The 114,596-nt window shown below is 46.7% G+C and overlaps 2 protein-coding genes across 7 annotated transcripts; both read left to right on the top strand.

Moving 5' to 3' along the window:
- The first annotated feature begins 3,395 nt into the window (after positions 1 to 3,395).
- Prxl2a (peroxiredoxin like 2A) lies at positions 3,396 to 23,569 on the top strand. 6 transcript variants are annotated; one of them, XM_059274165.1, is made up of 6 exons: positions 3,396 to 3,522; positions 13,710 to 13,889; positions 15,565 to 15,656; positions 18,848 to 18,988; positions 19,953 to 20,117; positions 22,750 to 23,569. In XM_059274165.1, the coding sequence occupies exons 2-6, from the start codon at positions 13,712 to 13,714 to the stop codon at positions 22,861 to 22,863; spliced, it is 690 nt and encodes a 229-aa protein (XP_059130148.1). In that variant the 5' UTR covers positions 3,396 to 3,522; positions 13,710 to 13,711; the 3' UTR covers positions 22,864 to 23,569. The 6 variants fall into 6 exon arrangements, with proteins under 6 accessions (XP_059130148.1, XP_059130151.1, XP_059130149.1 ...); XM_059274168.1 differs by having other exon boundaries at positions 3,397 to 3,522; positions 13,727 to 13,889; XM_059274166.1 differs by lacking the exon at positions 3,396 to 3,522 and adding an exon at positions 8,802 to 8,928.
- A 32,747-nt stretch (positions 23,570 to 56,316) lies between these two features.
- Tspan14 (tetraspanin 14) lies at positions 56,317 to 112,931 on the top strand. Its single transcript, XM_059274161.1, has 9 exons — positions 56,317 to 56,353; positions 83,915 to 84,012; positions 100,665 to 100,715; positions 102,489 to 102,635; positions 103,972 to 104,142; positions 105,931 to 106,056; positions 107,597 to 107,641; positions 109,798 to 109,917; positions 111,348 to 112,931. Exons 2-9 carry the CDS (start codon positions 83,932 to 83,934, stop codon positions 111,417 to 111,419), a joined length of 813 nt encoding a protein of 270 aa, XP_059130144.1. The 5' UTR covers positions 56,317 to 56,353; positions 83,915 to 83,931; the 3' UTR covers positions 111,420 to 112,931.
- The last annotated feature ends 1,665 nt before the right edge of the window (positions 112,932 to 114,596 follow it).

Raw genomic sequence — 114,596 nt, 5'->3', positions numbered from 1 at the left:
ATGTTCATATCAGCGTTGTTTGTAATAGCCAGAACATGGAAACAACCTAGATGCCCTTCAACTGAAGAATGGATAAACAAAATGTGGTACATATACACAATGGAATACTACTCAGCAGAGAAAAACAATGACATCATGAGGTTTGCAGACAAATGGATGGATCTAGAAAAAATCATCCTGAGGGAGGTATCCCAGACTCAGAAAGACAAACATGGTATGTACTCACTCATAACAGGATACTAGATGTGGAACAAGGATGACTGGACTGCTACTCACATCACCAGGCAGGCTACCTGGAAAACAGGACCCCAAGAAAGACACAGGGATCGCCCAACGACAGAGAAATGGAATGAGATCTACATGAACAGCCTGGACAGGAGTGGGGGTAGTGAAGGGCGAGGGTCGAGTGAAAGAGAGCTTGGGTGAGTGGGAGATCCCAGCTGGATCAAAAACAGAGAGGGAGAACAAGGAATAGGAGACCATGGTAAATGAAGACCACATGAGAATAGGAAGAAACAAAGTGCTAGAGAGGCCCACAGAAATCCACAAAGATACCCCCACAACAGACTGCTGGCAATGGTCGAGCGACAATCCGAACTGACCTACTCTGGTGATGGGATGGCCAAACACCCTAATTGTCGTGCTAGAAACCTCATCCAACTACTGATGGACCTGGAGGCAGAGATCCTGCCTTTTTGAGTTCTTGGCCTGACTTCCTCTACTTGTGGACTACAATGTGGAAGTGTAAGACAAATAAACCCTTTCTCCAAACTTGCTTGGCTCATGGTATTTAATCATAGCAATAGTAATCCTAACTAGGACAAAAATTGGTATCAGGATAGTGGATTATTGCTGTGGCAGACTTTACCATGTTTTTGGGAGGATTATGGAAGGACTTTGGAACTGTGGGCTCGAAAAGCCATTGAGTGTTCAAAGACTGGTGAGCTGTTCCATGGGGGTTTGGAAGATGAGAATGTTGAGAGAAATACAGAGGATGGAGGCCTGTCTTGTGAAGTGCCAGAGGGAAGTTTGAGTCACTTAAGGAGTCTATTGGGGATGTTGCATATTTTGTATTAAGAATCTGTGGTCCTGGTCAGTGGGGACTGAAGAATCAGCTGTGATTAATGAGAGACCAGCATCAATGAAGGAAAAATGGGACAACTGATGCTGGTTACCTGCAGCTGAGGAATTAGCAGGATGAGAAGAAGAGAGTAGCATCATTGAGGTGGATCAGCACACAGAAGCTATGTTCCAGATACAGCCAAGGTTGTACCTCACACAGGCAGCTGAACTTGTCACCCAGATGGTACCAGTTTTCAAGTTATGAAGGGGTCGTGGAGAGCAGCTGAGGCTTGGCACTGTGAGAGGACAGGAGAGGCCATTGATGAAGGTGCAGCCTCAGTAGCAGTGGAAGCACCAGGACTAAAGGCATCATGCAAAGAAGTTGAGGCTTGGCATAATGAAGAAAGCCCAGAAGAGGCTATTGATGAAAGTGCAGCCCAGGTGCAGCAGGCATTTTGAAGATGCCAGTACCATAGGGCAATTGCCAACAATAGCAGCAGGTGTGGACTGGAGCTGGCCTAAGCTTAGGAGAGAATCTGTGTGGGCTGTAGAGGGTGGAGCCTTAGAAATTACCTGAGGCTTTTGGAGGAGCCCAGAAGATCATGAGTAAACCTGAAACCTTGGACACTGAGTTATTTACACAGAGTTTGGTTTTGCTTCGTTGTTTTGTTCAAATTTTGACTGAGATCTAGTTCTTCCCTCTTGAAGTAAGTAGGTAAGCATTTAACTTGTTTTATAGAGCCCATAGTTGAGAGACTTTGGATTTTTTTTAAGACACTGATCTTTTAAAACATTTGAATTTGTAAGATTGTGGCAATTTTTAAGTTTGTAAAATATCTTATGTAATGTATGATTTTGGGGAGGAACAAGAAAGAAAAGGTTGTGACTTAATATTGATGTGTTTGTCAAGTTGACAAGGGGTCAGTTGTGCTGACTGGTTTTTATTCAATTTGGTGCAAGCTAGAGTCGCTGAGGGGTGGGGAGCCTCAATTGACAAAATGCCTCCATCAGATCAGGCTGTACACAAGCCACAAAACAGCACCCCTCCTTGGTCTCTGCATCAGCTCCTTCCTCCAGGTTCCTGCCCTGACTTCCTTCAGTGATGGACTATGATGTGGAATGGTTAATCAAATAAACCCTTTCCTTCCCAACTTGCTTTTGGTCATGGTGTTTCATCATAGCAACAGTAATCCTAACTTGGATGGGCACTGACTGAGCTACATGACATGAAAGCAGGGCAGGGTCTCCAGCTCTAGGGGGATAGGGCGTTTGGGGTGGGGGATATGCTGGATAAGTGGGAAAGATTGCAACTCTCCAAAGTACCTAGCTCACGGGGAAGACAGGGCAAGAATATTCACCATCAGGACAGTAAAAACCACTGCTTGACACCAAATTGGCAGGCAAGCCATTTTTGCCTTTTGTCTAGGGTAACACCCAATTTTACAAGATAAAATAAAAACTGCCTTACTTTCCCTAGTCTCTTGAATTTGTTATTACATAGCAAGGGTCTTGTTTCTCACAGTGAGAAACATGAGAATAAGGTAAAGAGTGATAGACCAGGACAGCCTAGTCTTCTGGCCAGATGCCCAGAGCTGCACACACACGTGGAAACACGCCAACACACACGGAACAAGTGACCATTGCTGACCATTGTGCTTGTCCAGCTGCTTCAACACTTCTTTGAAAACTGCTGTGACATCTCTCTGCCTCTGTCTCCCCCACCCCTGTATTTACCTCTTCTGTGTGAGTCAGTTAATCCTCTCTCTGAAACTGTATGAACACTTGCTACAGGAGTGAGAAAAATGGATGATAAAGTCGGGCATGGCAGTGCACGACTGTGATCCCAGCACCTGGAAGACTATGGCAGGAGGATGAACAATTCTCGACCAGTCTGAGCCACATTCAATAAACACGAATAAGTGAAAGACAAGCCTGCCCTAGGGTTGCTCAGAAGCTGAGAGGAGCTGGCGTTATCCTTAGAGCCAGTTCTCAGCTGCTTTTCTTCACTCTAATAACCAGCATTTGGGAGTGAAGAGGAATATGGGGTGAGGATGCACGCTGGTAATTCTAAGCTTTTTTTTTGGGGGGGGGGGGTACTACACACACACAACACACACAACACACACACAGGTGCTTCTGGATACGACAGCGCAGCGCCTCCACAGAGCACATCCGAAGTCTCTTTTGACGACTGGGCAGGAGCAAACCAAACTAGCGCCATGGGACCGCCCTGATGCGACCCCAGTTCTACTGAATCCCCTGGTCCCGAGAGGCGGGGCAGGGGCGTGGCTGTCACGTGGAAGTGGCGCGGTGGCGTAGGCGCTGAGCTGCGCAGGCGCGCCGGGTCCCAGGGCCCTCCACTGAGCTCCCACGGAGAACCCTGGCAGGAGGCACCTGCGTCCGCTGGAGCCGCTCAGCGAGGCCCGTGACGTCCACGGAGGCGGGGTCCTCGGGGCTCAGGTGAGGATCCAGGCAGGCCTGGAGCCACGGAGAGTGGATGCCGGATGGAGGATGCGGCTCCAACCTCCCCTGGGACCGCTCTCCGGTGTGCCCTCCGCTCACCCCAGCGATCTAGACAAAAACTCCACGCTTGGGGTCCAGAGACCCTGTCCGGGACCGGCGTAGTGTCACCTAGCTGTCTGAATTGTTGGGATAGAGGACTGAGAAAACCCTTGTCCAATCTCGTGGGGAAGAGGGGTCTCCTCCACGTGGGTTGGAGGCTGCCCGGGGGTGGCAGTAGCTGTGTGTCTCTGTGCTTGAGTGTCCTGTAAGGAAGTCTCAGAGGCACCTGTACCCCATCTCTTCCAAAGGTTTCAGACCTCTGACTTAGAAAGCCCAGTTGTAAAATTTCAAAGCACTGCTGAGGTGTGGTAAAGATGAGCAAAGCACCATGGCAGCCCATCCTCCGGGTTGTTAGGCGCTGAAGAAGTTGGTGGAAATGGTCGAAAGGAGAGCAAAGAAAGTTAGGGTGCACCCTGGCAGGTATGTGTGGAAGGGAACCTACCCAGAGTCCAGCTGACACCACTGTGCCTCCTGTTTTCACAGCCCTGTTACCTGGAAATCAGCTTAATTTGGGCGTTTATTTTTATTTCAACTTTTTTGGGAGCCTAGTTAATGATTTATTTGAAAAGCAAACAATCACTTAGGTTGTTTTATTTTGAAAAGCATTGTCATGGAGCCTGCTTATAGAGTCTTATATGATCCTGCTTTGGCCCAGCCCTGGAGACAAAACTGAGGTTCACACTGCACACTCTGATTTCTCAGAAGATACTCATCAGAAAATACTCTGTTTCATATATTTGGGATAATCATTGACTAATCCAAAAATGAGTAAGAATTAAATATCTTCGGGCAGTCTTTGTAAAGAGCTTATAGCATCTTCCATGTCTTTAATCCTGACTCATCCCTGTAGAAGGTGATTCAAGAATTGTTCCCATTTTAATGATGCAAAACAGTGCCTGGTGCAGGTTCTTACAGCTTGTAGGAATTGGACCTAGGTGTCCGTTCTTCCCTCTCTTCCCTTTTCTTCCTTTTCTTCTTCCAGGCAGGGTCTTGTTATGTAGTTCAGGGTGGCTTTGGATTTTCCCAAAGCCTTTTTGAATTTGTAGTCCTCCTCTCTCAGCCTCTTGAGTGCTGGAATTGAAGCCTTGGTTTCCAATAATCATCTCAAACTTGTGTAGCACCAGAAGGCTTGGTTAGGTCTGGAATTCTAAGGCTCATGCCCAGGCTTTGTTAGTATCTGGGGTTAAAGGCAACTCTCTTGCTAGTTGGCTGTCTGCCTCTGTGAAATGGTAAGCCCCGAGTCTATTTGGACGGAGGCTTGTGTGGCAAGAACTGTACAGAGGTGCTGTAGAAGGAGCCGTCCTCACCTTTGAGCTCAGTGCCCTCTGCCAAGGGAGATTGCAGCTGAGCATTGCCCTTTGCCTTTGGCACGGCTAGTGCAAAAGACAGTGTTGGGGAGCCAGAGTTAACTCAAACATGTGCTGTGGAGAATGTAGACGCAAGGCAGGACTCCTCCAGACCTAGAACGTCCACCTAGGAAGCAGACTTGCAGGGACAGAGCTGGGGAAGTTGTTCCGTGTTTGGTATCTGTGTTGCCCTCCTAGGAACAGTGAGTGCATCCGAGCCCTGCAAAAGATGACAATAAGACAATGCTAAACCCAGTGGGGTGGTGCATACCTAAAATCCCAGCACTGAGGATGCTGAGGTAGGGGAATGGCAAGTTCTAGGCCATCCTGGGCTACATATCATGACCTTGTTTTTTAAAAAATGAAAAAAAAAAAAAAACTAGCAAAGCCTTTTCAGTTTTCTAGAGTGTGCTGGGTTTCATGTTGTTCTTCCTGAACGTTCCTTATGAAGGACCTCCCTCACCTTTTCTGAACTCAATAGTCATCGTCCTGCCTCAGCCTCCTCAGTGCTGGGATTACAGATGTGTGCCGATATTGCACCCGGTTTGTTTCCCAGAAGACCCTAAGGTGATGAGGGATAACATGGCCTCTTGGGACAAAATGAGAGTTAGGATTTGTTTGCTGGAACCCAATGTATTTTGGTGGTTTGTCTTCCTCTTCCTGTCCACATTCATGCAACTTGAGAGAGCGGGTCTTCTAGGCCTTGGCAGGAAACTGAAAAGTCGGCTGAATGGCCAGACCTTTGGGGGGAATCACTTCTCAGAGGAAAGGACCTTCCCAGTCAGCTATATCCCTTACTTTGTTGTGCCTCAGTTGCTGATTGCGTTATCTTGCTCTCCTAGCACCTGTTCAAAATTCTGACTCTAGTGTCTCAGTGAAGGGCTGGGATAGAGCCAGGCATTCTCCCCCCCCCCCCCCCCCGTCCCCTTCATTCCTTCCCCCTCCCTTTTACCCCTCCCCCATGAACAGAGCAGAAAGTTGAAGATTTTGGCAAATGAGTGACAGCTCACTGCAGGTGGCCAGTTCCACAGGTGGTCTGAGGGCTCTTCTGTTGCTCACTGTGCTTTTAAGCAAGTATTTACCACTGCTAAGCTGGTATTTATGATAGCATCTAGAAATAGCATGGCCTTGTTACTGTGTATAGGAAAAAATGCAGACCAGCTTCTCAGTAGAGAATGGGCAGTGTGAGCCTTAAGAAAACATTTGGCATTGGTTTGTAAGCTTCTTGCCAAGGATTGGGCTTGGGAGAGACTGGGGTTCTCTCCAGATGCCAGACTCCATCCAGGAGGAGTCTTCCTCTCAGCTTGCTTAAGGCCAATGATCCAGTTTCAGCACTGGCTGCACTTGACTCCAATGTATGTGCATGCTGTTCTAGCTTTAGGGGCCTGGTTCATGGCTGGCTGTGTGGAACCTTGGGAATCCAAAGCAGGGTAAGCTGGCACGGATTGGGAGTTGATTGACCCAGACCTGAGTCCCAACATTGGCACTGATGCTCTTCTTACCCATGTGACTTTGTGTTAGCCAGCTCCTCATTTACTCAATAAAGGAATTGCTGTAGTAGAGCCTGAAGAGCAGAGGACAGTGGAGGAGAGGAGAGCTGGGAAACATCTTTCCAGTCTGTTCACTGAAGGCCCGAGGCAGGGAAGCCACAAGCCTCTTCCTTCCCCTTGTTTTCTCTCACTTTCCTTTCTTCCTTCCCCTGGGGCTGCCCCAGGCCAGCTTTTTCTGAGGTGGGAAGAGTCCCTGGGTGAGGCTGGGCAGGGCAGGTGTTCTCTTGATGTTTAGAATTTCTTGCTGTCCCTACATGTTTGAGACATGAGTTAACCCACCCCGTGCTGATGCTCTGTATTTGTTAAGACTTTATCGGTTCCTGCCCAGAGGCAGCGCTTTGAACAGGCAGGAGAAAGTGAGAATGTGCTCACACAGCCGGCGCTCAGTAGTGCTGGGTGCCCTCAAGGCTCTCCCTGTAGAAGTAGTCCTTGGGTGCTGCAGAGTCTGGATGTGAGAGTGGAAAGAGAGGATTCCCAGTTCCTTCTGTCTATTTAGTGACTACACTCCGGACTCAGCTGTGTCAGCTCCCCTTGCCAGTGAGCAGCAGAGCTGGGACTCGATGCAAGGTCACTTAAGTCCCAAGCTTGAGTGTTTTCTCTAGTGCCAGGCTAGCCATGTCCAGAATTACCTTCCACACAGAGGTGAAATTGGGCAGCAACAGGATAGTCCCAACTTTGCTTTACTGTGAAACTTCAAGGGTAAAATTTAAATCCCTTTAGGGGTTTGATACATTACATGTACATTATAGTACCTATATTATAGGTAGCAGATCCTTGGTAAGTGCTGTTGATAAAGTAGTGAATTTCCCTTGTTGTCTGTATAACTGTGAAGTCAGACAGATAACCAAAACACAACACATGAAGCCCGTTTTTCACAGTGTGAAGAGGTGTGCCTATGTTAACACATGTGTGGGCCCTGTAATCAGATAAAGCATTCATTTGGCAATGCTTTCAGGAAAGGGTTTTAGCTAAGTATTATTTATGCTGGGTTCTCCTAACAGGTAGGCATTCATCTTGTTGGTCTGCAGGGTGAGGGAATTCTCAGTAAAGGAACAGCATGAGTAGTAAATAGTATGATCTTGCAACGAGAGTAGTCTGGTGAGGGTGCTGTAGTGGCCAGGAGTGAGACCAGAATGGTGAACTGAAGTTAGTCAGCACTGGTGAGAAGAGTTCATTGTAAGAGAAGGTGAAGTGGAAGATAAGGAGTGATCAGATCACTCTGGCTTGGGACACTTCCGCTTTCCTTTTTTCTTTCTCTCTTTCCCTCTCTTTTTCTCTACCTCCCTCTTTCTCTTTCCTCTTCCCTCCCCTTTTAATAAAACTTTCCACATGGATGCCGTGTCTGCATGTGGTGAGCAACTTTCCACCACACCATGCCGCCGCCACCTGCCACATCTGCATGGCACCTTGGCTCAAACCCGCCAAGGCTTCCTGCGCGCTGTTTTACAACAACTCTGGCTACAGCATGGAGAGTGAAGTATAAAGAACCAAAGTAGAGCCAAGTTCATTCGGTTCTGGGAAGTTCAGAATAGTGGGGGTTTGAACGTAGACTCAAGCAGTGAGCTGAGAAGAGGCTAACGGACACATATGAGATGAACAGAACTCTGACTGATAAAATGTAGGCAGTGAGAGCCAGAGAAAGGAAAACTGACTCTAGGTTTCTGGCTTAAACAGCTGGCTGGATACTTGTATCATTCACTGAGTAGGGATGGAGGTCAGTTTGGGATCTACCGCAACAGATCCGTATAAAACCCCTGACCTGGAAACTTTGAGTCAGCAACAGGAATTGGGAGTTGGAGGCATTGCCGAGCTAGTGGGTGAGATGCTGGACTTAGGTGAGGTCACCCAGGAATTGTGTAGGGGTTCAGAGAAGCCACTTAAATGGCAGAGAAAGAGGGAAAAAGAGAGGTGATAAACAGATACCAAGTAAGGATCCTTAGTCCAGTTGACTTCCTGGATGTAGACTAAGAAGTGGGTACAGATAAAGGCTGCACAAAGAGCCATAGACAAAAGGTCCTGTCCCTTTGATGCTGTGAGTGTGACATGTGGACTGTGTTAAGAGCCTGGCTTAGTGTGCACCCATAGCAGAGGGGTGTCTGCTGACACTTAAGAAATGTTACAGTCTGCATGACTGCAAATGACTCAAGTCTTTGCTAAATTGTCTGAAGGGCTAGGGGGCCTTGGCAGCTGGCCACTTCGATGTTTTCTGGAGATTAACCATTGGCAGCTGAAGGAGCCCCAGGGTTTCTGTGAGGCCCAATCCTGCCTGTGGAGTAGCTAAGCTTAGGGGCTTAGGCAAGACTCCAAAGCCCCACCTCCAGCCCTCCCTGTGCCTGTACACCCTGCCTGCACACCCTGTGAGCCAGAATCTCTTGTCAGCAGAAGCAGAGGTGTGGACGCGGCAGATGGTAAGTGCAGTTCTCAGGTTTTGGCCTATTGAGCGATGGATCTAGGGGAGGGGGCACCAAGCTGGATGAAGAATGAATGAGCAGGGGAGCCATGGTGGGGTTAATGAAGAACAAGAATGTTGGGGCTCCAAAGTGCACTGTTTGTGTTGATATCAGAGGATGTCCCTGTGGTCTAAGGAGCGGTGGCACTCCTTCATTTTGGCGTTGAGAAGCTGGGCCTGGGGTAGGTGGCAACAGTTTGGCTTAGGGGATCCAGCTGGGTTTCCTTTACCTACCTTCAAGTCTCCAGAGACCCAGGCTGCCACTCTGAGCTCTTACAGCTGCTGTTTATTTGCAGTCTTATCCAGCTTCACCTTCTGGAGACAAGGGGATCAGATAACCCCCTACCTCCCCTCCCTGGGGGAGATGAGTAGTATAGCTGTCGGGTGGGGCTGCCTCTTCTGTAAACAACCTTGCAGTTCTCATTTAGAGAGACTGGCCCTTTCCTTAAGGAAGGGGACAGAGGGGAAAAAAGAGAAGGGACAGCTGGTGTATGGTAAATTTCCTTTAGACCAGACATAGCGGGACTGTGTTTGATGGCTGAAAACAATAAACTGCCTGTTTGAAATTTTCCTGAAGATGGAGGTTCATGTCCTTGACTCCCACAGACCTACTTCTGAATGTGTGGAGAGTCCAGGTGTGACAGCAGGAAGACTATAAGCTTTGGAGTGCTGTTCCTGTTTACTACAGATGGCAGTATTGCTACCTGCTGGCCCTGTGGCTGTAGGGGAATTACTGAACTCAGAACCTTAGTGTTGCCCCCTGCAAAGAGGCTTCACAAGACAGAAAATCCAAGGTTACTGGCCTCCCTGCTTCTCTGCTGAGTGGTCTTGGAGGCACATGTGGAAAAGCACTGACCGTTCCATCCAGATATTAAAACCTCTCTCCTCGTCCTCCCTGTGGGAGTAACCGATTCAAGGTCTCCTAAGTCTGTGCAGCAAGTTGTCATGGTATCTGTTCCAAGACTTGCCAGGAGAGAGGTTGCTTTGAGCTCTGGAAGCTAGATACTTCTGGGGATCAGAGTTTCCACTGCTTATCACTAGCAGAAGAGCCACCTGCTAGGGTGGGAGCAGCTTGAGCCTGTTCACAGAGAAGTCTGCCTCCCATGGGTACTGCTGATAAAGCCTGTGATACAGAGCCTGGATGGGCTGCTCTCCCCCAGAGGAATAAGTCACAGTAGGGGTGGGGCTAAGGGTAGAAAACATCTTGAATCCAAGTTAAGGTAGGGAGGGAGTGGAGCCATGGTAGGGTAGGGTAGTCTCTGGGACATGTGAGTTTGAGTCCTTAGGGTACCTTCAGCACACAGTCAAATCCTGCAGAGGAGAGTTGAGTCTGTTGGGTGGTTCATTCCTACCGTAGACCAATCCCTAGTAACCTAAGCACACAGAACGAAGTGGGGTCTTAGGGAGGCCTGAGAATAAATGAGATCCTAGGATGCCATGAGAGCCACATGGAAACACGGGTGCAGTCAGATGACTTTCAGAAGGTGGGCTGGATAGAGCCCCTATTGCCCTTATAGGGGTGGGCCACTTCTGGATTTCCTCTCCCAGAGGCTCCCAGTCAGTCTTCCATGCTAGGCTCAATCATTCCTTGCACAATCCAAGCTTTCACTTTGTGAACTGTGTTCCACACCAATTCCAAAGCCACTACCTCTATTTCTGTAGCTGCCCAGACTGACTCTCTTCCTCGTGGCACCACAACTCAAGTGTTCTTACTCTGCCAAGCTGCCTAACCTTCCTACTGATTTTTTTCCGTTACTCTGTGAACTGAGCCTATGTCTCCTTAAGGATCGTGGGTCATCCTAAGTTCTCCCAAATTGCCATTTAGTTAACAGGTCGATACTAAATAAATTATGAAAATAAATGTTCAGTCTAGTTGAGTTGAATTCCCTTGATGTGATCACTGAGAAAACAAGCCAAATGCTTGTCATTGGGTGATGGGGAAGTGGAGCCTAGTGGCCTCTAAGAGTTCAGTAGGGTTGTGTTGGTAGGATAGGAGGTCCTTGGACTCCCTGAATGTACTGCTGTGTTCTAGGAGTCCATTTGTAGGATGTAAGCTGGCCTGTGCCTCCTCTTACAGAGATGCTTACACATCTATGACCAGATGACAGCACTCATATGCTCCTGAATTATGTACACCTGCTTGCAATCCAAAACTGTTGTAAAAGGCACAAAGGTCCTAACATTTTTTCCAGGCTGTGTGGACTCTCCTGTTTACAGCAGGTGTCTGGGAGCAGCGATTTCCCTCCTAATTGTTCTGTGAACTATAATCCAGTAATGTGTAACTTTGCCAAAGAAAAATTGGAAGCAGGCTTGTGGAACATTCTTTCCTGCTTCGCCCAAGAACTTGATTGTATGTAAGTCATGTTCATCACTCAACTGTATTGAATCCACTTCAGGACTTGTTTGTGGTGAGCCACTGACCATAGACCACACGTTGTGTGGTTCTAAGGAAGCCTTCCCTCCCAGCTGAAATCCTTTACATCAGCGATACAGTGGCAGCCACCACTCCTTCAAACACCCACACTGCCGCCGCCTCTTCTTTTCCTTTTTTCAAGTGTATCAGTACCAGATTCCTCTTCTTTTTTTTAATGTCATATTTATTTGGCCATCCCTTGCCTGGAGTTCTCTTTTAACTAATTAACTGATTAATTTAATTTTAATGATACTGAGGATTAAATCTAAGACCTTGTTCATGCTAGGTAAGTTTTCTACCAAGAGCTAGTCCCATCCTCTTTTTGCTTTGAGACAATGACTCAATAATTATTTCCCAGAATGGCCTTGACCTTGGTAGGATCCTCCCGTCTCATCCTGCTGAGTAGCTGAGATGCAGGCCTGTGCCACTAGACCTGGCCTCTCTTTTATTTCATAACTCAAACTTGAACTTCTGAGGCTGGCTTCAATACTGGTCTGGTCTACCCTTTCCTTCCCAAAGTCATCACCATGGCTCACTTCCTCCCCCCTTAAAGCCCCCTCGCATTGCAGAGATGTACATTTCCCAACCTTCACTTGGTCTTGGGAGAAATTTCCAGGTCAAATCCTGCAGGGTAGAATTAAGTGTGCTGGGTGATTTACTACTGTCCCTGTCTTGTCCCCAGTCATCCAAGCACACAGAGTCAAGCTGGGAGAAGTACTTGGGGAAGTACCGGGATGAGTAAGATCTTAGGGTGTTGTGAGAGCCGGCAGGAGCACTGGGGTTTGGGGTAGTTGTCAGGAGAAGGCGGGCTGGATGGAGTACTGCTGTTTTGGGGTGGGATGTGTAGTCGGGTTTTTCTTTGGGCTGCCAGCTCACAAATAACAACATGGAGACTTACTAATTATAAAATCTTAGCCTTAGCTTATGTTTGTCCCACTAGCTCTCCTAACTTAAATTAACCTGCTTTTATTCATCTGCATTTTACCATATGGCGTTTTACCTTCTTTCATTCTGTATGTCCAGCTCCCTCAATGTCTCGTTGGCATCTCCTCTGCGCTTTTACCTTTTTTCCATTCTGTATATCTAACTGCCTCCATGTCTCGTTGGCATCTCCTCTGTGCTTTTACCTTTTTTCCATTCTGTATATCTAACTGCCTCCATGTCTCGTTGGCATCTCCTCTGTGCCTTGATTATCTCCTGCTTCCTCTCTCTCTGCCCAGAAGTCTCTCCAATACCTCCTGCCCAACTATTGACCATTCAGCTCTTTATTAAACCAACATATCTTTACACAGTGTACAAATATCCCACAACAGAGATGAGTCTGGATTTGCCACCCAGAGACACAAGGATACCCAGTTGCAGGGAGCCTTCCTAGTGAGGCAACCAGGCCCCAGCTGGGAACAAGACTAGATTCTTAAGACTAGATTCCATAGGGTCCCCTTCTCTATGCAGACAGCTTCGGCTCAGCCCCCTCTAAAGAATTTTGGTCCTTCTGACATGACACAGACCCTACTCCCTGCCCTCCCATTCATTTAGCAAATATCAGTGCATTTATGTTCTCAGGTGGGGGCGGGGCTGTGGGAAGGATGTCCTCTTAAATATCGGGGGTTTTTAACAGTGGCCATCTCTAGGTGGTAGGCTTCGGAGAATATCAGCTTTCTTGTCAGCTGTGGTTTTATGCATTGGCACAGTTGAAACTGTTTTTTGTTTTGTTTGTAATGGAAGCCTATTTCAATTCTATAATGAGTAAGAAAGCTGTTCTCAGTTGGGAGAAATTGACTGAGATTATCTGTCCACCCTGAGTGAGGCCCTGCTGGGCAGTATCTGGGGCTTTGATGAATAGAATTCCACCCTTGTTTCTGAGAAATTCTTAAACTCAAGAGGAAGACAGGGTAACAAAACCAGTATCCTCTGATGGCAGATGAGAAAGCTGTCCCTACCCAGGGAGGTGATAGCTGAGCCACTTGCCACCCGTGCTGTGAAAGAGAATGAGGCTTGGTGAGGAGAGGGATGTGGGACAGGCTCAGCAGCAAGTCACAGTGAGGCAGAGGTACAATAGAAGCCCCTGGAAGGCTGTCATTTGTCTAATTACTCCTGATGCCCTAGCGAGCTTCTTGGGACACAAACCTGCATGTGTCTGTGCTTTTCCCACGCTCTAACAATGGAGCTCAGACAAGCAGCTGAGCAGTTGTGACCAGTCCTGTCTCTCTGCTTCAGGCCCTCCTCCTCTGGCCTGCTGGCCGGTTGCCCACTGGAGCCTTGGGCAGGAGGTCAGATTGCAGCTGTCCTGTGGGAACAGTAACATCTTCCTTCTTCTCAATCTCCAGACATGTCTTTCCTCCAGGACCCAAGTTTCTTCACCATGGGTATGTGGTCCATCGGTGCAGGGGCCCTGGGGGCCGCTGCCCTGTCACTTCTCCTGGCCAACACGGATGTATTCCTGTCCAAGCCCCGGAAAGCAGAGCTGGAATATTTGGAAGACATAGACCTGAAAACACTGGAGAAAGGTAAGGAGTGACTGCCAGCCTCAGTATTTTTCCAGGCTGTTAGGATGAATGTTTAACTTCTTTAGTTTTCTTCCTAAAATTGTTCCTTTTTCTTGAAGCAATATTAGGGGGAAATCTAATAACAGTTTTTAAATTACCAGTAGTTGTACCTCCCTAACACAATCACTTTTACTTTGCTGTATTCCTTTCCATGCTTACATATAGTCACATAAATGTAATCTTGGTATTATTGTCTAATTTATCTTTTTCTTATCAAAGTCATTTTTCACTCTCTATTACTGTTGCCTTAACTGCAATGATAAATTGCTCCATAATATTTAGTAATATTTTACCATCACTTAATAAGCCAGCTATTCCAGAGAGTGTGCTGAAGAATTCCAAGTCTTTTGATAATGTCATAAAGAATAAAATAGAATAAATAGAATTGTCTCAGTTGAATAAGCTCAAGGAACACTACTTATCCAATTCTGTGATCCTGATGCTTGGTATGGGGGCCTGGTGCACAGGAAAGATTTGCACATTGTAAATGGGAGATCTGAGGAGCTGCTGATACTTCATGCTTATCCTGCCTGTGATAAAGCTGCAGGCAGGAGCCTATGTACCTGTCTTCAGGAGCCCACCTGGAATCCATGGCAAGAGCTGTGAGCCTCACTCAGTCACGCTGGCTCTACCCCTGCCAGGTGCATTCCACACAGAGCTGAGGCTCAGTAGGGTTCAGTCATGTTTAGTTGTGGCAGGATTGTCTTGGTAAACATTAGGGCTCACAGATTGGGTGGTCCTCTGGCTAGTACCCTCGGAGAGAAGCCATCACTATATTTCAGTAGGTGAGGGAGTGCAGTGGCTCTGACTCATGGCAGGTAACCTTAGGAAAGTGCAGAGAGAGACCTGCCAGTCTTCATTCAGCTTTGTTCAGCCTTAAAAACCTCATGTGACTACAGCCTCCCTTCTCCCCTGTTTCTGTTCACACTGCATCCCACAGGTACTTGGATAGCTCTGGAGAATACTAAAATGATTAAGGTTCATCCATAATCAGTCCTCACTAACTCTTCCAAGCATTCCAGTTAACATGTTTAGGCTAATTAAAAAAAAAAATTGTCGGTTTCACTGGGTGGTCATGGCTCACACTTTTAATCCCAGCACTCAGGAGGCAGAGGCAGGCTGATCTCTAAGTTTGAGGCCAGCCTGATCTACAGAGTGAGTTCCAGGACAGCTGGGTCGATGCAGAGAAATCCTGTCTTGAAAAAAAAATTTTTTTAGTTGTTCATTTCTTTGAATACGCTTTTAAGGGTACCTTTGGGAGGGGCAGCAAAATATAAAACTTAGTTTGGGTTCCAAATTATTATTACAGTGTCCATTGCTGCTAGCTTAAGTGGAATTGCCATTTTGCTAGAAATTATTGCAATTTGGATGTTCTAGCTGAAAGTCGATTTTTGTGGGAGAGGGACCTTTGGAGTGTGCAGTGTGATCCTTAAGCCTTAGTAGTGTTCCTGGGGAAGATGAGTCTTCCCGGCTGAGCTTGCCTCCTTCTCCCAGGTGTGGAGTACTCAGCTGGTCCCCTCCTATGCTGGGTTCCGGCCCGAGCTTGGCTCAGTGTAGTTCAGGAGCATCCCAGTGATTGGTGAAGGATTGGGCAGGCCTACAAGGAGACAGGGACTCTCTATTTCTTCTCTTTCAGAACCAAGGACATTCAAAGCAAAGGAGCTGTGGGAGAGGAATGGGGCTGTGATTATGGCTGTGCGAAGGCCAGGCTGTTTCCTCTGTCGAGCGGTGAGTGCCTTTGAGGATCTGTTGGAAGGAAAGCATTCTGACAGTGGGGTCTGGAGTCTGCAGCCAGGACCAAGGGCTTATGTGTGCTCTTGAGGCTTCTGTCGGCTCTGGGCACTTCTGTTATTTGCTCTGTGCATTTGTTTTGACATCGGCTCTAATCCTGGTTTTAACAACTCTGTATATCCTGGTAGGGTTAGTAACAAATCTACTTTCTCTGTCCTTCACACCTTTTGCCCAGTATGGTAGCAGCCATGTCCTGTACTGTCTTTTCATTTAATCCAGGACAGCAACAGGAGCAAATTCTGAGTTCCTGTTGGTCATCGTAGATGCACACTTGTTGAAATAATGATCTGGAGAGCTGAGGAAACCTCGCTGTCAGCCATCAGCTGCTATGTGATGAAGCTGCAGCATGCAGAGACCTCCTCAAGGAGGCACTTTAGAGCATTCCTGTGTGTGTGCCTCTCCTCGGGACCCACTGGAGTCCATTTCCACAGAGTGAGGAGCTGAGCAGGGTTCGAGTCATACCGCTAATGTGGATGCCCTTGGCCTGTGCCCTTGAGTGAAGCTGAGGCTCACTTACAGGGTGGTTCCAGGTTGACCACTCAAATGGAAGCCATCCCAGTAATGGAGAACGCCTATCAGGACAGGAGCTGTGATAATGGAGACACAAAATGCTAGTGCGACAAGGAATTTTGCAGTGGTCTGAGCCTGGCCTTGTCACGCTATAAATAAGTAAAAAGAGGGCCAGGGTAGTTTGGGTGGCCTGCCCAGGTAGTATCACACGCCCCAAGTTCTGAGATAACTGCTTTGACTAGGAGAAAATGGACTAGGGTTCTCCTGCCCTCGAAACCGCTTGGCTCCTCAGGTAGTCCCCTTGGCCCTGTCAGGATCATCTCTCTCTTTTCTGGAAGCCTGGCCCAATACTAAGAGGTTTTTTCCTGCTTATATATATGATGAAGAATCCACTGATATTGCTGAGTACATACACTTTGCAACACCTTACCTATAAGGCACTTCTTTTTTCCAACTTTCTCATGTAGCCCTTGAATTTCTGGTCTTCCCATCTCTACCTCCTGAGTGCTGGATTGCAGACATGCAGCACCACGTCCAGTTTTCTGTGATGTTGGGGATTGAACCCAGGGCTTTGTGTGTGTTAGACAAGCACTCTACCAACTGAGCCACATCCCCGGCCTATGCAGGGCTTCTCGAGGTTACCTTAGAAACACAACCTATTGTCACCATTCTCATTTCACAGAGGAGACAGTGGTGCTGAGGTTGCCACAAAGCCAAGCTACCTGCTTATTATGCGTTCACCTATTGCTGCTGTAGCAAAATGCCACACATTTGGTAGCCTCAACAGCAGTTATCTTACAGGCTGGAGGTCAGAATTCCCAAATGGAGTCTAGTTGCATTCCCCTGGAAGCTGTAGTAGGAAGCCCATTTCTTTGCCTTTTCTACCCTTCTAGAGCTCACCGATTTTCTTTGCATATGATTTCTCCCTCTGTTTCTAAAGTCAGCAATAGCTGTTCAAGTCATTGTCACCTCACATCCCTACAACACTGACTTTCTTCCTCTCCTGCATTTAAGACTCCAGTGATGACCTTGGACCCATCCAGTTAACATAGGACCTTCCTACTTTAAGCTCAGATGATTGGCAAGCTAAGTTTCTTGTCAGTCTCGGTCCCCCCCTCACCCACCCCCACCCCCTAGTCATGTAACAGGTCACAGGCATTCTGAGTTGGTCATCTTTAGGGGGTTGTTATTTTCTTTCATCTTAGAGGTGGAGTGTAAGCTCAGGGCTTTTCACTCCAAGATGCCCCCAGATATAAGCAGAGAAGCTGTTCTGACATGATCTGTTGAGTAACACAGAGTGGGTTCCAGGAGCAGCAGCTCTTGGTAATTACAGCCTTTTTTCCAGGGTTCTGTTCTGTGCCCTGGAACAACATTTTGTGGAAACTTACAGTGTCCAGAAAGGTGGGGGGATAGAACTGAGTGACTCAACAGATGCATGGGCAGGAGTTATATGACTCTGTTTCCTCTTGATGGCTTTATATGGCGACATTCCTAGAGGAAAGAGCCCAAGAAAGCAGTGAACCGTGTTTCCAACAGACATGATAGCCCCTTCCTTCCCCTCTAGTCAAAATGTGCTACTCAGTAGAGTTCTTGATAAATATGTTGTAATCAATCCTGTTTTGCCTAGTTGTACTTTTCTTTCTTTCTTTTTTGTTGTTATAGAAAATAAAGTTGTTATCATATATCACACTGTATTTGTATCAGAAGTGGGCAGGCTACGTTTAAAAGAACTTCCTGATGATTTTTTAATTCCAGCATCTAATGTGAAAAAGGAAGTGGTTCTTTAGGTTGAAGCTTTTCCATGATTTATGCAGTATTGTTTATTCTTCCAGCACATGGTTCACAAGGGTCAAAGTTGTCTGTACCAACTCAGCTCTGCCACATCCTCCCCTTGTCCATCTTCAGCTCTTTCTGCCAAGTATTCAGTACCTTCACACCTCCAGCCGTGGTCTAGACACTGAGGTGTCTATGAAGCAAAAGACAGAATGTCTAACAGTGAGACACACTTAGGAATCTAAGTGACAGTGCTCCATGATGACTCGAAGGCTTCGCACAAAAAAGCCACAAGCAGAAGACTGAGGACATGCTTGAGAAGTAGGACGACAGGTCCAGGAGCTCTTTCTAGAACAAGGATACCTTTCCAGTATGTTAGATTAGAGCTGGAAAGAGAAGGGGGTTTCTAGCAGGGATGGGGGTGGGGCTTGCACGGAAGCCTGGAGGCCATAGTCACATGGCCTACATGCATGTGTCTGATGGACCCTGGGGCTGGTATGGTCTAGTGCAGGAACAGGCTGGAAGACAAGGTAGGAAAACCTGTCCTGGCTGAGCATGTCTGGGAGCAGCCACTGTTATAGAGGCTCCCTGGGCGTATTTCTCTTTCCCTCTTTGAGAAGATGAGAAGCCTGGGCTGGGAATCCACCTGAAACCCTGTCCTGAGGTCTAGTGTCTAACTAGGACAGACACACGGCTGGGCTACAAGGCCCGACTTGTCTCTGGGATTTTGTCACCTTTATTCCTCTGCTCAGTGTCACCATGCCCTGGGCCATGGTTTGTTTTGTTTTGTTTTTAACAGCACAGCTTCAAGTGCTCATGTGCCTGAACCTTCCTGTCTTCTACAGGAAGCAGCAGACTTGTCCTCCCTGAAGCCCAAGTTGGATGAACTGGGTGTCCCTCTCTATGCTGTGGTGAAGGAGCAGGTTGGGTCAGAAGTGAAGGACTTCCAGCCTTACTTCAAAGGGGAAATCTTCCTGGATGAAAAGGTGAGTGTGTTGTGGCTGGAGAGATGCCCCAGTGCTTAAGAGTCCTTCCTATTCTTCCCGAGGCCCCTCATTTAGTTTCCAGCAGCCATGTTGAGTGGCTGACCACAGCCTGCAGCACCAGCTCCAAGGGATCCAGTGCCCTCTTCTGGCCTCTGTGAACACTTCTCTCACATGCACAGACTCACACACAAATGCACATATACATATTATTAAAAATAAAATACAGAAGGAAAGAGTGTATTGTGGACTTGTGGGCCCTAGGCCTGTAGGTATGGTACTTAGCTGGGAGAGGTCACTGACCGAGGCTCCAGCACAGCACAGGCAGACTCTGGAAAGTTGTTTGCCATTATTACTAAAGCCTTTCTCGTTGATTGGCCCAGGAGGGTAGGAAGTAGCAGAAAACCCCTGCTCCTTTGCACAAATCTCTGCCCCTTAATTTATGCAGCTGTGTCTCCCTTCTCTTCCCCTGCCCAATGTTGTAAGTGGAGGCAGAATGGAACCACCTTCAGACCTGAAGTTGATCTCAGTGGTAGACTGCTTGCCTATCATGTGAAAGGCCCTGGGTTCAATCCCTGCATCACAAAAATAACATAAAATAATACAGTAAAATAAAAAGGCTTTTTCTTTCTTCTTTCTTTCTCTCTTTCTTCCTTTCTTCCTTCCTTCCTTCCTTCCTTCCTTCCTTCCTTCCTTCCTTCCTTCCTCTCTCTCTCTCTCTCTCTCTCTCTCTCTCTCTCTCTCTCTCTCTCTTTCTCTCTCTCTCTTTCCTCCTTTCTTTCTTTTAGATGTCAAAGCTGGCAGGTTTTTATTTCCCTAGGCATTTGAGTGTGACCCTGAGTGGAGTGATGTGTTAGGCTGGAAAAAGAACATGAGGTAGCAGGCTCTGGGGCTTTTGGCACTTGGCATCCTTCCTGGGGATGAAAGACATGAAGACTACTCACACAAGATCTTCCTTGCTCCATAGAAAAAATTCTATGGTCCTGAGAGGAGGAAGATGATGTTCATGGGCCTCATCCGTTTGGGTGTGTGGTACAACTCCTTCCGGGCCTGGAATGGTGGCTTCTCTGGAAACCTAGAAGGTGAAGGCTTCATCCTCGGAGGAGTTTTTGTGATGGGACCTGGAAAACAGGTAAGATCTGTGTTTACTACAGATCTGTGGGTTTCTGGAATTGGGGCCTCAGACAGGGGCTGACACTGGGGGCAGGGATCTCCATGTTTAGAGTGGCCCATCCTTCCTCCCAGCAGTTGTCACTGTATGTTTGCATCTTACACACACACTTTAGAGTCATACCAGATGATGAACTTGAGACTGAGAGGAGGTAAGCAGCTATACCAACGAGCTTGGTCCAGGATGTCACTGCAGGGACCTGAGCCCAGGTGTTCTCATTTCAAGTTGTTTCTGTATTCAACCAAATATCTCACTTTCATTCTATTTGTGAATATACTCAATTGGCATGTTCTCAAACCACCAAGGATGGATACAGAGAAAAACAGCCTGATGAGGGAGGGTGGCAAGGAAGTATGAGAAAGACTGTGCTTTTCCTATGGAGATCTTGGTGTCAGGGCTGTTCCTGGAGAAAGAACCTATTCCTCTGTGGACAGGGAGTTAGGAATCCTGGTAGTGAGGACCCAGAATCAATGTAGAGACCGTGAGGAAGAGTATGGAAAAGAGAGTTGAGGTCCCTGTAGGCCTGGGAAGCAGGTGGACACTCCACATTAGGCCTTGGGTCTTCCAGTGGACATGGAGCAGGCATGGCTCACAGAAGAAGGACCTAGAGACAAGCCTAACTGGAAACCTTGGTATGCCATGCATATATGTAGGGAGTGGTTGGATTTTTGTTGTTTTGTTTTATTTTTATAGGAAAGTGGCCTAAGCCTGCATTGTTGGACCTCACAACATAAGAGAAATAAGAATAAGAATAGAAATCTTTGAGTGTTAATCTTTGCTTCTAATCTTTTAAAAATACCATTGGTAATTGTTCTTACTTATTTGTATTAAAATTTAGCAATACATGGTGTCTAATTTGACATAGTTCTATTTGTTAATTTCTAGTAAATATATCAAAATGTCTTAATGGTAATGGCTGCTAAGCACCTGCCTTGTTGTCTCAGGTGCCCATATATATGGTTTCATGTCTTCCATATGAGCAGTCTGGGATGGTAGATTTTCTCATCCCCATCTCCATGTAAGGAAGTGGGCCTAGAGACAGGAAGCCAGTCAGCCAGACACACGGCTGGTAAGCAGCACAGGAAAAATTAAACTCAGGAACTCAGAAGGATTCCGCCTCACTGCATCTACAGATTGTCCTCAGAAGTGGTTCTAAGTGACCTGGTCCAGATGACCTGCAAGGTGGCCCTTTCCCTCCCACTCTGGCCCTGTGGGGTGTCATTGTCCTACTTCTGCCCCCTGTGGGGTCCTGTCGGGCAGGATTTGGCACACTGCTAGCCTTTTCTTGCCTGGTGATGACTCACTTGGTACGCATAGCTGGGCTAGCACATTCCAGGTGTTGTTAGGTGTGGTGCTTGTTGGTTCTTCGTGGAGTTTCTGGAAAGGTGGAGAGTGAACTGGGATGACTAGGCATCAGGACTCACCTGAGTTCCTCCTGGAGGTAGTTCCTCCGGCCCTGTTATGTCAAGTGCCTCTACATATGGATTTTTTTTAAATAATGATTTGTGAAGCCTAGTTACTTTAAAGAAATGCATATGCCACATAGAGATTCTAAAACGAGCAAAATAGTGGAAGGTGGGTGGAGCCTTCCTGTCAAGTTACTGAAGACAACCCACTGGGACAGAACTGAGGGCAGCTGGCTTGCTTTCTCTCTCAGCAGTGATGGGGACCATTTCCCATGCCATTATCCATTCCTCCCCGAATTTTCACGGCCTGCATTTGGCTTATTGAGCAACTCATTGCAGTTTCCTCGTTCACTTCCCAATAGTCAGCACAGCATGGTGGGCTTTTAATTATTTATTATTTATTTGTGTGTGTGCGCGCAGGAGTGTACATACACAATGTGTGTGGAGGTCAAAGGACAACTCCCAGGAGTTAGTTCTCACCTTCCTATGCAAGATCCAGGGCTTGAACTCAGGTCGTTATCCCTGTGTGTTGCAAGTACACCTACTGTACAAGCCATCTTGCCGACCTGACTGTTCTTTTCCTTTTTTTCTTTTTTCTTTCCTTTTCTTTCTTTTTTTTTTTTTTTGTCTTTATAATGATAGAACAAATTACAGATCATTTAAAACTTAAGGCTAGTGTCCAGATACAGTGAGTTAAAGAAATTTGATGATTCCTGATGATATCATTTCACTACTTCAGAGTAACTGGGATGTCCTATGTCTTAGTGCATTTTCTTCACAGCATTGGAAGTGTGACCCCAGTTTCTTAAGAAGACTAAAGGAAAGAGTGGGTCTGCCTTCTCAGGTGGTCATTTAGCACCCATCAGAGTGGCCTCTGAGCTCCACTTCATAGGTTTTTTCTGTTTTTATTCTCTTCTCTCCAGATGGAATCTACTTTTATCTGCCTGTCATCCAGAAACACTTCCACCCACCCTGTTGTAGTTAACCATGCCTGGCTTTATGTGTCCCCAGTACTGGGACATGGCTTCCTCAGTCCCCTTCCTCAGAAGACTGGATTCCTCAAGGGCAGGTGCTGGGTTTGATTCAGATCTGGGTTCCTGGCTGCCCAAGCACAGAGCTTGATGGACAGCTGGTGCTCAGAGTCTTTCACGAGTGAAAACTGACATCCCTTCCCGTTTCTACTTTAGGGCATTCTTCTTGAGCACCGAGAAAAAGAATTTGGAGACAAAGTGAACCCACTCTCTGTTCTGGAAGCTGTAAAGAAGATCAAGCCACAGACTCCAGCCTCAGGGAAAAGCTGATCATGTACAGCAGCTGGCTGGGGGGAGAACGGGGCCTGCACGTGTGTTCACTGGATGAATGAGGCTTCCACCATGGCCCCAAGAGCTAGGAGCCGTTGGACCATAGTCACTAGGGATTGATGATATATTAATATTGTCTTCTGTGTAGGCCCAGTAGGGCAAATAGGTCCCAGACAAAACTGATTAAAGTCTAGCAAATCAGTGAGAATTATTTGAAGAGAGATCTAGAAAATCCAAGGCTTAAAGTTGACTGCTACACCTCCTTTCAAATGTATATAGCCTGATTGCTGGTATTTGAAGTGAATCTTTAAATCCAAAAATCTAAGAAAAATGGGGCTAAGAAACAGCTCAGTGGTAGAACATTTACCTCACATGCACAAGGCCCTGGGTTGGATCCACAGACACACAGACACACACACACACACACACACACACACACACACACACACACACACACGTGCTTCTAAGAAAAGTTGATGATTGACTTGACCATTAGAGAAAATAAGGCTTGTGTTTGGTGTGTTTTCTGTTAACAACTTGTTATGTAATGTCAAAGGACCACATACAGCACTTGCTGTGTTCCGGGATAGTTTGATAAAGGTAAATTACAACGTGAAGTTTCTTGTGGTCTTCCATTCTGAACTCAGAGATTTGTTTCACTGGGAAAACTTTCACTTCTGGCTCTAATAAAGTATGCATCTGAAATTACCTCTGTACACAAGTTTTTCTTCTCCTTGGTCCTCTTACTTCAGCTTCCTAAGTTCAGGTCTAATAGGCATGAGCCACCACACCTAGCGAGACACAAGGTTTTCTGTTGATGAGTAACAAAAAAAGAGTTGCCATATTGTTGGCTAAAAGTGAAAACTGTATATTCTCCTGGGAGGAAGTAAGGAGGGGCAGCTCTAGTGACTGTGATCTAAGGGGGGTGAAAATTACCAGAAAGATGCATTCTGTCATGCTTGTTAGTAGTTTTACTGTCTTCTCTGGAGGAATGATCTCGGCATTTAAATTTGGCAACTGCTTTCCTGTTGGTCTTATGGCCTAATCTAGTAAGTCAGAAAAAGAAGGACACATTGAAGATGAAGTACGACTCCATCATTTTGTTGTGTTTGAATTTTGTCTTAGAAGTATAAGTTCAGAGCCCGGCAGTGGTGGCACATACCTTTAATCTCAGCACTCAGAGGCAGTGACAGGTAGATCTCTGATTTCAAACCTAGTCTATAGAGTGAGTTCCAGGACAACCAGGGCTGCATAGAAAAACCCTGTCTTAAAAAAAGAAGGAAGAGGAGGAGGAGCCCCAGGGAGAGCCTTCCTACCTTCCTCCATTAAGACACCAAATGGTTCAGTGGTAGAGAGGTGGGTGTGGGAATTAGAAGAGAACCAGGCTAGAATCTGCCCTCTAGGAAAATAGGGAAATGGACAGGCTGGCTGGCAGTCAAGCCAGGAAAGGAGGCAAGCTAGGGACTGAGTATGCAGAGTGAACAGAAGAGGGTAGCTTAGGCCCAAGATCAAACATGGGTCTGACTCTGGATGGGGCTGGTTATGTGGACTATGTACAGCCCCTGCTGTTCAGGATTCTGTTGTCTTTGAGGCAACATTCTTCCGGTAATTGCATGGGGTTGATATGAGTTCTTTCCCAGAAAGAAAGCTGTACTCCCTGGGCCTCTAGTTGTTGATAAGATAAGTAACTAAGTTCTTTGGCGCCCCCAAAGACACAGGAGGGCTCTGCAACAACTCTCTCTTGCACCAAAAAGCAAAAGGGACATGGCTCATGGGCAAAATGCTTGCTATGCTTGCCTAAGGATCTGGATTCCCAGCACTCAGTAAAACACAGGGTGTGGCGGGGAGTGTCTATAAACCAGTGAAAGGTGGAACCTGGAGGTCTGGGGCAGGGTAGGCACAGGGAGGATGAGGCTGTTTGCCAGCCAGTCTAGCCAAGAGGTGAGCTCTGCGTTCAGTGAGCGACCTATTTGAAAAGTAAGGTGGAGAGTGGTAGAGGAAGACACCCAACTTCAACCTTTAGCCTTTACACCTCTACACGCACACACATAAGTACATGTACGTGCTCACACATTTAGAAAAGCACACTTGATGGATGAATGCACACATCTTACAGGGATCTCATTTACCAGCTGGTTGCTCTTGGAGTCTTCAAATTCCACACAATCCTCTCTCCAGTTAGTGTGGCCCTGTGGAAACAGCACTATGATGGGTGAGGGAGCACTAGAATGAGGGGAGGGAGCACTATGATGGGTGGAGGGAGCATTGGGACAGGTGGAGGGAGCAGGAGTCCTTGTCTGTGACTTTAAGCAACGCTCCAATCCTCCACACTGCTAAAGAGGGTGTGAAAATTGCACTTGCCATTCAGAACTATTTATGAAGAATCCCCGAGGGATTGGCAAGTAGGATACCAGCCCTTTAACTGGAACATCTCATTAAGGAGAGACTCAGTACAGGTAGACTTCCTTCTCCTTTCAGACAATGAACATAATCATTAGTACAGACCTAAGGTCAACACTGATCTTTGTAGACGTGACTGGCAATTTATTTATTTGTTTTAAAGATTTACTTTATGTATATATGTGAGTGCCTGCATGTATGGTGATGTGGTGTCTGATGCATAAAGAGGCCAGAAGAAAGTGTTGAATCCCTTGGAACTGGAGTTACAGGTGGTTATGAGCTGCCATGTGGGTGCTGGGAACCAAATTTGAGTCCTCTGGAAGAACAGCAAGTGCTCTTAACCAACCAGCCATCTTTCTAGCCCCTTGTTTTATTTTTTTTAATTATTATTTTACGTGTATGAATGCTTTCCCTTCATGTATGTCTGTGCACCATGTGTGTACAGTGCCTGAGGAGGCCAGGAGATAGCATCAGATCCCCTGCGACTGGAGTTACAGACAGTTGTCAGCTGCTGTGTGAGTGCTGGAAATGGAACCCTGGTCCTTTAGAAGATCAGCCTGTGCCCTTAACCACTCCAGCCCTGTGACTCTTTAAAGGACATATAAGGGCTGGGCGGTGGTGGCGCATGCCTTTAATCCCAGCACTCTGGAGGCAGAGGCAGGCAGATCTCTGTGAGTTCGAGACCAGCCTGGTTTACAAAGCAAGTTTCAGGACAGCCAGAGCTGTTACACAAAGAAACCCTATCTTGAAAAACCAAAGGAAGGAAGGAAGGAAGGAAGGAAGAAAGGAAAGAAGGAAGGAAGGAAAGAGATAAAGAATGAATGAATGAATGAATGAATGAATGAATGAATGAATGAATAAGGGAGTAAGGAGAGGAGTGGTGGGCTGAAGTGGGGTCAGAGAAATGAAAAATTACAAAAACTAGTCTAGGTTAATGTGATCATCTGTCTCTGGTGACTTGCAAGTGTTTAAAGTTAGACTTCTAGCCTCTCATGGGTCTACGAATTAGCATACCTTTCTTGATAACTGTATTTTGATTGTGTGGCTCTCAGGTCCTTACAGCCACCCTGTCTTGTAAGAAATACATATATATCTCAAGGGGCAGAGAAAGGACTGACAGCTGTAGACTTTAAGTGATTTTTGTTTTTGAGACAGGGTCTCATGTATCCTAGGCTAACCTCAAACTCACTGTGGAATGATGAGTGAGGAAATGACCGCTTCCAGGTATGATGGAGGAGAGGGTTTATTGTGATGTGAGGGAGAGCACAGCCAGGCATCTGGAAGGGTCCAGAATGAACATGACTGGCAGACTGAACCAGGCTATGAGAGGAGAGAGTGGTGGGGGAGAGCATGAGAGGAAAACAGGAAAGAGTGGGGAAGAGAGGGCAAAAGAGGAACGGCGGGCCAAGAAGCCAAGAGTGAGGCAGGGGACCAAGACACCCTGTGCCCAATGTGGCTGGGTTATCTGGAGATCAGACTAGGGGAAGGGAAGTGAAGTCCAGCCCCTGGGAGGGAGAGGTTTAGGGAGGGGGGGAGGGGAGAGAAGTGCTGTGAGGAGCCACAGATACTGAATGAGATTTGTCCCAGGATTCTTTGAGACCTAAAAGCTACGTAGCTGAAGATGGCCTTAAACTCCTGCTAACCTCCTGCCTCCACATACCTGGTTTATGTGGTACTGGGGATGGAACCCAGTGTTTCATGTATGCTAAGCAAGCATGTCATCCGCTGAGTTCTATCATTCTGCCCTGACAATTGTAAACCTTATTTTTAAAAAAGTGTTCTAGCTGGGGATATAGTCAGTACTAAAGTCCTTGCCTAAAATAAATGTCCTCCTAAAGAAAGGGAGGTTAGCTGCCTATAGTCAATGTGTTGGCTGGGACAAATGCTAAATTCTCTTGGCAGACTTGATCTCTCCCAGGTACAGGGGAGATCCAGCCTTGAGCTGCAGGGGACTGTGTAGTGTTTGTTTAATTCTCTCTCTCTCTCTCTCTCTCTCTCTCTCTCTCTCTCTCTCTCTCTCTCTCTCATTTCAAGACAAGGTTTCTCTGTGTTGTTTTGATACCTGTCCTGGATCTCCCTCTGTAGACCAGGCTGGCCTCAAACTCACAGAGATCCGCCTGGTTCTGCCTCCCGAGTGCTGGAATTAATGGTTTGTACCACCACGGCCCAGATCTGTTTAATTCTCTTGTTGGGCAGAAGGTGGCATAACCATTTGGGCTGCTAAGGTTTGACACTGTTAAGATTTCTGTATAGCAAGGTAGGGCAGGCAGTTTTGAATGTTTAAAGAGATCAATAATACAAGTGACAAGTCATGCTGATGAGGATGTGGCACAAGGGGAACACTCCTCCATTGCTGGTGGGAGTGCAAGCTAGTATAGGAAATCAATATGGCAGCTCCTCGGAAAATAGGGAATTGATCTTTCTCTCAAGACTCAGCTGTACTACTCTTGGGCATATATCCAAAAGATGCTCCATCCTACAACAAGGACACTTGCTCAACCATATTCATTGAATCTCTATTCATAACAGTAAAAAATTGGAAACAGCCTAGACGGCCCTCAACTGAAGAAGGGATAAAGAAAATGTGGTACATTAACTCAATGGAGTATTATTCAGCTGTTTAAAACAATGACATCACAAAATTTGCAGGCAAATGGATGGAATTGGAAAAGATCATCCTGAGTGAGGTAATCCAGATCCAGAAAGACAAACAAGGTACGTACTCACTTAAAGGTGGATATTAGCTGTTAAGTAAAGGATAATCATGCTGCAATCCACAGACCCAGAGAGGCTAAGTAACAAGAGGGGTCCAAGGGATGATGTGTGGATCTCCCTGGGAAGGGGAAATAGAATAGATTTTTTGAGTAAACTGGTAGTGGGTGGGGATGGAAACAGGAGGGATCAGGCAGAGGCGGGAGGGGCAGAAGGGAAGAGTACTGGGAGAGAAGACTGAAATTAGAGGGGCATTTGGAGAGCAATGTAGAAATCTAGGGCAGTGGAAACTCCCTGGAATCTATGACAGTTACCCTAGTGAAGTCTCCTAGTAATGGGGGATACAGAGCCCAAACTGGACATCTTCTATAACCAGGCAAGTCTACTAGCAGTGGGACTGGGATATCAACCCAATCACAAACCTTCAACCTACAATCCGTCCTGGGCAACGGTGGCACAGAACTTGTGGGAGTGGCCAACCCATGACTGGTACAATATATATATTTTTTTAATGACACAGGATCTTTTTATTTAGACCTAGCTGACCTGGTAACAGAATTTAGGTTTTGGCTGATACCAATATACAGCAAGGTTGAGGATGACCGCTCTAAAAACAAAGTGTCAAGGTAGAAGAGCAACTGTCATATTTTAAAGACCTTTCTAAAGCCAGGCTTCCCCCAATCCTATTTGGTGACTGTGGAGAAGTCTAGGTGGCAGAAATGATATGGACATGACTGTGGATGCTGGGACCTCATCTGTCCCCAAAGCTTCACAGTGGGAAGAGTAGGATAGCAAACAGTGGATAATGGAAGGTGGGAAGGACCCTCATCAGGGTTTTACCTAATCCTGTATCCTTTTCCCAATGTCCTGATGTCTCAAAAGCATGCCTGGTCTTCACCCTCTCTCTCTTCCCAAAGAAGACTATGGGGCCTGTGGAAGTAGGAAAGATGAGCAGTCGGGGAGGAAGTTCCAGGAGTTTGGAGTACAGATTGTGGATGAAATAAGAGAGCCCAGACTGAATGCCTCCCTAACTGCATCCCCTCTATAGTATACTTTTATTGCTAATGTTCCATGAGGCAAGCATGCAGGTGAGCATCTGTGAATATATTTGAGAGGGAAGTGAAAGGAAAAGCTGACTTTTTTTTTTTTTTTTTTTTTGGTTTAACCCCTCAAATCCCTCACAGGTGTAAAGGATAGGGGTTGTTTTTAAAAGTATTTCCATAGAGGAAATGGCAGGGTCAAAATTCTTTGGGGAACTTCTTCTTGCCCAGGCATAGTTGGTTCCCTTCTGTGACATATAGTAGGGCTCATGAACAACTCCACACACCAGTTAGGAGTAAGAATTGGTTCCTTCCCTAGGTAAGTAAGCACACGGAGGGGTGGAGGGGGCTTGAGAGAAGTTGGGCAGAGCTGGTGGTGTCTCTCACAAGATGACATATCTCAGATACCTGAAGGAAGCAGGTCTAACTGATGATATTGGAATCAGGAACATTCTAGGCAGAGGACAGGGGAAGTGAGAAGGCCAAGAGGTAGATGGGATTCTATGCTCAAGGAACAACTAAGAAAGCAAGAAAAATGGAAAAAAAATCAACATGGGGACAGCTGGCAGCATGTGAGACTACAGGCAGAATTCCAGTCATCTGGCCCTGCCAGGCTATTGTAAAAAAAACCTTTTGGATCTATTTGTGTGTGTGTGTGTGTGTGTGTGTGTGTGTGTGTGTGTGTGTGTAAGGACAGACACAGACATGCCATGGCAAGCATGTGGAAGTTATGGAAGTGAGAAGACAAGCTTTGGGAGTGGGTTTTCTCCTTCCACCATGGACTCTGGGGATCATACCAAAATTTAGGTCGTCATGCTTGGGTGAGAAGTACTTTTTTCCTTTGAACCATCTTGTTGGCTTCCAACTTCTGAGTTTTTGTGACCAAGATGGCAGTCCATGGGAGGGTTCTAAGAAGAGGAGAGACAGGATCCAGTGTCCAGTATTCTGGCTGCTTGGAGAGAACAGGCCATAGAAGCTGGAAAGCAGAGAGATCAGCGGCAAATGGGGGTTGAGATCCAGGAGACAGATAATGGTGGCAGGAATAACACACAGACAGGTTGGCACTGAGAACTGTCAGAAGCTGAGTGGATTGACAGTGCAGCCAAGAGGATCCTAGATGCAGGATGTGAGATCGAGGAATCAAGGATGACCCCACAGTTTTTCCTCAACAGCTACTTGTATGATTTGAAATAAGGAAGAGCAGAAGATGATAGGGCAGTGGAAATTTTTGATTTGCTGCCACAGTGACAAGAAATGAGTTAGAGGAGTAGGTATCAACTTGTTCACATTGTAACAATGCTAGTGATGCTTAGAAGAATCATAGCTAATAGGATTTCACTCACACACATACTTAAGACATGCCAACAGTATGTTTCAGCGATCCATGCAAACATGGTAAAGTGCCAAGACAAGCATAGAATGACAACCACTGTATTCAAGGTTGAGTCCCATCCAGGAGCTCAGTACTTTAAAATCCCATTTCTGGGGGCTGGAGGGATGGCTCATGGGTAAGGATGCTTGCTGTGCAAAAACAAGGACTTCATTTCAGATCTCTAGTCCCACATAAAAGCCAGGCATAGTTGTGTACACTTATAAACTTAGCACTTAGCACTAGAAGGTGAGGATGAGGGAGACGGGATCATTGGGGTTTCCTGGCCAGCCGGCCAGCCTAGTCAAAGAAATGGCAAATGCTAAGTTCACCGAGAGATCATTGCAAGCAGATAAGACAGAGATTGGTAGAGCAGGAAATCCTAATGTCCTGCTCTAGCTTCTGAATATGCATACAACACACACACACACACACACACACACACACACACACACGCACGCACGCACGCATGCACACACACACGCACACGTACACGCACACAAACACACACCCTGTTGCTCAGGCAAGACCCCAGTCCAGTTAAATAAATTAGTTGGAATAGATCTGGGCATTTGTATTTATAAAATCTCCTCTAGGGGATTCTAGAATGTAGGCAAGGTGGAAAACCACTGCTCTAAATTGAGAAACAATTGTGAAATCTTTGACAAGCAAAGGAATTTTCCCCTTTGTAGCAAAGCCTTTGTCAGTGTCTGTTTTGGATTTAGGCAATAGATGCCCATGTCCTAAATTCCATGATGTTCATCCAGGAAATCTGGGTAAATTTTGCTGGCGGCAGCTGAGCCAAGACTGTGGCTTTGGAATATCAGTTTCCACAAAAAAGGAACTCCTTGAGGAGGTGGCTGATGGCTGATGACCAGAGAAGCTTGTCTTATCAGATGTCAAACAGGCTCTCAAAGACCCTGAGGGCTGTGGAAGAGATAGATTCCAGAGGCTCTCATGTGTCCAAGACTGGATCATTTGAGCATCAGTAAGAATACCTGTGACTTGGATGGTGCTTAACGCAGAAGCTCATGACTTGCTGGGAGCCATGTGACTTCTTTGGGGAACCAGGCCTGAGAATAGCACCAACAGGTTCTCCTGGAGGCAAGGCCCAGGAGAATTTAACCCATTTTTGGCAAGACTGATGGATAGTTCTGGTCATGACTCCAGGAGCATATATGCTACCTGCTCTCCTTGCTTTCCTTATACAAATCATATTTTTGGCTACCTCTAGTTTCACTTTCTTAGAACTATAGATGGAATGGCTATTGCATTAGGAAAATTTCCCCCTGATGACCCTCCTCTGGGTGAGCCAGAGGAGATGTTGTTAAAAATATACAGTGGATCTGATTCAGCTTCTAAAGCTTTTGAAGTTTCAAGTGTGACCACGATTTCAGGACTCTTAAGAACAATGTTGCCTTTCCAACGCACCTTGTGACTAGTCTGAAAGAGTCACAGTAGTTCATGACATTACAAATTTACATAACTGTTCTGGAGAGAATGATTCTAACCACAAGAGTCTAGGAGAAATACAAATAAATAGATGATATCAAGAGTTAATGGGAACAATATAGGAACAGGGAATGAAACAGAATTCTAGAAATCCACAGTGACCTCCTTTCTAATAGCTGTGCCAATACCGTAGGAAGTTGAGAGGAAAGAGACGTGAGAACAAGAAACAAACAGTGCCAGCTGCTATTAAGAGTAAGCTTTTAAGTTATATAGTTTACAGGATGATAGGAGAAAACATGGTTTATCCCCTATAGGAGATAGAATAGTACAGAATGAAGAATGAATTGATTCAGCCTTGACTGATGAGTTAATTGTGAGAACTTAGATTTGACTAGAGACAAACATCAACTACTAGAAGCAAAACTCTCTTTCACTTTGCACGATGCTGTAACTGCAAATGCTACCAAGTGAGCACACTGTTCTACCTGTAGGTGTGCCTAGTTAGAAAAACTTCCTTTGTTGCTTGAACACTGCATATGCTCCTGACATTAAAGCTATAAATCAAGTAGGTAATGATTACAGGTGGGAAAGGTGGGGGATGGAAGGGGGATGAGGTAAAGGAACAAACTGGCAGTTACTGTAACCATCATTAGAAACTTAAGGAAACAAATCTGATTGTAAAACTGTTCATGCAAACTCCTGGAACTGTATGAATAAAAACTGCTCAGTCTATCTGGGGCCGCTTGTTTGAAACAAATGGTCATAGTCTCTTCATTATGCTGACTTCATATATCCATTCCAGGTCATCGGACTCATTTGGAGCAAGGCTCTTAGCAATGATTAGTCAACCAGTGTTAGTGAATTTCATCCGTATCACACACATTACCCTTCCCCTCAAGGTTCAGGGACCATCATGGAAGAGGGGGTTAAAAAGATTGCAAGAGCCAGAGGCTGGGGAGGACCAAAGCAAAACGGGCTGCAGGACAAGCCAGAACTGCTGCACTCATGAACTCCCAGAAGCTGTGGTTACCCATATAAGATCAAGCCGGTTAACAGTCTAGCATGGAGGCTCCATCCCTAACCAAACTGCCATAAACAGTTGATGGCTTCTGGGGGCCACCCATTTTATTTAGGGGTGTGTCTCCTGGTAGATCTACCATGCTCCAGTTGGTGTCCCACACCCAGGAGTATGAGGAGAACAAATGCAACTGAGTGAGGACTAATGGGCCACAGATCAAACACATCTGCTAGGCTTTGCCTTAGAGCAGGTGGGAGGCATGTGTGATGTCGCTAACCTCTGTATAGCAACCGCATAAACACCCTAGGTACAACAGAGGTAGAAATGGAGGAGACACAGAGGCAGGTCTACCACAGTGGAAACCCCTGCAGCATTCTTTGCTTTCTTGGGCAGTGAGGTTTCTGAATTACTGAGTCTAGGGAGCTGAAACAGGGCCATGTGAACAGGACATTCTACGATTGTGATCTTCCTGGCTTAGTGAGATGGATTCTAGTTATGCTTTCCTGTCTTCTGTTGAGATCATATCAAGATGCGAGTGACACAAATTTCTGCCTCCACATCCTGAGAGGGTGGTGTGCATATGAAACAGGCTAGTAGGCTAGGGAGATGGCTCGGTGGGAAACAACCTGCTGCACAAGCGTGAGGATGTGAGTTTGACTCACCAGAACCCATCTAACACTGAGAGTGGCAGCACACGCCTGCAATTCCAGTTCTCCCGTAGCAAAACAGGAGGCAGAAATATAACTCTTGGGAGCACATGGGCCAGCTAGCCTGGCTTACGTGCAGCAGCCAACAACAAAAAACAACAGGGAGGGCGAGGCTGACAGTGGAGATGGTGCTCTGACCTCCACACACCGTGGCTGCACTTACGCAGCACATGCCTGCATGTGTATGCACACACGTGATTTCGAAAGATGTTGAAAAGGCTAGCTTTTCTAAGGGGAGTTACTCAGGTCAAGGAAAGATGCTACAGGACAGTTCTCCATGTGACTTTGAACACTCAGCTAGCTCTCTACTCCTCGTTTATTTGGACCTGTTGAGCATCTTGAGATCTCAAAATAAGGAGGAACTGGGGAGAACAGATGGGGGTTCTTTTTCTACCACACCTACAAAAAGGGATATTAATGCTTCATCCCAATTAGTCAGCAATCTTGCTTCGAGGCATAACACCCAGGGTTGACTAATTTCTGGGGTCTGTTGGCTGCAATGTAGGTGGGGTATAAAGAGACAAAACACTCCCCGGCTTTAGCCTTGCCAAGCCTTGTGGGACCTGCTCATAATGAATCTAGGCTTCTATTGTTTCTTGCTACTTATCTGTAAATAATGAACCTGATTCATGCACTTTGTTTTGTGTATTTTGTGTCCGGCAAGTTAGTGAGCAGGTCACAATGATCCTGCTTTCCACAGAAGGAAGAAAGCATTTAAACTACCCGACAAAGTGGGGAGTGAAATGCCCATAGCCATCCCATTTTAACAATCTTGTTCCACCAAAGGAGGAGGGGAAAGGAAACAGAAAAACTCTTGTGAAGGTCACATTCCAGAAGTACAAGCTTCCTGAAATATTAAGGATTAGTCATAGGATTAAGAATGCCTTCTCTTCCTCCTATTACTAAATTTTATCACAATATCACAAAAGAGCGATTTATAGTAGCCCTTTTTATCTGGTTCATTATGCCCAACTATCAAGAAAGAAAAATACAAGGCCTAGAAAAGGTCCAAAAGTACAGCTGGAGCACACAGAGCAAGATCACCACCAGATTCAGACATGGAGGGGTGCTAACATGGTCAGACTGATACACTGGACACCCCTGGGCTGAGGATGTGACTCACTTGATAGAGCACTTGACTATCATGCATGAAGCCCTGGGTTTGATCCCCAGCAAACCAGATATGTCTGAAATCCCAGAACTCAGGAGGTAGAGGCAGGAGGATCAAATGTGCAAAATCATCCTTGAACAGGCAAGGTTTAAGGTCAGCTGAGAGTGCATGATAGATACACACAGGCCTAGACAGACAGGCAGATATAGGTAGGTAGGAGGTAGGTGTGTAGATAGGTAGATACTTAGATAGGAAGACAGACAGACAGACAGATAGATAGATAGGTAGGTAGATAGGTAGATAGGTAGGTAGATATAGATAGGTAGATAGATTATAATCGACAGATAATACAGTAAATAAAATAAAAAGAAAATCATTAATATGCTAAAGTTCAATGACTAAAGTAGACAGCTTATGAGAATATGTGGAAAAGGTAAACAGATGGAAATTCTAAGAGAGAAGGAAAGACATGCTAATGATGGAAAACTTTAGAAAAGTGAAGAAACTGAGAGGAAGGAGTGCTAAAAGACCAGAGTTATAAAAACTGTGAGACGACTACCAAGGATAACAAACACGAAATGAGAAGAATGGATAGCAACAGAAGAAATACTCGAAGCCACAACAAGTGGGAATTTAACTTGATTAATAAAGATGATAAACTGTAGATCTGAGCTCAGAGAATGCCAAACAGGACAGATGTTCACACGCGCGCGCGCACACACACACACACACACACACACACACACACACACACACACACAACAATAATAAAATACTAAATACAATTTTTTAACTTATAGTTTCTGAGACTCTAAGGAAACTCTAGTAGATACTTCAGAACCAGGCAGTTTTCGTTGAACTGTTGGTATTAACTTCTTCACAACTGTTAGCAACTAATTACACAAAATCTATGATCTTTTTAGATCATTAGAGATTGAGTAAATACATCATTTAGCTTGCTTTTCTCACGAAAAGCCCTAACTTTTCAGATAGGATAATATTTGAAATTTCAGAAGTCATCTCTGAAAGGAACTCTTTCTAGCATCCCTTTTTGCAATATGCTCATGGCTACAAACTGTAGCATTTGGGACTTCCTAATACTCCATTCACCTTGTTTTTCAACTTCCAAATTGAGGTTATAAAAAAACTAATGATTTGTGTAATTTAATATTTACAAAGTTGTGTCTAACATTAATGGGAATATATATGGCATATATGTATTTAAGTATATATTGACATGAGACTGTACAGTTTAAAAATGTGTTCATTTTGGACTGTATAGTCCAAAAATGTGTCTTTTATAGTTACACTAGTTCCTACTAGTAAGTGAATATTTATTGCACTGTACTTTTACTGTACGTTAAAAATGCAGCTAATTTGGTAATAGTTGGTGTGTGAAATATGTGTTATAGGCTGCCTTGTCTTTCACTTCTTTAGTAACAGTTTTAAAGGTCAAGACAGTAGAAGTTGTTTGTGAAGTTGATTTTTATCAAAATAAAATTGTACTTTAAAAACCATGGCTTCTGTTGGATATGGTACATACCTGTAATCCCAGTAATTAGGCAGCAAAGGCAGGAATATGGCCCCAATTTAGAGGCAAGGCTGGTTTGTACAGGAAGTTCCAGGCCAGCAAGGGCTTCATAGATATGCTTCAAAATAGCAACAGCACAGCAAAGCAAAATTCTAGCTTCCTATAGTGTGACAGATAAGTTAATTAGATTGATGATTTTTACAAGCGGTAAAAAAGCTCAAACGTTACATACATCCTGTTAATATACATGGTTATCAATTTAAAATATTTTAAAAAGAATTTCTGTCTGGAATACACAAATAGTTCATGTATTTATATATGCATGTATTTTGAAATATTTTGGGTGGGTATGTGCATGCAGGTGTGTGTGTGTGTGTGTGTGTGTGGTCGCCAAAGGACAACTGAGGGCATCATCCTCAGGAACACCATTTACTTCCTTTGAGGCCGGGTCTCTTATTGGCTTGGGGCTCACTATATTGGTGGTTTTTATCTGTCATTAGAGGGCCATCAGTTGTAACAAACCTAGGCACAAGATATCAGTAACGGGGAAGTTGTGTAGGTATGAGGTTGGGGATACATAGAGAAGTCTGTTCCTTCCACTCAGTTTTATTGTGAACCTAAAACTGCTTTAAAACACAAAAGTTTGGGGTTTTGTTTTGTTGTTGTTTTGTTTTGTTTTTGGCTAGCAACTGAAATCAACTGAGCAGAGACATGAACAGAACTTAAGAGATCGGGAAATAAAATTGGATCTTAAGTATATAAAACTACCTAATTTTATTCATAATTATTACATGATAATAAATTAGTCATTATATATGTGTGTGTGTGTGTGTGTGTGTGTGTATTAGCACACATATCCACTGATGCCAAATAACATATAGTAATCATTAAAAGTGAAGGTTTTTGTTTGTTTTGTTTTGGGAGAGGGTCTCTCCACATAACTCTGGGTGTCCTGGAACTCACTATGTAAACTAGGCTTTTCTCAAACTCACAGAGATCTGCCTACCTTTGCTTTCCAAGTACTGAGGTTAAAAGCACACACCAGCATGCTTGGTAAAAAGCAAAGAAAGAATGTTTAGTGTGTTTGGTAAGTATATCATATATTATATATCAATATATTTGGGGTATGTTTTTGAGACAGGATCTTACTAAGTTGCTCACGTTGGCCATGAATTCTTGGGCACAGATAATCTTCCTGCATCAGTTTCCTAAACAGCTAGGACTATAGGCATATACCACCATATCTGGCCTATAAGGTATTTGCAATACTAACTATGTTGTCAAGTCAAATTGGTATATTAAAAACTGAAGTGTACAGAATTCCATGTAAATTGTCAACATCTACCTGTATATTGTTAGCTAAGGTTAAACAAGGTGGGTATTTATTTCTCTTGTATGTAATAATCTGTATGTAAGCAACCCAGGATGAGAAGGTCAGGGGCCAGTATTTTTCTGTAGTGTTAGTACAGCATCCTAAGTTTATGACTTTGGTCTGAAAGATCCCCATAGTTCACCAGAGCTGGTATAGAGGTGGTATCTTTCCCCCTTAAGGTCCAACTTAGAAATTGCTCATCTCACTTTTGCTCACAGGCTACTGGCCAAGACTCAGGGATGTAGTGAACTGCAAGAATAGCAAGAAAATCCGCCGGGCAGTGGTGGCGCACGCCATTAATCCCAGCACTCGGGAAGCAGAGCCAGGTGGATCTTTGTGAGTTTGAGGCCAGCCTGGTCTACAGAGTGAGATCCAGAAAAGCTACACAGAGAAACCCTGTCTCGAAAAACCAAAATAGTAATAATAATAATAAATAAAAATAAAAAAATAAGAAAATCCATTTTTCCTTCTTCCCTCCCTTCCTCCCTCCTTCCCTCTTTCCTTCCTTTGCCCTACCCCTGTAAATCTCTTGGGAGCCAGGGTCTCTAAGCTTCACCCCAACCCCAGAAATGTATTTCTCATAATTGGCTTTGGCCTTGTGAACTTCAGTGGTTATAGCTTATCCCTTCTCTCCCCTCCTTCCTCCCGGAAAGAATGAATTTCAAGTGAAACCAACTGTGTATGCCCTGATATATGCACAGACAAACCTGGTAATAGCATTTGTCTCTAGGACAAGGTGCTAGTAGTTGGGGACATGGGTGGGAGGAGAATGTTCCATTTAATATTCTTTTGTACGTTTATAACTTGTTCCATATGCATGTATTAACTAGGCACACATTTTGAACAAAACTAGAGCAAATGCTAGCAAATTATGTGCTCAGTAAACCTTCTGCCTGGGTCACTGACAAGGAGTTTGCTTGTTTTCCTTCAGTCCCCTCAGAGAGGGCTATAGATAGATGTGGTGTGAAACACAGGCCACATGGACTGCAGAAAATCCATATGGTTTGAGGAGCCTGAAAAACCCTGTGGGCAGCGTGAGCAGGGACCTGGAAAAAACGCAAATCCAGATAAGGGACTGGGAGAGCCAGGCTTCCTGAGCCAGCAGACCCAGGTGGCCCTGACCATTCTTCCAGACCACGCTTAGCTTTAGCTTGTTAGAGAGCCAGGAGGCTCTTCTGCAGCCAGGAGCCTGCCTCCAGTGCAGCTCAAACAGAACAGAGGTGGGGGGCACTGGAGAGCTTCAGGCACAGTAGCGGGCACTGAAAGAGGGACCGGGAAACCAAGGCATACCTAGAAGGAGGGGTCTGGAAACTGAGGCACGGCCAGCTCCTAAGGCAGAGGGTGCCACTTGACCTTTGAGCTGAGAGCCTTTGAAGTCTCTGCCAGGCAGAGGCCAGACTCCCCTAATCTGACTCTTGCTTCCTTTCCAGCTTTTGTGGCTCATGAGAACCTTGAGGCAAACTAAGACGCCGCATGGGGTGGGGCCCAAGAGGCCTAGTGCAAGAGGACATTCCTTCCCTTGTCCCACTGGGCTGTGGAGAGATCACAGGACCAGCTCCCCTCTCCCCAGACAGAATGCTCAGGCCTGCTTGCTGGCCTGGTCCCTATCACCCTCTGAGGGTGCCTGTGGGGGTTCTGTGCACATTGTGTGACATAGCTACCTCCACATTTTGCCTGACCTCCAATGAAAGAAATCAGAAACAGTTCAGAGCCCTCCAATATCCACAGACTACTTCTACAGCCAATAATTCAGGGTTTTATAATTTTAACTCAATACATTTCCCCAAACACTTAAACATTAAATGTGATCGTCTTCCAGATTCGAACAACTTAAGAGTCTCATAAATGTTCTAAGCACCTTTAAATATTGAAAATAACAGCATAATCATTGCAAGACTGCATCAGTGCACACACTAAATATGCTTACAAGTGCTAGTATGCACATATACGCTGGCTTTGTTACGTTTTCTCATTAGCAGTCTTGGGAGCAGGAGGGACAGACTATATGCTCACATGTTGCTAATCACTGCCCTCTCCTGGGAACACAGCTATGCCACACCCATATAGACCATCCATGTTCTTCTATGTCAGGGCTTCATCTTTATACTTGCAGTCTCTTTTACCTGAAAGTGTTTTATAAGACCCCAGGTAAAATGTTACATAAAAAATCAAATTGGCAGCTGACTAGATGGTTTAACAAGTAAATGTGTTTTCCATATGTCTTAGGGTTTCTATTGCTGTGAAGAGACACCATGACCATGACAACTCTTACAAAGGAAAACACATAACCCAGAACCCACATAAAAGTCAGATACAATAATACACATTTTAACCCAGCACTCCTATAGGAAGATGGGAGATGGAGTCAGGAGAACCTCCCAGAGCTCATGGGTCAGCTAGCCTGGAGTATGCAGCATGGTAAAAACAAGAAAGACCCTGCCCCAACAGGGTGGAAGTTAAAAATAGACTCCTGAAAGTTGTCCTCTAACCACCACACACGCATCCAAGTGTGCATGTACACAGTAATACTACATTTTAAAAAGCAAGTTGATACTGATAAGATGGTGTGCTTGTTTGTTTTTATGTAAAGAACTAAATCTTGGCTGCAGGATATAGAGCATCATTGATGCTTTTCAAAGCTGACCCATGTTGTGGTTTAATAGTCATCAATGCTGAGGACAATTCAACACAGTTAAGGGCATTTCAGAGGTTGTTGGAAATTCTGTCCTAATCACAAGGCAAAATTCATCTAATTACTTCTTTTATGAAATTCAAGTCACTAAACTCAAGCAACAACTCTTAAAATCAAACACTGAATGTCCCCCAGTCACAGGGTAACTCTAAACTCTTTTTATTTATGTACAAGTTTATATTTTAGGATGCTTCTCCAGTGGTAGCTTGTGGACAGAAGTTTCTCAGTCCCACTTGGCCCCAAGGTCTGGATGAATCTTTCCCTCCTGTAGTCATACAGCCGCTTATAAAATAATTACTCAGAGGCTAATATAAGTGTTTGGTCTATGGTTCAGGCTTCTTGCTAGCTAGTTCTTTCATCTAAAATTAACTCACTTCTACTAATCTATGTTTTGTCATGTGGCTTTGTGGCATTACCTGTGTTCCATTACATCTTGCTCCCCCAGCAGCACTCAGTGTCTCCTCTGACTCTACCTTCTTCTCCTTGTCTCTCTGCTTGGATTCCCAGCCTGGCTCTATTCTACCTTGCCATAGGCTATAGCAGCTTCTTTATTAACCAATGGTAGCTACACATATTCACAGTGTACAGAAAGACCATCTCACAGCACTTCCCCTTTTCTGTCTAGTCAAAAAAGAAGGTTTTAATTTGAATATAGTAAAATTGCACATAACAAAACAGTTATCAAGCAAGAATTACAGTTTTAATATCTAGTCTATTTGGATTTGGCAAAATTAAAGAAAATATTATATCATCTATTCTATATTTGTAAGTCTAAAGTTTAATATCTAATTTATTTTTATCATAATTAAGGAAAACTATAATTATAATTATCTAATCTTCAGCTCCATTAAAGACCTCAGAAGGGTATAATATTACCTGCACAAATAGGAAGTGCATTGTAAGCAACTTCCAAAATTCTAGAAATGACAGGGACATCTGCCTGCCTAGACAGTCACCCAAAGATCTTCTGTAACATTGGGGCATTTATCTCCAGCCTACAGGCCTAGAGTCTCTGGCATACTTTTCAGTGAAGCAGGAAATTTGTAATACTGTTCTGCCTAATGGCAAAATTTATCAGTCACTTTTCTCTCTGTCCTGCAGAATGTCTGGCAGTTTCTTCTATAAAGCAGGAACCTGAAGGATCATCTCACCTTGATTTGGCAAAGTTCAGTGGTCACTTTCCTATGGGTCCTGCATGTCCAGTTTATACAATATACTAGCAAGCAGTCCAGCCAAGAGTAGTTTCTTGCCCAAATGGCCAGTTTTGCCAAGAAGAAGATAAACTCCTGTTTATGGAGTATCTTTGATGCCCATCTTCCTTTTTTTAAGTAAATTGATGCTGCCAGGAACAGACATGTGTCACTGTCCAGAAAAGTCTAAGTTTTTAAAACATTTTAAATGCTATATTCTGTAGGTCTTTGAAGTGTTTGAAGATTACCTATCTATCTGAAATATATCTCTGCATATCTATAAAACCTAATTAACATGACTGTAAGTTTGACTATTATAGATGACTATTAATTTGTATTTCTTAATTATACACTACAATTTTAAATGAGTTGCATAAACATAATACCTTAAACAAGAATAGAAATATATACATTATAACAAAACTGACTTTAACTTTGTATCAATAAACCAAAATCCATACTAATGTAAAATAGGTAAGACAAAATTTGTCTTGGATTAAAGTAGATTCAATAATCTACACTTTTATCCTATTATTTCTTTTTGTTTGTTTGTTTGTTTGTTTTTGAGACAGGGTTTCTTTGTGTAGTTTTGGTGCCTGTCCTGGATCTCCCTCTGTAGACCAGGCTGGCCTGGCTCTGCCTCCTGAGTGCTTGGATTAAAGGTGTGAACTACTGCTGCCCAGCTTATCCTATCATTTCTATATTTCCTTTTCTTTTTAGAATGAGATCCCCTGAATCTAATCTTCTTGTTCAGCCTCTTTTTTCTGACCATTATCCATAACAACTTGTAACCAACCCCCATAAACAAAGACAAACATTCATAGCCCATTTTTTTTGGAATGTGGGCACAGTTTTCTAGGCTATTTTCTGCTGTTTGGTAATGTTGGTAATCTTTGGGGGACTCTGAGAAAATGTAGGATTATGGTCAAGTCCTGACTGAAGTAGTCTGTGAAGCTGGATCATCTCAGCCAGTAGCCTTGAAGCCTTTCTGGATGCAGAACTCAGAGGAGACTGCAGCAGAGGTGCTCTGAAACATTGGATCATCTGGGCCATCTGTTCCCATTGGAGATTTTTCTGGGGGTCTTGCTTAATAAAACCATATTAACCTGGAAGCAATCCTCAGGTTCTCATCTTCTGTGAAAATAAAAGCAGAACCTCTTTTCCAAAGCAATATACATATCCTTAGACCCAAGTTATGAAGTCAAAATACCTTTAAAATATGTGTTGCTGGCCGCGTGGTAGTGGCTCACACCTTTAATCCCAGTACTCGGGAGGCAGAGCCAGGAGGATCTCTGTGAGTTTGAGGCCAGCCTGGTCTACAGAGTGAGTTCCAGGACAGGCACCAAAACTACACAGAGAAACCCTGTCTCGAAAAACAAAAAAAAAAAAAAAAAGTGTTGGTTTAACTTATCGGCCTTTACAATCAAATGTCTTTCTGCAGTTAGCTCATTAACAGTCAAAAATTCAAAGAACACACAATAATATACACAGTCCAGACTCTGTGTATTTTCCATCTTTACGTGACTTACTTTTATACTACTTTTACTGTCTCTTTAAAGACTTTATCTTTTAAAATTATTCTTTTTTTAATATAACTGTCTATACTCCCTTTCCTCTCTCTTCCAAGCCTAGTTACATTTTTATACACACTGTAAACTACTTAGAGGTTTTTCTATCTGAATCTGTCCTATTGTGTATCTATAATCCTTTTCTGACCAGGAGAGTTTTAAAATTGTTAAGCTGCATGGCTAGGACCAAAGATTTGCCTTTGGCTAATGGTGCCTCCTCACTTGGTTTTTCATCGTGGCAGATGAACATTCACCACCAGTTCTGGGAGCTATGCTCACCACCAATTCTGGGAAGCAATGGGTCTATGCCTCCACCAAGCAGCATGCAGCCCAGAAACCTTATAGCAAAAGCTAAATCTCCCATGCAGCACATGCACAGCTTGGAGAGCCTCTGTGTACAATGGTGGGAATCTGCCAGGCTGTGCTCAAGCTCTAATGCTGCAATATTTCTGACCCATGGCATCCCTGTACTGTGGCCCGCATGAGAGACATGAAATAGGAAGCTGCTCTTAGCTCCATTTTAGAATCTTTTTTAAATCTCTTTTAGGTTTTAGGTAGAAATTCTTGCCACCACATTTGGGCACCAGTTATAGATGGAAGTTTCTGTACCACCTGGTCCCACAGCCGTTCAGTCCCAAATATACACACAAAGGCTTTTATTAATTACAAATTGGTATAAAATGCTGTGGGGTGTCTTTCTGTATGCTGTGAACATGTGTTTCTCTCATTGGTTGATAAATAAAGCTGCTTTGACTTACGGCAAGACAGAATAGAGCCAGGCAGAAAATCCAAGCACAGATACAGGAGAAGAAAGGCAAGAGTCTGAGAGACGCCATCCAGCCACCGGAGGTGCAAGATGTAATGGAACACAGGTAATGCCACAAAGCCACATGGCAGAACATAGATTAATAGAAATGGTTTGATTTAAGTTGTAAGAGCTAGTTAATAATAAGCCTAAGTAATAGGCCAAACAGTTTGCAATTAATATTAAGATTCTTCATGTTTATTTGGAACTGAGCAGCTGTGGAACCATGCGGGACAGAAAAGCCTCCAGCTGCAGTAGGCTTCCATATTGAAATGTCTTTACCGTTAATTAGCCTTCTCTGTGTACCCTCCTCTACTCTGCCCTTCTACACTGACTCCATTTAACCCTTCCTATTCCATTGTTCTTTTTTTGCTCATTATATCACTGCATGTTGTCTCATGTCCCCTAAAAGATATCCTCATGGCCCCTTACTAGCTTCCTGATCTCTATGTATTCCAAATGAAACATGCATATCTAAAAATTCAAATCAGCATTCACATATGATAAAAAAAAAACATGCAATATTTGTCTTTCTGTGTCTGACTTACCTCACTCAGGATGATTCTTTCTAGTTCTATCCATTTAGCTGCAAACTTCATAATTTAATTTTCCTTGTTTCTTTTTATAACTTTTTAATTATTTGAGAATTTCATACAATGTATTTTGATCATATTCATTCCCAACTTCTCCCATTAATTCCACCGAGTTTCCCTATTCCCTCAGTTTTGTACCCTCTTTTTATAAAGTTAATAAACTATTCCTCTACTATATACTATAGGCTAGCAAATAAAAAGTCCAGTGCCATGAATGGGTTACTTCCTTTGAAGTCATTCGGCAGTGGGGACCCAAAGGCACCCCCCTAGACATTATAGACTATTACCATTGTTCTTGGTTACTCTCCAGAACTTGACAATAAGACCCCATTGCTGAAGACCACACATACTTGAGTCATAGAACATAGAGAAATCAAGCTGGTATGACTTGATCGCTTCATCCCTACTGCTTAGCTTTATAGTGCTAGAAGGTACAATGCACATTACCAGAGGAGGAAAGTAATCATCAGTCTTACCTAGCAGTGGATCCTGTGAGCCATGGTGATAATGCCGGATAATGCCCACTGGTGCAATAGTAGCACAGGTATTTGGGGAGAAATCAAATACTTTCTGATTGGCTTTAAGGCCCAATCTACAATATAGAATCCTGCATTTGACACTGGTATCAGGGCCAAGAGCCTGTGGCTAGGTAGGTTATAGGCCCTAGGGGATAATCTACTATGACATACTTCCTCCAGCAAGGCTGCACCTCTTACACCTACCTAAACAGCAGGACCAACTGAGGAATAAGGGTTCAAACACTGGAGACTATAGGGTGCATCTCATTTAAACCACCAGAGACCTTGCCCCCTCCCCCCGAAAAAAAGCTGACAGCAATTGAAGAAGACACTGAACATTAACCTCTAGCCTACACACACACACACACACACACACACACACACACACACACACACACACACCACATGTCCTAAGTTACATGTTCTCCACTCAGGTTACATAGACTGGCATTGTGGTGAACCTTGGACCTCATATCAGGTGCTCACAGGGTAGCCAGTGGCCTTCAAGACCCACACAAAAGGCCCACCCAATAATGGGAGCAGTGCCTCCTGCCTGTAATCTAACCATAGCACTTGGGTCTCTGAGGCAATAGATTGCTGCAAGTTTGAGGATAGCCTGGGCTATAATTTGGTCCTCACCCCCAACAAAGAACAGTTTGTCTAAGAAAGAACACAAGTGCTCTGGCCGACCAAAGAAACCAGCTCTTGTTTTAAGATGCCCAAGAGCAGAGAGCCAAGAGCAAAGACCTGCTGTGGAAGTGGGTGGCCAAGTCTGGCGTGATCTCAAGGGAGAATGTGGCCAGAAGCTGCTGGAGTAGTGAAAACAGAGACTAACAATGTCAGAGCAGTAGTGGGGAGTGGGTGACATGGGGCAGCATTAGACCTGACCCTTCCAAGCTTTCTCATCAAGGGCCTTGCTGTGGGGTTGTTCCGGAAGGCTTCCTGCCCCCTCAGCATCCAGGCAGAGGGAAGTGGGAAAGATTACAGCAGGTGCAAAGGCCAAACATACAGGAAACAGGTTGCTTCAGAGGTGTGTGTGTGTGTGTGTGTGTGTGTGTGTGTGTGTGTGTGCGCGCGCGCGCAGGAAGGAAGAGAAGTGGGACCAGGTAGAGAAAGGATGGAACCATGAGGCCTCACTGACCCCATTAGCTGCTGGGAAATGTGCCGACGAGGCTTTGTAATGTCATCCCAGCAGCCAGTGAGTGGATGTAGCTGGGTGGCAGTGGTGACTGGAGCAGAGCCTTGAGTGGAGTGCCTCCTTCTCCCACCACAATTCCAAGTGAGTGATCAAATTCAAACGTTAGGTCTTCTCTATGCAGCCACTATCTGGGAGGTGCTGGCCCGGGGTCGTGGAATGGGAGCGAGACTTGCGGTTAGAATGTGGTTGCTGCAAGCCATTCTGAGGCCAGGCCTGGTCAGCCTTTGTACAACACAGGAAGATGTTTGTATTCAGTAAGAGAGAGAGAGACTGATGATTAGGTTTCGTTCTAAAGACGGAGGAGGGGGATAATAGATGGTGGGAAAGAGATCAAGTCTTCCAATAAAAGACACGGCCTGGTCAGGCTCATAGAAGTTATCTAGAGATACATGAACCTGAGAGCACAGATAGCTGGTGAAGATGGGGTGTGGAGCTTGGCGCTGCATCTGAGAAGACCAGCATGTCCTGGGAGGGGGGAGTCCTGAGTGGATAAGCAGAACAGAAAGCCAGGAAATGAGTGCTCTTGGGAGAAGAAGACTCAGTAGTGTCAGAAAGAAAAAAACCCACTGTGAAGACCTTTCTCCCCTTTGAAAGTACACACACACACACACACACACACACACACACACACACACACACACACACAGAGATAAATTCAGAGATTCGGAGAATGGCCCCTAGGTGGCAGTGTGCACACAAGAAATCTGCTACTACCATACACTACTCCCTAAGGGATTGTCCCAAGAGACCAGCTATGCCTCACCCCCTATCTGTGAGAGGGTCAGAGAAGGACACCTGTAATGCTTGGAACATCCGTCTGTCTGTCTGTGTCCTTCTTTGCTTTGAGTGATTCAGGGTGAGCCTCCTCTGCCTCTAGGGTGGGAGCAGGGGTGCTTCCTGGTCCTCTTCTTCTGGCTGGGTTTGAACATGGAGATCTTCAAATTCCTGAGTATGAGATTGAGGGAACTCCATTCCAGACATAAAGTTGGTTCTACCACTTGTGGACTGGGTGACTCCTCAGAGTCTCCTTTCCACTTTCAGCCTACTGATGCAGAGCTTTGGAAAGTCATAACACATGAGACTATTCTAAATGTAACATGCTTTACACTGTCCAGGGGCTTTCACATCTGAGCATATCCCATAGTTCCGTGAGTGGACACAAATGACTCAGCCTTGAATGAGTACAGCCTTTTAGGATTACAGCTGGGACTTAGCCAGGAAGTCTGACTCCTGGGCCCTTCCTTTGAACTTTTATGACCTATCTCCCTATGGTGTTTTTTGTTTTTGTTTTTGTTTTTGTTTTTTTTTTTTTTTGAGACAGGGTTTTTCTGTGTAGCTTTGCGCCTCTCCTGGAACTCACTTGGTAGCCCAGGCTGGCCTCGAACTCACAGAGATCCGCCTGGCTCTGCCTCCCAAGTGCTGGGATTAAAGGTGTGCACCACCACCGCCCGGCCCTATGGTGTTTTATATGATCTCATCTGTCATTTTTGTTTGTTTGTTTGTTTGTTTAAACCATATTCTCCCATTTGGAGTAAACTATGGTTGAGCCAAAGATCGGGCTGGAAGTATACTGAGAGACCACCTAATAAGTAAGCTTCTTCTTTCCCTTGGCCATAGTTTGTAGATGGGATGAGAGGTGATGGGACTACTTGTCACCACCACCTGCTAGCTCCCTTCCCGCCTCTACCGTTACAGCATGTTCCTCTGCGATCTATGCTCACACATGGTCTCCTATCACAAACACCATTTCTGTCTTGTAGGGAGTACCATTAGAGGGCAGAAGTCCCATGACTAAGGCTGAAGTTATCACTCAGAGTAAGAAGTGCTTGGATTAGCTGGGTGGTGGCGCATACCTTTAATTCCAGCACTCAGGAGGCAGAGGCAGGTGGAGTTCAAGACCAACCTGATTTACAAAGCAAGTTCCAGGACAGCCAGGCTGTTACACAGAAACCCTGTCTCCAAAAACCGAAAAAAAACAAACAAACAAAAGTTCTTAGATGTTTGGAGGTTTTTTGTTTTGTTTTAGATCATTTTGGAATAAATATGGTAGGCACTGTATGACAGGATGACAGGTTAAGAAATAAATTTCTCTTTTGTTATCATTTTCTTCAGGGACTCTTATTTTAAGAAAGGCAACACCAATTCAACACTGATCTTGGAGTGAAAGGTCTGTCAAAACTGCTGAGCCTTGGCAACTGTTGTTGGCATACATTGGTGAGGTAACTCTCACTCATCCTCAAACTAGACTCTTGGTCTTAATCTCCTCGCCCTAGGACCAGCGTCCTCCTCTTTTCGCTCTTCTTGGTCATCCACTCCCATGGATACAAACCTCTGCCTGACCACGGCCTCATGCCACCATACCTGAGTATCCTCCAGCCCCACCCCACTTCCGTTCTCCCAATCTACCAGCCCCTGCTGCTAATCCTTCTTCCCACTAGTCAATACCCGTGATGTGGGCTGGGTAGTCTGAGGTGAGCCAAGTTGGTAAAGTGCTTGCCATGTAAGCAGGAGGACCCGAGTTTAATCCCAAGAACCAGCCCTGTGCTTTTGTTTTTCTATCATGCCCTTTTGGCCAGACCCAAACCTTGGTTAGTCCCTACTGCCCATGCTCTCTGCAGTTGTGCTGACACCAGTTGCTGAGGACTGGTGGAGCAGGCCACATGTTCTGGGACGGATGCCACTCTGGGTTCAATTGTCAAGCTCACAGTCCTTCCCTACACCTTCTTGCCTGCCTTTTCTCACATGTATCTCTCTCTTGCCTCAGTTTCTCTGATATGCCTTCCAGTAACCTGACCACTGACATCGACATCCTCACCCCTGTCCCTTCTTCCAGGCTTCATGAAAACCCAGCTGTCTTCCTCTTATTCAAAAACCTACCCCCTTCCCACCTTTCCCAAGCACCAGGTACCCGAGGTGATACGGTGGGAGGGAGGTGGTGGAAGGCTGGTACTGGAATCGAGCAGGGCATCCCATCCCCACTCCCAGAGCCCTGGCAGAGTGGCTGGAACAGTGAGCCCTGTCCTGGTACCTTGCGTCCAGCAGCAGAAGATGGTGTCCAACAGTGTGGGGCTGCTCTTGGTGCTCCACACTATTTCCAGCAGCTCTTTGGTCACTTTGGACATGATGGGACTGGGCAAGAGGGTCTTTGCTTTCCGGCTCAGGCCCCAGAACGTAGGGAACGAGGTGAGGACAGCACACCACCGGCCGGCTCAAGACCTTGGTGGCTAGCGTTAGGAATGTAATCTAATGGTTTTTAGTGAGGCACAGGGAAAGGAGAGAAGGGCAAGGCCTACCAGAGACACATGTTCAAGTGGGCTAGTGTCCCTTCATATTTTCCCTTCATCATTTCCCAGCTAATGTCTCTTGTATTGTCCACTGTAAACTGGCTTCGGGTCACCTACTCCACTGAAATAGCTCTCTCACCCATCCCAGCCACCGTGCCCTTTTCAGCCTGTCTCACTGGCTTTTCTAGAGTCAATCTCACTCTCACCTTCCCCAAAACCTCATTTCCTCTTGCCTTTCATACAGATCGTCTTCCTGGCCCCCTTCCTACCTTAATAGCCACTTTTCCTTTATCTTTGGGCCTCTCTTATTTCTCTGTGTAGTCTAGATTTTGTCGTTGATCTTCCTTCCTTTTTCGTGATCATCTATTATGTTTTGAGACAGGGTCTTGCCACCTAACCAGTCTTGGTCAATGACACACAAGTGACAGTCTGTGGGGCTTTCTGTGGGAAGTACTGCTTTCCTGAGATGGACAGGAGCAGCCCTGTCTTTTCTCTTTCTCCTTTTAGTTGAGAAACTGGAGCTGGAGTAGCCAGTTTATGGCCGCAAGCTGATTCCAGGGATTAAGTCTGCCTACTGTCCAGGGCCAGAACAAACCAGCCCAGCTGATCCGTAACCAGAGTGACATTACAGAGACATCAAGGAGGTCGGTTCCATTTACCTTTAGATGGCTCACTGAGTCATGAAAGAGTTGTTTTTAACAACTGCAGTGACCACCAGCAACAAAAACAATTCAGTTAGTTGCTGAGTCACTGTTACAAGAAGGAAGCACAATTCTGGGGCTGGGGAGATGGTTCAGTCTGTAAGTCTGAGTTTTATCCCCCAGAATGCATGATTAGGAAAAAAAAAAAAAAACTAGACATGGTGGCATGGGCTTATAATCCCAGTGCTAGGGAGGCAGAGACAAGTTAATATATGGGGCTTGCCTAATCAGAGAGCCAAAAGTCAATGAAAAACCCCATATCAGAAACAAGGTGGATGGCATCTGAATAAAAACAATACACAGGGTTGTCCTCTGGCATCAACATAACACATGTACATACATGCATGTACCTGAACATTTTATATATATATATGTTGTGGTGATTTGAAAGAAAATGGCCCCCAACGGGAGCAGCACTATTAGGAGGTACGGCCTTGTTGGAGGATGTGAGTCACTGTAGGGGCAGGCTTTGAGGTCTCTTTTGCTCAAGCTTCCCTCAGTGTGATGGTCAGTCGACTTCCTGTTGCCTCTGAGTCAAGATGTAAGGACTGTCACCTCTAGTATCACATCTACCTGCAGGCTACCATGCTCCCTGCCATGATGATAATAGACTGAACCTCTGAAACTATAAGCGAGCTATGCAATTAAATGTTTTCTTTATAAGACTTGCTGTGGTCATGATGTCTCTTCACAGCAATGAAAATCTTAATACACATGTACATGGAAAGAAGTTAGCTAATTCCCCAATGGATGCAAAACTCCCAAATCTATAGGTTCTCCTGAGGTATCTCTTCTAAACTCTATAGAGCAATGGACTACTCTCCTCTGTTCCAGGAGCACTTCAAATGGAGGATGTCTAAGCCACCACTTCTTACCACAAACACACACACACACACACACACACACACACACACACACACATACACACACACACAGAGAGAGAGAGAGAGAGAGAGAGAGAGAGAGAGAGAGATCAGACATAAATAGTCACCTAGTAACTAATGCCACTGTCCATGAGTAGAATATGACATCTTATTTCCCACTTTCCTATCCAAATGGTCTCTATCAGTTCTGTCCCCTAAATGTATTCTGAATCTGCCCACTTCTTTCTATTTCCTCTTCATATTCCTCCTAAACCACTGCAGTAGTTTCCTTCAGAACCATCTGTATGTAGTTTTGCTTCTTCGTGAGACAATCTTCCTTCGTCAGCCGTAGAGAGCTTCTGAAAGCACAAATGTGATAATGTCACTGTACTGTCCAAAACTTTTCAGCCAGTGCCCAGGACCGCAGGAAATCTAGTAGACAAGACTCTACCAGGATTTATGGTATGAGTTCTGTATATACTTCTCCTTTTCATGGCATTGCCCTTCTGCCAAGGACTATTGGCTTGGGCATAGGACAAGGCCTTGTTCAAATATGATATCCTATCTCCTTCACAGTGATTGGTTCAAGAATGGGCATGTGACTAGAGCTATAATCCTCTCTTGAATTTACTCATACCAGCTCCCCCAGATCATTCGCCTTGAATTTCCAAAGTAATTTTGGTTTCAAGCTCTTTCAATGCTGTCAGTAATCTGAATGTAACATCTTCCATCTGTATTTGTCTAACGTAGTTTAAGTGGGGTCCCCGTGTTTGCCACCATTGTAAGGAGAGCTGGGAGTTTGGTCTTAACAAGACATCATTTATAGGCAAAGGATTTCTTTATAGCATTCCCAACGTTTTTCAAAGCCTTAACTGTGTGGTCACGCTTGGGATTGAACTCAGGCTTTCATGTATGGTAGGCAAGTATTCTACCATTGAATCATATCTTCAGCCCTGCTCACTTTGTATTATGAGATGATAAGGTAGACATTTCTATGGTCTTGACTTTGTGGGGAAGAACACTGGCTCAGAGATTTGACACAGTTTGTTTAAGGTGAAGAAGTTATGAATTAGGAGAGCTGGTCACCAAATGCCTCTTCGATCCGAGGCACCACCAAGCCCATCCCTGTTATGCACACACAGGTTCCATAAAGTAAGGATAGCCACAGCAGCCTCAGGACAGGGAAAGACGGAAGACAGAGGAAAACAAAGGGCAAGTTCTACCCAAAGTTTTATTTATAGAAAGAACAAGAGGAGAAAACTCACAGTTTCTTTGCTTTCTTCTTTCCAATCCTGTTTCTTGTTCCTGTAATCCATGTCAAGCTTGTAGTCTACACTATAATTCAGCCATATTCTAGGCAATTATAGATTGAAGGGCTAGCTTGCAAAGTAAATTACTATATAACTCTTTTACCAGATGCAAAGTCAATCACTGATTACTATACAACCCTGTTATCACACAGGGCTGCCTTCATTTCATTCTAATTCCTTTTATTTTTTAATAAGTGAAAAATAAAATAGATAAATACTCCAGTGTTCTGAGAAAGCTACACCATCTTGCTGTAAGAATCTCATAAGGTACCTGAGGTTAGCAGGTAATTGTTACATCTAGCTGTCCATTGAGGCCTACTGAGGGTGGGGTGTGTCATGCTGACTTTGTGGACATCCCACCCTCTTTTACATCTTGCAGCACTGTGGCCAGCTGGCCCAGAGAGAGATTTCCCTAGAGGCTGCTCAGTCTGCAGGACCTAACATTACCCAGTCTATGGTTCACAGTGTTGGTTTTACTTTCTTCTTATCTTGTCTTACATTCACAACCTTCTTCCCAACCAGGAAATCATCGGGTGTGAAAAAGCATCTCCCCTCGCTGGAAATATCTTCGTTGCTTCCACCCTCCTTCACAGTGGTGGAGATAACCTCATACTTATAACAGAGGTGCCTATATCCCACCTCTGTTCATCTGCTAGTCAGGACCATCACTCCTCTCTCCTCCAGATCATTCTCATGACTGTACAAACCTGTAGTTTTCCCCATAGTCTAAATCCACCACCCCAATAGTCTAACACAAATTAAAGTTAGAAATAGTAGGCTGCATGTATCTTTAACCCTAGCACTAGGAGGGCAGAGACAGGAAGATCTCTGTTGAGTGTGAGGCCTGCTGATCTACATATCAAGTTTGAGGCCAGCCTGGGCTACAGAGACCTTTTCTCAAAACAGATAAATAAATAAATATAAATGGATATAGTTACAAGCAGTAGAAAGTAGTAAGTAAATGTGAACAATATAATTTTCTTCCTTTCATCTACATAGTAAATGGGTAGATAGTTCAGAATAGGTGACTCCATAGACCTTGGGGATCCATTTATTCTAATTTGTTTCATTAACATTCTCAATACATGACTTCCACCACAGACACACATGGCTACTGGAGCCATGGATTTCATCAGCACATTCCTGGAAAGAGTGCTGGCCGTGGAAAGCACATCGCTTCCCTTTAAAGCCGTTAGAATTTGCGCAAGAATCCTTTCACTTCTTATTGGCTGGAACTGAGTCACATGATCATATATAGTAGAAACATTTGCTTTTATTCTGAGAAGCCACGTCGATGGCCAGATAGAATCAGAAATTATGCAATGCAAGGCAAAGGGAGAGATGCCTAGCCATCTCCACCAAAGTCTCCGGTGTGTCACATCCTGAGTTAGATCACTCATGGTTCTCTGTTCCCTACTGGGTTATTTTTGTGCAATAGGTCTATGACCATCTGGTTGCCATCCCACTATACCAGGAACATCACCCTTAGCATGTTTATCAATGGCGTCATGCTGCTAAACGCAATGGACACTTCTCTGACCTTATCTTGCCTGAGCCTGAAGCAGCATCTAACACAGCTAACTCCTTTCTGGAAACAGGTTTCTCAGTCTTGGGCATAGGCCTATAGCCCATTGGTTCTCCCCTGGCCTCCCAGTCTGTCTTTAGTGTTCTTTTGGTCTTGTACCCCCTCTCACTCTCTGGGTTCCCATTATCTTCTGTGTCCACCTTCCCTCCCTTTAGAGGCTCTCCTCAGCTCCTATGGTTTTTACCACCTGATGATTCATTCCCCCAAATGCATCTTCACCACAGACCCTTCTGTGCTCTTAGTGACCAGACAGCGACCCTGAGTCTAACAGGCATCTTCAAGTCAGAATGGCTAAAACAAGATTGTTGATGGTCTTCCTGAGAGTGGACGCTTTCCTCCAGGCCACCCCACCCAATACATGAGGCACTGTTTCTCACTCACTGGGAGAAACTTGAAAACTACCCCTTTCGTTTCTTCATGTCTTCCTGCATCCATCGTATTGGTCTTAAATCCCAAACAGTAAATCTCTCAACTATTCATCCTAACACATCCACCACTTTAGTTCAAACTGTCCTCACACTTGGCTCAGATTGGAACAAAAGTTTATTTGGGTCCCTCTTTTAATTTTTGCCTGGCAACTACTACATTTACTCTTCGCAAAGCAGCAAACCAGAATGTCAGTCTCTTCCATAAACCCTTCAATGGGCTTCTCAAAAAGGCTCCATCCTTTGACACAGTCCATAGGCCCTTTTCGTCCTGGTCTCCATTTCATCCTCAGACTTTATACCCAGGCTTCAAATGATAGCTATCCAATTTTCTTTCAGCTCCTTGACACCTCCAGAGTGTGCCCTTTTCAAGGCCTCGGCACCCACTGCTCTCAACTTGTACTTTCTGGGCTACCTGCCACTTTCCCCAAGGCTAACTTCACTCTTTTGCTTTCAATTTCAATATCACCTTCTTACTTTTCCCTGTCTATTCCCTCATTCTCTATCCCAGGCCCTTGTCTTTGTCTCAGCATTGATTTCAACTTCAAAAGACTCGTCTTATCTAAAAGTAACTGTATGGAGGGAGTGGTTTCAGCTGCAGCACCCCAGCCTAAACACAAGGCCTGGTGCTCACACATCAGACACCTCAATCACACATTTTGGTCAGCTAGAGTTGACAGTGTGGACAAGTTTCCTTGCCAGGGAGGTCCTTGAGCTGTCTAGGGTATTTTAGAGACAGGCTAAATCCACCTTGCTAATAACCACAACAAGCAGTGGGAAGGAACACTCTCCGTTTCTAGAGTTTTCTCTTTATAATGAACTTAACCTGTTGGCTGCATGTGTAAAAACATGGTTCCAGTCTCATGCCACTTTTGTGTTGCCCAGGAGGAGCAGACGTGTCCCAAACCCACTTGAGTTTACTAAGAAGGAACAAGGCTGTGCTTTGCTCTATAGACAAGCAGGCAGTGGCTGGGACGAGGTCGCCCTTTTCATCTCAGCGGTGTGGATACCATTATACATCTACCTGCCTGTTCTTTTGTGGCCTTCCACTTCCAAGAATTAGCCCAGTCATCTCCTCAGCATAAAGGAGATGAACAAATCACAGCAGGCTATCCAAAAGAAGCTTGGTATTTTTAGCACCGAGACTGGAAGGGGAGAGTGTTTAGGGATCGGCTGTAAAGAAATCTCTTCCACCTCTTTCCAGAGGACTACCCCACCAAGGCTGGGTAGGAGCGCCTTCCATCTTAAAACCAGCCATTTTCCCAATCTTCTTCTACCTCCCAGTCACCCCGGGCATTCCTTAAGACAAGGCATCTTGCAACTCGCATTTCTCCCCGGCTCAGCTCCCGCCCGGTCAGATGCTAAGGCCGGAGGGGCATTTGCACAGCGTAACTCAGCCAAGATCTCAACTGGCCGCCACAAGTGACTGGCCAAAGTCCAGGCTCCGCCAGCATCGCGGAGCCACAGAGAAGGCGGAACCCGGTAAATCCCGCTTGGGGCACCGCCCAGAGCCGGACAAAGGGGCGGGCCAGCGAGCCGCTTCACCACCCAAGGCAGGCAGCTTTCAGGGCGAGGTGAGCCGTGGGGGCGGGGTGAGCCGTGGGGGCGGGGCGAGCCGTGGGGGCGGGGCTCGACGACCCGCGGGGCGGGGCACAGGCGGGGCGTAGAGGGGGCGAGGAGACCAATGTGGGAGGGGTAGCGGGCGGTGGGGTGTGGATTGATGGCAGAGGGGGCGGGGCGAGCGGCGGGAGCCCGACCTGGGCGGGGGGAGGAGCGAGTGATGGGGCGGTGCCTGCGTGGGGGAGGAGCCAGCGCCGGGGGCGGGGCCTGGGTGGGCCCGACGCGCGGGGCGGCCGAGCGGCGCGGGGAAGCTGCGCCTCTTTCTCCGCCGCGGCCCCGCCCCTCCGCGCCCCGCCCCCGCCGCTCGGACGGCCCGAGTCGCGCCCTCCCGCTCTGCGCTGCCGAACTTGGTCTAACTTCCTCGGCCGACCGACCGGGCCGTGCCGCCGCCGCCGCCGCCGCCGCCGCCGCTGCTGCCGCGCCCGGGTAAGTAGAACGCGCGGCCCCGCTGCAGCGTCGGGCCTGTCCTCATTGTCTCGGGCCGGCCCTCGTGAGCGTCCTCTCGGGACGGCGGCTGCTCCCCGCGTTCCCGCTCGGCCCCGGGACTCCCTTGCCCGGCGGGGGGCGGCCCTGCGGGCGGCGCGGGCTTTGTCTTGCTGAGACCGCCCGCGAGCTCTGGAGGCCGCGGGCCGGGACCCCGCTGAGCCGAACTCGGGCGCTGCGTGGAGTGGGAGGCACGGGCGGGCGCCCCGGAAGGTGTGGCTGCACCCTGCTGCCGCCTGGGCTCTGCCGGTCCTCACCTGTGAGCCCAGTGGAGGGCGCCTTCTTCAGCTCCGGTCCCCGGCGAGGGGACGGTCGCCCAGCCCCCACCCACCCTGAGTGTGCTCCCAGTCGCCGGGTCCCGTGCTGTCCTGCCGGAGTTTGAGGAGGTGGCCACCCCGGCGTCTCGGTGCTGGTCGCTAGGGGCTGTGTTTGGAAGCAGAGCCCGACCCCTGACCTAGCCCGAGCTTTGGCCGAGTTTTGGTTCTGGCTGTACCTTGGCTCGGCCCAGGTTGCAGCCCCCATTCCCTTCCCTGTTAGGCGTCAGTGCAGAGGGTGGGGAGAGTGTGCGAATGGGGACTCCGGCCCCTGAACCACAGAAACTGCTGTCTGGAGGACCGAAACTCGTTCTCCGGTGAGAGGCGGTCAGTAGTCTCAAAACTCAGTGTCTTCAACCAGTGCTTGCCTGGAGCTGGTTGCAGAGCCATGGTGAACACTTAATGGCTGTATCAGGACGCTGGTGTTTGGGGACATGGAGATGTGTTGGGCAGCGTGTACAGGACGCTGGCTTGGGGCCTGTAGCAGGTGTGTTCCCAGCTCGCTAGGAGGTTACCCGCAGGACTGGTGGTTGTGGGTCAGTTTTCTGCCAAATACTGGGCAGTTTCCCCACACACAGCCCCTTGACTTCTGAGTAGAAGTTGGTTGGTGCCTGCTGAGTGCTTCCTTATTTATGAAAGGAAATCTGGGGCCCCACATTCTAACAGCTCAGTGGTTGCCGGAGACACCCTTCCTTTCAAAACTCTTGGGCCCTGGAACCCTTAGGAAGAAGCCCAGACTACTGCTCTCCGGCCCCTCCCGCAGCTGTCCCCAAGCCTTGTGACCTATTTTGAGATTTTTTTTTTCTTTTTGGGGTAAGGGTTTTGTGTAACCCAGGGTTGCCTTGAATTCATGATCCTTCCGACCCGTTTTCTACCTTTCTATATTCTGCCTCCTTTCTACATTTTTGGACTCTCTCTGGTCCACCTAATGTGTTTAAGTGCTCTGTGCTATAGCGGACACTCTGGGCTCACACCTCCTGACCAGCTGTAAGCCTTTAGTGGTGGGCCTGCAGTAGGTGCTCAATGGTGTTGATTGGCGTGAGCTTGATCTAGGCTTAGTTGCTCTTTCAAACAGTCTGAGCCACTGATCCTCCAAAGGTTTGTGGCTGTTTCCAAGAAGAAATGGCATGGAGGGGAAGGGTTGGCTGCCCTGGGAAGACCCTCCCCCTCACCCCTCTTCTTATTAGGGCAGCTGTGCTCGCTGGTCTCTGAGGATAGGTGAGGGCTTCTCCCTTGCCATGTTTGTGATGGAGGATGAGACTCATGCTTTGTGTGGGTGGGGAGGAGCCTGCCCTGCAGGTTACAGAAATGAGGCGAAATTACAAAGAGGCCAGGGTACAGGGAAGCCCTGGGTTCTTTTACCACTTCCGGGACCTTACCCTGGGCCACCATGTGCCTAGGGATTTGACCCTGTTTAACTTTATCAGAGAAGTTAAACAGAAATAATTTTTAACAACACCTAAAAATGCCAGTATGCCAGTCCTGAGAGCCCCTTGCTTGTTTAAAACCTAGTGAACTTATGATCAAGCAAGCATACAGCTATTACATGGCATAGTGGAGAGTTTGTTAAGGTTTAGTATTTATGGAGACTTCTATCAGGCCATGATCCCAGCTTTACTTTAATTGTTTAATCCCTGAAACAACCCAGTGTGGTAGACATTAACTACCCGATTTTACAAATGAGAAAACTATGGCCCAGAAAGGTCGGAGTGATTTCCTTGAGGTCTCTCTCTGTCTGAGAGTTGGAGCCTCTCATTTAGGTGATGTGTTCCTCCTGGAGGTGCTTAAACATAGTGAGAAAGCCTGGCCCAAGGCAGAACTGCTGAGTCCTGCAGTACAGGCTCCCTCCAGGCCCAGCTTCCAAGTAGCTCACCTATCTACCATGACCTCAGCACATGCCACCCCTGAATCCCTGCCGGCTTGACTGCAGTCTCCGCCCTATGAGGCCGGAGGATTGCAAGCATGGCTGGAGAGTCAGTGCCTTCTGTAGAGATCAGGGTTTGATGTGGTTAATGCCAAACTTCAAACTTCAGTGGCTTAAAGCAACAGGCCTTTTTTTTTTTTTTTTTTTTGGTAACTCCACATTTATATCACATATCTGCTTTACGTTGCCGTTATTATAGACCAATTCATGTCCCTAGCCACTTAGACATAGCCTGATGAGTCTTGGCTCTTATAGCTTTTGCCCATGTCTGGCAGATGTGGCATAATGAAGTGGCGTTTCATTGGCTGCACCAAGTAACATGACCAGAGTCACCCTCAGGGTGAGGGTGGGGTGGGAATCAAAAACATTTAATGAATAGCATGAAGCCTATCACTTGCCTGTCACTTGTTTCTTCTCTAGCTCTGGGTCCTGGTTTCATTCTTTGTCTCTGTGCCACCAAGAACACTGTTGTGAATTAGTCAAAGAAGTGCTTTTTAAAGATGGAGTTGCCCCAAGTGAAAGGTAGAAGCTTGATAAACAAGAATGACCCTTAGGGATGGAGGGGTGGTCTTTAATGACAGAGCACTCCTGTCATTAACTTGGGCAAGTTACTTGAACTCCTCCTGAGTCCTTTTGCTCATTGGCTAATTCATTTATTCAAAAGCAGGAAGTCCCAGCCTGGAGACTGAATGGAGGTGACAATCCCTGTTTCCTGCTGCTGGGTGTTAGTGCCTTTAGAGAGAGAACCCTGCCTGTGGGCAGGGAAGCGGGCCTGGCCGCCCTTCTCATGCAGCCAGTGGGCAGCTGGTCGTGCTGTACTCCCCATCCTTGCCCGGATGGGAAGTAACTTTTCCTAGAAGCAGAGCAGGCAGAGGTGCCCTTAGTTGCTGTGTGTGACTGAGGCCAGGCTTTCAGGACAGCGAGTGTGGAACAGACTGGCAGTTTGGTGGAGTGACTGGGGGGAAGCGTCAACAGAAGAACAGGGTAGAAACCCGTTAGATGCACTTCTCCAGCCACACTGAGTTTTCCCTTTGTGTTCTGCCACCTGTCTGCACATCCTGCCAGTGGACATGAGGAGACCTTAGGTATTCTTTGTGGAGGTTAGTTCACGGTTCATTCTTAGGCACCGGTACTGCTTTTTCAGGGCCTCTGTTTTCCCACCTGTGGAGTGGCAGGAGGCCTAAAGGCCTGTGGCAGCTCTTCTTCTTGGCTGGTCACCAGTACCCAGGATCGGCCGTGCGTGGTTGTTTTCAGTCTTCGGCCCGGTGAGTGGGCAGCACTCTGATGTGCCTTCTCCTACAGTGTAGCAGGGCTGCCTCCGACTGTGAGCCACCTTGGTTTCATGGTCTCCTGGCCCCTTTCTTCCATCCCTGTGTGTTTTGATTCACACAGAGCAAGTACTTGCATTGGGTTCAGAACCTGACCTGGCCTGTGGGCAACCGTTGATGCATCTGCCCACTCAGCATGAAGATGCCTAGCATAGTCCAGCTTGCAGATGAGCAGTAAGGAGGCCAGCTTTTGACTGATGTCTAATTGCTAGCTGTGGAACCTAGACTGAAGTTGGGTATCTTCTCATCCGTGAAGGGAGCAGAATCAGGTCTGCCCTGTCTGTCTTGGTTGCTGAGAATCCAGTACACACCTCAGGTTTGAGGAACATGGTCTCAAGCTCCTGGGTTGGGCCTGACACTGTTTAGGGACAGCTACTATCTTTCTGGCAGTTCCCAGCAAGTGCTTACCAACAGCTGATTCTGGGAACTCTGCTTCCTCCACCCTTGGGGGTTGGGCGGGGCTGGGCATGGCTGTGGGTTTTGTCTTTGGAAGTAGTAGGCCTGGTAATCGCAGTGTAAGTGGGCTTGGACAGGCTGGAGTTGGCATCCCCACCTCTTAGGATCTATTCTGCCTTTATAAGCAGCCAGAGCCCACATCTATCAGGTAGATAGCTGCCCCTCCTTAGGCTCTCTGGTCTGTATACTATGTGGCTAAGCACCAGAACAGATGTCTGAAGTGGCTGCTGGCATCCTGGTAGGAGGTAAACTCATGGTGTCCTCAACACTCTTGAGTCCTCAGTCATCTTGCGGAGCTGAAGTGGTGGGGAAGATTTGGGGCAGAGTCTGGTCACAGGCTGGTAAACCTTCTCTCGGTTTTCTCTGACTGTGTGCCCCTGTTATTGGGTCTGTGATCTTGTATGCTACAGAGCCCAAAAAGCATTCAGAAACAGGGTCTTTGAGGATGTCATAGCTTTGACATCCAAGACAGGGTCCTCATAGCACCTGGAAGGGAATGAGTGTCCCTTGAAATAAACCTCTTTTGTTTGTTTCTGAGGTTGGTGTGGGAGGGGTCCCCAGCAGGGTCTCTTTTAAAATATCAGAGGATAAGGAAAACAGCTCCCTCAGCTTTCACACCCCAAACCTGCTGTACTGTTCAGGCTGTGGTGGGACTCTCAGCATCAGAACCATACAGTCCCGATATTGGGATGTCCAGCTGTGCTCCAGGCTGCTTCTTTGCTTCCCAGACTGGCGGTAAATGCCCCTGCCCCTCTCCCTGGCTTCTCTGTTTCTGGACCAGCCTGTACTCCTGGGCCACGTGGACCCAGTCTTCTGAGGCTTGTAGGAGGTGACAACTCTAGACCAAAGTGTGGGTGATACTCTGGGTGAGGGTAAGGAGCCATGAGTCTTGGAAGAATGGGGAATTCTGTGCTTAAAGAAGAAAATTATTCTGGCACCTGTTGAAGTGTTAAGGTGAACTATTCAAGACTGCTGCAGCAGGGGTTTTAAGTAGGGGAGAGAGACTGGGCTCAATTCCAAAACCCTAGGAAAGGGGGAACTTAACAGCCAGGGAGCACTATGCCAGGATCCTAGAGAATTTTTGAGGCTAGGAGACATTTTTAGCTGAATGGACCTGACAGGATTCTTTCTGAAGGCAAGCCAAGTGGCCAGATACTATGTGAGGGATAAAGAAGGGTGAGGAATTTGATAATAAATTGGAGGTAAATTGACTTAGCAGGATTCTTAGCAGATTCTTGAATGGGCCTCTCCAAATCCAAGATCGGAGAGAGCTAGTTGAACAGAAAGAAGGCTCGGATGACTTGGCTAACGTTTGGTGAAGGACTGAATCCTTTCAGTACCCTGTGTTCAGTTTTTGTGAGCTTTTCACCTGACCCAGGCTCATGGCCACCCACATGTGTTTCTCAGGAGGGGCGTTTTCTCCTGTGGGTGTTCCTCCTGACCAGTGCCTTTCTCTTTGACAGTGTCAGCAAGGCTTCAGGACTAAAGGTGGCTACTATTTCAAGAAACCTTGGTCTTTTTGTTTCAGAGTGGACTGATGGTTCCTGGTGTCTTAATCTCCTTGCCCTTTTGAGGCAGGGGGAAGGGCTTGGACTTGCCTCTACTGGATGTGCCTCCCCATGGGAGGCCTTGCCTTCTTGTGGGTGGGAGTTGGAGGTGGGTAGAGGGGAGGCTGGGGGAGGCAGGAGGAGGGAAGAGGGGGATCTTTGATTGGTGTGTAAAATGAATGAAAAAAAAATTCTTAATAAAAAAAGAAAGAAAAAAAATCTACTTGCCCATAGATAAGGACATAGGACCTGTGTCTTGCAGCCCCCATCTCCAAACTTTGGGCTACTGGGTCTATTGGCTCTCAGACCACAACCATTCTCTTTTCTGAAATCCTCTAAAGCTGCAGCGGACCTCCTGTCTTGTGCTTTCCCAGTCCTAGACAAACCAGTGTGACAACTCTGCAGCCCCCTACCAGCCTAGGACTTCCTTCTTTCCTCTACTCTGGGTCCCTGGGAAGGGCCACAGGTGGTCCCTTCTGTTCCCTCGGTCTGAACAGTTTTTTTCCTGATCTGCATGTTCTTTCCTTCTCCAAGAGAGAGGCTTCTCTGGTTTTCTGTCTGTCTCCTCTTATTTCAATTGGTCATCCCCCTGTCCCCGGCGCAGTTGACCTACTGGCCTGTCTCTGCCTGCAGCTGTCTCAGCTTTATAGGAGCAAGGCTCCCTTCTGCTGTAAGGAAAACCTGTTGGCTGCAGGTAGGGGCTTACTCACTTCCGCAAAGGGAAGGCCTGGTAGCCCGTAGCTGTCCTTGCAGAGGAAGAGTAGAGATCATGTCTGTTCTTTGCAGCCATCCTGCCTTCCCACAGTCATTGTCTCTTGCTGTCCTAGTTGTTTCCTGTGAAATACAAACAATGGTGTAAACAGGATAAGTTGGGGCGGGGAGAGGGGGTTGTTGCCAAGAAAAGAGTCTGTGGTAGTGGAGGGTGTTCATGCCCCAGGGCTCTGGATGGACACAGAATAGGAAAGGAATGGGCTTATGTACTGTGGTGATGGCAGGTTCTACACAGAGGGATCTGGGTTCTCAAGTTTTCCCCTGAGAAGACCAGTATGGTGAAACTGGATATGCCCTAGAGACTTAGAGCCTCCCTGGGGTGGAGGACCTTGGAGAAGTGCTGGTCTACATGTAATAAAGGTTGTGGGCTTCCTGGTAGGACCTACCTTAACCTTACCTGGGCCCTGTCAAGGGAGCAGGGGCTGTTTGTAGTTCTTCGGTATGTTGCTAGTGTGGTCCTAGTAGCTTTGAGATACCATTTGTGCTTGTTTTCTTGGGAGTCATTTGTTGAACACTTCACAGTCAGGAGAGTATCTTAGAGAAAGGGGAACCAAGCGTACTCGACCCTCCCTGGCCTCCGTTCTCAGAGCCCTGGGCAGTTGTGAGCTTGCCGCCATTACGAAACTGCTAGCTGTATTGTCCCTGGGGTTGAAGTTGTCTGCAGGAAGGGTTGTGCTCGTGGACCACTCCCTGTTGTTCAGATCTCTCTCCCCTATACCTTGGCCCCCACTTGCCCTAATGGCCATTGTGTCATCCCTTCGACAGCAAGAGAAACTGGGATGGTTTTTGTATTATTCCTTGGGGGCAAAATCACGTGAAGGAAATACATCAGTGCTTTTGAGTGCAGAGTATTTATTGACACACCCATTAAAGGGGGGCTTTTAGACAATATATGTAACCCGTTAGTAAGAATAGACAGAGGAATGCATCTCTCAGCCCTATGCTACAGCTTCCGTTTCTTGAAAGGTACATGCAGTTTAGTGGCTAAGGGGTTGGGGTTTTAAGCTGAGATTTTGGAGAAACTGTTTTTAGCTTGTCCTTGGAGTGGGGCCAGGCCTAGAAATCTGTTGAAATAGCTTTCTTTAGCTGCTAAAATGGGGGTGGGCTCATAACGCTAAGACTTGGAGCCTTGCTGGCGGCTGGGGAGGCCTCGGGAGAAGTGTCTGCTGGATTCCTGGTTTTCAGCCTCCCTGGGACAGACAGACAAACACTTGCACAGCAGACCTTGGACCTTGGAGTCCTACAGGTGGCCCTTGGTATGGAATAGCTTTGTTTCCTTTCTGTCACTGTCAAAATCTGTTTGCTTTTCTTTGATAGGAAAACTTTGTATTTGGGGGCTTAGGGTGAAGTAAACAGGGAATGGATTGGGCTCAGAGGCTGTACTCCCTTCCCTTGATCGCCTCGGTGTCTTCCTCCTCCCCTCCCCCACAGCATCTTGTCCTAGGGAGATGCCAGATGCTGCCTAGAGAGAGCTATTCATGAAATATTTTCCCCTCCCTCGCTCCCCTCTTTCTTTGTTTCTTAGACAAGATCTTCCTGCTTAGCCTGGGCTGACTCTGAATTTGTTTTCCTGCCTTAGTCTTCTGAGTATTGGGATTATAGGTATATGTAACTACACCTGGCTATGGTAACATATTTTTGGTACCTCTAGCCACAAACCTTAGGCAAATATATTGAATTAAGTTTAACTTTTTTATCATAAAAAACACACACACAGAATAAAAGAAATTCATACTTCTGATTTCCTCAGCTGAACTCCTCCAAAGCCCAGAGCCTATACCAATTAAATATTTAGAGCCTAGTCAAGTGTGGCAGAACCCCCATGCACACCTCTTCCTTTCTCTCTTGCTTATTCCCACAGTTGCATGCAATTTCCATTGCTCTGTACTTACTGACGCTCGCTAAGATTTATCCTGGGATCGTTTGATTTTAGCACACATACTTTGGTCCATTCTCTTTAACAACAGCAGGTCATCTTGCTGCGGAGTGAACCTTGACTCACTCTTGCAGCCCCCTCTTGATGGACATTGAGGTTGTTTTCAGTGTGTACTTTCACAAGCCCGGTTGCCTGGTGCCTTGAACACACCGGTGGGCCTGAGGTGCCTGGTGTGGAGTTGAAGCATTGAGGGGATCATCAGGAAAGAAACATGTGCTTTGATTCCAAGAGGAAGAGAAGTTTCTGAGGCTTGATGCCGGGGGGAGTCTTGTATTTTTGCAGCCGGGGGCTGAGTTGGCAGGAGGCTGCGTGCTGCTTCCCTTCCTTCTGTGGCTCAGCTCAGACCGTGCTCTTCCCATGAGTACGTTTAGAGCTCTTGCCTGTGTTGTGACCACGAGGCCTGTGCACCCACCCACAAGTGTGCCTTGGAGTCTGAGGAGGAGGCTGGGTGAGGTGAGGTGTGCAGAGAGGTCGCTTCTCACAGTGTGGGTTTGGTTTGAGCTGGAGGTTCTGGGTAGTGTGAAAACAAGCTGGAACTGGTCTGTCTTAGACAAGGTCCAGGGGCTGATACAAGGATCAGGCCTCCCTCTGCTGCTGTAGGAGCCCTGGTATCCTGCCTGGCAAGCTGTGATTGTTGTAAACGTCTGTATAAAAGACCCCCAGGGAAGTGGGAGATGGTTTTTCTGTTTTGATCAGGTCCTTCCTGAGTAGACAGGAGGGGCTGGGGGAGAGGGCACATGCTGTCTAGAGTTTTCTGACAATTTCCTTGTCACTGTAGTGACTGTGTCCCTCTGAAATAGCCAACCATAGCCGTCCCCTGTGTGGCTGTAGCAGCCCCATACAAGGTCAGTACAAGACAAGAAGCAGGGAGATTTTAGGGGGACTCGTTTCTATGCCCCGGCCTGGTGGTTTTGTGGCCTGTGCCCCTGCCTTGGCCCTACCAACCTCCCATACAGAGGACTCCTAACCACTATAGTCACATGCAGTCCCCATGAGTAGCCCAGAGCTATCAGTGCTGGAGGCTCTGTTGTTGGGAGCCTTGGCCCTCTGTAGCACAGAGGTTTCTATTGTGGCCTGGTGACAGCTAGGCCTGACCTGTGAGGCTGAGGAGGCGGGGCCTAGGGACGACAGTGGCCCTATTCATGGTCTCTGCCCTGGTTTCCTGATGCCTCTCCTCATAGATTTGGGGGGGAGGCCGAGATGGGAGGCGGTGGAGAGGGAGGGCCAGGGTTATTGTTAATGGCTGCTGGAGCCCATTGTGCTTAGTGGAGGTCTTTTGCTGTCAGCCCTGAGTCACTGGGCCTACAGTTCTCAGATTCCAGCCCTGCCTTCTTTCTCCCTGTGCCTTTTGTGGGCACCTGGGTTAAGATCCCTTTCTGCTTTCATGTCATGTGATCTGCTTGGAGCTCCTTGGTTGTCATCAAAACAGCTGGGAAGGAGCAGGATGCCCAGGCTGGCTTGTCAGCTGCCTGCCCACCACCTTGGGAAACATGTCCACAGAGCTCTCGATGCCCAGCTGCACCCTTGGGTGGGGGCCAGGCACGTGCCTCAGCTGCTGTCAGTCTTGTAGGCACCCCGTCTTCCTTTGTGCTCACCCTGTTTCATGTCCCTCATCCCTCCTTGAGCTCTCAGCTGCAGAAAAGCCTGCTTTCCGGCAGCCCAGCCAGCAGCCACCCCGCTGCTAAGCCACAGTTTTTTCCTTTGTTTAGCCATCTCTGAGCTCTTGAAGGCCGCACAGAACCAGCAGAAGCCTTCATGGTGCAAGTCCACCTACTGGGCCAAAGGCTTGGCAGCCCTCTAGATGTACCTCCATCTCTCAGCGAAGCCAAACACTCCCTTTGTTCTGTCGTCCCTCCTACCAGATCATATAGTGATTCTTGAGTGAAGACAAGAGTGCTCATTAGGTTTCAGCCATTGCTCGTGTGTGTGTGTGTGTGTGTGTGTGTGTGTGTGTGTGTGTGTGCGCGCGCGCGCGCACGAGAGAGGGTGGGAACTGGTCACCTGGTCCTAAGAAAAAGCACCTCCTGACAGTATAGTAAGATTTCTTTTGAAGTCCTGTCAGAACAGCTCTTAGCCATCAGTGACTGGGTGCTGGAGAAATGGAGGAATAGTTTATTTTGATTTTATTGTTGTGATGATTTTTCTCCAACTGAGGGGAAGCAGTCCCTGCCCCGCACCTCTCAATGTCTCTCTTTTAACCCCTTCCCAGTTTTGGTGGTCAAAAAGAACATTCTTTTTGGAGGACCGTTCTCACTGCAGGGTCAGGCATTTCTCCCTGGGGGTGTATCTGCACCAGCCATTTCTGTCTCCTGTCTAAACCACACCAGGCTCTGTCAGAGCCATTACCTTTTGAAATAGTTGTTTTTTGTCCAGAACATTTTCTTTGACTCTTTTAGAAGTCACTATCTTCAGATATAGCCTGATTGGCTGTCTGACTTGACTATTGTCAGCTGTCATTCAAATTAGGGGGCCAGTCTCTCCCACAGAAGCTTGCATGTTAGACTGTCTTCATGTCAGCAAATGTAGCATCCATGATACTCAGATCAGAAAGAGCTGGAGTTCATTGTTACACATGTGAAATATGAATCCCATTTTGGGGGTAGACGCATCCAAATGAATTCCGGAAGGAAGGGTCGCAGGCTGCTCGGTTGTGCTGGCTAGGTTTTTGTCGACTTAACACAAGTCAAGGACATCTGGGAAGAGGGAACCATGGTTGAGAAAAATGCCTCCATCAAGTTGGACTGCAGGCAAGTCTGTGGGGCATTTTATTGACTAGTGATTGACATGGAAGGGCCCAGCCCCCTGTGGGTGGTACTGTCCCTGGACTAGTGGGCCTAGGTTGTATAAGAAAGCAACCTAAGCAAACCATGAAGGTATGCCTATAAGAAAGTGTAAGCCTCTGCTTCAGTTCCCACCCCAACTTCTCTCTATGGTGGACAATGTCATGGAAGTGTAAGACGAAATAAACCCTTTCTCCCCAAGTTGCTTTTGTCATGATGTTTTATCACAACAGTAAAAACCAAACTATGATGCTGGTGCCTAGGACAAGCACACAGGGATTAGAGGCTGGGGCTTGAGTCCTGGAGGTGCAGTTGCTGGCCACTTTCACTTCCCTGGATGTAGGCCTTTGACTGGATAATGGGGGCGGGGGTGGGGAGTGGGGGGAGGCAGTTGCTCAGACAAACCTGGGTAAGGTTCTAGCTGTGATCTTTTTAGTTTTGTGAGTCTTAACTTCCAAAGGATGGGTCACTGTCTTGAATGTCCTATTAGGATCTTGTAGAAGAAAATACCTTCAGATAGGTTAAGTCGAACAAAGGGTTCTCCTCTCCCAGGCATTCCTTCCCTACTGTTCTAGGCTGGTGGCCCTGATGAGTGTCTGTGGCTCCCAGTTGGAGCTGCACTGCCCTGAGTGAGCCCCAGTGCACACTGCCACTCTGCCTGGTCATAGGTGTTCTTCAGAGCACAGGGCCAGTGGCTCCCTAGTGAAGTCTTGGGTGGACATCCTTACGATTTTTCTTGGTCATGCCACATTACTCCTCTTTACTGGTGTAGTCCTTCTCTTATGAAGTTGGATCCAGGGAGAAGAAAATAAAGCTTTTTTTGTTTTACTTCTCCCCAAAGTGAGGTCATACCAGTAAAGTTAAATACGAAAGTGTAGAGATATACCTAATATTATCATCCCCTACACTTCTTAGTTTCTTACTCTGTGTGTGTGTGTGTTTAAATTTTGTGTATTTTATTAAGAGGCAAAATATTCTTTCCTTGGCATCTTTTCAGGATGGGATTCAGGCCCTTTATCTGCTTTTGACCACCCAGCCTCACCCCTTGGTCCTAATCAGCCCCGCCTGCTCCCTGTCCTGTCTGCTGTCCTTCTGTCTCCTTCCTTGAGGGCAGGACAGGTATAGACTTTGTCACCACACCTTGTTGTGTATCTGCCCCAAGTAACGGCTCGTCCACCCTGGAAGAAGTCCAGAGGCCTCAGAGGAGGCAGGCTTCCCTCATTTGCTTAGAGTAGCTTTCACAGCTGTGAAATGGGAATAAAATTAACCCAAGAGGGCTGGGGGTGTGGTTCAGTGGAATAGGGCTCACCCACTGTTCAGGAGTCCCTCTAGCTTCTCTAACTCCACAAAAATAAAGAAAAATCCCACGAGTTAGTGGGCTACACTAAAATTCCAATTAATTCCACAAGGAAGCATTCCTCCAGGAAAGCAGATCGGATCCTAGCAAGTTCATATAGTGAGGACATGTGACCCCTAATGGTGGGTTGCCCTCCAAGCACCTGTGTTTGGCCTGCCAGCTCAGGCTGCTCAGATTCACTCTTAGCAGCATCAGCATCACCTGGGAGCCTTGGCACTGCAGAACCTTGTGGGAGAAGGTTAACCTCGGATCAGCTAATCAGAGCCTGTCTTTACAGAGATTCCCAGGCACTTATGTGCACTTTCAAGTCTGAGAGGCACTGACCCTGAGGCCTGCCCTGTTATTTTCACACCTTGCCAGTGTTTTGTGGTTTTGCTGTCTACCCTTTAGCCTTCTGTGAAGTCGTGTACTTTTAGTAGACCTGCTTTGTGTTCCCTCTCCTCAGGTGTGCAGTGTGTCTCAGGTGTCCTGGGTGTCTGGGGGTGGAGCTGAGACCCACTGAGCCCCCTTAACGTCTGCTGGTGAGGTCATCTTTGGGGCAGGGAGCTGAGTGGGTAATTGGAGCCTCCCTGGGCCATCTGGTACCACTTACCCCACCCCATCTGTCTTCTTCAGTTTTTACCAGCTGGAGGACAGAGTCAGAATCAGGCTGTAGGTGTGTGCATTTTGGAGGAAACTCAAAACATTCTAAACAAAGATGCTTTGGTATATATTGGTGTTCAAATAAATAGCTCAGGAGAGAGACTACAAATTGTTATTTTCTGTTTATTTTTAAAAAGATAGTAATAAAATATAATAAAACAAAAACTAACACATCAGAATTGGACAAAACAAACAGAAAAGAGTTCAAGAGAAGACACACGAAACAGCAACCCGTTCACTTGCACACTCAGGAATCCCATAGAAACACTAAACTGGAAGCCATAAAGTATATACAAAGGACCTGTAGGGTAAAAAGACAAAAGGATAATTTAAAAAAGTAAATTAAAAAAAAAAAAAAGCCCTGACATGACATTGTGAGACAAGGAACCTCCAGAGATGCCATTGAGTTTGTTTTCTGTTGGCCATCTGGCCATGCAGCCTACCTTAAGAGTAGTTTGTTTCCCCAGTGAGACTCCCTTGAAAGAAATACATTTTCATTTGCAAGTGGTTAGACATTGGGCATAGCTTCTGGGTTAGGGATGGAGGCACATGTCCACTTCTTTCCGCTCTAGGACCCCATTGGTGCAAACCTGTGCAGGCTCTGTGCATACTGCCTCAGTCTCTGTGAGTTCACCTGTGGGCCAGTCATGTGATTTAGAAGGTGTTCTTCCCTTGATGTCCTCCATCTCCTCTAGCTCTAACACTCTGTCTTCTCTTTGCGCTTTCCTGAGCCCTGAGGGGAGGGATTTGATGGAGACATCCTGTTTAGGGCTGAGTGTTCAAGGTCCCTTTACTCTCTGCATAAATGTGTCCTGTGGTCTCTCTTTGTTCCCATGTGCTACAGGATGGCTGAGCAAGGCACTGGTCTTCTTCCCTGGCTGGAGTCTCTGTGTTTTGAAGAAAATGTTTGAGATGGCTCTGTACCACTTCCCAGCCTCTGCATTCTGGTCTTGAGCTATGGGGGAAGACTTCATACCTGTCCCACCTGCCCCACACCTGCCACCTCCCACCACTTCTGGGCTGGGTTTTAGGAGCTGATCTGCTGAGCCCGTCCTCAGTTTCCCACCGATTCCCAGTTTTTTTAAGGAGCTCCTCTTTGTCCTTTTCTCATTTGATAGTCTTGAGTACTTGTCTTTATTTGGTTTTCCCCAGTACGCTCCACTTTTCATAGCTTCTTCTGGGAGGCTTTTGTTATTTGTTTTGTCCTTAAGTTTTAGTACTTGCTTCCCTAAGTATCTTTGTTTTGCTTGAGGAAGGCCCAGGCCCAGGCTCAGGCTCTTCTCTGGGCTGGAAAGTGACTCACTCAAAAGGCAGGGAAGGTTGGAGGAGGTCTCTTGAATACCATCTTGGAGAGGGAATAGTGGGTTATGTCTCAACATAGTATACTGTAGCATACGATGCAATTTAGGATGCACCAAGTCTAAAACATTTTCGAACTGTAATCATTTTCCTTTGAGGCAGGAAGAAAATGGAGACCAGGAGTAAATATGTATGATTCAAAATTCTCTCATGTAGTTTCATTGTGTTAGAGAAGCCGAGTGGGAGTGCGGGGTGGGAGCAGTCCACACAAAAGAGAACACTTCCTATCCCCATTAGGCATGCAGGTCCAGTTCTTGCAGCTCTACAGAGCTCCGTTACTGGCCAGCAGAGAACTCGTTATTGGAGCAAAGTTTTCTTTTCCAGAGTTGGCTCTTTCTTCATTGGGAGTCACTGTAGAGTTCAAGAGTGGCTCTCACCCTAATGTTGGTCTTTCAAAGGTGACCGTATGGCTTTGTCTTGGTACTGCTTACAATACCTGGGGTACACAGGGGTCTCTGCTGATAAAATTCGTTGGAGGGTGAGTCTGGTTTGATGATAGTTGTCTGCTACTAGCTTGGTTGCTGCATGTGCCCATGTCTGTATGAGGAGGCAGTACTGTTGCTCTCAGACCTGTGTGCCTGTAGGACTGGTGCCCTCACCTGCCCGACACCAGAGCATCTTCTGGTCTGCTTTCTGCCTCCCAGTGCTTACCTGCTGTATTTAGGAGCTGGAATTCTGGCTGAGTCCCCAAGTCAGGCTCAGCTGTGCGTTGGAGTTACTTGCACTGTGCCCTGATGAGGCAGAAATAAGTCATGAAGTGTCCTCTCCCATAACAAAGGAGGCACTTGCTGAGCTAGCCTGTGCAGTGAGGGGATGCAAAGCAGGCCGTCCTCAGCCCTGCTGGTCAGAGAACCTTTGGTTGTATGGCTCCCACTGGAGAATTTATGAATTGGCACAGGGCCTGGTCTGTGTCTCCTAGTTCTGGGGGTACAACATATTAGCCTTCTGAGTTCTTACCCCCCCCCCCCCCCCCCCCCCCCCCCCCCCCCCCCCCCCCCCGCCAAGTGCTGTGAGCTGGCCCAGATTCTCTACATTGTGTGCAACTGACCGAGATTCTCCAGTGCTCTTGCCAGAGGATGGTGTAGACATTTTGCCAGGACTTAACATTTTCAGAAGATTATCAGGTATACAGTGTCAGCCCTGCATCCTGTGTGTGGGTGGCTTTGCCTTTGATGGCAGAGGGAAAGTGGTGTAGGAAATGAACTTGTAACCCTGGGAGGTTCGTGATGGCAGTTGTGGGTACCTGGGCCTTGCCTCACCGGGGCCTGCAGATGCTGCTTGAAGCTTTGCGCACAGTTGTACATGCTGTGGGGTGATTCATTCTGAAAACCTCTGCTTGGCCTGCAGTCTTGTTGCCTTAATGCTCTGTCTGCTGCTGCTGATCTTCCCCTCCCCCTCCCTGCCTCCCTCTTCCTCCTTTTTTCAGAGAACAAGACTACAGCCTGTTTTGACTTGAAGCCCCTTATTTTCTGGAACCCCTTGTAGTTTGTGTTTGGTTGATGCTCTGGACAATTAGAGTCAGGCCATGCACTTTCCTCAGGAAGACTTCTACAGAAGCAGTGTGGCCCAGGTGCCTCTGCTGGGAACCACAGGTGGTGTGAGGTGCTTTTGACTCAGTTTGACTCATGGCTGGTGATGTGAGCAGCAGTATGCTGTCACCTGGTTTCTCCACAGCTAAGTTACTGGGCTGCCCCATGTAATTAGTCAGTGCCCATGGGGAGGTGCTTGGAGAGAGACCTACATTTGAAAATGTAGGAATCTTGACAGAATGGGTTATTCCAGTCACAGTTACTGAATGGTGATAATCTAATTTCACAGTTCCCTCCAGTTTTCCTTTGGCATTTTCTTGTAAGGAGCGTTTTTTCCCCCTCTAACCTTTGCTTATCCTTTTTTTTTTTTTTTCCTTTTTTTTCTTTTTTAAGTAAGTGCCTTTCTAGGTCTATCCTAGTCCTTATTGAAGAGATCTTCTGGAAACATCTGGACTAAACTGCACGTCTGTGTTTGGGTTCAGCTGCACCAAGCTCATTTCCAGTGGGCACCCCAGGGAGCCAGCTAACTACAGAGAAAAGTGACCCGTTCTGCTTGCCACCATGCTGGGTTTCTGGGTCAGAGCTTTTTTGAACAAAAGCTTCTGTAGCTTAAAAAAAAAAAAATCATAAAAAGAGTAAATCTGAAAATCACTCAATTAGGTGACCTCCATTTTATGCCCAGTGGTGCCCCTCCCCTGACCCATGTCCATCCTCGCTTAGCACCTCTTCTTATGCGGCAGCAGCCAGCACCAAAGCAGACAAAAGCTGACTCTCTCTAAATTGGCCAGGAGGCCAGTTGATGTTCCTGACACTCAACGGGTTTGGGGTTGTGGGTTGTTGTTGGTAGAAACTCGGTATTTAATTTAGTATGTTCAGTGCTCTAGCAGGAAGCTAGCCACATAGAACACCAGGCCCATTGGAAAGCCCGGAGGGGTTCAGAGCTGGCTGGCTAGAGTCCCAGGCTATGGTTTCTGAGGGCCCGACAGACTTGGGACCTTCCTGTCCTCCTGCCACAGCTGTCCTTTAGGGTAGTACTTGTAATACAGGAAAAGGCTTCCCTATAGCCTTACGGTGTCTTCCCAGGATAGAGTCCCACTTTTTAATCCTACTAAGTGTCTGGTAGGCCTTGGGCTTGGGGTGTTAGGTAGCTAGGGACTGGGTCAGCAGAGGCCATAGACAAGTCTGACTGAGCGTGAGTCAGAGCCAAGCCCCTTCTTTGGGTGGCAGTGCCTTGGGCTAAGGCATAAAATGGTTGCTTTGTGAGATTCCTGCGGGTAGTGAGGCAGCTGTTTTGGCGTGCTGTTACACGCTTCTCTTCTACTAGAGCTCTTGCTCTTTCTGTACCCACTTGCATTTACCTTTTCCAAGCCTGATCTCCTGGGCTTACCTGTTCCTCAGCTTGTAAATGAATGTTCCTACTACGCTGTACGCACAAAAGCCTTCTCAGTGGGAGCATTCAGGGCCCAAGAGTGCTGCTACTTGGAGGCTCAGAGGGGTCCTAGCATTATAACATAGGTCTGCCTTTATTTGGGAAGGGTCTGGTATCAGTGCTAGGAGCCTTGGGAAAAGGTAGATTCTTGGTTAATGGCCTGCTCTGGAGAATGAGAAGGAGGAGGGATGTCAAGGATCATTAACTGTGTGTGAAGGGGGTGGGCACTTAAAGCTTGGGAGTGGTAGTGAAGTGACTGAGGTCAGTTGGGTGTTCAGAAAAAACAGAGGGGTAAATGGGAGAGGGAAGGTAGATGGAGATAGCTGTAAGAGACCTTCAGTACTTAAGTGGGAGGGGTGAAGATCTGAGCTGCAGTCCCCTGGAGGAAGGGAGAGGAGTCAAGAGCAGCTCATGAACAGATGTCTCAGAGCCTGGGTGTGTACTGACTCAGATACCTTAGGGACTAGGTAAGGTGGATCATGGCCTACTTTTTTGCCTGGGGCTTAGGGATCAGACTTGAATGGCAGGATAGGAGTAGAGAGAGGCTCTGAGATTTGGAACTACCTACAGGAGGGTGGTAAACACACAGAGCACAGCCTGCCCTAAGCTGACAAGGCAGCTGGTGCTGTATGGTTAGTCAGGTTCTGCGAGGTAGGCCAAGAACACTTGTAGCCACACCTTCCCAACACTGGTTTCCCTTTGTTTACTGTCCTCTGGCTTCCTTTCCTCTTGGCCACAGTCTTCCTGCCAGTCTGTCTCTTCCTCTCTTCTCCTTTGATTTGTAATCTGTATCAGAAAGAGCTGGTTCTATCGGCCTCTCATCATTAAGTTTACTAAAATACTGAATGAGATTGAGGTGGACTGAGATCTGCATTTCTAGCAGGCTCCCTTCCTGATGCTGTTGTCGGATCTATGGTGTCAGTGCTTGGTGTTAAACCACACATTGTCCGAAGATGGCAAGTAAGAATGAGGAGATACTTGACAGCTGCTGGGAATGGAGGCCCTAGGAATGCATAAAGGAGGCTGGCCTCCTTGCTGGGTGAGCTAGGACTTGACTCCTTTGGGTGTGGCACAGTCAAATACCAAACCACAGGCTCTAGATGGCTAGATCTGAGTCCCAGAGGCTGAGAACAGACAGCAGATCTGGAAGTGAGTGGAGGAGACTGAACTTTTCTCTACCCCAAGTTTTGCTTTAAAGATCTGTAGCAGAATCCTCTTGGTGCGTTGGGACAGAGCTAGCTCCCTGTCTCGTGGTTGACTGACAGCTAGGGTTGTGCACATGCGAAACTCCCATGGTCTCTGGTCACAGGTGTCTCCCTCATCTCAAACCAGCAAGAGTAAAACAGCTGCTTTTGCTTGGTGCCTCTGCATTCTGCTTTTGCCTTCAGCTGGCAAAGAGCTTTCCTTTCAAGGGCTTATGTAATTACAGGCAGCCCTGAATACCCACAGGTTCTGAATCTATGGATTCAAACAACTGCAGATTGAAAATACTCAAGGAAAAAAGGTGTGTCTGTCTGCACACATATTTTTCCTTGACATCATTCCTTAAACAATACAGCAAGCAACAATTTACAGAGTATTTATAGTACATAAGAGATTGTAAGCAATCTGGAGATGATTTAAAATTTTGAGATGTGCATAAGCTTACATGGTAAAGAATACCTCTTTAAAACCACATTTTATTTATTGTGTACGTTTGTACGTGTATATGTATGTATATCTATTTATATCTGTCTGTCTGTGTGGGTGATTGAGTCAATTCTCTCCTTCCACTATGGTGATTCCAGAGATCGAACTCTGTCATCAGGCTAGGTGGCAGGTGCCTTTACCTACTGAGCCATCTGGCTGGCTCTACACTCCTTTGAAGGGACCTGCCTAGGTTTTGGCTTCCTTGCCATCCCTACAGATGTCCAGAGACAACTGTGTGTTGTACCCACTCAGTCTTCCCATTTTAAGACCCGTTGATTAGTAGCCTTAGTTACAAAGTTTCTTTTGATGTTCATGTAGTAATAGATTATGATTCCTGATGCTTTTACCTCACTAAATAAAAGATAGCAACTAAAACTACTTCCTCCAGTGTAATGGGTGAACATGTGAATTGAGCAGACTAACTTTACTTTCTCTTAAAATACCTTGTAAGTTAAGGGGGATTTAAAAAGGAATCGGTGCACTAGCTTGGGCACCAATGGGTGGATAATCGGAGGAAAAAATGTAAATTATGAAAAAGTAGATGAGTAATCCATTTGTAAGAATTGATGGCACTGGGTTATTCTGGGGAGGAAGAAGAGGAGAAGGGCCCTTCTATCGACTCCTCAGTCAATACTTTTAAGAGGGAAGAGGAGGGTGGGATGAGGTTGGTAAACATGAGCACAGTTGATGTTTTTTCGTAGACTCCTTCCCTTCCTCCGTGGACTGCTCGGCTTCCTCTCCCATGTTAGTAGAACACTGGAAATTATTATACAGTAGGAAGACCCAAGCCTAAAAGACTGAGGTATTCTTGGGAGTTAATGTTGAGACCACCACACTGTTCAATTTTCCAGCCCAGTTTTTTTTTTTTTTTTTTTTTTTTTTTGAACACTGGTAGCTTGGTTGGGGAAACCTAACTAACTAACTAAAAACAAAATGCAAACAGACCAACATTTAGAAACCCAGTAATACTGGCAACATGGATTTAGCAAATGGCTCAGCCAGATCATCCTGGACAGAAATCTTCTTGCTCAAGGACACATTTTATTTGTTCTTAATTAAATATTACTGGACATATGGAAAGTACCTACCATGAGTGACAGCAAAACCAATAAAAAAAACTCTTGAAAGAAACAGCTTATTTAGATAAGACTATTTTGAGAAAAACTGTTTAGACATTTCGTTTAGATTAAGAGAAATGTAGTAGTGTGAGATAAGAACAAGATCATATTTTTAAACGCACATTTAGAATGCAAAAAGTAATTAAAAAACAAGAGCTGAGCAAAAATATCATAGAATTATTGAGAACTAGTAGGAGATAAAGTTAAAATGGTCTTCTGGGAGATAGAGCTCAGAGGTAGGTGGTGGGCAATAGGGCAGAAACGGTAAGGTGACTGAAGTTTTCCCCAGGTTCCCACATCCGTTAAGAGGAGCTGCAGAGGGTGGCAGCATCATGGAGGGAAACACTTCGTAGAAAAGGAAGTCTTCATGTTGGGAGCTCCTCTGCCTGTGGACCGAGCTGGATGAAGGTAGACCAGTGTCAAAGTCTCAGTATATGTGTAGATGACCCCATAAGTTTACAGAGAGAAATGGTTGAAATAAGAAGATTTGGAATCAAATAGATTTAGGCTTCTCCAGAATATAGAAGATGGAGAAGGGGTGACTTCACCTTCTATATGAAATTAACTCCCAGCCTAGACTTCTAAGTCTAAGTATAGGTAATTCTGTACCCTATCTAAAACCTCAGGATTTCTCACAACACTAAGCATAGGCAAGACTTTCTGTGGGCAATACCCAAAGAGAACTGTGTCTCTGTCTAGTACATTGGAAAACTCTGCTCTGAGGCTAGGAATAGAACATCTGATGCTTAAGAACTTAGAGCAAATTTTGACAGCACTCATTTGAATTTGAGGTTGTTGATCAATTCATAAGATGCTAAATCAACAAAAATAATTATTCTAGAGGGGAAAAAAATTACCAGAATAGAAAAGCAGTCACGGTTTGTGTGGCTCATTCTGCTAGCTCACGTGGTCATCATAATGTCAACTCTGAAAATGACCACAGCCAGTGCTACAGTTTCACTATAATTAGAATGGAGAGATGGACTAGGACAAGCATGAGGGAGTGGCTTAGGAAAAGATGGGGTTGGTAGGGAATAGAGTTAAATCATCATCTCCCAGAGTGGGGACTGACAGGTAATGTTCTAAAATGAAAACCAGGTAATAGTAATGTAAACATACAGAGTTATTCCAAGAGGTACTCAGATGTCAGAGTCAGTGTGTATTGCTGTGACAAAACGCTGTGATCAAAAAGCACGTTGGGGAGGAAAGGGTATATTTGGCTTACACTTCAATGGCACTGTTCATCAGTGAAGGAAACCAGGACACAAACCTAGAGGCAGGAGCTGATTTAGAGGCCATGAAGGGGTGCTACTTACTGGCTTGCTCCTCCATGGCTTGCTCAGCCTGCTTTCTCATAGAACCCAGGACCACCAGCAGAGGGATGAAACCATTCACAATGGGCTAGGCCCTCCCCCATTAATAACTAATTAGGAAAATGCCTTACAGCCGGGTCTTATTGAGGCATTTTCTCAATTAAGGTTTTCTCCTTTCAGATAACTCTAGTTAATGTGTCAAGCTGACATGAGACTAGCCAGCATAGTCAGCTAGAAGTTAATGCACCCTAAAGTGAAAAGACCTGGACCCAGGGGTAAGGCTAGAGTCTGCCATTTTTTTTTCAACATTATTGTTGATTTTTGTGTTTTGTGACAGTTGATTCTTGCATTGTATGTAGGTAAAATTAAACATTCCAAATGGTAGGGAATAAGGAATGCATAGCATGTGATAAGGAGCAGCATTTCAAGAAAGTGTTCATGCAAGTGTGCACACTGCATCCCTTCCTCCCTCCCTCTTTTCCTCCCTTTAATCATTCATCATAGCAGTACTGGAGATTGAGCCTAGGGCTTCATGTCTGCTAGGCAAGTGCTGCCACTATGTCTCTAGTCCTTGAAATGTCATCACAGTGGGCCATAGTCAAATAATTGGTGTATTTGTTCTCTTATCTGTGTCCAAAATACCTGAGAGAAGCAACTTAATTAACCTTCTGGGCTTATTTTGGCTCATAGTTTGGAGAGGCCCAGTTCATCACAGCAAGGAAGGCAGGATGGAACTTTTTGGCAGTAGGAGCATGTGCAGACCAGGAAGCTAAGTGGGACTGAAACCCTCAAACAACAATCCGTAACAACCTACTCTCACCAGCCAGGCTCACCTCCTAAAGACCCCACAGCCTTTCCAGGGAACAGGTATTTAAAACAAGCCTGGCTGGGTGGCAGTGGCGTGGCCTTTAATCCCTGCACTTGGGAAGCAGAGCTAGGTGGATCTCTGTGAGTTTGAGGCCAGCCTGGTCTACAGAGCGAGATCCAGGACAGGTACCAAAACCACACAGAGAAACCCTGCCTTAAAAAACCCCAAACAAACAAACAAACAAACAAATACAAACCATAAGCCTGTAGGAGACAGTCTGGGCTCGAGTATACCAGTTGAAAAGCCATGGTCTACTGGTCTTGCTGTCAGTTCACTTTCATTCTTCAGAATTGGAAATATTTTATAGTTGAGCAGGTGCTAATTTTTTTAATTAAGGAAAGTCAGTGGGGAAGATTGCTGCAGCTTTACTATGACAGTCAGATCGGGGGCCCTGTTGATGTCTGTGGCTCACCACTCCACTCCCCCACAGTGGCCTCCATCAGTGTTTATAATGCCAAGATGGTAACGGCAAGTGTGATGGTGGAAACCTTTTTGGAAAATCACTTACAGGACCATGCCATGCAACCCCTTTCTTGCTCTAGTTTTCCATTTGGCCTTTACTAACATGCCTACAAATTGTTCCGTAATAGCAAACCATGATGTTCACGTTTCATACTTAATGCATATTGGTTTTCTTCTGCTGACTTATTTTCATGAGGCAATTCTTAGCCCTGAGTTTATTGGATTAAGGATGTGACCAGATTTAATTTCTGTAACTGTTTGTTGGCTTTCCAGAGGGTAGTAACATCCATCTGCTGCCTGCAATGTGCAGATATGCTTGCACTAGTAGTGGTGACATTCTCTTAAATTTGAAAGTATGAACTAGTGCCCCTGAATAGTCTGTAGATTTTATTTTCAGTGATAGAGAATGTTTTGCATCTGTAAGTTAGGCTGCCCTTCCGTTTCTATATACTGTCCATAGTCATTGTTTACTGTAGCTTTAGTCTTTTGTTTTGTTGGGTATGAGTCATTGTTACAAACATTTACCTTCTGAAAGCTTTCATAATTTATATTTCTTTTATTGTTTTAATGTAACTTAATCTTGTGGAAATTTGGCCATAATCTTATACTTTCTTACACCCCACCTCCTATTGCCTCAAAAGAGAAGATGGTTAAGGGGGAGAAGGATATAAATACCCCGTTCTCCAAAATGTGTGTGCACTTGCATGTGTAGTGTGCCCTTTAAATATTTAGATTGATTTTTGCCTATTTAATCCCCCTCAGACTGTTAATCAGCTTGCTCAACACTTTAAAGTAAGTCTACCTTTCCTGTTTACCATGTAAATGCTTTATTTTATATCTGTAAGTTCTGGGAGTTCAGAGTTGAGGTCTTGATCATTGTTTTTGATGCATGTAAAGTAGTTTTAGATTCTTCTCTGCTAAGTCTGTTGGTATCTGAATAGTTTATTGACTTTTAGGAAGCCAAGATTGGTCAGTCTCTGTCTCTGTCTCTGTCTCTGTCTTTCTCTCTCTCTCTCTCTCTCTCTCTCTCTCTCTCTCTCTCTCTCTCTCTCTCTCTCTCTCTCTCTCTGTGTGTGTGTGTGTGTGTGTATGTGTGTGTGTGTGTGCTAAGGTAAAGAGTACTGGTGTCATCTGAACAGGGTTGTTACTTGGTTAAGGTCTGCCTTCACTCTTGTGTTTTGCTCATGAGGTGAGATGGCAGGGACCCTGGACACTTTGGAGTCATTTGGGGTCAGCTCTAGTTTCTAGTGTCCTCACAGCTGGGAATGTGGGGAGAGCCTGGGCAGCTGGCTTATGAGTGCTCAGTCCTTTTTCTGCCCCTGAAGTTTTGAGGAGCTGGGAGCCTAGCTTTGCTAAAGACCATCGTGCCCTGTTGCAGAGGACAGGTTTAGGCTGGGCTGAAAAAAAAGTATTCCTATTGTTCTGCAGTGTAAGCTGTAAAATGTGTCTTTAGGCTTCTGGCCAGCAGCAGAGAAAAGGCCCCTAAAGGAGATCCCAAGGCCACCACCATTTTCCCCTTCCTGAGACTCATGGCAGAGGGCTGGGAAGTAGGGTGGAGAAAGGCCAAATTTTTATTTCCCATGAAGCAGTTTCCCTTCCTGGGAGTTGGGGATGCGGAAATAAATACCATCAGGAGGACACTCCTACCCCAGGGCCTGAGTTGTCATTTCCTTCGAAATGACATGATGCTCATGCATGTTCTTGGTTTGTAAGTGGCAGGTGGGACATGCTGTATGAGTGTGATACCTTGTGCCCTGGACAGTTAGGGAGTGTGTGGCCACTGCTGGGTGGACCTGATGCTAGTGAGGTGCCAAGTGTTGGGAAGTCACTACACGTGTGTGTGTGGGGGGGAGGGTTTAATTAGGTCTTGGCTGTTGCCGTTCTTTGATGAGGGCTTGGACCGCAGTGTCTGGTTTGTGCAGACAGAGATGCTTCCTGTTCGGTTGTGGGGCTTGTGGAGTGGAGGGGGTGAACCAGATGGGGAGAGAAGACAGCACCCTGAATAGGGAGAATCTACAACACTCCGGAGTGCTATTTTTCCTGTGGGGTGGTCTCCTGTGTTGTGTGTCTGTGTTCTCCATATTGAACTGGCTAGAACTGAAGGAGACCGGGATTTGTAATGTGATGGTCTTTGGTCACCACAGGATATTCATGAGGGCCTGGAGGTGGAGCATGGGCTGTGAATCAACATCACCAGGCAAAGCAGACAGTGTTTGCTGGTGAGAAGAAAGAGGAGGCTTAGAGTTCTTATCCTTGCTGGGCTAAATGGTGGTCATGGAGTACTGTGTCTGTATAGGAATTGTGAACATCTGGGTGCTTGTGTGACCTGTTTCCCCTGGCTTCTCCATGAACCCTGGAAGAAGGGGTATATTTGGTGCTCTGAGGACAGGATGGTCTTGTCTCTAAGAGGGACAGAGTTCCTAGCACTTGGGACATTTTGCTAGCACATTTCAGTAGCTAAGTGGATTGGTTTTAATGGGTTCTAGGTTTATTTTTTTTTTCCTACAGAGGACAGTCCAGTTCTTTCTAATTATCGTTCCCTCCCCACAAATATCCTCAAATGAAACAGACAACCCTTGTGCTCTGGGAAATATCCTCTCTGGTTAGGTGTCTGCATGGTCCATTATAGCCTGCCAAGGTGCTACACCCAGACAGCAGGGCTTTTCTGTCTTCCCAGGGTCCCCACAGAGACAACAGTCCTCTGGTGTATAATAGCTGCTCCACCAGGCATGCATCTGGCCTTGTGGGCTAGTCACCCAAGAACTTGTTGACACATATTCAAAGCCCAACCAAATCTACACAGAATGGTAGGGAGGCTGGGCTCTGTAGAATGTGAAGCAGACTGATGATGTTAGATGAGGCCCTCATGGTGGCACCAGGGACTAGTCATACATTGCCTGTTTCAGCTGAGGACCCTGAGGACTCAGTGGGGCGGGAACTTGATTGGGTGGGGGGCCATTCTGTGAAGAATGGTGCCTGTGCCTTTCCTGAGAGAGTTCGAATTTCTCCCTGTTGTTGCTGATGTGGTTCTGTGGTGCTCATGCTTGTAGCTGTGTGCCTGATGTCCAGAGCCCTTGAATCACCCTTGATCACTTGTTCCCTCTCATTCCTAGAGGGCAGTGTCATGGAAGTGTTTTGGTAGTGGGGTGATGAGGGGACAAATGTCAGGCTACTGGGTGGCTGAGGGACCACTCCTGCTGTCTTGCACATCTCTCCTGGGAGCTGGAGCAGGTAGGATGAGTCAGTGAGTGGTGAGGTCTAGACAGCACACATGGAGTGCATACTTTAGAGTGTGACGGAGTAGGTACAGGGCCCATTTCTAGAGGAATGTGGATTCAGCTCCTTTCTTTGTGCAATTCTTTCAAAATTGCTAGCCAGCAGCTGCGCTCTGATGGTTACCTCTTTAGAACTGATTTTGCAAATAACCTTTTCTCAGGAAGGCTGTGAAGTTGGGTTTTCAGGTGTCTGGGTACAGGGGTTGTCTCCTCACTGCCTGGGTGGCCTTATTTGTTCTTGTCCTGGGTCCTGGTCCTAAATCTGGTGCCTTCTACCCATGAAAGTGTGCTTGTCTGCATGTACATGTGGGGTGGTGGTTTTAGGGGGTGGTAGTACCCCCTTACTGCCTGGAGCCTCAGATCCTGCCCCCTTCTTTCAGCTTGAGGACCCCACCCTGTCTCACGACCCATCCGTGCTCTATTCCTGAGGGTGATGGATAAATGAAAGTAACCCTGGTGGCCTGGCTCTGAATATTTTGAACAGACAGATAAGAAACAACTTAGACTGTTCACAGCTCCGGGAGTGTTCCCACAGGGACAGTATAGTCCAGATTTATTGTATTTGGCCAAGAGGCCAAAGCCGTGGGCATGGTGGATAGGGGTAGCAGGTAGAAAGCAGGATGGAGTGAGGGTGAATACTGGTTGCTGCTGTGGGCCTCAGGGGCCTACTCTCTTCTCTACACGCTGAGTCTGGGAGCTTGTCTCAAAAAACAGGCAAATGAACATGGAGCCTTAATCGTCTTTCTGTGTTGACCCCATGTGTGGATCCTGCACAAGCCTGCCCATCTTTCAGTTTTCTTCCCACTGGGGCTTCCTGTAATCAAGTCTTCATTTCCTCATTGGCTATGGTGGATAAAAGAATATGGACAGTGGAATCTGCTCTCTGTGGTTCAGATTCTGGGCTCTGTCCTTACCCTCTTATTTATAGATTTGTTTTTGGAGGTAAGGTTTCACTGTGTAGCCTAAGTTGGCCTGGAAGTCACAGCAGTCCTCCTACCTCAGTCTCCCAAAAGCTGGGGTTACAGGTGTAAACCGCTGTCTATCCTCCTTGTTTTGGGAAAGTCACATGACCTTTCTGAACTCCAGTGTCCTTGGCCTGGGGTGGAATAATCAATACACAGCTGAGAAGAAGTTGAGATAAATGCTTCTTCTAAACAGTTTCTGGTACTCTGAAGACACTTAAACATTGCCCTCCCTTTTTTCAAATTTCTCTCTCTTGTGGAAGCTGACTTCAGCCGATTGTAGTCTAGTCTCTAGTTGGCACTGCTAGTACATTTGTGTTTGGATGAACAAATGGACATGAGGGGACAGTAGAGATTTCTGGAAGGTGAATGGGGCCCTTGGCCTGTCTGTACTTGGGGAGCAGGTTTGAAGCTGACTGTGCCTCATCAGTCACTGTCCCTGCAGGTCCTGCTTCTCAGAAGATGCACTATTATAGATATTCGAACGCCGAGGTCAGCTGCTGGTACAAGTACCTGCTCTTCAGCTACAACATCGTCTTTTGGGTAAGTCCAGGGGCGTGGTCATGGTCCCTTGTGTGATTGGAACCTTCATCACCAAGTCATGATTCTCTGTTTATTCCTGATGACCAGAGGCCTTGGGAAGAGGTGGTGGGCAGGTTCCATGGTCCCTGTCCTTATAGAACTAGGCAGGAGTATTGTCATGAGTGGACCAAGGTGACTGAAAGCCAGACCAAGGGCCCCAACCCAGTCTGGAGGATTCAGGGAGCCTTTGGAAACAGTCCTGGAGTGACAGTGCTGTCCTCCCATCCCAGCGATGCCTTGGCAAGACACGGGGACTTTGTGGGCCAGGCTCTCTACTATGTCCTGGGAGGGGATAGTTGATGAGGGTCATAAAGTGGTTTACTAAAAATGGTATGAACTTGCTGAGCTCTGGAGGGTAGTCAGGGTAGCTCTGGAGGGTAGTCAGGGTAGCTCTGGAGGGTAGGCAGGGTAGCTCTGGAGGGTAGGCAGGGTAGCTCTGGAGGGTAGGCAGGGTAGCTCTGGAGGGTAGGCAGGGTAGGTCCTTGCTGTTGTGTGTTTGGCAGAGTGTACTGAACCGAGGGTGCAGAAAGTGAGCTAGAGGGCTGAGACCCGAGTATTAATGAGGAAGCAGCCCAGTGGGGTTTGAAGAGGAAAGATCCAGTCAGAATGGTAGTTGCAAAGGCTGTCTGGCTGCCTGTCCTGAGGCAGAAGTGAGCTCAGCCTGTGCAGAGGACAACTGGTAACCGTGAGACTGGAGCTGAGTGACTGGTGACACAGGCGAGGACAGGTGTTCAGAAGCCCAGGTCGTACAGGTCTCAACCGGTATTGCATTATTATTTACCTCTTTTCTTCTTTTGCAGTGCTAGGATTTGAGCCCAGAGTCTTGTGCATGTTAGGGAAGTACTCTATCACTTAAGCTACATCCCCAGCTCCCTCTAATTTTTATTTTCAGATCATTTTAATTGCTATCCTGGCTAGTTTAATATTTGACACAAGCTAGAATCATTTGAGAAGAGCAACTCTCAATTGAGAAAAATGACTCCATAAGATTTGCCTATAGGCAGCCAATCTATAGTGATTTGGTGTGGGAAGGCCCAGCCCTTTATGGATGGTTCCACCCTTTGCTGGTAGTCCTGGGTGCTGTAAGAAAGCAGGCTGGGCAAGCCATGAGAAGTAAGCCAGTAAGCAGCACTCCTCTATGGCTCCTACTATGCTTAAGTTTCTGCCCTGACTTCCCTCGGTGATGGACTGTAATCTTCAAGGTAAAATAAATCTTTCCTTCCCCAAGTTACTTTTGGTCATGGTGTTTTATCACAGCAATAGAAACCCTGATTAAGACAGTTGCCAAGGATGGCTTGGAACTTCTGATCGCCTTCTGATTAGCTAGGATTATGATCGTAGGCTACCATACCTGGCTTTCTATTTCTGTAACTCTCGGGAGGGTTTATGTATGTATTGGGTGGTGTGATCGGACTGCAGAGCGGCTGCAGAGTGAAGGAGAAGGCCGGTTGAGCCATGTTCTGAGATGGAGTTTTGGTGGCTGTGCATGGAAAGCTTGAGGTTTTCCTTGCCTGGCCTCATGAAAGTGCCAGTGACATCCTGGAGATGCATCTCAGGAAGATGTGGGTGGGGAGAGAGCACCAAAATGAGTGTGCATACTGGTTGAGGAGAGTTTTGAGTATTTCCTGAGATGCTGAGGCTAGGTGAAGGACGAGCCTGAGGTAAAAAGGAGGATTTTGTGTTGTAGGCTTCTCTGGTAGGAAAGAGCAGTCAGCTGAATTGCAGCAGGACAGCCCGAGTTACCATGGCTGGTTGGAGATGGAGGGGATGGGCCTGGCCAATGAACCAATGGCCAGTGAAGGAGCGAAATGATGACTGACAGTTCTTTCAAGGACAGTTGCTGGAGCAGGGATCTGGGGAGTTACATCATGCGTGTTTTGCCGTCAGGACTGGGCTAGCAGACCCTGGCTCTGTGTGGGAAGTTGAGGGACATGCTCATGTGTAGAAGCTTCATATCAGCAAGCACACTGGTCACTGTGGTCAAGGGGAGAAGGGGGACAGGGCAGGTGGTAATTTCTTTTGCTTCTGTTGTGGATTTGGTGTTTATCAGTGAGCTGGAGAAGTGGGCAGGTTTATTAAGACTCTACCCCTCCCCTCTCACTCCTCTCCTCTCTCCTTTCTGCTCCTTCTGCTCCCCTTTTTTTGCCTTAGTACTGGGGATAGAAACTTGGGGCCCATGCATACTCTACTACTGAACCCTCCAGTTCCTATTTTTTCAACTTCAGCTTTATGGCGTCATGCCCTGGCGATTTATCTCTGTGTACTTAGAGTTTGCTGTCCTAGAGAAATAGGGTGGAATGCCTGATCTTCTACCTCCGACTTTCCTGTGCTCAGATGGTCTTTCACCAACATCCTCATCTTAGTTCCTGACATAGGGCATTGCTGGACATCAGTGTGTGTGTTTGCTTTCCACCACCATGACAAAATACTAGAGATGGTTAACTTATAAAGAGAGAGGTTTATTTTTGGCACACATTTTAAGAGGGTCCATGATCGCATGGACTGTTGATTTTAGTCTCTGATGGGGGTGTCAGATGGCACTGGTGTAGAGTATGTGGCATCAAATTGCTCTCCTTGTGGCCAGGGAGCAAAAAAGGTGAGGAGTGGACTAGACCCTCACAGTCCCCTTCATAAGCGTGCAGTCAGTGTTCTGTAAACTATAGTTCTTAGTCAGAGACCTGTACACCATTCTTGCCATATATTTCAGGGCTTCTCAGACCTGCATTTTACTCTCTATGTGGAGAGCCTGTGCTCCGGATTTTCCCAAGCAAGGGTCCTGACCTTGCCTGCTTGGCTTTTGACTTGACCTTTGACTCATCCTAATTGCTGCAGGTGACACTATACCCTCCTTGTGTCATGGCCAAGTCCCTGGTCTCCTCTGTCCTTCAGAGGCTCTTTATATCAGATTCAAGGAACACTACTCACTTGCTTACACACTGGCAGCACCAAATTCAAACAGAATCCAGAATTGTGGCGACCCTGCTGGATTGAAGTATGTAGTAGTACTTTAAGGATTTTTGCAGACTTGGCAGTTAGTGTATGTGGTTGAGAGTTAATCATTTTTGTTAGTGAGCACTGGGGCAGAACAGGAGGGAACAAACAGGAACAGTTAGAAAATGCCCTCCCAGGTGGGAGTGGACCTGCGAAGCTCACAGTTCAGTGAGGAGAGTAAGCCAGCCTCTGCTGGGCACCTGGACACAGCCTGGCCTCCTGACCTAGTGACCTTGAAAAGCCTGGTGTTATCCTTGAGAAACATTGATCTCAGCTGCCTGTTTTCTCCCTTACAAAGTTTCAGAAAAAGTAGGAAATGGCGTGCTAAGTCCATATGGTTTCTGAGTTTTCTTTTTTCAGATGGGGAAAATAGAAAAATGTAACAAGCCTCATGTTTCCATCATCTGGCTTCAGAAATGAACTGCTCACAGCTGGTTTTATTTCATTTTCATCCCCACCCTCTCTTGGATTACTTTGAATCAAAGTCTGGATCTTTGTGTTTGTATTTTGGTGGGGAAGGACAGCTCGGTAGGCCAGCCTGAGTGTGCGACGGCCGCCTGGTGTTTCTGTGACCAGGTTGAGGTGTGGGGATAGACTAGTTGTAACTGAGCCTCCTGCCCCGTTTAGCATTGTTTCCACAGTCATTTTTTTATTTTAACCTGGATAGATCCATGTAGCACTCCAACAGTTTTTGTCAGTTTTTTTCTGACTTTGAGGCTGGGATTCCCAGAGACCATCATCTACTTGGTAAGATGTGGATGCTGCTGTCTGGAGGCAGGGGAGGATTGGGCTTCATGAGGTTCTTTACACTGGGATGATGCAGAAACAGCTTCTAGCCAGCCTACCACTTTGAGAACACTAGCACTTTTTTACCTTCCCCCTCACTCCCAATCATTTTTTGGTTGTGCTAGTACTGTTTCTAGTTCAGAGTCTCAGTTCAGCTCAAGGAAATGCGAATCAAAACCACAATATGATACTGCCTCACACCCACTAATGTGTGATTTTTTTTTTTTAAGCAGTAAATAAATGTTTATGTGGATGTGAAGGAATCTGTGACCTTGTACATTGTTGTCATGGAAACAAGTGATGATCCATGATGGCAAACTGATGTTACTTCAGGTTAACAATGAAATTACCATGTTCTCCAGCAACCCCACTTTTGGATATATACTCAGGAGAATTGAAAGCAGACTGTCAGATGTTTGTACTCCAATATGCATAACCTTATTCACTATAGCCAAAAGGTAGAAACAACCTGTGGCCATTGATGATCAGTAGATAAGGAAGTGTAGCATATGCATGTCAAGAGAGCCTTAATCACTCCAGGACACATGCTACAGTATGGATGAACCTTTAGGACATTGTATTAAGTAAAGTAAGCCAGATACAAAATAACAATTTGATTCCGTTTATAGGATAGATACTGTGTGGCTCCATTCAGAGTAGTCAACAAGCAGACCTGGAAAGTGGAGCTTGGTTGCCAAGTGATGAGCAGGTGACAATGGGAGGGTCATAGTCCGTTTGTGCTGCTTTTACTGATTACCTCAAGGTGGGTCATTTGTGACCAATAGACGTTTATTTGGTGCATGGTTCTAGAGCAGCAGTTCTCATCCTGTAGGTTATGACCCCTTTGGGGGCCAAACAACCCTTTTACAGGGTTTGCCTAAGACCATTGGAAAATGGAAGTGTTTACGTTATGATTCATAACAGTAGCAAAATTTCAGTTATCAAATAACGACAAAAATAATTTTATGGTTGGAGATTACCACAACATGAGGAATTATACTAAAGGGTCATAGCATTAAGAGGATTGAGAACCCCTGTTCTCGAGGCTGAGAAGTTCAATATTGGGGAAGTCATAACATGGTGGAAGTGCCACATAGATGAAAGAGTGCAAAGGGAGGCCAAATTCTGTCTCTCTCTCTCTCTCCTCTCTGTCTGTCTGTCTGTTTCTGTGTGCAGTGCTGGGGATGACCATGGGGCCATGTGTATGCTGGGTAAGCACTTTGCTACTGTGCTTTGTCTGCATCCTTCAAACTCCATTTTTATACCAAGCCCACTCCAGCAGAAATGAATTAATTAATCCATTCATCCTCACGACCTACTGTCCTCTGAACGGCCCCACTTCTTAACACTGCTGCAGTGGGGACAAAGTCTCGAGAACATGGATCTTGGGGGACACAATCAAACCATAGCAGGGAATTGTTTAAAGTGCCCAGTTTCCGTTTTGTAATATAAAAGGAGTTCTCTGGATGGATGGTGGTAATGGCTGACCCTATTGTGATGTACTTAATGTCACTGAGCTATACACTCGAACATTAGTTAAATTTTATGTCCTGTATGTTTCATAACAATTAAAACCATTTTAGCAGGCAGAAGAAGAAAGGCTGGGAGAAGCAGGACTGGAGGAGCTGTGGCTGCCCTGTTTTGTTCTGTAAAGAATGTGCCCTGTCCTGGATTTGCTTCCTGAATGCTCTCGAGGGGTATTATCTGCATGTCAGGATTGCTTCCCCCCGTAAGATTGACTGTAATCTCCACAAGTTCAGATAAACCCTTGTCTGGATCTGTTTCAGAGATAGATTAAAAATGAAGACTCCATTCCTTCTAAATGCAGACATCAGGCCTGTGCTACATCACAAGGAGAACCTTCTGCTGTCTTTAGTTTCAAAAAAAGCGTGAAAAAAAATAACACCCTGCCATTGACAACCCTAGTGACTTTAAGTTTGAGCCATAGCTTTCTGGCTTGTCAATTTTGTGAGTTGGTATCTGGTCATAGATGGGCAGCCTTGCTTCTGAGTGCAGCAGTGGGGCAGGAGCCGTGAGCATCTAAGCCCTCTCCTTCCAAGTAACGGATGCCTCCCGTGTGTAGGGTGAGCATGACGTATAATCTGAGTCAGGATTCTCAACAAGGGGGAGGGAGTTACTGATAGTTTTACTGATAGTTTAAAGGAGCCCCAGTCCACTGTGGCACACCAGGACTGGTGGCTGCCCTACTCCAGAGACACAGCAGGAAGCCTGGCAGAGCAGCCCCAACCCATCCCCCAATTCATGGAGAATTGGCCTTTTCCCAGTGCGCTCTGGCCATGTTGTATGAGACCCCGGCCCGATTGCAACTTGTTTCTCAGCTTCCGTTATGTGTGTTATCTCTTTCTGCCCCCACCCTTTCCCCTCCACTAAGATAAGGTCTCATGTAGCTGTGGATGACTTTGCATTTCTGATGGTCCTCCTGGCACGGACTACTGTCATGCCTGTTTTATGTAGTGCTGGGGTTTGAACCCAGGCCTTCATGCATGCTAGACAAGCATTCTACCAACTGAACTACATTCTCAGCTCCTTTGCTTCCATCTTTTAAATGATGCAGTTGAAAGAGAAGAGTCTACTGTTTTAAAAATGATACAATGTAGTGTTGTTTTTACTGCTAAGATATGGTACCTCTTCTTTCAATAATTATTGAGGAGTTGGAAAGATAGCTCAGTGGTTAAGGGCACTGGCTGCTCTTCCAGAGGGCCCAAGTTCAGTTCCCAGCACCCACATGGCAGCTCACACCTACCTGTAACTCCAGTTCCAGGGGATCTGACATCCTCACATAGACTTATATACAGGCAAATCACCAATGCACATAAAATAAAAATAAATTTAAAAAAAAAGATTATTGAATGAACCTTTGCAATTGCACGAATTCCTGAACAAGCCATCCCGGGATAACTTGCATTCCTCTTCCATGCTGCAGTCGCCTGTCTGTAGGTGTGTGTAGTTTATTGTCCTCATGGGCAGTATCCTCAAAATCTGGAGAGCTACATTATCACACCTGAATAGCTGGTGTAGAACATTTGGATTGCCACACAGTCTTTCTGGTTCTGGTAGGAACTCCCATGTGAGACATTTAGGTTGCTTTCAGCCTTTAACTATTCTAGATAAAGTTATAGAGACTAGTACAGATTTATGTAATACAGATTCTTCCCTGTAGGAAAGGGAGGGAAGTTATTGCTGGAATAGATTCCCAGGAGTGAGATTAGGTGGGTCAGAAGGTGTGTACATTGATTTGACCTGGCTGACACACTTACCCAGTTAAAATCACTTTTCCAGAAGGGCTGGCCCAATGCACAGGAAGTGAGTCTCCTTATCTCTTGGCATAAGTAGGAATGTGTGTGTTCACAGATTCATTCTTGCCAAGGCAGAGGGCAAGGACTGCTCTGTCAGGGACTCCCCTCGAACTAAGGTGTGGCTAGGAGTATTCACTTCTGCATACCTCAGTCATGTGTGAAGCTTAGACCACTAGGGACGTTATGGAGAAAGGCTGTCTCTCGTGCATGGTGGCTAGTGTCTGGCATGTGGTTGTTACATATCCACAGGGTACTAGCCAGTGCAAGTGTGTGTGTGTGTGTGTGTGTGTGTGTGTGTGTGTGTGTGTGTGTCTATATCTGTCTGTTTACATCTCTTTTGTGCTTGTAGGTCACTGCAGAGTTCTGCCTACTATGTGGGAGTGCCTCAGTTCCATCTTGTTTGTACTACTTTTTTCTTTTCTTTCTTCAGAAATTCCTTTGAAAATTTCTGTTGAGTGGCCAGGGAGAAGGCTCAGTGAATAAACTGCTTCTTTGTCAAAGTGAGGACTGGAATTCAGATCCCCAGAACCCACATAAAACTGAGCAGGCACTCAGAAAGCAGACTCCTGGGTCAAGGTGGCTGACAAAGCTAGTTGAGTCTGTGAGCTCTGGGTTAAGCAGGAGACCCTGGCTCAGTGAGTAAGGCAGAGAAGGAAGAAGATAACCATGACAGTTTCTGGCCTCCATGCCCTGTACTCCTCCTGCACTTTCCTACAGTCTTAGTGTTGGTTCAGCCCTTGCCCTCACCTCCCTTCCTTCCTGCCCCAGCCTTACCCTTTTCCTCCCAGTATTCCCGCTTCCAGTTCATGTCATGTGTGCTGATGTCACCCCACACCCCTTCCCCGAAGCCTTTTATTCCGTCTCATGGGCCTCTCTAGTTCCTGACCTCAGTCCACATGGAAGATTGTTTGTGAAGCCTCCACAGTGATTGTCATAGTGGCTGAGCAGTTTATACACCACCAACTTTGTGTAAGGGCCCCTATTTCCCCATACACCTGTCAGTCAGCCTTGCCTTCTTCATACTAGCCATTCTAACCAGGGTGACATGAAATCTCCAAGTAGTTTTAATTTGTATTTCCCTGATGTCTTGGGATGTTGAGCATTCAAAACAAACAAAAACCCACAAATATTTACTGGGGAAAACAAAAAGCAGATGTGTTAGTGCATGCTTTTAATCCCATCACCAAGGAGCCAGAGGCATCTTGAGTTTGAGGACAGCATGATGTCCATGGTGAATTCTAGGCCAGCCAGAGCTGCATGGTGAGTCTGTTCTGTTCATTCAGTTCATTGGTTGATTGTCCTATTGGTTGTTTGGCACATTGAGTACTTTCCTTTTTCTTGTTTTGGTTTTTTGTTTTGTTTTGGTTTTTACTGTTTAATTTTTTGTAACTCTATATATTAACCCAAACCCCTTAGTCTAAGGTATCTGGCAAAGATTTCTCTTCTGTTTTGTAGGTTGTCTGTTCATTCAAGCTGCTGCTGCTGTTGCTGCTGCTTCTTCTTCTTCTTCCTCCTCCTCCTCCCTCCCTCCCTCCCTCCCTCCCTCCCTCCCTCCCTCCCTCCCTCCCTCTCTCTCTCTCTCTCTCTCTCTCTCTCTCTCTGATTTCTTGGGCCTGTTTTTTTGTGCTAATAGAGTTCTATCAGAAAATTCTTGCCTTACCCGTGTCTCGAAGTATACTCCATGCTTCCTTTTCTCAGTGTGAACTGTATTTTATGCAGAATGAGATGCAGGGTGTCATTATGTTGTATCTATGGCTGTCGTGGAACTCTGTAGACCAGGCTGGCCTCAGACTCCAGAGATCTGCCTGCCTGTGCCTCCTGAGTTCTGGGATTAGATGCGTGCACCATGATTCCCCACCCACAACAGTCTTTTTATATGTGTCCTTTCCCCATTATCACATATGTTTACCTCAGCATGTGTGACATCTGTCTTCAAGTCTTTGCTAAGTCTGTCTTTGCTGTTATTCCTTTGTCCCTTATTTTTTTATTTCTGCCACCTTGTTAGAGGTCCTCTTTTTTTTCTCTTAGAAATTTTTACCTGGGTGCCAGGTAGTTTTTCATAAGAATATTCTTCCATAACAATATGATATTATAAAATACTTTATTGTAGGCATGTGTCGTTGGGTTATATACAGTTGAAAGCTGTTAAAAATCTGCTAAAATAACACAAAAACATACAAGAGTTAGAGCTATGCAGAGTTTATGTGACTGCACTAGATGAAATCCTGTCTTCATCCGTAAGTCCAGACGGTTTTAGTGTGATAGTTTAGTGCTGGGCTTGCCGTCTGTGACCTGCAGCTCAGACCTGGTTCTGCTTGTTTTGCACATAATTTTCACTGGAACGCAGCCACATCCATCCATCTCTGGCTTCTCCCAGTGTTCACAGCCAGTGGAGCTGTTGCAGGAGAGCTCACGGAACACAGAACTGGCGATGTCTCCTGTTTGGTCCTGGTATAGTAACCTGGATTTCTCTCTATGTAATCTGGGACAGTGATGGCAGAGGCTGTCATGGTGGGCTGCTGCCTAGAGCCTCCTTGAATGACTGTTCTTCCATTGCCTTCCCTTGACCTCATATTCCTGATGGGGCTTGAGTTATCAATGTCACAGTGGAAGCTGTCCCTGGAGCAGTCCTTGCCCCTCTTCTGGGCCCCTTGCCGGGTCCTCTGCAGAGCTGCAGAGGGCACATCTGCTTCTCGTTCCCAGCAGCCACCCATCCGGAGGGAGGAAGAGGTGGTGTGTGATAGCTTTGTGACTCCGGGCATGGTGCCTCCTGCCTTGGGCCCATTTCCCCTATAATGAGGAAGCCGAGGAAGCCGGGCCCAGCCTCCCCCTGGTTCTCCGACCTTTCAAACTTCCGTTGAGAGGTGGTTCTTTTCAGACTTTAAAAATGGACGTTTATTTTATTGTATTTATTAGTAGAGTGTGTGTGTGTGTGTGTGTGTGTGTGTGTGTGTGTGTTTCCATGGTGTGCATATGGAGATCAGAGGGCACCTTTAGGGAGTCTGTTTTCTGCTTCCACTGTGGGATCTGGGGATCCAGTCAGGTCATCAGGTTTGCATGCTTTTACCCTTTGAGCCGCTTGGCCAGTCCTCAGCTAAGACTTTTAATATGGGATTGTGTAGAAAGAGATCCCCTGCTCTGTTTAGAGCTCCGAGTGTCCCATTCCTAGTGGGCACAGCTGCATAACCCCAATGGATGTCCTATGACTTAGGGCTCAGCAGTGGACTTTCAAGGCCAGGTTGGGTTTAGGGCAGCAGTTCTCAACCTGAGGGTCAAACGACCTCATATAGGTCACCTAAGACCATCTGAAAACACAGCTGTTTACATTACAGTTCATAACAGTAGCAAAATTAGAGTTAATGATGTAGCAATGAAAATAATTTTGTGGTTGGGGGGTCAACACAAACATGAGGAACTGTCATAAAGGGTCAAAGCATTAGGAAGGTTGAGAACCACTATTTTAGGGGCTGTGCCTCCTGGAGGCCAATCTGACCTTGGGTTTAGTTGAATCAATAGGCATTTGAAGGAGTCGCAAGTATCTCTAGTATTCTGTGAACTCACCTTGGGATTTTCTGTTCTGGAATACTTGAGACCGTAGTTTTGCATCCTACCTGGCAGGATTTAGGTATCAAAATGTAGCCATTAGAGGTGCTTAATTGTCAAATGGGATGTATGTAGAACAAACTTGGTAGTATAATTTCTTCTGCCCCTTGTTCTCTACCCTGCTTTCTATCTGCATCCTTCCTGGCTTGTTTTCCTGAACTCTGCATCTCTTATTTTCTCCAGAAATGGAAGCTGAGCCTCTGGAAAAGGGACCTTTTCGTAGGACACTAGTCTGTTGGGAGCTGCCAGGGGTAAGACTGTAATAGCTACTTCCTCTATTCTGGACAGAACACCTGCCAAGAGCCACTGAAGAGGAAGGGGCTTTGTTTTGGCTCATCGTTTGAGGGTGCAGTTCACCGTGGCAGTGGGAGCATTGGAAGGCTGCTCACACTCAGAAGGCAGAGAGAGATGAATGCTCGTGCTCCCTCATTGTTTGCTCTTTTCAGTCCAGTCTGTGGAATGGTGGTCTTACCACCTCAGTTAAACCTCTTTGGAAACACCCAGAGATATGTCCTCTAGTCAATTCTAAATATGCAGGTTGGAGATTAAGATTAGCCATCACTGGGGACATACAATGTCTTCAGTGCAGCAGGTGTAGGTGTATGAGGGGTCACCCTGGTGGCCCTTGAGGCCTTGGCTCTGCCTGAACCCAGGAGAGCAGGGCTCCTCGGTGTAAACAAATTCCATTAGAGTCCTTTCAACCTAACTGTTAGTAGGGTCATCTCTGTTGAGACTTGCAGGAGATCCACTTGCTAGAATGTCACAGAATGAACCCTGACCCTGGGCTGCTGTGTATTCAGTACTTTCTGCACTGCATGGTGTTTCAGTGGGTTCCCTTCTGCTTGTCTCGGAGATACGTATAAGGCCCAGGGAACTGGTTCTGAGCATCAGCCTGAGTTAGTGAATAGATTGACCAAGAACCAGAGGTCAGCAGAGCAGATCCTGAAAGTGTTGCCTTGCTACTGATGGGAAGACAAGATGTCTGGAGCCTGCAAGAGTTGCCTAAGCACTTACACATGTGCTTAGAGTGATTGTGCAAGGGACCAAGGCCATTTCGTCCTCGGTGGCTGCTTTTGACGTGCTTGAATTTTCTCCTCCCATCTAGCAGGGTTTAGATGTTCACACTTTTGTTGCCACTTAATCCTGCTTGGGTAAAGTGCAGCAGGCTTACCCTTATGGTGAGGGGATTCTTACAGCTTCTAGAATAAGGGAAACCTGTGCCAGCTTAGGATGCTCCAATAGGGCATCTTGTTCTTGTTTGTGGAGGGTGTGATGGCTGTTCTTGGTATCAACTTGACATCTGGAATAAACTAAAACCCAAGCATCTGTGTGTACTTGTCATGGATTTTTTTTTTTCTTAATTAAATCATTTGAAGTGGGAAGACACACTTTTAATCCAGATCTTTTGAGATGGGAAGATCTACCTTTAATCTGGGCCATACCTTGTGCTGGCAGCCTATATAAATTACATGGAAGAAGGAAGCTTTTTGTTTTTGCTTGCTCTCGCTGGTAAGTTCATTCCTTCATTGGCATTAGAGCCTACTTCTTTGGGATTCCAATGTATACTGAAGACCAGCTGAAACATCCAGCCTTGTGGACTGAGCAACTTCTGGATTCTTGGACTTTCTGTTGGTAGATAGCCATTGTTGGACTAGCTGGGCCACAGCCTATAAGGCATTCTAATAAATTTCCTTTATAATATATATATATATATATATATATATATATATATATATATCCACTTTTTCATTCTATCAGTTCTGTTCCCCTACAGAACCCTGACTAATGTAGAAGGGGTTGTTGTGTTGTTGATGTGTGTGTGTGTGTGTGTGTGTGTGTGTGTGTGTGTGTGTGTGTGTGTGTATATCTGGGGCCTTTCTGATCAATCAACCCTAGGGAAGGTAGCTCAGAGTTTTTCATTTAATAACATAGGCCCTGGAATTCCTTGGATTGTGCTGTGAGCTTCTTTAACCCATTGTTGCAATGTGACCTCTTAGCCCTGTAATTGCTCCTGAATTTTACAGAGACTCTCAGAGAGATCTTTCTGCTCTGGTTGGGACATAGACTCTAGAATGCACCTTCTTAACACAGGGCTGTGTAAGTCAACATAGACTCTAGAATGTACCTTCTTAACACATGGCTGTATAAGTCATGTTGTTTGAGGGTTGTGCAGCCTAAGAACTCCAATGTGGAACTCTTTATCACTGGGGCTGTCCTCTGTAGGTACTCTTCAGGGCACATGACTCAGAATGCTGCTCACTCTTCTGTTTCTGTGGGTAGTGAGATAATATGTTGTCAGGGATAGAGATACCCACATGGGGTTCTTAAGTCTGTCACCAGCTAGCTGTGTGACCTTGGACAAATGGTTCTACATTTGTCCTATATCTGTGTGGGGGTTCTGGGGAGGAAATGAAAGGTGTGCCATTCACTCCTGGAGCTTTTGTGTGTTCGGAGGCAGGTCACTTCCCTTGTCTGGTCCTTTCATAGACTCCTTGACCATAATTGGTGTCCAAAGTTCCTACCTTAGGCAATATTCACTAAACCCATGGTCTGATGACATGTGGCTGTTAAGTTCCTGTCTTTCTGGTCTGAGTTAACTTCAGTTCTTCCTATAAGACAACAGGGGAAGAAGAAGTCCTTCTTAGTCATTGTAAGAGAAAATGTTGTTGCGTGGCTGGAACAGAAGCATGGAATCTCCTACAGGTCTCGAGGGTGTGTGTGTGTGTGTGTGTGTGTGTGTGTGTGTGTGTGTGTGTGTGACATGAATGAGAGCCTACCGACAGTATGTACAACTTTGTATACATGCTTTGGCAGAGCCAACATCTTTCTGTCTGTTTACTCCAAGGAAAAATTAAAACAACACCTCAAGGCCTGATGTGGTGGTGCACACTTTTAATCCTAGCACTCTGGAGGCAGAGGCAAGAGGATCTCTATCACTTCAAGGCTAGCCTTGTCTACATATCAAGTTCTAGGGTAACCAGGACTATATAGAGAGACCATGTCTTAAACAATGAAACACCTCAGCATGGGTTCTGTAACATCTAAGTGTATGTGGAGTTAAGGCTAATTTAATGTGGGGAAAAAGTAAATGAGGTACTGTGGGGAGGAAAGGGGCGTTCTGAGGGCCACTGATTGAATGTTTCAAGACAGCGTTTTTTCACCTGTCCACATGGTACCAAAGGTAGGTGGGCTGCTGAAAGTGCTTATTAGGCAGGCCTGGTTTAGAATGGGAACACTGGCTGGCAGTAGCGGCAGATACCTTCCAGTCTTACTGCACCGATTCTGTGTGTGTGGTTTGATTGGTCGTGAGCCTGGCAAGCCAAGCTAGGCTTTTGTGGCCCTCAGGAGTACGTGAGACCCAAAGTAAACCCACAAGTATGCACAGAAGGAGAGTGTGAAGAACCCCAGGCTTGGGACCTTCTGGTCTTGAAGCCTTGATGGGGTTCTCACATGGGCCCACTCTGCACTATCCTTCTCTACGTGAATGTGTTCCAGCCCCTAGCAGACAGATAGTTTTGTCCTTAGAGAGTGTGGCTCAAAGGTAGACACAGTCTATTTGGGTTAGGATCAGGGCTGCAAGGTGCATGGAGAACTGAGCCAATAGGGAATAACTTCACATAGGATGGCAAAGATGGTCATTTCAGGAGGAGATCTAGCTGATGTCAAGGAGGAGGGCAGGAACTGAGGCCCGGCAATGGTGGGCTGTGGTAGAATCTTAATTTTACCCTAAGTGTGAGGGCAAGTGACTGGAGAGTTTGGAGGAGCGGAGTGACCTGGTCATAGTCATAGTCAGCAACCGGCAGTTCTGCATCTGAGTTCACCAGGATAGAAGACACTCTAGAACTGTTGGTATTGAACAGAAGACTGTTTTCTCATCATTCCCTAAACAATGCACTATAGCAGCTGTTTGCACAGTGTTTACATTCCATTTGGTGTTCTAAGTAGTCTAGACCTGAGGGAGGATATGCGTAATAACTCAGGGATCTGAGGATTTTGGTACGCACTAGGGGTGTTAAGACCAGTCCATTAGATCCCAATTGACAGTGGATTTTTAAATGATGATTCCAGTTTATTGGAGGCCTGGGAAGAGGTGGATTATGGACAGAGGGGAACTGAGAATCAGGAAGAAAACTGGTCACGGACACTCTTAAGTTTTGAAGATAAAACAAGCAGGGAGTCCCAGGTGTTGAATGTGAGGCCTCGTTCCCTCCTGTGGGTTTCCTCCTAAGAGGCTGGTGGTCAAGGGTGTGGGTAGTATTTAAAGCTGTGCGAATCCTGGGTCATCTCCACCCTCCCTCCAGTGTTCCAAGGGTCTTTGACTGAACCGTTAGGTTTACCATCATTTAGTGGGCTCTGTAAGGGGAGGACAAGCAGCAGGCAAGGGAGGAAGACAGCCCTAAGCTGTGTGTGCTTGGTGTCTCTGAACCTGATTGGAGGAGGAGGAATGACCAACAGTGGCCTTACTTTGGATGAGGTCAGATGAGAAAAAGGCCTCCACTCTACTGAAAGGGAAGTAAGTCACTGGTTACCTTAAGGAGTGGTAGGGTAGCCTATTGGTTTGCTTCCCATGCTGCTGTGAAACTGATGGGAGCGAGGGGAAGTAGCATCCAGAACAAAGGGCTTCTCTACTAAACCAGTGGTGTGGGACGGCTCAGGATGCTCACCTAGTATCTGCTTCTGAGAGGAAGCAGTGAACAGATGAATCAAGGCTTGGGAGGAGCCCTTCCCTCTGCCATGCCTTTTGGTCTTAGCTTTCTCTGGGTACCAGTGTTAGGCTCTGTAAAATGGAGATGTTGGGGTGGGTGAATGCCAACTGAACCAGCAGCCGTGGTAAGCTGTGAGCCCTCAGACAGCCACAGCCAAATGTTAGGCCTGTGTGCATTCTGTGACAGTGATCTGTGACCCAGAGAACGCTGAAACCTCCCAGGGTTTTCATCACAGGGCCTTTCCGTCCCATTCCAGCACATGGGTCTGGTGTTGAATAAAATAGGCAGAGCCCACTTAAAGCTGGAGAATACCATTTGCAAAGTTGAGTCAGAGAAACCTAGCACTGTCACTGTGAGGTGCCAATAAATGGCATTGAAATGCCAGCATGCTGTAAAGCAGAGAATAGGGAAAAACCAACGACAAAACAGAGGTGGCTCCGTTTGCAGAGCATGGGATGTTTTATACGGGAAGAAAACTGCTCTGCTTTAGGATTGTGTGGTGCATTTGGGTCACTGAGTGTCTGTAGGAGGGAGGTTGAGGTTCCAGTGCCTCTGTTCTGCTTAATGAGGCTTACCTTAATTCATCTGCTAAGACCCCAATATTTCCTGAGCACACACATGTCTCATGCTATGTGTAGTTGTGATGAGGAGGTCCTGCCCTGGCCAGTGAATGGCCTCAGTTGCTGCTTGTCTGTGTTTGGAGTCTGAATCCTAGGCTGTGGGACTAAGATGGGAGAACAGGTGGTCTTGGGTTGTACTTTTCCCTTACAGCCTTGCCTTGTAGCTGGCCTGATCCATATAGATCTCATCTGGACCAGAGTCCTCTAATAACCCTGGCAGTCGTCAGGAGTACAGTGTCTTGCACACTGAAGAGCAACTCACTGAGTGAGTTGAGGGTGGGGACGGATAAGAAAGAAGAAAACAGTCTCTTGTCAGCATGAGTCAGTCTCTCTAGGACTGATCTCAGGATCTTTACCTTGGCTCTCTGGTCATGCGGTCATCTGGGATAGAAACCAGCCACCAGCAATTCTGGGGAGGTAGGTGCAGTCTCCATGTCTCTTTCATGGTGTAGAGAGCCCCTGTCATCTACAGGATTCAAATGTCACTCTGGACAGGAGACAGACGCATCCAACTAGAATGTAGACTTTGTTCCTAGTGCTGGTTTCTGACCTCTGTTTTCTCCTCTCTCCCTCTCTCTACCCCTGCTCAGTTGGCTGGAGTTGTCTTCCTTGGAGTCGGGCTGTGGGCATGGAGCGAAAAGGTAGGTGGAACCTCTTACCAGGCCCCAGTTATTAGGCAGCCAGACCCAGAGCCATTGGACTTGAATTGTTCCCTCCTCTAGCCTGTTCAATAGGCACTACCTGTGCAGTGAAAGGTTTGTGGCAGTTTAACCCGAAAGAACTTGCCTCCCAAGGTTGGCTCTGCTCCCAAGGTCATGGACAGTTAGGCCAAAACTGGAAGTGTAACCCCCAGGGCTTGGCAGCTGCCCAGGGCAGGCCTGCGGCTGCCTCCCAACCCTCTCTGTTATTTCTGTGAACAAATGAGCAGGTCCCTGAGCAGAGTCATGTTTACTCCCCAGGTGCTTGTCCTGGCCCACAGAAAAATGGGGGTAGAGCTGGTTATATGCTCCTGGGCTTTCTAGGGAGGAGGTGTGTCTTTAAGAACCTAGGTACTGCTTGCTGCTGTGTGAGGAAGGAGCAACCAGGCTCTTGCTGTGCAGTAGACAAGGGGGCACTTGGCACTCACTCTAGGGGCTCAGAGCTCCAGGGACAAGGTGGAGTTATGGTGCTGACATTACTTTATGGTAGGTTAGTGCTAGTAGCTTAGGTGAGAGAGCTGAAATTCTTACTAGGAGCAAGGAGGACCCCAAGCTGAAGCACCCCCATGCCTGTGGTGGAACCTGCTGTTGCTTCCAGAAAAAGGAAGCAGAGCACTTTGTCTGTGAGCTTTTATGTAAGGTTTCAGGAACAGAATGAGGTCTACTCTCAGTCTGGGAACCTAGGAACAGTTCAAGGAGGCCTGTGAACCCTGATGGCAAAAGGTGCTGTACAATGTCCCTGTCTCAGTGACCTGGATGCAGCAACCCATGCCTGTCAGCGCCACCATGTGGTTATATTTGGGACTGCAGCAGGCTTGACCTGGATGAGCCCTGATCCTGGCGCTGGCTACACAGCTGCCTGTTCTGGCAGCCCCCTCCCCGCTTTGAATATCATAGAGTCTGTCTGTCCATCCATTGTGGTTGCCGCTAGTCACATATAATAATTTAAAAACATTACATAAATACATATAAGCACTTTTTAAATTTCCCTGCTTTGTTTTGGGTGTGTATAGTTATGTATATGCACGAGTAGAGGTCAGAAAACAACCTGCAGGACCAGGCTCTTTGCTCTCCTTCTGCCGTGTGGGTCTAGAGCCACACTCGGGCTGCCAGGCCAGGCAGCAAGTGTCTTTACCTGTCGAGCCGTCTCACTAGTCCGTGACTACATGTACTGAAATAAAAATGATAAACCAGTTCTTGTTTGTCTCTAGCCTGCTTCCACGTGCTTATTGCAAGTGTAGCCAGTGGTTGTCTTTGAACAGTGCTGATAGAAGGCCTCCATCATAGACAGGTCTGTGGGTAACACTCTGCCCTTCATCTACCCTGAGTGTGTTTGCTGAGTGTGTTTCCTCAAAAATGTTCATTTTGAGGCTGCTTTTAGCCAGTTTGACCATAGGCCATAGAACTCCACTCCTCTGCGGCCTGGCCAAGGTACCCTCCAGGCCATGGAGGAAGCTGGGTCTGGGCTCACAGGAACTCCATCGTCAGTGTGGACCAGGACTTTCATGGAAAGTATCTGGGGGCTAAGGTGGACAAGGATGCCACCTAGACTCAGGGGCTCTGGAAAGTGGGCAGGAACACACTCTGGCCTGGCTCTTGATGACAGGACTAAGCCTCGAAGAAGCAGGCCCCCACCTTAGCTGCTGACAGAGTTTGCCCCAGGGCCTTGACTCCATTCTAAGGACACTGTTACCTTCTGTTCTCCGCCTCTTCCAGGGTGTGCTGTCCGACCTCACCAAGGTGACCCGGTTGCATGGAATCGACCCTGTGGTGCTGGTCTTGATGGTGGGCGTGGTGATGTTCACACTGGGCTTTGCAGGCTGTGTGGGTGCCCTACGGGAGAACATCTGCCTGCTCAAGTTTGTGAGTGGTCCTGGAGTTGAGGGTGGGAGATAATGGATGGGATGGGCCAGGGGTATGGGCTCATGTTTGTTTTCTGGCCCAGGCAGTAGAAGCAGGGAGCAGTCCTTTGAACCTCTGTCTCACTGGAGGGATGATTTTAGGGAGAAAAACCCAGACGATGGTTCCTCACCCTAGGAGAGTGGGGTTTCTTGTGGGATCCCCCTCCTCCTAGAGGAGCCAGCTGATTGCAGGGGATCTACCCACCTCCTTTGCTTTATAGCTCCCCTTAGAAGTTCTAAAGGAGACGTTTGCTGTTCACCTTTGCCCTTCCTGGCTAAGATCAAACAATGTTGCCAGCAACATTAAGAAATCATTTCTCTCCTCCTGAGTATGAATCTGTTGGATGTATAATGTAGAGTTTTTAATTTTCTGCCAGAATTATGAGTTACTAAGAGTTTAGCTTTATATTTAGATATGACTTCATTTTTAAATGTATTCAGTTAAAATTAAATAGCACCTGGTGAGGAAAACACTTTTATTTTCTTCATGATTTATTATTTGTTGAGTTTATTAGGTCAGGCTTTCTTCATTTGAAAAGCAAAGCACACATTTTCCTAGATCTCCTCCCCCTTCAAAATTCTGTGTTTTGCATCTCACTCCTCGGGGGCAGGCTGTATGCACGTGTTTGTGCATGCTTCTTCTCTGGGTTTCTTGGAAAGGCTCCTTCACATTTCCTAGATGTGGCAAAGTTTCCTACTGTCCTTTATGGCTGTAAGAACACAGACCCTTCAGGCCGCAGGCAGAGCTTCATCTGTGTCCCAGTGGCTGCATGGGTCCCAATAGTATGTCCCCACTGTCTGTAGCTGCACAGCCATGTTTCTAGAGAGGTGCATGTTCATGTGCACATGCAGAGTGGGTACTGATAACACTGGTACCTCCAGAGTGGTAGTGAACCCCACAGGGAACTCAGATGTCCTGTATAAGTTACATTGTCTCAGACAAGCTCTGTGTCTGAATCTCAGTTTTTTCTTCGCTAAAGTGGAAGTGAAGGATTAGGTGTCTAGGATGGTTGTGTGCAGGGTAGAAGCAAATAGTGCCCAGGTGCAGGCTCCATATGGAAGCAACTGACACGGCTTCTTTTCATTAAGGTGGGGGGAGGGGAATCGGGGCTGCCTCCTGGAAAATGGTGGTTGTCGCTCATCTCAGTTACCAGCTGTGTTGTATGGGGCATGAGTAGTAGTGAATCCCATTTACAGAGGTGCAGTGCTGTGCAGCGGGCAGTGGTTCTGGGTCTGGTGGGGTACGTGGCTTAGCCAGGCTGGTGATGGCTAACTCCACCTCTCTTGTGCCCATGCAGTTCTGTGGGGCCATCGTGCTCATCTTCTTCCTGGAACTGGCTGTGGCTGTGCTGGCCTTTCTGTTCCAGGACTGGGTGAGGGACCGGTTCCGGGAATTCTTCGAGAGCAACATCAGATCCTATCGGGACGACATTGACCTGCAGAACCTCATTGACTCCCTTCAGAAAGCCGTAAGCTCTGCCCGACAGGCCTCCTGCTAGATGGTGCATGCCCTTTCCCACCTCTGGTCACTCTGGGGTGCCCTGCAGCTGAGATTGGAGCGAGGCCTTCCCTCCTAAGAGTGGTTCCTCTGCCCAGCATGGCAGGGAGGTATGGAGCGTTCCCTCCACCTCTGGTCAGCTCAGCCAGTCTTCACCAGGATCTTGGGCCCTGGGGATATAGAGGGGATATAGAGGAGAGAGCTCCTCCCCTAGGCTTGTGACTCACAGCAAGAGCTATTCCTGTCCCTTCCTCTCTGGGACCTTTTCTCCTTCCTGTTTGAGAAGAGCAAACTGCCTTTTTGGAGGAAGCCTTCTGAGATGGAGGCATGTGACCTCTCAGAAACTTTCCCCAGGGGTGTTGAATGAGCAGGCTCTGTCCCTCAGCCTTCCTGCCCCTTCCCTTTGCCTGCAGCTACACCTGGAAGTGTGGATCACTGGCTGCTCCAGCCCCTGGGATGAACCCACTGCCTGCCACAGTGGCCTGTTTGATCTTCCTCTCCCAGAAGCTCAGCTTCCAAAATGTCTTTTCTATTGAACACTTGGTTCCAACGAGAAACCAGAAAGCACTAAAAATAACTGACCCACTGTTACTAACCAAAACTTGTTTACCCTGTTGCATGTAGTCTGGAGTCCAGCAAAACCTGTTTACATGACCAGAGAGGCTCCCGTGCCTTGTCACTGACTTGGGAGGATCCTGTGGTATAGCCTCCTGTGGGTGGCCATGCTGCCCTTTCTCTGTTCCATTTCTTTCTTTAGTGCTCATGTGGCGTGGTCTGCTGGTTTCTAGCACTTTCTCCTGCTCTTTCCTAAGGGATGTTGTCTGCCTGCTGCTTCTCTGTCTCTGTCCCTTTTGAGGCAGGTGAGACAGAATCTTGTGTAGCCCAGGCTACCTTCAAGCTTACAAGCCTCAACCTCCTGACTATTGAAACTAGAGGGATGTTTGTGCTCTGCCATGCCCCGCTCCTTCTCTTGTAAACATAAAGAGGGATCCAGTAGTTCTAGGGCTTGGATGAAGCCTGAGATGGCCGTTAAGTCATTAAAAGTGTCTTACGTAGTGGAGGAGTGTGGGGGGAAGATGGGATTTCACTGGAAAAGTAGGATGTGAGGGAGGCAGACATTCCTGTTGGCCTTTGTTTTGGCGGCTGTCACTAGGGCAGCCTCAAAGGTAAGTGTAGGAAGGAGACCTGCTGTGGGTGGGCCATTCCCATCACAGCATGTCCTTGGTGTGCCCGGCTGCACCTTTGTGGGCTGATGAGGGCTTTTTGTCAGCTGCACCATGTAATGAGGAGTGGGGGGCGGAGGCTCCAGGTCAAGGCAGAAGTCTAGTTTTGCCGATGCTGTTTACCCTAGTCGTAAGTCACCCCGTCAGAGATATTCAGCATCCGTTTTACACAAAAAGTCAAAAAGGGTAACCAGGGCCAGCATGATCATTTATCAGGGAGGAAGACCTCTTCACTAGATTAGGAGAGGGTTACATCAAAGCACCTTTAAAGGGGGTGCGGTGGGGATGTAGCTTGGGTGAGCTCTGTCAAGGAGTGACTGGAACTTAGCATGCTGTGACCTAGACAGAGGAGATGGCATGGCTGCTATTTCCTTCTTAAAGGGTTACCTTTTGTTGGTGTTATTCAGCATCTCCACGGGCCGTGGTGTCTCTGTGTGGTAGATGGGAACATGCTTATCTCTGTCATCCAGAGACACCTTGTGTTGGGTGAGTGACCCTGGCCCTCCTCATGTGGTTCTTGGCTTTTGTGGTTTCAGAATCAGTGCTGTGGGGCCTATGGCCCTGAAGACTGGGACCTCAACGTCTACTTCAACTGTAGTGGTGCCAGCTACAGCCGAGAGAAATGTGGAGTACCCTTTTCTTGCTGTGTGCCAGATCCTGCGGTGAGTGTATGTCCCTTCTGCAGCCCAGCAGCTCCTGCCTTTTCCAGAGCCTTCCAGGCTGCTGCTTTCCAACACACTAATGGAGTTCCCTCCGGCTCCCTCCACCCCCGCCTCCAGTCATTGCAACTCTGAAATCCTGGGCACACGTTCTGGGAAATTCTCAGTGGTGCACCTTGGCTCTGTGTTGGATAAAGGAGGAGGCAAGCTCATTCTTCCTCAAGTGGTGCCCCCTGGTGTTACTGTGAAGGTGGTGTGGTCTGGGCTGCCCCCTCTTGTGCCCAGACGCTCTTGGTGATTGTAAGATTACACATCTCATGTGGAGGACAGCAGCTCCATGGTTAATTATTTTCTAGCCTCTTCTTCACCTGTTTCTATTCTTAGATTAGGCCTAAGTCCTCAGGGTTCTGGAAATTGAGCACTTTGGGTAACCTGTGAAGAAAGACTGTTATGTTTTGCTTGAGTAGAGATCGGCCCTGCACAAGCTTCTGCACAGCCCTGTGATGCCTAGCCACAGCCTCTGAGAAGCAAGCCTTCACTCTATTATTACCTGGGCAGGATCCTTGGTGTGGGAGAGGCCTATTTGCTGAGGTTGCACAGTGGTGTCTGAGGTGTCCAGGGATTTTTGAAATACACCAGTGTAGCAAGTGTTGGTGCCGTGAGTGTAGCGAGTGTTAATAGTACCTACTGGCACAAAGGCTGACCAACTGTGGCCCAAGGCCGAAATTTGACTGGTTGCTTTGTATGATCTGTGAGCCCACTAAGATGCATTTATTTACTTTTCAGTGGTTGTTGCAGTCAGTTTTCCATCACTGTTTCCAACCCTCTGAGGAAAGGTTTGTGGGCCCCAGTGGTAGAGAGCATACTTATTATGCAAGAGACCCTAAATTTAATCCCTGGAATTTAAGGAGAAAGAGTTATGCTTGTTCACAGTGTTGGAGGTGGCTGTCAGGTCTGTGGTACCTGGTGGAGATGGCAAGGAGCCCATGGCAGAAGAGTCTACATAGCTAAAGAACAAAACAGAACCCCACTGTGCCCTTCCAGGACACATTTCTGGAGACCTAAGGGCTTCCCCCCAGGCTCCATCTCCTCAAGTCTCTACCACCTCCCAATAGCAGCAGCCTGGGGACCAAGCCTTTGGAGGATATTCTGCATCTAACTTCAAACATGGTTGAAGAAAAAGAGTATACTTTGTGATGTATAAGAATTTGTATGAAATTCAGATCCCAATGTCCTTAGTTCCCTGAAAATAGAGCCAAGCCTGACTGTTTATGTGCTGTCCAGGTCTGTGCTCTTGCTGATGAGGCAGAGCGAGTCCTGCTTTTGCAGCCTGTGTCTATGAAATTTACTGCTGAACCACCACAGAAGCAGCTCACTGATCCCTGGGCTAGCCTGGAAGGGGAGCTGGCAGTTGACTGCAGGGTATGAGCTGTGATGGAATCTCCACAGGTGTTTCCTGGTGTTGGGTTGTGATTTTTCTAGTGTTTCCTACCTAAGTTTTTGACAGGACAAGAGTGACTTAAGTTTTCTGCTTTTCTTACAGCAAAAAGTTGTGAACACACAGTGTGGCTATGATGTCAGGATTCAGGTAAGAATACCAACACAAAGCTTCGCGGGCTTCTAGGGAACTCTTTCTCAGGTTTTAGTCTTGTGCTCTAACCTCCTGCTTTAGCAAAAGTGCAGATTGGAGTAGGGAAACAGTAGGATTCACTTAGAAGGTCACAGCTAAGCCTGAAGTGAGCTGAGTCTGCATATGCGTGCGTGCGTGCGTGCGTGCGTGCGTGCGTGCGTGTGTGTGTGTGTGTGTGTGTGTGTGTGTGTGTGTGTGTGTATCACAGAGAGATTTGAAGCCCCGTGACTCCAAAGCCCTTCTGTCACTAAACCTATCACTGCATTAGAAATAGTGTGAATTGGAAGCAGAGGCTGTGTAACAATTTTCTGTTGTGCAGGAATTGAGGATAAAGCTTTCAGGGTGTGTGACTTGCTCCAGCTTCCACCTGGAGGCAGTAGCAAGAGGGAGATGCCTGGACTAGGGTGGAGCTCAGAATCCAGAGCTTCTTTCAGACCACAGTGAGTGAGGGCTTGGGTGTGAGAAGATAGCCAGAAGGCATACCACTCCCTCACTGCAGTCGGTTTTCTAGGTTTTAGTGATGTGGATGGCTGCTGTTGTGAAACTGAGGGGTGTCTGGGAATGTAGAAATCCCTCTTCTTAGCCATGGACACTAGGACAGTCGATCTGCATCTTGGGAATCTTCCATTGACCTTAGTTTTCACAGGAACAGGCTGATTGTTTTATCCCCCCAGAATTCACAAGCTGAAACCTGGTCCCCAGTGAAGGCAGAGGCCTCATGATTGAGATTACTGACTTTATTAAAATGCCCAGTCTGGCCTGGAGAGATGGCTTAGAGATAAAGAACACTGTTACTCTTTCAGAGGACCCAGGCTTGGTTCCTAGCACACACGTCGTGCTTACAACCATCTATAACTCCAGTTCCAGAGGATAGATGCTGCCTTCTGGCCTCTGCAGGCACTGTATACACAGGGTGCGAAGACGTAAATGCAGCCAGAATACTCACACAGTAAAATAAACATAAACAAATAAATCTTTAAAAAAGAGCCTTTCACCTCTTCCAGCATGTGAGAATTCAGTGGGAAGACACTGTTTAAGCAGAACGCAGCACCAGGCACTGAATGTCAAGGCTCTACAGTGGTGACGAAGAGTTACTGTCGCTTTAGGCCACTATGGTGCTTTGTTTAGTGTCCCAGACAGATAAAGCTAGAGAGGGGCATCTATGGAACCCAGCTTTCCCCAGAATCTCATCACCACTTGGGGCAATCAAAACAAAACGTAAAGACAGGGAGGCCCAAATGCTGACATTTATTTTCTCGTGAATCTGGAGCTCAGAAGTCTGAGATCAAGCTGTCAGCTGAGTTGACTCCTGCCGCTGCTTGGGAAGGATCTGTTCTAGGCCTGTCTTCCGGGCCTGGACACCATCTCCCCTCTTCACATACAGTCACAGTCTGAGGTTTCCTGGGGGGAGCAATGAAGGCATGATGTATCCCATAATGCCCCTGACATGAGTTGATGTTTAATCTGTATTGACATGGAGGGAGTTGATGGGGAAGAAACAGGCTGATTGCCACTTATGAGGTAGTAAGAGTGGGGTGTGTGCTGTTACAGGGTCCCCACCGGACCTGATTTCCAGGAGAATTGGTAGAAGGGGAGCTGGCTGACTCTGTCTCCTGGAGCCAAGCTTACCAGTGGGAGACAAGCTAAAGAGACACTGTGCTTTTTTTCTGCCAACTTTTCTGACTGAGAATGCTTGGAATCCCCTCTCCTCATCTGTACCTTGAAAGACATGTATGTCCTAACTAGATGTAAGGACATAATAGCCAGAATTCAAGTCTAAGCCAGGACTTGACCCCAGGCCCGTCTCTCTGGTCTGTAGTGCCCTTGTATGTCTCCAGGTGTGGAGATGTAGAGTAAGTTCATCTTTGGCTCTTTTCAGAGAAACTAACTCATTTAGTTAGCTAGATGATAGGATAGCAGCTTGCCCTGGGAGAGGCCTAGACGGAATTTGGAGTATTTCTCATGCAGGGTTTCTCTTGCGGTCTTTATTCAGCCCCCCAAGACCATCATCCACATGCTGTGCTTTGCTCTGCCCCATACAGAACCAGGTTCTCTGGGGACAGGGCAGGGATTGTGAGTGCTCAGGCTGAGGCCACTGTGCTGTTTTTCTGCAGTTGAAGAGCAAGTGGGACGAGTTCATCTTTACGAAAGGGTGCATCCAGGCTCTGGAAGGCTGGCTGCCCAGGAACATCTACATTGTGGCTGGTGTCTTCATTGCCATCTCACTGCTGCAGGTATGCTCCAGAATTCAAGCACCGGGCCCTTAACACATGGTCTGCTGTGAAGGAATCTGGCCTAGGAAATAGTGTCCAAGGCTAGGTGCATGTATATGTATAGCATGGCGGCACCTGTACATTTATGTTGGAGGGTGGACCCAGGATGGGCTGTGGCTCCTCTGTCTCCACAGTCTGCTACCTGAAGGGAGACCTTCTTTAGGACACACAGATGGGACAGCTGTGGCCCTTTCTGGAGGGCCCAGTAGGCTTCATATGGTATTGCCTGTGTGGTGGTCAGGGTAATTGCAGTGCATGGCCAGTAACTGTCGCCTCTTTGGGATCTTTCCTTTCTGGTAGCAGGATTTAAGGAGATGTCAGGAGCTCTAGTGTGGGAGGTGACTCTTCCTATTAGCTGGAGCAATTATCTCAGAACTTCCTTGTCTCTGTCCCCTGGCTGGGTTTCCTGGTGTCTTCCCCGCACCACAGAGGCCCCTGTGGCTTACTGCCTTTTGCAGCTTAAAGCTGTGCCTATTCAAATTTCTCATGTGAACAGACATTGGTAGCCCAGGGGTGAATGGGTGGCTGGTGCCCACAGGAAAATCTAGAAAAAGTCAGGAATCTAGTTCTTTAGGGGACACTGTCAGTTTTCGTAGTGCCCATGAGTAAGAGGCACTGGCAGCCTTTGAGCAACTTGTGGGACAGTGGAGGCTGTGTTGGTGTGGGGAACATGTGTCAGGCGGCTCTGCCTTGAGGAGATGACTGGGGTGGACCTGGCTGCAATCATACCACATCTCTTTATTCTTCACTCTGTGTGTCCAGTGACTGCAGAAGACCACTAGAGAGAAGCTTGTGGAAAAGCAAAGGAAACGTTTGTGAAGTGGGCAGAAAGAGAACTTCAGAGAAACTGGCTTCACTTATGAAGCATAGAACTTCAAAGGGGGAAAAATCGAGCACATCTCCAAATGTGTGTTTGTCTGTTTAGGTAGAAAATCCTCTCCCTTCCTTCACAACATTCCTGTCTGCTAAGATCAGGATGTGTCTGGAGACATCAGGGGCATGGCTGTGAGATTGTTCTCTTGGGAATCAGGGTGACGGGGTGGCTGGTTCTCAACAGTTGGTGCTATTTTTCAGTTTGACCTAGAGCTCAGATATGTGAGTCCTGTCTATGGTGTGTGGCATGTTCACTCCCTGGAGGCAGGCTCCCTGTTCTGGTCTATGGCTCCTGGTCTGACCTCTTCCATGCTTGAGAGATACAACACCTACCCTAGGCGCATTTTCCATGGGGCGGGTTAGGCTTTGTAACTTGCTCACACTCTGCTCTCACTTCACTCTTGACCTGATAGGGTAGGTGAGGGACTGATAGGGTAGGTGAGGGAGTCCATGCAGTCCACCAGTTCCACTGCTCCCTGCCCCTGTTTTAAGCCGCTGATCTTTGGCTTTGGTTTCAGATCTTCGGCATCTTCCTGGCGAGGACCCTGATCTCAGACATCGAGGCAGTGAAGGCAGGTCATCACTTCTGAGAAGCAGCGGCAGCAAGTGGAGCTGAGCCACACATGGAAGTGAAGCCACCCACAGCCAGACCCCAGTCTTCGGCATCAGTGTGACGTGACCTCTCTGTTTCTTCTTGCTGGTGCTGAAGACGAAGGCCCCTTCTCATCTGCCCACACTTGACATGGCGTCTCTGAAGGGGTTTGCCCAGAGACAGAGAATGTGTCTTCATGTGGAGTAGTAACTCTGAGGACAGATGGCTCCCATGGCTGCCAGGAGGGCTTGATGGCCCTCTTGGAGCCCAAGAGTGTCTGCAGGCCCCTACCCACTCAGTAAGGCTTAGGTGCATACATGCTCAACTATTATCTTCTGTGGGTGGAACATTTATGTTGGACCAGCAGGTTGAGGACAACTTCTGGCTCCATCGGATCAAGAAGCATGGGGGAGGAATAAGTGGTCCAGTGGGTTCCTGAGTGCCAACAGGGTTCGTGGTGGTGCAAACATGCCACGGGTGTGCAGGATCCTCAGCCATGTCCACATGAAGTAAGCCTGAGCCAGCCATAACCGGTCCCAGGGAAGCACCTTGCCACTGCCTTTCAAGCCTACAATGCTCTCCCAGGGTAGATCAGCCTTGTGTCTCCATAGCATTAAGCCCTGCTGAGAGCCCGCTCTCCTGTTCTTAAAGCGTGTAAATAGTTTATTTATAGGGGTAAGAGTGTTCCTTCACCATGGCTTCATTGCCTCTTCTCTCCAGCATTTTTTTCTCAGCAGCCTTACCCAGTGTTTGGGACCAAGCTGCCCTTTTCAGTTCCCTGAATGTCTGAGAACTAGCTGTGACAGCCTCTCCCTTTAGTCCACATTCCCTCCATGCACCCCTGCTTGGCTTCACTGTCTTCTGGTCTCGGTGCTACTGAAACTGCCACCAGAACTTGAATCCTGATTGACCCTTTCTCCCCACTGCCCTCCAGGGAGCCCAAGTTCCTGATTGCTAGCTGGAAACTGGGTTCCTCTCATGACCACATACAGCTAGTGGCCCAAAGTGTGCTGTCCCTGGAGGGCAACACTCTGCAGCCAGGCCCTTGCGAGCCACAGACACCAGGTGCTGTGTGAAGCTCAGCACAACGTCATCTTCTAACATCCGTGGTGACTCCTCCACCCAGATGCCATTCTTCTGCTGTTGTCTCCACTGTCAGTGCTGTTCTGGGGCTGCTCTTGAAAATGATGTGTGTCTCAAGTACTGGATGCTCCTGAGGCATGCTTGGTGTCTGTCCACCTTGGGCTGGGCTCCTCTAATGCTTCTCTCTAGCTTGTATGTGTCCTCACCGTTCAGGGGTTGAGTGCCTACCTTCAGTGACTTGCCGAGGTGTACATTCTAGTGTGGTGTATACTGGTGATACTGGTGGGTGTGTGTTCATGATGATGACGATGTTATAGTTTTCTAAATAATTCTCTATAGACTAGAGGAAGAATGCTTGTGTTTTTAGGAAGTGTGATGCTTCACTTTGACCTGCCAAACTCTTTTATGGAATATATCTTTATATTAATGCTGTTGTTTGGGTAATTTTTTGTTTGGAATCATGATTTAAAAAAAAACAAAACACTTTAAGCATTTTGGTAATAAATTGAGCCACTGAGCTGACCCAAGGCATCAGGTGTGACTGGGTGATACAGGAACCCAGTGGTTAAGGCACATCCTGACAGATTGCGGGTATCCTTCATGTGCACCCTACAGTTGAAACTAGGTGGCTCATGCTTTGCCACCCTCAGATAGAAGCATGAACTGGAAAAACTTCCTTTCCAAGTTCTCAAAGCAGCACTCTTCTCAGTTATCTCGATCTAGCTCTGGGAATACTGCCCATTCAGGCCAGAGTGCTCAGAGACCATGGGTCCAGACAGGACACTGCTGCTTGAACTGTTGGGTGTTTTTCTGTGCTGGGCAGTGCAGGATCAGACACTTCCTTCTCTGAGAGAGACAGTTTGGAGGCTACTGAGGCAGCATGTGGGCTGCTGTCCTTGGAGGGCTCCTCAGCAGAGGGAGCCACTTGATGGCTTCCTGGCCCATAACTTCAGAGGTGCAAGAACTGGTTGAAATCCCTCTACTCTGACAGGTGAGGGGGTAGAGAATGTGTATGCCCATGGATGGGCCTTTGTTCCATCCAGCATTACATTTCTCTGTGTCCTTCAAGACCATGGGTACCACATTGTCAGCCTTGAACTGTAGGAATACCCTACCTTCCATCATGATCTTAGTTGAGATGCTTGCATTGATTATGTCCAGAAGGATGTGGTTCAGCCTTTTGAAGTGACCTTATATAGGGTCTGTACTTCATCCTCGACACATAAAAGGGCTGTCCCTTTGGTCACTTTTGGTGTCTCCAATGATCCTCTGAAAAATGTCAGGTGAGCATTGTAGAACTGGGGCTAGGGGCAGGAAAGATGACTTAACAATTAAGAGCATTTGTTGCTCTTCTAGAAGACCCAGGTTTGGTTCCCAGTACCCATGTGGTAGGACACTAGGCACACATGTGGTACACATACGTACAGGCAGACAAACATACTATAACATAGACAAACAAACAAACAAATAAATAAATAAGACAAAACTCTGGGGCTAAGGCGTAACTGTGGAAAAAAGAATTAAAGAATGCTCTTAAGCAGATGTTGTTGTTCTGGGTTTTTGGGACCCTTACCAGTGTTGGGGGATGCTTTATTTGGAGAGTAACAGGATACAAGTACTCCTGCAAAGCTCAGAGACAGATATTTCTTCACTTGGCTTTTTTCTGTATTTTGTACCTCATATCCCAGCAGGGGCTTCAAAAAACATAGCTTAATAACTACCAAATTAAATTATCACCTTAGACCATCATTTTTTGTCACCTCAAACTTTTAAATTTCATTTTCTAAAGTATAAGTAAAAGCTGTGTAAATAGAGTGTAAAGTGAAATGTATGTTTTCTGTTGCTCAAAGACAGCCACTTTTAAGGATCCTTCCAGAAAATGTCTTTGGATCTTCATCCAAACAAGGGTCTTTTTTTTTTTTCCCCAGCTTTCTGTGGTTCTTTTTACTTAATGTATTGATGTGTGGTACATTCACTTGGCCAAGTTCTCCACTGTATGGAATGCCACAAATGAGTGGATGTCGCTCCTCAGGATATTATATTTACAGTCCCAGGTAACAGAAAACCCCATTCAACCAACCTGAACAATGAG

The sequence above is a fragment of the Peromyscus eremicus genome, chromosome 9, assembly GCF_949786415.1.
Source record: "Peromyscus eremicus chromosome 9, PerEre_H2_v1, whole genome shotgun sequence".
NCBI classification, from domain to species: Eukaryota; Metazoa; Chordata; class Mammalia; order Rodentia; family Cricetidae; genus Peromyscus; species Peromyscus eremicus.
The sequence above is the reverse complement of the archived record's forward strand: the minus strand, read 5'-3'. Positions and strand labels throughout refer to the sequence as shown.

What these genes read in the sequence shown, in the direction of transcription:
- Tspan14 (XM_059274161.1), top strand. Translation starts at nt 83,932, where the DNA reads ATGCACTATTATAGATATTCGAACGCCGAGGTCAGCTGCTGGTACAAG. An exon ending in GCTACAACATCGTCTTTTGG is followed by an intron (nt 84,013 to 100,664) that starts GTAAGTCCAGGG and finishes ACCCCTGCTCAG; the next exon opens with TTGGCTGGAGTTGTCTTCCT. An exon ending in GCTGTGTGCCAGATCCTGCG is followed by an intron (nt 106,057 to 107,596) that starts GTGAGTGTATGT and finishes CTTTTCTTACAG; the next exon opens with CAAAAAGTTGTGAACACACA.
- Prxl2a (XM_059274163.1), top strand. An exon ending in GCTGTTTCCTCTGTCGAGCG is followed by an intron (nt 15,657 to 18,847) that starts GTGAGTGCCTTT and finishes TGTCTTCTACAG; the next exon opens with GAAGCAGCAGACTTGTCCTC. An exon ending in AAATCTTCCTGGATGAAAAG is followed by an intron (nt 18,989 to 19,952) that starts GTGAGTGTGTTG and finishes CTTGCTCCATAG; the next exon opens with AAAAAATTCTATGGTCCTGA.